This window comes from Notolepis coatsorum (assembly GCF_963971535.1).
Source record: "Notolepis coatsorum genome assembly, chromosome: 2".
Classification (NCBI taxonomy): Eukaryota; Metazoa; Chordata; class Actinopteri; order Aulopiformes; family Paralepididae; genus Notolepis; species Notolepis coatsorum.
In genome coordinates, this window is record NC_140166.1 from 177,853,808 (window position 1) to 177,997,986 (window position 144,179).

The following is a 144,179-nucleotide window of genomic DNA, read 5'->3' on the forward strand; positions in this document are numbered from 1 at the left end:
TCCTGTTTGGTGCATTCTTAAACCAAAGCATATACTCTAAAGGAACCACTTAAATAACAGATATGATGAAGGGAAAATTAAAACGAGGTGTCAATTAAATAACGCCTCTGACTCTGACCACTAGGCTGTGGCTAGCTACGTTCTGATGAAGAGGTCTTTTCAGAGCTCAGGCCCAAATACCATTGCGCTACACTTGTAATCATTCAAACGCTCTGCTGCACCTCCTCCTGAGCCCGACTGCACTCTGAATGCTCCGAGAGGGTGATTCCTCGGAATAATACACAAAGGGGAATTGTTGGAAAGTGATTTGAATTCATGAGCAGTTCCACTTTGGTACCAACAACTAGACCCCGGTGCTCAAAGAGCCAATTTACAAAACACACCCAACGTTTGGGGACGCGCCGCACCAAAGGAACAGGAATGAACAGAAGTAGTGATGTCAAAACAAGGAAGCTGCCAACTGTCCACATGGCACCATGAAGCAGAACAAAGGACGAGCGCTAAAGGAGCTTAGTAAACATCTTTGGCAAATATTTTAGACAGTTGGCACTTGGCCACTGGTGTACAGTAAGTTATATTCAGGCTAAACGCTACCAGTAAATGAGGTCAAGCTTTACAGAACGAGTTTGGAACCCAATAAAGATGGAAGCTTTCCTCGAGGCCCGAGATGCAACTCCCAAACTTTCATTAAAAAGAGAGGTTTCATGCGAGATGTCATGTGTATAGAACATTCGTATGAAACCATACAAAGCAAACAAGAGATTAGCAACGGGAGGCTTGGAAGCAGATCAGAACCGATTCAGGCTCTTGAGGCCGGTCCTAATGCTCCAGTGAATTTAATATCGAACGTTTATAACTCAAAAGTTTATTGCGCGCAGTATAGGTTTCAATATTGAAACACTCCTCTCTTACTAATCCTTTCCACATTCTACATGTGTATAAATAACAAAATACTGATTATATCTTCATCTGTGTATGCATAGTGCCAACTGACTGTATGCAACATATATACTGTGTATATATACACACATATATATATATTATATACTGGATATATACAGTATATATGTTTTATTCCTATGGTATGAAGTAGGATACCTTTTTCTCCTCCCATGGATATTTTTGACACTGTGAAATGTGATCCATGTTTCAGTCAAAACAAAATACTGATTATATCTTCATAGTCCCAACTGACTGTATGCAACATATATACTGTATATATATATATATATATATATATATATATATATATATATATATATATATATATATATATATATATATATATATATATATATATATATATATATATATATATATATATATAGGATATATACAGTATATATATTTTATTCCTATGGTATGAAGTAGGAGACCTTTCTCTCCTCACATGTATATGTTTGACACTGTGAAATGTGATCCATGTTTCAGTCAATACTGCCTCAGCGGGTCCTATCCGTCCGTCTCCCCGTGCACGTTCTCCATGTGCACCTTGAGGTAGTCGTTCCTGGTGAACTTCTTGTGGCACAGCTGACACTCGGCCATGGGCCTGTTGGGGTTGTGCGTGAGTTTGTGACGACTCAGCATCTTCTTCAGGCTGAACGACAGGTCGCACACCTGGAGGACACAACACGAGAGCATTAAGATGGTTTCAAACCCATGGTCAAAACATTCTGGAACGGACTGCGTTTCATGTCTGCAAACAGCTAAACGGGAAATAAACGTAGGGTTCCAAGCTGTTCCCTAGAGATGCAATTCTCCTGAAACAGTCTCAGAACTTAACTGCACATTATTGGATGGTTAATGAACTGCATTTATATAGCGCTTTTATCCAAAGGCGCTTTACAACTTATGCCTCACATTCACCCATTCACTCACACATTCACACACCGACAGCGGAGGCAACCATACAAGGCTCCAACCTGCTCATCGGGAGAGGTTAGGGGTTAAGTGTCTTGCTCAAAGACACTACGACGCGCTGCAGAGAGGAAATCTAACCGGGAACCTTCCAATTACCAGACGAGCGCTGTACCTCCTGAGTCACCGTCGCCCTGGTAGGGGCTGTATGTGCAAACGCAAACGTTCCCAATTATTCCGCCAATGACAAACTGAAACCATGTTCGGAATACAAGCAGGGCATTGTTCTCAGAATTCACACAGCGAGCGAGTTGGCGTATTGATTAAAGGAGCTGTAAGTGGTATTTTTTTGTTGGTTAAAATAAGTGGTCTACATGTTAGCTCTACACTCCGACAGTCATCACTGATGTAGAGTGTTTTGTCAGCAACATGGGTCTCTCAGTCCCTCCGCTCTCTGCAGTAAACAGAAAAAACATTTACTGGTATCCTGTTCCCACTTCATCCAATCAGGAGAGAACTCCATACTGCAAAAATGCTCTGACAAAAATAAGAAATTAAAACGAGTTCCTTGGATTGGATAAAGTGGGAAGGTGGCCGGCCCATGGGGACATTAACGTGTGTTGTCGGGCCTTACAAATAAATTACAAATTTGATAAGGGATACCAGAACATTATGTTGTGTTTATACAACTGGGAGACCCATGTTAACACTCTATATCAGTGATGGCTGTCGGAATATAAATGGTAAAATGGCTGCATTTATATAGCGCTTTTATCCAAATCGCTTTACAATTTGTTCCTCACATTTTACCCATTCACTCACCGATGGCAGAGGCAACCATGCAAGGTGCCAAACTGCTCATCGGGAGCAATTAGGGGTCAAGTGTCTTGCTCAAGGACACTTCGACACACTGCCCAGGAGGAGCGGGAATCGAACCGGGAACCTCTGGATTACCAAACGACTGCGCTACCTCCTGAGCCACTGTCGCCCCAGAGCTATTGAACACATATTTTAACAAAAGAATATTACTTACAGCACCTTTAACATAGACTAACCATTTGGGAGGTTGTTGTATGCCCTGAAGAAAAGAGATGTACCTCTGATTCTCGTTGGCATATTATGGTTTATTGAAGGGATAAAACTGCTGTCCCGAACCTCTTCTGAAACAGAGTATATGATTTTGGAATCGATACTAGCAGCACACGCGCCCGTCTCTTTAACCTTGTTTACCCCTGATTCCGCGTACCGAATCCATCTTCTCGCGGTGGGGATTATTGTCAGATCAAGCTGTGCCGTCCCCATCATGGGCACAGCCAGAGAAACCCAAGGAAGATTTGTAAATCACATTCAAGAATCCTTGGAGAGAGAAATCGCCCCCCCAGTAGTGAGGGGAGACGCATTAAACTTAACATCCATCACAAATGAACTATTTTACGCCATACGAATGACTCCATCTCCCTCTATCAATCACGGAAATCCGCCATTGGCTGGCATTCAGCGGCGCTTCGACACATTGGCTCAGGAATCGCAGCGTGTCCTCTACTCAATCTGCTGCTCTCGGGACGCTCGCTGTGAAGAGGAATGCTCATCCACGAGAGGAGAGGAGAGGAGAGGAGAGGAGAGGAGAGGAGAGGAGAAGAGAAGAGAAGAGAAGAGAAGAGAAGAGAAGAGAAGAGAAGAGAAGAGAAGAGAAGAGAAGAGAAGAGAAGAGAAGAGAAGAGAAGAGAGGAGAGGAGAGGAGAGGAGAGGAGAGGAGAGGAGAGGAGAGGAGAGGAGAGGAGAGGTGAGAGGAGAGGAGAGGTGAGGGAAGGAGAGGAGAACCTTATCGAGCCTCTCAGAGAAGCCGGTAGTAGTCGTAGAAAGCACTTCACCACATTCTCAACCACATTGGTAATATACATTACATGCCTGTGGTTGACTGGTACCGAATGAAAGAGCAGAAAAAGCAACAGAGAGAAAAGAAAGAGAAAGAACAATGTCTTGAATTCAACCACAGTCATGGACTCTAATGCTGTGAGGAGATCTCCATGAGTCAAGCCATCTTCTCCTGAAAGCTACAGTCTACAGTATTTACAGAAGGACTGAAAATACATGTAACCTCAGTGGCCCAGGTTTAACATGGAGAAACCATCAGATATCAGTCACATAAAGATCAGATTTTTCTTTCTGCTCCTGTGGTGTAAATTCTGACAAGCATTACGCTTCCATCCCCACTCATCTAACTATGAAGGAAGGGATCACTGTTTGAGCATGTGTGTGTGCGTGTGCGCGTGTGTGCGTGTCTGTCCTTCACATATCTTGAGAACCGCTCATCCGATCGGCTTCCCGCTTTGTGGGTTTATTGCTAAGGACCCTGGGGAGGGAGGTTTTGCGTCGGATTTAGTGTCATTTGGCCAGATGGTGTCACTATTGTGTGTGTGTGTCTATCTAACCTTCGCATATTGTCTCCACAACTCCACAAGTAATTTTGAACAATCTAACTTAATTCCACAACCTGTTATATAACCTACCCCTCCTAGGCAATCATTAGTCATATCCGATAAAAAAATATCATCAGTAGACCCAGAAATCAGGTTAATAATAATAACTCTCACCCAAATCCAAAATCTAGAGTGCTAAAACTCAAACGTGATGTCGTCATCATGTGTAGAGCCTGAAGCTGCTCTGTAGACAATGAAATGGGAGACTGATTTTTGTGGACCCATAGAATGTTTGTCCGTTTTCCTCACACCAAAATAACCTTTATTCTATTGTAGTGTTGTCAGTTCTAATTTATATATATATATATTTATATATATATGTGTGTTTTTATAGTTTTTTTTAGTACCGGGCAGTCCGGTAGAGAGAGAGAGAGAGAGGAAGAATGAGAGATAGATGGGGCAAGACATTCGGCAAAGGTCGTCGAGTCCGGGAGTCGAACCCGGGATGGCCGTGTTGCAATGCAGCGCAGTATGTGGTGCGCCACTCGGGCCCCGTGTTGTCAGTTCTGAAACAAAATGTACTCCCAAGATGATCCCCCTGGGCACTCTCCCTGTCACCTTTACGATCTGTCCCTGTTCACAGTCCATGGAGCAGACTTTATATGACATCACTAGTTTGAGTCTTGGCTCTCTGGTTTCTAGCTTTGGGAGAGAGTTGCTCATAAATATCGTCTGTACTATCAGGAGGAATACTATGTATGGTTTAAATATTGTGGTTCAATACACCTTGTGTGGTAGGGCGGCTAAGTGGCACAGTGGGCAAGGCGCTCGCCACTAATGCAGGAGATGCTGGGTTCGAGCCCAGCTCTCGGCATTGCTACCAGCTTGGCTGGTCGTTCATACTAACACAATTGGCAGTATTAGGGGGTGGGAAGCTGGTGGGTGGGGATCGGACGTTGTGGACAGCGACTCCTACAGGTCGGTTGGTGCGCCTGCGCAGCAGAATCAGGAAGTGACGGCGGCAGCGTGAGCCTCCCACGTGCTACTCCTCGCCACTGAGAGATCGCGCTGTGCAGGTGAAAAGATGCGACGGCTGCCTCCTCGTGTACCGGAGGGGACACGTGATGCAAGGCTTCGTCCACATTGCAGCCGGCCAGTGGGAGGCATGGCCTAACAGCGTTCGAGACAGGGGAGGGTAGAATTGGACAATACGAAATTGGGATGGGAGAAAAATAGAAAATGGGAGAAAAAGTAGATAAAAAAAAAAATACACCTTTTGTGTGGTGGTTCAATCGTGGTTAAATCGTGTGGCGCTCATGTTACATATTGACTGTACAGTAGGCCATAGGGATAATACTGTATATATTATGAAATCTTAAATTGTGTGATGTTCCTCTTTAATGTTTCTACAATACATGAACTACTGGAGAACTGGTAAGACTTTTACTACTGAACCCTGCATGGACTCTTTGCACACAGACTTACATATTCATTCATTCATATTATTCACATTTTCAATCACTTTTGTATTATGTACATTATTTATATTTATAATTATTATTTATTATATTATTAAGACTTAGTATGGTGTATCATATATTTGTACACTAGGGTAGACTTAGGTTAGCTATATATATTTGTACCTGGGGTAGACTTAGGATAGTCTGAATTGTATAAGAGGGTGGGCTGTACATACATACATATAGTGATGTTATTGATAGAGTAAACATTCTGTTTCACCTGTTCAGTCACCCAAGGATCCAGGGAAGATCACATCTTTACCTTTACTTTTATGTATATTTTATTATCCTGCTTGTTTGGCTCCTTATTCCTACCTGTACCTCTGCTTCTCTCGTCACTGCTATCGCTGTTGCTGCTACACCTGCATTTCCCCACTGGGATGAATAGAGGTTTATCTTATCTCATCTTAATACCTTGCTTTCACTCCTCCAACAGCGAACTCTCTGCCCCCCACCCCCACCCCACCCTCTGGAACTATCTGCCCCTTCCCCTACCCTCTGGAACTCTCTGCCCCCCCAAACTCTTGAACTCTCTGCCCCCCACCCACTGGAACTCTCTGCCCCCCTACCCTCTGGAACTCTCTGCCCCCCCACCCTCTGGAACTCTCTGCCCCCACCCAAACTCTCTGCCCTCCCACCCTCTGGAACTCTCTGCCCCCCTACCCTCTGGAACTCTCTGCCCCCCCACCCTCTGGAACTCTCTGCCCCCCACCCTCTGGAACTCTCTGCCCCCCACCCTCTGGAACTCTCTGCCCCCCCCACCCTCTGGAACTCTATGCCCCCCACCCTCTGGAACTCTCTGCCACATTCTCTTCCTTCAGAAACTCACTGAAAACACACCTCTTCAAATCTGCTTTCAATCTCTTTATTGTCTCTCCTCCCCTTTGTTCCTTTGTTTTGGTTTGACTTGTTCCTTTGTTTTGTCTCCGAGTTCCCTGAGAAGCGCTTGTACTGTAAGTTTAATGTATTATTATTATTATTATCATCAGTATTATTATTATTATCAACAGTATTATTATGGTTGTTATTATTATGAGTATTATTATTATTATAATTTTTTTTTATCTACTTTTTCTCTCCATTTTAAATTTTTTCTCCCGTCCCCAATTTCGTATTGTCCAATTCTACCCTCCCCTGTCTCGAACGTTGTTAGGCCATGCCTCCCACAAGCCGGCTGCAATGTGGACGAAGCCTTGCATCACGTGTCCCCTCCGGTACTCGAGGAAGCAGCCGTCGCATCTTTTCACCTGCACAGCGCGATCTCTCAGCGGCAAGGGTCTGCGTGGGAGGGACGCGTGAACACTTTAGGCAACTAACATGCCTAAAGTGTTCACGCGGGAGGGACACGCCACCCTCGTCGCTTCCTGATTCTACTGCGCAGGCGCACCGACCGACCTGTAGGAGTAATTGTATTAGTATGAACGACCAGCCAAGCTGGTAGCAACGCAGAGAGCTGGGCTCGAACCCAGCATCTCCTGCGTTGGTGGCGAGCGCCTTGCCCACTGCGCCACCTAGCCGCCCCTATTATTATTATTGTTGTTATTGTTATTAATATTATTATCATCAGTGTTATTATTATTATCATTATTGTTATTATTAAAACTCTCTACATGCTTGTCTGGTAAATACTGTTGGAATGATGCACTCCTTTTGTTAAAGAGATAATCTAACCTAAAACCAGAAACCCATGCTGTTCCCATCTTCTTTTGAGAGTGTACATTAACACATTGGGTGCCATGCAGTATGCCCATCTTTACCACTCTCTGCCAGTGATGTAACCCTATGGAGTGGCTCACCTTCTTTGCAGGGCTATAACTTTTTAAATAGTATAGCTATATCGACATTACTATGGCCCATTCAACATCGGGTATCTATCGTTCCGGATGTGGGAACGTTATATTTTTCAGATTTTTTTAATGTAGCATGTATAGGGACGAAACGCCAAACGATTATGTATAATATGCGTCGGGGCCTATAACTCGCGTTCTAGGAATTACTGCAGACCACTCTAAAAACATACTTATATTCACGACGGTATTAACACGACAATGTATGGGGAAAATATAACGTTCTCACATCCGGAACGATAGATACCCGATGTTGAATGTGCCATAGTAATGTCGATATAGCTATAATATTTAAAAAGTTATAGACCTGCAAAGAAGGTGAGCGACTCCATAGGCTTACAGCGCTGGCAGTGAGCGCTATAAGATGGTCAAACTGCGTAGCAGGCATTGTTACTGGAATAAGTCTCTCTCAAAGCTAGAGACAGACTCTAATCTGGGTTGACATCAAGAGAAACTTTCTAGAGCTGTTCCATTGACAATGAATAGGAGACAAACTACCAAAATAACAATCCCTGGGGTGTCTGGGTAGTGTAGAGGTCTATGCACTCTCCTACCACCGCAGCACCCGGGTTCAATTCCCGGCAGCGGTACCTCCGGCTTGGTCAGTCGTCCCTACGAACACAATTGTCAGCGTTCACTGGTGGGTTACGAGTCCTGGTCGTTGCAACAGCGACTCATATTGGTCGGTCAGGCACCTGTTGAGCAGGGAGGGGATCTAGGGGGGAGATGGCGTGAACCTCCATGCGTGTTATGTTCTCCAAGTGAAACTCCTCGTTGTCAGCTGGCAACTCTACTGTACAGTACGTGTATCGGAGGAGGCATGTGGTAGTCTAAACCCTCCCCAGACAGACAGTAGGGCAGTGCAACGACCAGGAGGGAATTGGCATAATGACAAAAATTGGGGGGTGGGAGAAAAAGTGAAAAGAAAAAGAAAAGAAAAAAGACAATAGCCCTAGGTTTTTCTAGGGATATGTCACAGTCTGGTTAACAACTAACGCCACTAGTATGAACTAAAAGCAAATTCTGTGTGGGAAAAAGTCAAAACAAGCATTCCACAAAGTTAGTCTCCGATTCACTGTCAGTGGATTAGCTCCAAAGAATGTCTCTGGATGGCATCACAGATTTGAGTCATGGAGAACCACTCATGGTATTGATTGGGCTGAATTATTTTAGGGGGGCGTAAGGGAATCCTAGAACCCTCTAAGATGCTGCATCAAACTGCATCAAATCCGGGGGGGGGTATTTGGTCTTAACAGAGCCGTCATGTCAAACTGCTTAAGAATTAAGGACACAGCCAATTTCATTAGATGTTGGATTTAGAATAGTCTTAACTTGGGACTCGGTTGTGGCTTTTGTTTCTAAGATAGAGAAGAAGAAAAAAACTGTGACGGTATGTTTTCAATTTTCTGAAATAGTTATCGAAAAAATGAGGGACTCAAAAGAGCCTTAAAAATAATATTTTGGAGCATCAGCGGGATCTTCTGACGCGTGTTCTTCTCACCGCATCTCTGAGAATAATTATTACTGCTGCGGTATTATAAACAGAGGGTAATTTCTCCCTCTGATCCTCTCAATGTTGTTTACGTGAGATCAGCCTGCGAGGGCCTCTCCAGAGCAGTGAGATGGCTATCTTTGTCATATTGAGTTCTCCCCACATCTGGCCTTGTGCCAGAGGCTGCTGGTGCGCACGCACGCACGCACACACACACACACACACGCACGCACGCACGCACACACACACACACACACACAGACAGACAGACAGACAGACAGACAGACAGACAGACAGACAGACAGACAGACAGACAGACAGACAGACAGACAGACAGACAGACAGACAGACAGACAGACAGACAGACAGACAGACAGACAGACACAGACAGACAGACAGAAGGACAGACAGACAGACAGACACATACAAGAATACAGACATTGGATGCTGTTTAAGTGAAGCGTTGGGCAGCGGCCAGATTGATCTGTTGTAGCCTAGTGACAATGCCCCCAAAATGTTTAGATACCCCTACCGGAGGGTGACTGTGGCCAGGTTCAGCACCAACTCCATAGTGAAGTTTGCGGACGACACATGGTGGTGGGGCTGATCTCTAACAATGACGAGAAGGCCTATCGGGAGGAGGTTGATAAACTGGCACGCTGGTGCCGGGATAACAGACTTCTCCTGAACATTGGTAAAACCACTGTGACACACACGCCACTGCAGATAAATGGGGCTATCGTGGACAGGGTGAGCAGTTTCAAGTACCTGGGAGTCCACATCACAGAGGACCTGACATGGTCAACACATATAGATTCTGTGGTGAAAAAGGCGAAACAGCGCCTCTATCACCTGAGACAGTTTTAAGGAAGTTCAGAGTATCGGGGAAGATACTCCACTCCTTCTATTCCGGGGCTGTAGAGAGCATTCTGACTGGAAACATCACTACCTGCAGAATAATGAAAGACCCCCACCACCCCAACAACAGCCTGTTCAAGCTGCTGCGGTCAGGCAAGCGCCTACGTACATGTACACACTCTACGAGCACAGAAAGACTCCGGCTCAGCTTCTTCCCCCAGGCCATCAGAACACTGAACACTGAACTCTCCACTCACAAGTACACATGAACCCAAACACACACACATGCTGCAACCGCTTTAAACAATCACTTTAAACAAAATGGAAAAGTCACTTTAAAGGAATGAAGAATATAAGTCACTTTAAGGAAAGAACAGATGTGGTTCTTGTATAGTATAGTTTAGATATAGTAAGTAAAACATAATGACGGAGTTAAAATTGTATATTGTATAGTAGTGTACATAGGAACCAGTGCCTTCTCAGGAATTTATCATGTCTATTTTTATCATGCACATCTTATGTCTTTTTTTCCTATGTCTATTTTATTATTATATTATTGCACAATCGATGCGGGCATGACCACCCGCATTTCACTGTATGCCCTGGTATGTATGTGACAAATAAACCTCTTGATTCTTGATTCTAGCAACACATCACCATCACTTATCCACATTAGACCTTGAAAGGCAAAGAAGAGGCACCATCCAAACCAGCAGACCAACACATATTATCACAGGACAATCAAGTGTTCCTAACTACAGGAAATACCTGAGGATCAGTGGGAACAAGGCTGCTCTATGTAGCTTTGTCAGCAACTACATAACCAATACAGGGCCACAGAGAATCTCTTCAGAGAACACTGTATGCCCTCCTGTATGGCCAAAAGAAAATTGAGAATGTACGTCCTTGCACCAACCTGGATGAGCTGAGGTACACACTAGCATCTACCACAGATTCATCAGCTGCAAATCTACCCCCAACAGAAGATGCCTTCCAGCAACATGTGTTGAGAGCCTTGTACCAAACAGCAGTGTGGCGTCACAGCCATCTGGCCATGCCTCTTCTCTGGAACCCAGTTGGTAGTGGGTGGAGGCTCAGAGAAGATGGGACCATTGAACCTGTGATGTTCCAGAAAGCACCTAAGCCCTAAGGAAGTTCGAGACATCACCCACCTGTACTGTAAAGATGGAAACTGCAATGATGCCAGCAAATGCCAATGTCTTTCAGTGGGCTTGACTTGCACTGAGTTTTGCTCTTTCCCTGACTGCCCAAATATGATCCATTTTGCCACTGATGATAATGTGGATGAGTGATGAATGAATGAATGAATGAATGAATGAATGAATGAATGAATGAATGAATGAATGAATGAATGAATGAATGAATGAAAACTTTATTTAACAGATTGCAGAATGGGTACAATACAGTACGGCTCAATACATACAATTGTTAAGAGGATGCAGACCTGAGAAAGACGTTTGTCTTGTTTCCATCAGGGTGATGGTGATGTGTTGCTAGAATCAAGAGGTTTATTTGTCACATACATACCAGGGCATACAGTGAAATGCGGGTGGTCATGCCCGCATCGATTGTGCAATAATACAATAATAAAATAGACATAGGAAAAAAAACAGGTAAGACATAAGATGTGCATGATAAAAATAGACATGCTAAATTCCTGAGAAGGCACTGGTTCCTATGTACACTACTATACAATATACAATTTTAACTCTGTCATTATGTTTTACTTACTATATCTAAACTATACTATACAAGAACCACATCTGTTCTTTCCTTAAAGTGACTTATATTCTTCATTCCTTTAAAGTGACTTTTCCATTTTGTTTAAACTTTAAAGTGACATTTTGTTTAAAGTGATTGTTTAAAGCGGTTGCAGCATGTGTGTGTGTGTGTGTGCTCATGTGTACTTGTGAGTGGAGAGTTCAGTGTTCAGTGTTCTGATGGCCTGGGGGAAGAAACTGAGCCGGAGTCTCTCTGTGCTCATAGCGTGTGTACATGTACGTAGGCGCTTGCCTGACCGCAGCAGCTTGAACATGCTGTTGTTGGGGTGGTGGGGGTCTTTCATTATTCTGCAGGTAGTGATGTTTCCAGTCAGAATGCTCTCTACAGCCCCGGAATAGAAGGAGTGGAGTATCTTCCCCGATACTCTGAACTTCCTTAAAACTGTCTCAGGTGATAGAGGCGCTGTTTCGCCTTTTTCACCACAGAATCTATATGTGTTGACCATGTCAGGTCCTCTGTGATGTGGACTCCCAGGTACTTGAAACTGCTCACCCTGTCCACGATAGCCCCATTTATCCGCAATGGCGTTGGCGTGTGTGTCACAACAGTGGTTTTACCAATGTTCAGGAGTAGGCTGTTATCCCGGCACCAGCGTGCTAGTTCATCAACCTCCTCCCGATAGGCCTTCTCGTCATTGTTAGAGATCAGCCCCACCACCATGTGTCGTCCGCAAACTTCACTATGGAGTTGGTGCTGAACCTGGCCACACAGTCATGTGTGTACAGTGAATACAGCAGGTGGCTCAGAACGCAGTAGATTGAAATAAAGGTGTTCTATTTCAACCTGATTCAATTGGATCTTTGTTTCCATATGAAGTATCATAAAATGTATCATATGAAATGTATAATTTATTAAATGTATCATAAATATATTAACATTATAGACCAGAACATTACCTCAAGTGACTTTACTTTGCAGTAACATTGAATTTGTCAACATGCTTCTCACCACTGATAATGGGCTTTGGACTGAAGACTTCATTATGTCAATGTTTCATTTTCTTTCATTTAGGACACCTCATACATTTACTGATGTAACTCCCTGACCATGCATGCTATATATGTGGTATTGCTGGATTCAGCACCAACACACCTTTCCGAAAAAGCCCTCATCTGTGTTTCTATGACAATCCATGGCAGAGCTACTACAAAGTAAATGAGAACATTCTGCATAGATATTAATTTCTATTATTTTAAGTATGTGTACATAGGTATATATTTCCTACATACATGCATAAAGATATTCACATCCAGATTTTTCTATTAGGTTAAGCTACATGAGTTTATATGTCTCAACTCCCATACGGCCAGGCTATATTTTGGTTATTTTTTCCTTTGGGGGTGTATAACAATATCTATCAATTGTGGGCGGCTGATTGGTGCAGTGGGCAAGGCGCTCGCCACTATCGCAGGAGACGCTGGGTTCGAGCCCAGCTCTCGGCGTTGCTACCGGCTGGCCGGTCGTTCATACTAACAGTGGGAAAGCCGGTCGGTGGGGATTGGACGTTGTGGACAGCGACTCCTACAGGTCGGTTTGGTGACGCCGGTGCGGCGGAAGCAGGAAGTAGCGGGGGCAGCGTGAGCCTCCCACGCGTTACTCCTCGCCACTGAGAGTTCGAGCTGCTGCGGTGAAAAGATGCGACAGGCTGCCTCCTCGTGTACCGGAGGGGACACATGATGCAAGGCTTCTGTCCTCACTACAGCCGACCAGTGGGAGGCATAGTCTAGCAACGTTCAAGACAGGGGAGGGAAGAATTGGATAATACGAAATTGGGATGGGAGAAAAATAAAAAATGGGGAGAAAAAGTGGATTAAAAAAATATATATATCTATCAATTTAACAATTTTTGCAGTAAAATATTTTTATACAAGACTCCATTTCATATATGGGAGACCTTAGAGATGAGGAAAAACATTCTTGTGTTTTGTTCTACCTCCGGTAGGGGTATCTCAAAAACAAAAGCCCTTTTTGACAGTTTGTCACAGCACTATTGTCTCTGTCCATCTACATCCATTTTAAAAATACTTTCCAATCAGGAGATGAGGAGAGTCCGTTTGTTGGATGAGCTGATGACGGGAGCGTCTCTGCCTGATTTATATGTGCTTTGACCCTACCGCGCCTTCCCCGTTTAGGACACAGCGCTAACATTAGCCATGGGCTTTAGTCAGCGATAGTGAATGTTATGTTACGCTGCAGTTGGGGTGGAAACCTTGCATTTCCAAAGGGTCAACTTTTCAGCAATTAAGAAAAGACAACCTCACAATACATTTCTGAAGTTATATGTTGGGTCCTTAGGTTCATGAAAACTGCTCATGACTTAGGGAAACATGTAACGTTTAAATTAAAGTAAAGAAAGAAATTGGAGATACAAGGTTTTCAAACCAATGGACAGTGTTACTTTCTGTCCACTTCCAGGTCGGTTTGCATGACCGGCGAATCCGCCCCTGCTCCCTTACAGGTGTCCACTTACGTCACACTGGAAGGGTTTCTCTCCCGTGTGGGTCCTCATGTGTTCGTCCAGTCCTCTCTTCTGACTGAAGGCCTTGTTACACTCACTGCATTTATAGGGTTTCTCCTGCAGAGAGAGACAAGACACGCGGGGAGTTTAAAAGCCCGTCCAGGGAACAAGCGGAACAATGCTTGAGACAATACCCCCCCCCCCCCCCCAGTCCTTATTACACATGTGGAGGAGCTTTTCTAACAAAATACACCCAGGCCTGCAAACTAAATTTTATGACATACATGTGCAAGCAAACAGACAAAACACTGAAAAATACACAAGAAAACAACATCGCAACATGAACATCCCCTTAACACACGCAGGCACACACACTCACTCACTCACGCGTGCATGCACATATGGACAAGCACACACACACTCAGTCAGACCCCCCCCCCCCCACACACACACACACACACACACACATATACACACAGTCACACACACAGTCAGACACACACAGACCCACATATTATACACTGTCAGACCCACACACACACAGTCAGACACACACACAGACACAGTCAGACTAGGGCTGAACGATTAATCAATTTTAAATCAAAATCGCGATTTGAAATGATGCAATTAGCTAATTGAAGAAAAAAAAAAATCGCATTTTTATTTAATTTTTTTTTTATTTAACCAGGAAGTCCCATTGAGATACAAGATCTCCTTTGCAAGTTGTTGTTATTGTTGTAGGAACGGTTTGGGAGAGGGAGGTAAGGGGTTTTAGATTGTGTGTTGTGAAGTTTAGACTTCAGAGAGGGAGATTAAAGTACAGAAAAAAAGATACCGTTGGGTACCGGTGTCGATTCCCAGGTAAAAAGAAACATTTTCAGGCTCGGTGTCCCCGAACAGACCCACCGTGTAGGCCAGATGCAAGCCGCATTTTACAATAAACCTCTGTGGGGCTGCTTAAAAAAAAATTATTGCCGTTACATTGCCGTTGTGTCCTTGGGCAAGACACTTAACCTACTTGCCTCGTATGAATGTGTATGCATGTGAATGAATGTTGGTGGTGGTCGGAGGGGCCGTAGGCGTTGATTATTCGCCACGCTTCCGTGAGTCTGCCTCAGGGCAGCTCTGGCTGCAATTGTAGCTTACCACCACCGGTATGACTGTGTATGAACGAATAATGGACTCTGTGAAGCGCTCTGAGTCAGAGCAACAGTCAGTCAGAGAAGAGCGCTATATAAATCCAATCCATTATTATTATTATAATCGCAAATTTAATCGCAATCGCAATTAGATTATTTCCCAAAATCGTGCAGCCCTAAGTCAGACCCACATACACACATACACACTGTCAAGACACACAGACACACACACTACTAATATCCTCCCACCCCACTTCACACCCCAGTGCTCCCCTCTGTGAGTTTATGAAGATATGAAATGAGAGATTGTACAGCCCCTGGAGTCCGGGGGAAATGACCGGAGCAGAGGCCATCAGAAACACATGGGTCCCTCCAAGGAGAGGCAGGAAAACACCGAGCGGAGGAGCCCTTTGAACATGGATCAGTGCACTGGCACTGTGGGACTGTAGTCTCAGGCCTCTGTCTCCACACCTCATCAGTTTACCACAGAACATTTCCTCTCCGCCTTTCAGAGGCCTGTCTGGGTGTCAGTCAAAGGAGCTGTATCTCGCCATGGGTGTGTTTTCACAAAAAACCTGTAACTATGCGTGTGTATGTCTGTGTGTGTTTGTACGTGCATGCATGCATGCGTGCGTGTGTGTGTGTGTGTGTCTGTGTCTCTGTATGTGTCTGTGTGTGTGTGTGTGTGTGTGTGTGTGTGTGTGTGTGTGTGTGTGTGTGTGTGTGTGTGTGTGTGTGTGTGTGTGTGTGTGTGTGTGTGTGTGTGTGTGTGTGTGTGTGTGTGTGTGTGTGTGTGTTTAACTGGGTGCACAGCCTCTTAGGGTAGGTGTGTATGAAAGCCTGATGGGAAATAGTGGTGACACTTGAAAAACATAGTTAAGAGTCAAGAGAACTAAGCAGCAGCGAGATAGAGAGACTTAAGGCGCACCGTTCCTTTTTAGAGTGTCAAGTCTTTGGGGAAGCTGTTTTTGACAAGTCTGGCTGATAGCAAAGGCTCCTGCCATTTAAAGCTTAGTTGTCATGGGAACAGGGTGAATGCAGGAAGTAAGGGTCCTGGGAAAAGAGCTATCATGTGGGCGGGGCAAGGAGTGCCCAGTGACACAGGATACAAAAGGAGGTAAAGATCAGGTTCATTGCATGTGCGTGTGTGTGTGTGTGGTTATATGCATGCGTGTGAGAATAAGGGAAGAAGGAGAAAGAAGAAAAAAAAGAGAGAGAGAGAGAAAAACGCCTGCTCTATGAGAGACTTGCCTGAGTGGGAATGCAGAGCATGTGTGACAGTCTATGTAATGTACATTTCCAGTTAAATCTGCTGCTTTAATAGGGATCACTTTTCACCCATAAATCTCTTTTTCCATTTGTGGGAAAACTTGGCTCTCGAATGACTGACAACAACAAAAAACCATGAAGGGTCGAGGTTCAGAGGTCGGGAAACACATGGATGGACTTAGGTGGAGTACCCAGAATGCATCCCTGTGACCCCAGTAACATCAAACATCTGTACCTGGTGACCTTCATTCTTCAGCAGCTGTTCACCCTGCGACCCTTGACCCGACCTGTCCTAGGAATCTGACCACTCTCTACGGCGGGCATCGCCATGAATGCAGGGATAAAACCTTGTTTGTTTACTCCAGGAGAGGCCGGAGTCTCTTGTTTCCTGTTGAGATGTGTGGTCATTTGTAAAACAGTGTGGTGATCTCCTCCCCTCTCCTGCCTCCAGGTCTACTTCCTCCAAGTCCAGGCCCAAGACTTCCAGTCAGTCTGGACGGATGTCATTACATGGTGTGGAGGGCGGTCGAAGACTCAACCCCTAAATGACACGCTTGTTCTGCGGAATCTTTACCCGCGGTTCTTCCCTCAGGGAGACGGTTCAGAGCAAGTAGATATAAGAGCAACCGCTACAAGCTCTCCTTCCTTCCTGCTTCCATCGCTCTCCTAAATAATACTAGAGGTCGATTCCTTTGAGGTGCCACCTAACAGTGGTCTGCCTGTCACCTCTTTCTTTCTAGTCCAAGTCTTAATCTGTTGTAATTTAATTAGGGCAGTGTGCAATATGAAGCTTTTTGAAGCTTTTGAAATGAGTTTACCTACTTATGTATTATGGTTGCACGTCTCTATGTATTGTCATATTTGTCTGAAGTCCTTTTAGTAACTGAATGAATGAATGATTGTACATATATTTTTTTCTTCTTTGTTTACACTGTTATCGCAGAATGATGCAGCACTGATGTTCCAAGTAAATTTCCCCCTTGGGGACAATAAAGTTTATTCTTATCTTAATTGTACGCGGTCTGCACAGTGTTCATTTGAAATGATGGAAAACCTTAAAAAGGTAGCACCGCGTTAGAGGTCATAACGGACCCACCGCCACACTCCTAACAAACATTCCTCTCTTTGTTCAGCGATGAAACAAACATCAACTATAAAAAATTTTAAAAGAAGAAGAATAAAAAGAAGAAACCGCCACAGACGCTCAAAGTGAGTCGTGTCACATCGTCATCGCCAGAGAAATCTAAATGACATTAATAACAATCTCCAGACAGTCATAATCTGAATAACCACATTCACGTGTGTCTGTGTCTGTGTGTGTGTGTGTGTGTCCCGTCCTCGTTGCCGATGATGTGATGATTTGGAATGAACACGCAAACTACAAACACATTCATCTCCGCTCTTCTTCTGTACATTAACGCTGGATCGTTGTTCCTTCTGCCAAAATGACATTTGGTTGTTTTAAATAATTTTTTCCCCTCTCAACAGTGACATCATCTGGCTCTGCTGTGTGTCACTGTTCAGCCCGTGTTTCAGAGGAGTCACGGTGCGCTGAGCAAAGGCAGATCTGGGAACATTAGTTACCATGCATCAGTCACACACAACAGTTTAATCAACTGTTCACGAGAGAATTAGATCCGATACTAAGCCACCAGCGGCCTGTTTCTACTGAGAGTCCTCGGCCTCGGGGCAATTTATACTACACCTACATCTCTTAATGGAAATAACATGTTGTGTTAAGAAACCTTAATTCAAGGCTGTTGACGGAATGCTTTCAGAATGTTTTGTTCCCCCGTGTAAATTGATGATGGAGAGCTACAGTATGAACAAGGGCACATGAAATCTCACTTGTCGAAAAACTGACGCATACAGTACATACTCCCCGACACACACACACAAAGAGAGAGAGAGAGAGAGAGAGAGAGAGAGAGAGAGAGAGAGAGAGAGAGAGAGAGAGAGAGAGAGAGAGAGAGAGAGAGAGAGAGAGAGAGAGAGAGAAAGAGAGATCATGGAAAGTAGTGTTTAGGTGGAGAACCCCCTCAGATGTGAGGTAGTGCAGAGACACACAAAGCAGTGCCCCCTCTCAGGAAATGACATCATGAGGTCCAGTGCGGCCACGCCTTCTCCTCTCCTCTTACTGGACACTGGCTCAGATTACATTTGCATGCTCAGGATGTGAACACGATGCCCGCTATGTCCTCAGGTTGCACAGCACCACCACACGGTCGGCTATATATATATATATGCGCAAGTTAAAAGTACATATAGTTATGTAAACTGTATAAATTGGTGTACTTTTAACTTGTGCATATCCAACATCGTGTTTACAGAATCAACTTTTTGTCTGTTTATTGTAACTGAATTTCTGTGTTTGTTGTTGTTGTTATTGTTGTGTCTGTAGGCGTCATCAGACTCTAAATGGATGAAGTCACTATAGGGGAACATCGAATGCGAGTGTCCTGGAATCACCTCAAAGCCACCGTCGATTGTCACGTGTGTGTTAGAAAGAGACAAGAGAGGACATCTCTCCCTGGGTAAGGTGAGACACCCCCTTTCTTCTAGGGTGCTTTGTAGAGCGTGGCTAAGCAGGAAAGCTGTAGCATAGCGCCAGAGATCACAAGATAAGGCCACTAGGGCACCTGGATATGGCCTTCTCTCTCTCTCTCTCTCTCTCTCTCTCTCTCTCTCTCTCTCTCTCTCTCTCTCTCTCTCTCTCTCTCTCTCTCTCTCTCTCTCTCTCTCTCTCTCTCTCTCTCTCTCTCTCTCTCTCTCTCTCTCTCTCTCTCTCTCTCAGTAGCTTGCACTTACTGCCCAACACCTATAAAATATACATTATATATGGGGCTTCAGGACGTTTTATGATGAGCATCATAACTCATGGTCAGAAGGCACTTCTTCTTAATGGCCAGCTGGTCTGCTGGGCTGAAAACACACATCGGTCGGTGAAACGGTTCCAAAATATATCCCCTGCTCTTGGCTTCGGCCCACGTTTCACACAACACACACACACACACACACACACACACACACACTCGTACACGGCGCATAACAACTAACCACCCCCGTTCAAACAAACATTAATGCAAGGGAGCGCGCGGAAAAGCACAGAGAACAGACTCTCGGTACGTGCGGTCGTGAATAAAGCGGGTGGCAAAGGCCCGATACAGGGATGGTAATCGAAACAGCCCGGACTGCGGCTGGGAGGGAAGAATGCCTTACTGGCAGGAGCGCGGCGCAGGGCTGAGCCTGTGGTGGGAAGCGGGTAAGAGAACTCACCCGAGTGTGGGTGCGGATGTGCATCTTCAGCCCGTCGTTCTTGCTGAATGCTTTGTCACAGTAGGGGCACTGGTACGGACGCTCACCTGAGGGACGAGAGAGAGGCATCACAGCACTGTAGACGACACAAGTACAACGCAGTCAGTAAAGTACATAGAGAACTCACCAATACCAAACGCCGGTGTTGGAAATTGGCCCAATACCAGGCTAATACACAGTATCCATATATATATATATATCTGAGATATTGAATTCAACAACAAGAGACATGTGTGACGTGTATGAAAACAAAAAAAAGCCACTTGGCCTATAGACAGGTTTCTTGTTTACCAATATCACTAGATATTTACTTGCACACAGAGCCAGGGGGACAATTGACCTATCACACGGCCCGCTCTCTCATGGAGTGGTTTGATACTTGGTATCGGACGATACTTGTAGTTTTTAGTTTTTTTTATCAACAGTGGGAAAGTGGTATTTGGTGCATCTCTACATACCTTACATACTTCAAACTAGGACTCTAGCTAACAGCAGCACTTTCACACACTTTGAACTTGAAAACATGATCACAAACACTTACAGATGCTATTCTATAACAGAAACTCTACCCTAATCAAACACATGTACAAAAAGGTCCAGTGTGCATGCATTGCGCAATGCACGCACATGTGCGTGCACGCGCGCCAACACACATGCGTACTACACACACTCTACCATGACCATGAATCTCTTCAAACAGGTCAGATCTGTCCCTCTCATGTATTGAAGGCATGAAAAAAAGGAAGGAAGCGAAAACCTTTGGAGTTCTCGTATTCCAAGATAGAATTTCCGAGAAAACATCACCAAAAGAAAAACACCTTATAACTGAGGGTTAAAGGCCTTTACAGTCCATGGCTTGCTGAGTGAGCCAGCAGGTCGGCGGTCTAGGAACAGACCATAACCCGTGCCTGAGTAGCTTGCCTTAGCCCGGTAGGATCAAAGGCAGCCCAGCCCAAAGTCGTGCAGATCGTATCGGAGCATGCTCCGACAATGACAAAGAGAAAGTGACAGGCCGTCAGTCAAACGGCCAAGCCGACACGTGGATCTGTTTACTCCTGCTCTGATCCACAGGCCTGATAGGGGCACCAGGGCTGATCACCCATCTATAGAAGGGATATGAGGTACCCCACTGGACCACAATGAAAAATCGTAGTTTCAGAAGGAAACAATAGGCGATACTAAAATACTCAACTGTCAAAATCTGTTTCAACCTCTGAGCACGAGTGACCGCTTCAGGGTCTTTTCGTTTTTACTAAGCCATTGTTACAGAGGTGGCCAGGGAAACTACTAGTGGATTCAGACATCACGTCTATCCCCAGCTCATTTCTGGGGTAATGAAATAATGGACTTTTTGGATGGCAAACGACTCTCCTTTGAATTAAGAAATACTCCTGCTTGTGTATATAGAACAGCTCCTGGGGGATGCTGGGAAAGCAAATGGTAACTTAATAAAAACATGGCCTTAAGAGAGACGCCGCTAGCTGTGATTGTGTGCGGGCCCTCGCGGCACGGCAATCTAATTTCTCATCCACTTTGCAGTGGCGTAATCTCCCTTTAGTGACTAATTGTTGAACAGGAAAGCAAGTAGGTTTAATTAGATAAGCGCAGAAATTGATGAGGGAGATGTTTTGCCTCTGCAAGTAATAAGGTTAATTAGCTGTGTCTCGCTGGGATTCAACATGCAAAAGATGCTTATTAAATCAGAGGAGCCATCTAGAGAGCATATCAGCAGAAATACTCTACCCCCACTGCTGCTTGAAAACACAACTATTCTTCTGTACAGATCTGGTGATCGCCATGCTTTTCAACACAAAAAGGTACAGCGGGCTTGTACAAGTCATAAATGTACAATGTACAAGCCCCCCCCCCCCCCCCCAAGAGTGTTATAAAACCAACGGCTGGGATGTGCATGTCATGCTGGTGTGGAAAGGGTTAACGTGACACATGCGGTGTGATTGCACATTTCTGAGAAGGCGGCTAAGGGTTGTAACCCAAAAAAATCCTCCTCCCTGCTCCATTTCAGCCTGTAGGAGGCCTTTTTTGTTGACAAACAGGAAAATCTGAATCCCAGATGTGTATCTGAGACGGAGGAGGGAGAATCTTCTGTCTTATGTAGCATGTATGGTATCGGGTTTAGGGGCCATCGCTCGCCTCCAGGAGTCCTGGGGAAGGCATTAAGAGCACTAATAGCGCTGGAAACGCAGTTTGCCAGTGTACTCCAGAGTGTAGCACGTGAGCACATCCCTCCCAGGAGCTGGCTAGTGTCAGCTAATACACAGCACAGACACCCCAGCCCTGCAGACACAGGAGACTTACAATAAGTGCACACAGGTTCACCTACTTAACCTATGTGCACTTGTGTTCTGTACAGCGGTGTCTAGAAAAATGAATTACAGCACAGTAAGGGTAAAATACAAACCGAGAACATGGCAGTAGTCCATGTTTCAACTGGTGCTAATTTAGTGACAACGGTCACTTAAAACACCCAAGAAATGCCCCTGAATCTTTAGTTAGTAAGGTTTCTCTCACAGATGACTACCTGACACATGTTTAATTCAGCAGCACAACCTGCTCAGGATAATAACCATAATAACAGAATCAGTTTCCCGTAATTTCCACGGCACTCGGCTCAGAGCAAATCAATCGCCCAACGGGACAGGAAACAAATAAATACCACTTTTGGGACTGAAATAGTATCATCCTGCGACTAATCTCTATTATTCATGCAACAGGCTTTGTGTCCTTTCCGTCGAGCACAACTGTAACTGGAGACCCTCCACTTATTCCCCAGATTGGGTGAGATTGTTTGGGGATTATGAGGGGTGGCTGGAGCGCTGAGCCTGGGCTTTGTGCGCGGAGGAGATGGTAACTGATTTAGCATGTGCTGAAACGGGACACCATCTCTCTGACCCGGGGTGTCTCCCCCGCCCCCCTGCTGCGGCCCTCGCACTCCTTGTCTGCTAATCGATCCGTTTGGCACCCGTCACGTGTAGTGTGTAGAGTAGTGTGGCGTGGTGTGGTGTAGAGTGGCGTGATGTGGTGTGGTGTGGTGTGGTGTAATGTGTGTGTATGCATGCGTGCACGTGCGTATGTGTGTGTCTGGTTAGCAGATGGTCTGCTTTGTCGCATGCCTGCCGCACAGCGTTCGTGTTATGGAGAGCGCTTTGTAGCTCCAGGCCCTGGTCTGAAAGACATTAGCGCTGTCCGTCAGAAATTAATTCCTGGCTTCCTCCGGTCCAGCCAGACAGTGGCCCTCCACCGGCCCTCTCCTCGCCCTGTGCCGCATGCCGAAAGAGGCCACTGAGGTAACGCGATATCGATCTGTTTCGGCCCGATAAGAGATTGCCTTTGATCAGCCATAGAAACGCCCGACAACTTTTACACTTGACCTTTTTCATTATGGCCGGGGTCTCGGCAGGTTTCTCCACTTCCTCAAACAATTCCCTTAAAGCGGCCCATGTGAGAGAACCTGCATCAGACACATCCACACACCCGGCTCCCGGCCCGTCCCTCACCTCCCCACTAGGGGTGGGACTCACCAGAGGCCCCACGATACCATATTATCACAATACTTAAAGTCACGATACGAAACCATAGTATTGCGATTTTGCGATATATATTACCTTTTTTCAACTGCGAGGTATGTTCCCTAAAGGAAAACTGCTGTAAAAAAAAATATACATACAACATCAACATATAGTGCTATATTTAATTTAGTTTATATCCCATTTACTATTATTCAACCTCTTTATTTACAGTTGTAGAGCCCTGGCCTATATTTTATTTCATAATCCTATTGTGCTCAACTTAGTTCATATTTCATTTTATCTTACTCCACCTCTTTATTGTATTATCTGTCTGTTAATGTCTGTCCGCTAATGTCGCACCGAAAACGACCGACGCAAATTCCTTGTATGTGAAAACTACTTGGCAAATAAAGACCTTTCTGATTCTGATTCTGATTGTCCAGGCCTGCCGCGTATGCAACACATCTAAACTTAGGATACCGACAGATGCCTCAGAGCCCAACCATCCATACCACCCAAATGAACCCGCCTACACAATACACCCAAATAGGTTTTAAGGTGACCGAGTGCTTGACAGACTGTAGATCAGGCCTGGGGGAGTGGGGGGATTAGGACGTCACGTTCGTACTGTGGAAAACACAGGAGACAAAGGGACCTACGCTAATAAACACGTGCTCCAGCCAGAGGACTCCGGAGGTCTGCCAGATGAACGCTCGGACCGAACCTGACTCCAGTGTCGTGTCCTGAGAGACCGACTGAAGAATAACAACCGTGAAGACACAGCTGTGAAGATTATATCCTTTAATTACCCAGCATCACCTTGAGCGTAAAATATACCGCTTCACTCCCACCGGTTTTAATGAAACCTGGAGATGATTTGTTTTACACACCGTCTACATACGGTAGGGTAATTACATACGGTAGGGTAATAACACTTGTCCTGCTTTTCAACGTTTTCTTAGCTATAAACTCTCTCAATACCTGTTGGGCCAATAAGCTACAGTACTGTATGACTTCTTACGCACACAGTCAGAGAGTCATTTAAAAAACGAAAGAAAGTTTGATTTCAAAAGCAAAAACCAAGAATTACGTGTAGAAAAGACAGCGTATTAAATCGGCGACCTAATCCATAACAGTTATTAGCCACGAGCATCCAACCATGACGTACGTGCCTGATGATGTCACGGTGATATTGAGCGACTGGGTTCTGTAAACATTTCCTCTGGCTCGGGTTAACTTTCACAACCCCACTACTGCCTATTTACCGCATCGCATCATGGGGCGCCGAGGGAAACCGCAGTCACATTGACCTATGATGTATGCACGTTACGACTCCATTTTGTGCCAATCGCAGGCGAAAATGAATAATGTAGAGACAGGAATGGAAACACCCACATCATTCAAAACCACCGGCGTCCAACGCTGTCATCATCCTTCCCCCTCAGGTTTCTGACCAGAGGTCACTTGTTGGGTAAACAGTTGTTAGTGACATCATCACTATGATTCAGAAGAGGCTTTGCCCCGCCTGGCACAGTGGCTCTGGAAACAGCTATTGTGTGAATCATAGGGAACAGCCGTATGTCTTAGGGAAATCGAATCAAAACACAACAAAATATACGCGTTACAACCACTTAAGAGGTGAGGGAGGCAATTATTCTTAAGAACCACTTCGGTCATATTTGGTGAAATTCACTCGACATCCCGACAGCTACCAATAATGAAATGCTCTGAGAAAAATGCATCTGGTCTCTGCGACTGTCCCAGGCCCTGTAATCAGCCACTCCAAAATCCCAGGGTGCCTGAATCTTAACCCAATCAGATTGTTTTTGGCCTGCCAAGTGGTGTTCCCAGGGTTGTATTGGAAAACTAACACCACCATCGCGTTCCTCGTCAAAAAGTACCCACAGCGTGCCGATCACAGGCTGGGACATATTTCTTTTCTTTTTTATCCAGTTGGTGCCTCTGACAATCTGTGGGAAACTTTTGTTGCGTGTGCGGAGCACACGGTGCAGCGCTTGAAAAGTGATGCCAAGCTCGCTCTATTTCTGCTGGACATGTAAGCTCACTCTCGCTCTATTTCTGCTGGACATGTAAGCTCACTCTCGCTCTATTTCTGCTGGACATGTAAGCTCACTCTCGCTCTATTTCCGCTGGACATGTAAGCTCACTCTCGCTCTATTTCCGCTGGACATGTAAGCTCACTCTCATTTCTCAGAAATGCCTATCCCGCCCCTTAATACTTTGAGTGCATCTTTGATCTCAAATCTACACTTTCTCTAAGACCATTGTAGTGGTGAACGGTATGTTGTGGTAAAGCGATAGGGGAGAGGAGCTCCAGGGAAGCCTTGCTAAGTCCTCTGTGTGTTTGGCAGGTAAATAACCACATGTTGACCTGTTCCTGAGCAGAACAACCAGAGAGACAAACAGGTCGGAGTAGCTGTCAACAGCCATGTCTTCAGCCTCAGTCTGGGGCCTCAGTCTTTAGCAGATCACTGACAGGGAGGGAAACACTGTGGAAGGATCAACAAGAGGGATGTACCAATATCAATACTGGTGATGGATATTAGGCAAATACCAGGTTAACCCTTTCACTAGCACACTACAAAGGGTTAACGCTTTCACTACCACACTGCAGAAGGTTAACCCTTTCACTACCACACTACAGAAGAATAACCCTTTCACTACCACACTACAGAAGAATAACCCTTTCACTACCACACTACAGAAGGATAACCCTTTCACTACCACACTACAGAAGGATAACCCTTTCACTACCACACTACAGAAGAATAACCCTTTCACTACCACACTACAGAAGGATAACCCTTTCACTACCACACTACAGAAGGATAACCCTTTCACTACCACACTGCAGAAGGTTAACCCTTTCACTACCACACTACAGAAGAATAACCCTTTCACTACCACACTACAGAAGAATAACCCTTTCACTACCACACTACAGAAGAATAACCCTTTCACTACCACACTACAGAAGGATAACCCTTTCACTACCACACTTACAGGTTAACCCTTTCACTACCACACTACAGAATAACCCTTTCACTACCACACTACAGAAGAATAACCCTTTCACTACCACACTACAGAAGGATAACCCTTTCACTACCACACTACAGAAGAATAACCCTTTCACTACCACAATTACAGAAGGTTAACCCTTTCACTACCACAATACAGAAGAATAACCCTTTCACTACCACACTACAGAAGAATAACCCTTTCACTACCACACTACAGACGGTTAACCCTTTCACTACCACACTACAGAAGAATAACCCTTTCACTACCAACTACAGAAGGATAACCCTTTCACTACCACACTACAGAACGATAACCCTTTCACTACCACACTACAGAAGAATAACCCTTTCACTACCACACTACAGAAGAATAACCCTTTCACTAACACACTACAGAAGAATAACCCTTTCACTACCACACTACAGACGGTTAACCCTTTCACTACCACACTGCAGATGGTTAACCGGTAGTGAAAGGAGGATCTATTCTCTATCCAGAACTATTTTATTACACTGTAAAAAACGGTGATTTTATATGTCTGCACTTTATGTAGAGAATAGGCTGGTTTTCAACACAGTTACATTTTTCAGGAACACTGTCTTTTCGTCTCAACCTGTTTTCTTATACAAACAAATTGTCAGATGCAGTCAGGTTCATTCTTATTTTACTAGGTCAGCTGATGATGGACAGATTATGTTAACACGTCCAAAATCAAATGCTTTAAAGAGGACTGTTGTTTATCGTGCCATCAATCATTGGAATAACTGCCCACTGAACATAAGTAAATTGAATAGTAAAGTGTCTTTCAAATACCACCTGAGAATGCACTACTTAAATATGTGAGCAAAATATTCTGATGTTGATAATGATGTCTACAATGTTTTACTGTTTTTAGACAATGTTACAATGTTTTTAGATAATGATGTCTACAATGTTTTATTGTTTTTAGATTATCATTGTTAATTGTGATTGTCATATGTATCTCATGTTGTTATGTTTTGTGTTTTCTGTTGTCTTCTATGTGGACCCCAGGAAGACTAGCTCGCCACTTAGGTGACAGCTAATGGGGATCCTTTTAAACAACAATAAACAACAATGTGCTCATTTCATGTCTTTTCTATTCTATCAAACCATAAACAAAGTGGCCTGTTGGGATGTTAGATCCTAATGTGAAAAACTGTGATTTTATATGTTTACCCTTGCTATTATTTTACTTATTTGTACTTTTATTTCTATGCCCCACTATCCGCTGGGTGCATACTATGACCTTTATCATGTTTTGTAACAGATTACAGAAATTCAAGAAGCCTATTGGCTATTTTTTTATTAATATATCTGCATTATTTTATCCCACTTTATGCTTTTCTCTTGCTGCTTGTTTTACACTGATTTTATGTCTTATTTCTTACTGATGTAAAGCACTTTGAACTGCAATCCCCTGTATGAAAAGTGCTATACAAATAAAGTTATTATTATTATTATTATAATTATAATTATTATTATTATTATTATTATTATTATTATTATTATTATTATTATTATTATTATTATTATTATTATTATTATTATTATTATTATTATTATTATTATTATTATTATCTCACCATTACTAAAATATAATACCATCAGCTTCTGTATTTGTGGCATATAGAACATGTTAGATCTCTTTAATCAGTCCCTCCAGGATTTGAATTTCTTTGTGAGAGTTGTGATAAAACATGCTTGATTTTGCAGCGACTTAAAAAAAAGAAATAATAATAATAATAATTTACAAGGTTTTATGTAGTTATTTTGCTGTAAAATTGCGGGAGGAAGAAATTTGTGATTTTTATTATATGCAAAGAATAGGGCTGTCAATATTAACATGTAAATATTTTCAATAAATTTTAAAACTTTAAAAATGTAATCACATTACCCTTTTTGACCCCAAACGCCTCCCACACTTTGACTTCCTCCTGGTGGCTGGTGTGTTTCTTTACATTCCTGAATCACTCCGAGATGCACCACAGGGAGAGTATCGTGACCAGACATCACCTGGATGTCTTAAGTTATTTCATAATACAAAGTTTCAGAACGGACTATTGGATTAAACCAAGTCGTATGCAGTTATGAGTGGTCTTTCCCAGTGGAACACAAGTACCATTAACGTTACACAGTCAGGTCGAGCTACACTATGCTTGCTAATTACGCTAACGTTCGATAGCAGTGTTGATAACAGATTGGCCGAAGGAGCCGTATGCCACAAAGATATCGGTTAAATCTGCATTTTATTTAGGAATCTAGCAAAATCGCAAGGCCCCGCAAATATCAAATATATTTGCAATAAATATGGCGACCGCAAGAACGCAATATCCTGGAGGGACCGTCTAATGGAGAAACATGGATAATATCTGAAAATGATTCTTTATATATGTTCAGTGACAAAGTGAATGATCTGGTGAATAAGTGGCATCAGTCCTAGCAGCCCTTAATGACTTCATGACGCGTTGCACAGTTCAGTTTACATAATAATAATAATAATAATAATAATAATAATGGCTTGGATTTATATAGCGCTCTTCATGACACCCAGAGCGCTTCACAGAGTCCATTATTCGTTCATACACAGTCATACCGGTTGTGGTAAGCTACAATTGCAGCCAGAGCTGCCCTGAGGCAGACTCACGGAAGCGTGGCGAATAATCATCGCCTACGGCCCCTCCGACCACCACCAACATTCATTCACATGCATACACATTCATACGAGGCAAGTAGGTTAAGTGTCTTGCCCAAGGACACAACGGCGATGGGATGGACATGAGCTTGAGCGGGATTCGAACCACCAACCCTTCGATCAACAACGCCCCACGTTGTTGATGTCCAAACATCATTTACACGTAACACAGTACTAGCATGTTAGAATTCATTCCAGTGTCTCTTAAAAGCACCAGAAAAGAACAAGATGAGCCTTGTCAGGACTGCGGTTCAGAGGGGGGGGGGGGGGGGACAACCCACACTTTCACTAAACTTTATTTTGCCTCACACACAAAAACACAACAAACAAAAGTACCCCCGGCTATACAGCGGAGGGGACAGATTTACAGCCAGTCAGGGTCAGGGGTCATCCTGCTGGATGCTTTCTTGGAGTGGTCTTTTCTCTCCTTCCTCCTTTCTCTCTTTGAGGTGTCTCCTCCGCTCCCACCCCTCCCCCCGCATTCCCCCACGGCCCCACTCTTTTGTTTATTCTATATAAATACAATCAGACTGGCCCATGTCTCACACTGGTGCACACATGCTCTCCCTCTCTCTCTCTCCTTCTTTCTTTCTGTCTTTCTCCGTCTCTCTCTCACTCATTCACACACACGCAAACACACACACAGGGCCAAACAGATACAAAGGAATCTGTTGACAAAGTAGCACCTTTGTACAGCAGGCTTGTCAGAGGGTCGTGGTTATGCCTCCACGCTGCCACACACATGCTCCAGACTTTCAGATGCATTTTAGGACCGTAACCTATTAACCGTAACCTTTCGACTTTGCCATTACCCGCGCCAATGCCGGGGAGGAACGCAGACGCTTCTAGTTGGAAATCTTTCGGTTTTAAGTGAATCCTAGCAGTCGATTAGCGGCTAATTGGACGTTTAGTGTTTAGTTTTATTCATTTATATTGGCCTTTGTTTGTTTACATGTTGAGTGAGTTATTTCTTGAAACGGCAATAACAGATGGCATCTCCTCTGGCATAACAATAATATGCACACATATGCATTGGTGTTTAATTCACAGCAGATGAGATCCGTCGTTGCATCCGTCGTTGCGGAAGAACAATGCATTTGTACATTTCCCTAAATCAACCGTTTGATTTTCTATTCCCATCATTTGCATGTCACTGTGTGTTGCTATGGAAACACTCAAACCAAAACAACGCCAGAAGGGTGCGAGTAGACGAAAAACGAAAGCGCCGACTAAGCGAGCGGGCGGACGGAGTGAATTATGTTGATTAAAGCGGTTGATCGCGGCGTGCTGTTAGCGATGCGATAGCTCCACTACTTGGACTCGAGGAGAGGCCACTGCGAGGGAATATTCAGCACCACAGCGATGAACACATTCCAGAGATTACGGGATTGAGGGAAGAAGAAGGAAATCGCCATTGTTTCGGGGAGCTACTTAGCTAGAGAGGATTTCAAGCCGGAGTATCTGTGGCCGGGAAGCGAGCAGGAGTGGACTTGGAGTGGGAGGCTTCAGTCCCAGAGAAAACAAGCAGGAGTGGACTTGGAGTGGAGGCTTCAGTCCCAGAGAAAACAAGCAGGAGTGGACTTGGAGTGAAAACTTCAGTCCCAGAGAAAACAAGCAGGAGTGGACTTAGAGTGGAGGCTTCAGTCACAGAGAAAACAAGCAGGAGTGGACTTGGAGTGGAGGCTTCAGTCCCAGAGAAAACAAGCAGGAGTGGACTTAGAGTGGAGGCTTCAGTCCCAATGAAAACAAGCAGGAGGACAACAAACATGGATGAAGGGAAAGGAAAAGACAGAGAGAGAGAGAGAGAGAGAGAGAGAGAGAGAGAGAGAGAGAGAGATAGAGAGCGAGAGAGCGAGCGAGAGAGAGAGAGCGAGAGAGAGAGAGAGAGAGAGAGAGAGAGAGAGAGAGAGAGAGAGAGAGAGAGAGAGAGAGAGAAGAGAGAGAGAGAGCGAGCGAGAGAGAGAGAGAGCGAGAGAGAGAGAGAGAGAGAGAGAGAGAGAGAGAGAGAGAGAGAGAGAGAGAGAGAGAGAGAGAGAAAGGTTGGAGGGGGGTGAGACGAAAGAGAGGGAGACGCCAAGGGGAGGTAGCGACACAGAGAATGAGGGAAAGGGAGTGAAGGGAGTTTAGAGGTCATGGAGTGTGTGTGTGTGTTTGTGAGCGAGAGAGTGCATGTATGTGTGTGTATGTGTGTGTAAATGTGTATGTGTGTGTGAGTGTGTGTATGTGAGAGTGTGTATGTATGTGTATGTGTGAGAGAGAGACAGACAGAGTGTGTGTGTGTGTGTGTGTGTGTGTGTGTGTGTGTGTGTGTGTGTGTGTGTGTGTGTGTGTGTGTGTGTGTGTGTGTGTGTGTGTGTGTGTGTGTGTGTGTGTGTGTGTCTGTGTGTGTGTGTGTGTGTGTGTGTGTGTGTGTGTGTGTGTGTGTGTGTGTGTGTGTGTGTGTGTGTGTGTGTGTGTGTGTGTGTGTGTGTGTGTGTGTGTGTGTGTCTGTGTGTGCGAGTGCGACGGTTGTGCCAGGTCTCTGCACCAGTCTGTTGGTAGGGAGACACTCAGGAATGTGTAGCTCTCCAGTTAAAGGCAGTTTAATGAACATGCACTGCGGAGACAGGGACACTGTTACTGCATGTGTGGGTAAAAAGGCCAGCTCTGTGGACCGCTGGGACACGACTACGGTACTGTATATATGGAGAGTATTAAGGGCCTTCCCGTCGTAGTCGATTAGAGACAACGTTTCGGTTGCTATGGTCTTACTCGATCAAGACACTTTTCCTGTCAGTGAATTTGTTTCAGATTATTTTGTTTGTCACGTTTTTGCTCAGTCGAGTGTTAATTGAAATAATAGGCACTTATCTGGTATTACATACATTATGTAATACATATTCTTTAGCAGAACAACAATAATAATTTACAGGCATTCTTACAATGAGTTGTCAATTAAAGGCCTGTCTTTATGAGGTTATAAAATGTTTATGTGAGCTCTTACAACAAAATGGGGTTTTAATTCTGGTTCTAGCAATGCTAGGATATAAACCACATTTGGGGATAAAGAGCTCACGCAAGCATTTTATGGCCCATTCACTGTCAATGGAGCGGCACTGATTGGAGGGTTCTCCCTCTGACTTCTAGCTTCAGGAGAGTGGTGCTCGTTCATAAATACTGACTTGCCCTGGAAGAACATTATGTAGATTCTTAAAATGGGTGGTATTTCCTTTTAAATGGACTGTTTGATTAGTCAGTGAAAATGGATGGCTATTAACGCATTGAGTGCCAATGACGAGAAATCTCGTTATTTAATCGCCATTTCTTTTATTAGCGATATCCATAAATGTTTCATCCATCCAGCCTCACGTTATCATTGGGACTGGCTCTGAGCTCGAAAAGGGCAAATAACGCCCCCTATCGTCTCCCGGATGGTATTGCACCCATTGGAATGGAGTCAATGGAAATGCATGAGGAAAAAAAACTCCGGGCTCCACATTTAACTTCTGAGCCATGTAACCTGAGACTATTGCATTCATTGAGGCAACCGAAAGCAGGGTGGATTATCTGTTTCGATGTATAACGTTGGATCAATAAACGCGATCGATATTTGGAATAACGATCAGGAATTGGATTAATCATTTTGCAGAACATCTGATGTGAGGTAAGGACTTTATTTTACCAGTCTTGGGGTAATCAGATGTTTTTTCACAGATTTCACAACGTGTCTCATATGTGTGTATGTGTGTGTGCGTAACTTTAGCGCCAGGCAGGGCATAGATAATAGATTTTTCAGCCCACTTCTCTAGCGTGCATAAGTACACATATACTATCAATAATCTAGCGTTTATTTGAAAACTATTCATAAATAGGCCGAAAAATTACAACATGTTTTGTGTATTCCAGTAAAGGGCTATTTTTGTGGATTTTTCTGGAATCACTAGAAATCTTTTTTTTTATCCACTTTTTCTCCCATTTTAAATTTTTCTCCCATCCCAATTTCGTATCGTCCAATTCAACCCTCCCCTGTCTCGAACGCTGTTTCTTGCCTCCCACAAGCTGGCTGCAATGTGGACGAAGCCATACATAGCACGAGTCCCCTCCGATACTCGAGGTAGCAGCCGTCGCATCTTTTCACCTGCGCGGCGCGATCTTTCAGCGTCAGGGGTCTGCGCTTTGGAGGGGCGCCGCCCCCATCGCTTCTTGATTCTACTGCGCAGGCGCACCAACCGACCTGTAGGAGTCGCTGTCCACAACGTCAGATCCCTACCCCTCAGTTTTCCCTCCCCCTAATACTGCCAATTGTATTAGTACGGACGACCAGCCAAACTGAAAACAATGTGGAGAGCTGGGCTCGAACCCAGCGTCTCCAGCATTGGTGGTGAGTGCCTTGCCCACTGCACCACCTAGCCGCCCCGAATCACTAGAAATCTTCAAAACTATACTCGTATTCAAAACGGTATAAAACGGAATTGTACTGATGAAAAAACAATCCGTTTCGTACAATGTTCACTGCAAGCAAGTCATTGATAAGCGACGGTTGTATTAGACACATAGCCATAATTTAAGATATAGTTTATGCGTTCGCAAATATCCCCGTCCTCTCATTGACTAAAGCGCTGGCACTCAAGCGATAAATCGCGCACCCCCTGCTGGCAACCAATGTGTTAAGACTTCCTTTAGTTGGGGACGGGATAGCATTGGTGCTCTGGATCTCTAGCAGTGTCTGTGATGTTGATGACTGGCGATGTTAGGTATACATTAGGGATGCACCGTTATAAACATTTTGGCCGATACCGATATTAGGGTTGTCTCTGTTACCGATACCAATGTCGATATGGTCTGTATGAATAAAACAAATGTCGATGATAATTACATTTTGTACATACGGAAACAATGTTAGCCCACAATCATGTGTTGCATCATTGTCACATGCAAGTTATGTTACCCAAACATTCTCTGCATGGCCAAAAAAGACACACAGACACGGCAGCCTGACAGGAGAAATAATCCTCAGTTGTTCACGTCGGCCCAGTTTTGTTCATCAGACCGATGTAAACAATAAAAGAAAATCACCAGCCAATATACCGGTACGTTTGCTGATATACTGTATATCTGCCCACTTTTGGTCCGATATATGAAAAAATCATCATGTCATGCATCACCTAGCATACATGGGGTGACAGTGGCTCAGGAGGTAGAGCAGTCATCTGGTAATCTGAAGGTTCCCAGTTTGATTCTGGCTCCTCCCGGCAGCATGTCGAAGTGTCCTTGAGCAAGACGCTTAACTCCTAATTGCTCCCGACGAGGCACCTTGCATGGTCGCCTCCACCGTCGGTGTGTGTGTGAATGTGTGAGTGAACAGGTGAATGTAAAGCGCTTTGGATAAAAGCAGTGCAGTCCATTTTCACACGACAAAGCATCCTACTGGGGAGGACCACTGACCTGTGTGGCTGCGGATGTGGACCCTCAGCGTGCCGTTGCTGGCAAACTTCTGGCCGCAGTACGGGCAGATCTTCTCCTTCTCTCCCGTGTGGGTCTGGAGGGGGGGGGGGGGGGGGGGCAAGAAACGCACATATGGTTGATATTTACAGTAGACATTTGTAACATTCAGCCTCGCATACTTCCTACATTAAAGGGACAAAATCTGATCTACTGTATTAGGGTAGATCCAAAACACACTATCATAACACATTAAAAGGACAAGATATGACCTACTGTGATAGGATAAATCCAAAACACACTATTGGAACACATTAAAGGACAACATATGACCTACTGTGATAGGATAAATCCAAAACACACTATTGGAACACATTAAAGGACAAAATATGACCTACTGTGATAGGATAAATCCGAAACACACTATCGGAACACATTAAAATTACACAAATGTGATCTACTGCGATAGGAGAGATCCAAAACACACTACGAGAACATGAAAAGCATGCTTTATCTCCCACGACTGATGTTCACATAAAGTTGATTAGGAGCTTGTTACAATGAGAAGCAGAGGGCCTAAAATCAAAAGCCCACATCCAAAGACATTTAATTGAAGTCTTAAACAATCTTCTTCTTAATGGACCTGCATGGCTAAACAAATAAAAAAAAGTATAGCCCCCGTAATACACTGCCGCTGTCCGGCTCTATGACAAGCTTATGTTGAACACGAGGGTGGTTCCTCTGCACTACCCCGGAGGCAGGATTATCCAAGACAGAGGACACAGATCCAACATTAAGGTCCTGAGCTCAGGAGACAAGAGGGGCAGGATGGATGTATTCCTCCCTTCATCCTCCTCCTCCTCCTCCTGTTTCCGCTGTCTTCACCTCTCTAACAGGCCAGAGTCTCCCTCTGCTCTGCTGCACCAGGCCTGGATCAAACAGATTCCTCTGCATTGCTGTACTTGCTTTGGGAGCACCAGATGGCCTGCCGCATCAGGACAGTTCATATATACAGTCGGGGGAAGGTTTACGTGTAGTCAATTGACTTTCAAATAGTCAGAATTTTCACACGCTCGTTGTATTGTCCTACGAGACCCACGACAACAATCGCCCATATGGTACTCGGATGCAGAACCAGTGCTAAGGATCTCTATTGGACCCAGGTTTACCGCGGTTTTCACGTCTGGGGGTACTGTACACACACATGGGAGAGAGCATGTGGAAAGAGTCTACTGCATCTCATCCAGCCGGGCTCATGGCATTCTCACTTTTCCTCACACTCTCTACCTCCACCTCCCCAGCCTTTCCCTTCATCCTCTCCCCTCCCTCCTTTTCTCTCCTGCCCTCTCTTCCTGTTGAAAGGTATGCTCTGAATTCTGCTCCCGGCCTGCTGTAAATTCCCTAGAATCAACATGACTATGAGAGGCTCAAACTCAGAGTGACAGTTTCAACAGCAGTACAACAATAGAGGAACACCTCCTCCTCTCTCGGTCCCCCTCCCCTCCTTCACCCCCCCCCCCTCCCCTCCATCACCCGTCGCTGCACCTCCTTCACCCCTGTGTCTTCGACACCACTGGTGTTTGGTTTCAGAGGGCTTATCCACACACACACAAAAAAGCACACGCACACATACATGCACACACACACACAAACACATGTGTCCCAGATGCTGCATTGTTTGGGTAGTTGTTTGTACAACAGGGTGAAACATCACTGGCATTTCTGACTTCATAAAAGGGGGCAGCATAGCATTGCCCCAGGGCGGCAGAACCCTCTTTCACTTGGGAACGTCATGTTCCAAAATATAACTCAGCGAATTTATAGGGGTTGGGAGGTAATCGTTAACAGCTCTTTCATGTAGTGTGATCCATACAAGTGTGCGCCATTAATAACTCGACAAACACCCCAATCATGTTCCTGGATATAAACACATTCATACTTCCAACACAGGAGGCTTGCACTGTACACACGCACGTGCACGCTCTCTAACGCACACACACGCAGGCAGTCACAAGCATGTGTGTGCGCACACACACACACACACACACACACACACACACACACACACACACACACACACACACACACACACACACACGTCGCACAAACCTCTTTCTCATGTAACACCATTGCAAGGCTCATGGGGTAGAAAGCCTTTACTGTAACACAAGAGCGTTCTATGAATAAACCAGCTCTCGAAGCTTAGCCCGACCTGCCAGAGAGAAGACGCATCATTACTGTTGATTTCCATAAGTAACTGCCAGTGGAGTGTGGACACATGTCCCTATATGACTTAAGCACCTAGAGGAAAACAAAAACATCTGAGGGGAATTAAAAAAGCTCTATTCTCTCCTGCCATGAGCAGGAAAGGAAGCAGAGGATAAAGATTGTTCTCCGTAGACCAATGTTGACTCTGCACATAGCTCTACTGTCCATCATCGTCCGTCACCCGGTCCCCAGTCAGTCAGCTCGGTCTCAAATCGGTTGTCTTCACGCCTCCTCAGCAGCTTGTCTTTGATCGGGGCCAGGCCTCTCAGCGGTCTACAGTCTCCGCGCAGCGTTGAGACAGTTCATATATGCTCGTCTTCGACCCTACTGTTCTGAGGCAACCTTCCCTGAGACGTTTTCTTTTGCCACGTGCCAAGAAAGCTGTTTGGTTTCAATCTTGATCCATAACCGTGCCGGACGTTGTCAGATTTAGGCCTCGTAATCTGCACTGGGATCTGTCCTGGGCTTTGAAACCCTGTGGAGCTAATGGACTAACTGCCATTTCTAATCTGCAAATTGGGACCTGATCCCGGGCCATCGTGGGGTATTGCGATGGCGAAGACGGATGTCACAGCCAAGCACTAAAGTCCAGTATATTAGTTAGCACAACATATCAGCTTGCTACATCGCAGGAATAAACAGAATAGCGTATTTAATATGATGAAAACCATTTGGCGGAACATATGGCGGGGCTGTGACTATTTACGTTGTAAATGATTTACAATGTCTCAACAGAAAAACAAGTTTGATGAAGGAAGGTCCAATTTAAAATTCTGTCCTCCTTGTTGACATAGCTGGACAGACCCACACGCACAAACAGATTCCCTGTGCGATCTTCTTTGTAATATAATAGACAAAGAGTCGAAAAGTCCCATCAGCGAACAGGGCGTGTAGCCAGTTAATATCTTGACATATGCAGCAGCATTGTGATGAATGAGAGCATGTTACTCATAAGCCCGCGATTCTATTGGACACGCTTGGCACTTTGCTCTCGGAACACAGTATTGGAAAAGCAGTTTGTTGTTACACCATGGTTACATAGTGGATTTATTTGGCATTATATGCAGGGGTTTGTGACACTTTTATGAAACCTTTTTGATTTGTAGGCTGGTTTGATGTGGGATCTGCCTAATATATAGCATTCATAACATCAACAATAATAGCTAATCGATGATGTCACATGGTTTGATTTACATTTTGGAACTACGGGAAATTCAAATAGAAAAATAATGAAATGAATAAAAAAACGTTTCCCTCACAGCGGACAATAAAGGTTTATCTCGTCTTATCTTATTTTCATATCAACCTTTATTTAAAATCGTAGGTTTCTCATTTACAGAAACGACGATCATACAAATACAACAGCAGCAATATTCACAGAAACTTCAACACAAAAGATGAATAAAGAAATTATGAAATTTAAATGTTTTAATGATATTTGGCTGATAACGGTTTCGTTAAAACTCGTTTATTTTTCTCATGAAAAGGTAAAGGCAGGAGAGGTTACCATCGGGACTGGTCTGGTCTGAGGTTCTCACTCACCTTCTTGTGGCTCTTCAGGACGGACGGAGTGACAAAGGCCTTCTCGCACAGGTCACACTTGTACTTCTTGTGGCCGTCGTGCACCACCTGTATGTGGACGTTCAGCGTGTCCTTCCTTTTGAACGTGGCGTCACACTGGTCGCACTTGAACGTCCGCTCGCCTGCGGGAGGGAGACAAAAGTTTCAAAAAAAAAAAAAAAACATTTAGGGAGCCATTTTCGAGAGCGTCCATTGTTGTACCTCTAACACAGCCATCACACGCACAGCGAGGGGGGGACCCAATTCCACCGGGACCATTATGTGGACAGAACTACAAAAGAGGAGCATTTCCACAACACCGGGCGGTTCCACACAATGTTCCACACAATGCTCTGGGTCTAAGTATTCTTTATTTTGTACCTTTTATCAAAAATGGACACTTGGGATGCATCATGCAGCTCTAGGCAACACTGAATGTATTTCAGGAGAGGAGGGTACACTAAGGTAAGCAACACACAACGTTTCATCTCTGTCCTCACTCCACAATGGTGGAACCAACTCCCCACCACAGTCACCCACCCAATTTTTGGCCGTCAACTAAAAACACACCTCTTCAATCAACATCTGAAATAGAAAAAAATAAATAAAAACGAACCTTCTTACAGTCTTTTACTATTATATACCTTACCACTATCGACTATGTTACTATCCATATACTATACTACTACCTATCATGCTAATACTATACTACTATGTACCCAAGAGTGTAACACTCAAGTTTGACGAACAGGCTGCTTGAGCTGCACTGTCCTGCTGTCTGAGCTGCACCGTCCTGCTGTCTGAGGTCTGAGCTGCACCGTCCTGCTGCCTGAGGCCTGAGCTGCACCGTCCTGCTGCCTGAGGCCTGAGCTGCACCGTCCTGCTGCCTGAGGTCTGAGCTGCACCGTCCTGCTGTCTGAGCTGCACCGTCCTGCTGCCTGAGGCCTGAGCTGCACCGTCCTGCTGCCTGAGGTCTGAGCTGCACCGTCCTGCTGTCTGAGCTGCACCGTCCTGCTGTCTGAGGTCTGAGCTGCACCGTCCTGCTGTCTGAGCTGCACCGTCCTGCTGCCTGAGGTCTGAGCTGCACCGTCCTGCTGTCTGAGGTCTGAGCTGCACCGTCCTGCTGCCTGAGGTCTGAGCTGCACCGTCCTGCTGTCTGAGCTGCACCGTCCTGCTGTCTGAGGTCTGAGCTGCACCGTCCTGCTGTCTGAGCTGCACCGTCCTGCTGCCTGAGGTCTGAGCTGCACCGTCCTGCTGCCTGAGGTCTGAGCTGCACCGTCCTGCTGTCTGAGGTCTGAGCTGCACCGTCCTGCTGCCTGAGGTCTGAGCTGCACCGTCCTGCTGTCTGAGCTGCACCGTCCTGCTGCCTGAGGTCTGAGCTGCACTGTCCTGCTGTCTGAGCTGCACCGTCCTGCTGTCTGAGGTCTGAGCTGCACCGTCCTGCTGCCTGAGGTCTGAGCTGCACCGTCCTGCTGCCTGAGGTCTGAGCTGCACCGTCCTGCTGTCTGAGGTCTGAGCTGCACCGTCCTGCTGTCTGAGCTGCACCGTCCTGCTGTCTGAGCTGCACCGTCCTGCTGCCTGAGCTGCACCGTCCTGCTGTCTGAGCTGCACCGTCCTGCTGTCTGAGCTGCACCCGTCCTGCTGTCTGAGCTGCACCGTCCTGCTGCCTGAGCTGCACCGTCCTGCTGCCTGAGCTGCACCGTCCTGCTGTCTGAGCTGCACCGTCCTGCTGTCTGAGCTGCACCCGTCCTGCTGCCTGAGCTGCACCGTCCTGCTGCCTGAGCTGCACCGTCCTGCTGTCTGAGCTGCACCGTCCTGCTGCCTGAGCTGCACCGTCCTGCTGTCTGAGGTCTGAGCTGCACCGTCCTGCTGCCTGAGGTCTGAGCTGCACCGTCCTGCTGTCTGAGCTGCACCGTCCTGCTGTCTGAGCTGCACCCGTCCTGCTGCCTGAGCTGCACCGTCCTGCTGTCTGAGCTGCACCGTCCTGCTGCCTGAGGTCTGAGCTGCACCGTCCTGCTGTCTGAGGTCTGAGCTGCACCGTCCTGCTGCCTGAGGTCTGAGCTGCACCGTCCTGCTGTCTGAGGCCTGAGCTGCACCGTCCTGCTGCCTGAGGTCTGAGCTGCACCGTCCTGCTGTCTGAGGTCTGAGCTGCACCGTCCTGCTGCCTGAGGTCTGAGCTGCACCGTCCTGCTGTCTGAGCTGCACCCGTCCTGCTGTCTGAGGTCTGAGCTGCACCGTCCTGCTGTCTGAGGTCTGAGCTGCACCGTCCTGCTGTCTGAGGCCTGAGCTGCACCGTCCTGCTGTCTTGTTGTCCACAACTTGTGAGTCGCTTTGGATAAAAGCGTCAGCTAAATAACTAAATGTCTTTGGAACGGTAAAAAAATTGTATCGTAAGAAATTACAATTCATTCCGTCATTATAAACTCAGAGAGAGAGAGAGATAGCGAGAGAGAGAGAGAGAGAGAGAGAGAGAGAGAGAGAGAGAGAGAGAGAGAGAGAGAGAGAGAGAGAGAGAGAGAGAGAGAGAGAGAGAGAGAGAGAGAGAGGCTCTCGGTCAAACCAAGCGGAGGAACACACTCTCAGCTGTTCCGAACGAGGGCCACTCACACAGAGTGGAGCATGATATTATTTTTCACGCCTCCTGCTCTCTTTGCCTCCATACAACAGAGCCTATTGTTGAGGAGTGCTTGTTTCCATTATATGGAGATCATTCAGTTTCCACATAGTGGTTGGGGGAGAGAGAGAAAGAGAGAGAGAGAAAGAGTGTGTGTGTGTGCGTGTGTGTGTGTGTGTGTGTGTGTGTGTGTGCGTGCGTGCGTGCGTGCGTGTGTGTGTACTTGGCAGGGTAAGTGGCTACAAGCTTGTGCTCATTCTCCCGTTACCAGGGCTGGAGATGATGGTGAGCGACAGAGTGAAACGGGACACCGTCAACCGCCACCAGCAAAAGCCTGACTTCATTATGTTTTTAACTCCAATAGAAACATTTGCTTAATCGTCACCGATGTCAACAGCACCTTCGGAGCGGTGATTTCATTAACACCTTAAGTAATTAATTCACTCCGAAAATTCACTTGAAGGTGGGACTAGGATCATTCAAATACACAAGCGGGAAACACACACACACACACACACAGACACACAGACAGACACACACACACAGACACACAGACAGACAGACAGACAGACAGACAGACAGACAGACAGACAGACAGACAGACAGACAGACAGACAGACAGACAGACAGACAGACAGACAGACAGACAGACAGACAGACAGACAGACAGACAGAGACAGACACACACAGAGGCATGCATGGGATCATTCTTGAGGTGTTTATATGGCTTTTAAGGAGGGATTACCACACGTGACATCTGACCCTGCTTAAAGGTGCGGCGCGTGTTTTATTGATTCTAAAAAGAACAACTTGATTTCACGTCAAAATGCTTCGACAGCTGCGGCTCGTTTTCTCACAGCGTGGGTTGAAAACGCAGAGAGAACCGGTTCGGCGCGCAGCCCCCGACACAATGCACCTATCCTGCCGACCTGTCTGCTCTCTCCAAAACACATTTCACCCCTTTTTTTTTTTTTCTTTTTTCTTTTTTTTTTACAAGACACAAACTAAGGCTTCGTATTCTCTGAGGGTTTTTTAAAAGGTTTCGTTTTAGGTTAGAGTGACTGTAACATGTCCACCATATGAAACCATAGAGCACTTGTTATTGGACTGTTCACATGGCTGCCGTGAACAATGCTGCCACACAGTGATGTTGTGCAAATGCGTGAACTGAGAGTCGCTATGAATATTAGACTGTCATCATTGTTTACCAAGTTGAAACCTACATACACGTTTCCTGAAATGTAGCCAGGTGATTTGTTAGCAGAGCTAAACTAAATATACTTGATGATATACTATACAAGATATACTTGAGATTGATTTAATTCCATGACACTATATGATTTAAACTTTGCGCGCCCTCAACCAAAACCGTTCTTTCTTGTACAATTTGATTCCAAAACCAGGCCCTATGTGGTCCGAAAATAAAACCTGCAACCCCTGCAGTAAAGGATTGGACATTCAACAAGGAACCAAAATAGTCCTGAAAACATTTTAAAGAGTAGGTGTTGTAGCGTGCATAATTCTCTGTCTCCTCCCTCCCTGCACCGCACAGGCACCTGATGTGTAACACTAGTCCCGGTCTCACTGCCCCGTATCCCTGGGATTTCACAGAGTAATCCGTCTCCCGAGACACGAGGCAGGAAATGCCTCCAGCTTCACAATCTCTGTGTCATCAAGTCAAGATTGGAGGACCAGGACTGCATCCTGCCAAGGCTCACTGTCTGCACTGCCGTGGCAGCCCCTCGTCCTCCAGGCCCCGCTGAAGACCTGGCCCTAGAGAAGGAGAGGACGCGTCACGGGCCCCCAATGTTCTAATGGATGCTTCTTTATCGCTGGGAGACGGCGCTACTGCTCACGACGATGATGACACTGACCCGTCCTCTTCTTATGATCCTAGCCCCCAAGCCGGGAAGTCCAAGGGGTCTGTACATTTAACAAAGTCTGTCTTGAATTTAACTGGGGATTTTATTGGGGGGCAGCTATTTAGCTATTTCTTCACTATTTGGTCATTTATTAGATAGCCCCCCTTGAAACCTTGAAATTTTGAAATTTGAAATTTAAAAAGGTTGAACTCTATTTTCTTTTCTTTTTGTCTTTATAATTTATAAATTGTTATTTCTGTATTATTATTGTTTTTGTTATTTTCCTGTGAAGTTCTGTGTATTGTGATTGTGGTTATTGTGTTGTCTTGTTTCATGTAATTAATAATAAAAAAAAATTGATAAAAAAAAAAAAGTCTGCAATTTAGTTTGTTTTTTGAGACACAAGAAAGGTCTAGTTCTGAATTGTCTTTTTTATTTTCTTCACTAACCCTTCCGAGAAGGCTATTCCATCCTAATATCCCAAAACCCAGGACCCTACAGATCTGTGAGCCTACATCAAATACAAAACCTGAATAAAAACAAAATGCATAAAAAGTATATTTCCCTTTATCCTATTTGGCTGTATGTGTATGTCACTGAATTTCCCCAAGGGGATTAATAAAGTATCCTATCTATCTATCTATGCTGTACTGTATGTGGATATTCACTTCAGTATACCCTCAGGGTATTAATAAAGTGTCTCTCTGTGTGTGTGTGTGTATGTGTGTGTGTGTGTGTGTGTGCGTGTGTGTGTGTGTGTGTGTGTGTGTGTGTGTGTGTGTGTGCGTGAGTGCGTGCGTGTGTGTGTGCATCTACCTACATTGACTGCGGAAACCTAAGTGCACACAAGCACACTCATACTTACTATTGTGGATCAGTAGGTGGCGCTGTAACGAGAAGGGGGTACGGAAAAGGGCCTTGCACTCCTCACACTGGAACGGCCTCTCCTCCGAGTGAGTCTGTGGCACAGAACCAGAAGAGAGCGGGTCAGGAGAACAATGACCTCAAGACAGGCCACCCCTTCATTACAATCGTCTTCTCGTCACACTATCCCTATAGAGAGGTGTAGTGGTTACGTCATTGGTGTTTCCCGCGCGGTCCACCCTCCTTGAAATTGCCATGTATTTGCAATGGACCCATTTCTAAATCGTCTCGTTTAAAACAAATAACATTTGCATCAACATTGGCATGGTGTACCTTTCTGTGTGTATTCATCCACAATCTATAGCTCAACATGAAAAAATTCGCAATTAATCGTAAAAGTAGCTAAATAACAACATTCACTTTGGCGCTGCTGACTGACGTCACCACAGCGTAGACTCCTGGCTGTATTAGGCGACAGCACTGAACGACAGGCGTTCTACTGGTAAGTGTAGTTATTTTTTAACAACAACTAACTAAACAATAATGTTAGTGATAGAAGGGAACTCATTTTGTGCAAAAATGGAAAGCTTGCCAATGTTCATGAGGCAGAATTATTACAATAGCCGATAATTTTCCCAATGATAAATCCCTATACGGGTGGACCGTGCAGGAAACTAAAGTGACGTGAGACTACACCTCCCTATAAGACCAGCATATATGCACATCCCAAAGAAATTGTATACGACTGGTACTGAACCAAGAGACGATATGAACCAAGAGACACTTGATATAAAGAGATTATGTGTCCGTCTGCACGCAGTATACTGATACTCCCATTTAAACCCCCAGCCTGTTCACAGCCAACAGGGCTTGTTCAGCACTGTGAAGAGCGTGATGGGGGATAGAGCATACGAGTACCATTTACACTGTGTGCAGAGCAGGGCTAAAATATTAGATACCAGTGCCAATACCAATACCTGGGCCCCGTTCCTTGTACCTGGATAACTGAGTTAGCCGGATAACTTTAACTGGATAACTGAGTTAGCCGGACTTTCCGGTTCCCCGTACGTGGATTTTCCAAATCACCATGACAACAGATCCAAAAGTTTGAGCCTGGTCGAAAGCAGAGTTCAAGTTCAAGTTAGCCTGAACCATCGCCACGCCCCCGCAAAGAAGTGACAGCCCGTTTCCTGAAACTATTCCCACAGTCTACGATCTGCATTATACCATTCTGAATTACGTTTTTGTGCTCCATTCTTCCAGAGGGGGCTTTTGAAATGTAAAATAGACCCAAAATGCTGATACTAAATTCACTTTGTCCTAAATAATGCACGTTATATATACCGTGGCGCTCGCTCGTGCGATGTACACATTATGTGGTTATTTTAATTGTAACTGGGATTAAGATGTCTGATGAGATGCGCTGTTTGACGGATTTGAGAAATTGAATGAGCCGTTGACGTCACATTAATGAATGAGGATAAAGAGATAAACTTCATTCAAAACAAAGGATATTCTAAACACGGGTCTCTCGTTCATTAATGTATAAACAATGAATTTATCCCATCTGGCACAGTGGTGCAGCGGTAGTGCTCAAGCCTGCCAACCCAGCGACCGGTGTTCAAAACCCGGTGTTTCCAATATGATTTTTTTGAATATAATATTAATGATTATACGCCAAAGTAGCCTGGTTTTAAGTTCAAATATTATAAATCTACATGCATTGAGGATGTCATTCTTTATATAGCTCTCAACGTGCACCAAATTGAATTATTCCTATATTGCAAAAAGAAGGAAAAGACTAGGGTCTCGAACCCCGGTCGTCTGCGTGATAGTCAAAAGAACAACCCGTTAGACCACATTGGAGATAAGTTAAAGATCGACTATACATCAATCAATGGGTAAGAGAGCCGTATCGTAATTCTGTATAAGTTTAACTAATTATTTTCGCTAGCAAGATCTCATTTGATTATTCAATCCAGCAGGCAAGTTTAAAGAAATATAATCTGATTGATTGAGGTAATGAGGGACTTAAAATTAGCCTATAGATAACGCATTTAACTTGTCGGCGAGGCGATTGAGCCGTATTGCAATCTGTCAATAAAGTTTTAAATCAATTAATCAATCAATGCCGTTAGAGAATCAGGATCTCTGCCATCGATACGTGCTGGCTTTTCGCCTGAAGCGGCCGCGCGCATTTAGCCTGAGTCGCAAGTCTGGCTTGAGTTAACGAGACTGAATCCACCTTCGAGGAACAGGAAAATCCCGGCTTCGAACATCGGGTTAACTGAAGCTGGATAATGACATCTTGATCGACTTAGTTGAACCAGGTACAAGAAACAGGGCCCTGGGAATCGATACCAAAACAATATTTGTTCCCCCCTGATACCTTACTTTGCTGAGTTATGTGCTGTGTGAAACGGAGGCTTTGTTGCATTTTAGTGTTGTCATGATACTGGAATTTCGAACTTCGATACGATACCTTGAAAAGTATCGATATTCGAAACCATTTTCGATACCACAGGGAAAAAGGTTCAAAAAAACTTTTTTAATTTAAATAAAATTTGCTTTTGTTGCTGGTTGATTCTCCTCAGCTTCTCTCTGGTGCTATAAGAGAAGATAAATATAACACTTTTAAAACCCTTTGTTTATCTTTAGATCACACATTTAAAAATAACTGTTCATCTCACTTCAATCATTTTTATTGCAGAACATGGTATTTTCTCAAGCAGACAGATGTAAACACTGTAATCTGTGTTGCATGTACCTGACAAACTGAACTGTTTGTATTACAGTCATATTCCGACTTAACTGAATGCACATGTGTGTGTGTGTGTGTGTGTGTGTGTGTGTGTGTGTGTGTGTGTGTGTGTGTGTGTGTGTGTGTGTGGACTACTGTACTATTACAGGTATTGAAATGAACAACTTCCTACACAAAAATAAATAAAAATTTATGAATAATTAAATATCGATATTTCAGGAAATTAGTATTGAAACCGTTTTAAATATTCAGAATCGATATGTATCGATTTTTCGATATTTTTGACAACACTATTGCATTTTGGATGATTTTGGATTGTGGCTGAACAGAAGTTGTGTAGTAGTGAATATAGTTGTATATTTAAGATTTTAGAATGTATATATAATATACATACCAGAATGTATATCCCGGACCGTATCTTATTCTTTATTCTATTTTATTCTTATTTTTTATATTATTATATATTCTTATTCTTATTTTAGTCCTATTGACTACCTAAATGTTTATTGTAGTTCAATGTGAGCGATCTGTAGTGCCGAATTTCCCTCGGATTATTAAAGGATTTCTATTCTATTCTTATATCTTGGAACAAACATGCTTACTGGCTCGCTGACACTGATGAGATTAACACTTAGGTATCGAAATTTTGGTATTGAATGATACAGTGTCAAATCTTCGATACCACAGCATTTTTCAATAATCAATAGTATTGAAGCAATTCGATCGGTACCATAAAAGTATCAGATTTGGATACCCAGCCCTAGTGCAGAGACTTTCCTTCTTTATCTCTCTCATCGCCCCCTCCTCTCCGTCGCTTGGCCATCTAAAAAACATAACTGTATGTTTTTGTATAGTATAGTTAGTATAGCATAGTTATATATAGCATAACTGTATTTTGTATAGTATATTGTATAGTAGTGTATATAGGACTCCTTACCTTCAATGCTAAGCTTAGCATTGTATTGTATTTTATCTTAGAACATTTTATCATGTCTATTTTATTATCTATTCTATTTTATTCTATTATTATTTGTATTTTTTGCACAATCAAGGCGGGCATGGCCACCTTCATTTCACTACATGTCTCGTGTATGTATGTAACTAATAAATCTCTTGAATCTGGAATCTTGAATCTCTCTTGTTGAGAAGCTGGGGGGGGGGGGGCACCAGCTCCTGTCTCAGTGTTGATGAAAGTTCAAATGTTAATGTGTGGGTCCAAGCCGGGGGTTAGGGCTAAGGTTCCATGTCTCAGTGTTGATGAAGGCTCAGATGTTAATGTGTGGGTCCAGGGCTGGGGGTTAGGGGGTAAGGCTCCATGGCTGATCTGGTTTGTTGACTTGATGAAGACAAGTAGCTTGAGGGGCTTAGGTTCAAAGAGCTTCTGTTTATCTACCCAGCCTCCCTGTCCCCCACCTGCCTGCGTGAGTGACGCCCCGCTCCCATAAGTAAACATGGGAACCTCAGAAGGGGGAGGACACGGGCCAGAGGGACCCCACAGAAAACGCCACCAACGAGGTCTGATTGATTTACGACCCGTCGCTAATAATGCTGTTGTTGTATAAGTAGTGGTGCTGTGGTGAAATGGTGGTGACCTGAAATCCATGATCACAATAACACCAATTATCACAAACATGTGAAGTCTTTTTTTTATAAAAAAAAATATATAATTTTGTTGTTGTTAATTTTGTTTGTTGTTGATACTACTTCCTATAATCTAATCTAAGATTTATATCTGGTTATAGAAATGTGGGTAATCAACAGGTACCCTCTGGTAAACACAGTTTACCCACCTTTATATTTGTGAAAAAATTATCTTTATGTTCCAAACCAACTAATTCAATCCAATCAGCTAAATAATGGACCTCTCTCTCTCTCTCTCTCTCTCTCTCACCTTCTTGTGATTCTTGTAGACATTGCGGTGAGCGAACTCCTTCCCACACAGCTTGCACTTGTAAGGCTTGTCCTCGCTATGGATGATCTTATGAGCCGTCACCTGGTCCAGGCGCTTGAAGGAACGGCTGCAGATCTCACAGGTGTACGGTCGCTTCTCTAGCCCAGAGACAAACAGAGAGACACACAGTCAATACGGTCACTTCTCTAACCCAGAGACGGACAGAGAGACACACAGTCAATACAGTCACTTCTCTAACCCAGAGACAGACGGAGAGACACACAGTCAATACAGTCACTTCTCTAACTCAGAGACAGACGGAGAGACACACAGTCAATACAGTCACTTCTCTAACCCATGGACAGACAGAGAGACACACAGTCAATACAGTCACTTCTCTAACCCAGAGACAGACAGAGAGACACACAGTCAATATGGTCACTTCTCTGACCCAGGGACAGACAGAGAGACACACAGTCAATACAGTCACTTCTCTAACCCAGAGATAGACAGAGAGACACACAGTCAATACAGTCACTTCTCTGACCCAGAGACAGACAGATGGAGATACATTCAAGAGGGATAGAGATTTACATATAAGGTACAGAAGTTATTGTTGTTGTTGTTATTGGTTACTTACCTGAGTGTGTGATCATATGGCGCTTGAGCTGATTGGTCGAAATGAACTTCTTGTCACATGCATGGCAGTCGAAGATTTCATGTACCTATGGACACAAATACACAATGAGATAAAGTTAAAGTGCATATTAATTTATCAAGGATGACACAACAAATTGTCATTGTACAGCAGTTGACTGCGTAGCATATTCTAGGAAAGGATTCTGGCAATGGCAATAATATCTGGTTATGGTTATATAGACACAATGAAAATAAACTAAATCAAGACCAAAAAAACATGTGAATGCAATCAAATAGAAATACAAGTTTATATGAATCACCGTAACCCCAAAAGCATCATTATCTAACAGTGAAATACTATAAATGCTAATACTATCAACCATTCCAACTGGAGGGAGGGTGTTTAGGTTCTGTGGTTTGTTGGAATGCTATCAGCAATCTATTCCGCTCCTAGGCCTATATCTTAGACTCACAGTACACTGGATCTGGTGTTTAAGTTGTTTTGTTATTGAGCGTCTTGTAAACTAACCCACGTTTGAAGGGGCAGTTCACCTTTTAATACATCTGAACTCTCTTGTTTTGTGCCAAATATAGTTGATTTTTCAAGACAGTTTATTGCTGGAAGCCAGTCGAGCAGCTGGGAGTGGAGTGGCTCCTCCCAGCGTGAGTTTGGGGGCCAAAGCCAAGCCCTACTCCGACTGACCATTTAAGTTTTATTGGTGTGCAAAATGAAGCGTCCTTTTTAGCATCGACGGTAAACCCCAAAACCAACGGAGTGTGGACAAAAGCTGAAAAGGCTCTGGACGAGGTTAGACGCACAACTCCTCCCAGAGTCACTGTCGAACAGCGTGACCTTACGGTGAGAAGGTTCTGGCATCGCCAAGAAAACTCTTAAGACCGCACCAAGCCCGGGTCCTCCCCAGCTGTAAATCACACACACACAACATGTCTACAACATCTAACCACTGACTAACTACTGCACAGGTAGTTAACCCAATCCTTGGCCTTCAACACTAAAACGGCATGCCCCAATCTCTTATTGAAACTCGGAAGCTTTGCTCTCTTTAGTCTGAAGCCAAATTATTATTTACTTTCTTCTCTCATCTTCTCAAGATGTAGGATGAATTTATGATCTCTTCTACTAACATCCGACATCCTTGTGCAAAACCAACAGGGCCAAGTCACTTGCACCGGTGCTGAATATAACAAACCAGGCCTGCAGCTTACATGTGGAACTCGTCAATAAACAGTGCATCATCGAGTGTTCTTTTAAGATGTCTCTTCAAAGTGCTACAAAAAAGAGCAGCGTTAGACTATCTTCTACACTGGCATACAGACGTATTCACTGTTCATTAGTCTGCCTCGTCTAGAGACCAAAAACACAATTTAAAGTGATGAAAAGTTTGAATCCCTCTGCTTCAGAGCATAGTTCCAATAATTACACATTAGCTGGCTCCTCTGCCTGATGCTACAATAGCAGTATGCTAATGCTGAGCAGCTCCTCTGCTCACAGACGCTACTGTAAAACCGCGTTCGGCTAAACCATGATAATGGCGGCTGTTAAGCAGCTTTGGATCCAAACTTTTCATTATGGAAAGTCTGATTGCTCTTCTTTTAAGACCAACGCTAGGCTCTACAGTATGTTTTTAGAAGTATATAATATAGATATTCTTTGGCAGCAGTTTCGGTCGAGTTTTCCTTTCTAAATAAACTATCTTGTAGAATAAAAAGAATAGACGTTCACTGGGTGATTCAAAACGTGAGGTTGACCTAAATATGTCGACTCACATCCCTGCTGTCAGATCACATGTACCATTACAGCTGTCAAGAGGGAGAGCGTTTCACTCTCAAGATGACGGCAGATGCCCATATTTCTTATATTTCTTGACCATATGGGCTGCATAATGGCTAAAATGTGCACATATTGTAAAGGAATAATAAGGTCATATAGGAAGTCAGCATTCCCTTCACAGTGGTTTTAGGTCTTGAAATTAACCTAAATCACACCGCCCTCTTTTCTTGATCTTCCAATCACAACTGTTGCTTCCCTCTGACAAACAGAGTTGCAATTGTTGGATCGAGGAAAATATTAGGTTCATTTCAAGACTTAAAACCACTGTGAAGAGAATGCTGACTTCCTATATGACCTTATTGTTCCTTTAAAATATGTGCCAATTATAACCAGGGAGGGAGGTTCTTGTAGACTGCCAATTTCTTCGTTGGATTTTGGTCAGTATTCAGTATGATGTATACATATAAGTTCTATTCATATTCTAGTTAATATTATGGTTGTGAACTAGGTCATATCATTCTGAAGCTAAAGTTAGATTTTTCATAACCACGAATACCACAAAAAGGTCTATAACTTCTTAAAATGTGTATTCATACGTCTATCTATTTAAATTATAAAGTAAATGTTCCATACTCTCTCTCTCCAGACCTTCAAAGGAACCCTTGTTATAAAAGCTGAACCGTGTACAAGTGCCTCGATGATAAATAAGCTGACTGGAGTGAATTCATGCCTGCTGATTAATCTAGTGGATAGATGTTGACAAGAGAAAATTAAAATCCAAACACCAGCTGTGGTCGGGGGCATAAATAAGAACCGATGGGACAAATGAGGCTGGACCTCTTGCATAATAATCATATGTCCCACTTGATCCAATGCCTTCACTTGACCGGAGGCGGAGAATAATAGCTCACCGTGTTAACCAACGGTGGGAGCCCTCTCCCTCAACTATATAGTCTGTGGGGATAAAAGTAATGTTATATTAATGGCCCTATCATTTATATTTTATTATTTCTTTATTTTAAATCTGCGGGAGTAAAGATTCCATCTGCGAGACAGGAAGGATCCTGACGCCAGCGTTAAAGCCTCATTGTCTGCTCCCAGCCCACTCTTAAGTTTCACAAGGTCTGCGGGGATGAGCTTGTGAAATAAAAGCCAACCTTTCTCTTCGGGTGTCACACGGACTGAATTTGTAACAACTTAAACACAAAGCGGCCTCCCCGCTGGGAGGATGAGACGGTAGGTCTCTCTCTCTCTCTCAGACGAGGGAGATGAGAGGGGTGTGAGATTGGGAAGTTAGAGAGGAGGCCGTAGGAACAGAGAGGTGCCGGGAAACCTTTTAATGTTTTGCACACGTTCATTTAGTTTTGACAGTTTTGAGAGTAAACAATATGGCCACCAGTGATGTCATCGGGAGGTTGTATCCTTGTAATTAACAGCGTTTGTGTGTGTGTGTGTGTGTGTGCGTGCGTGCGTGCGTGCGTGCGTGCCTGCGTGGCGTGCGTGCGTGCGTGCGTGTCTATGTGCTACTTTTACTGCTGTGAAGCACTTTGGGCTGCAATTCTTGTATGAAAGGTGATATACAGAATACAGAGAAGGAGAGATTGACCAATGGGTGTGTATCAGGGGTCGGATCAATTCACTTTCAATTGAGTCAATTCAGGAAGTGGGTTTTTCTCTAAAATGTGCCATTTGTAAGAGTTTCAATGGTTGGGAATGAGGACTACGTAGATGCAACCACATACAAATTATGTTCAATAAGAACATAATTAAATTGGAATGAGGGACATGTAGACTCAGCCACATACAAATTACATTCAATAAGAATGTAATTTAATCTAATCAGCGTATTATAGGCCAGAATGCAAGACATGCAAGAAAGCCAGAAATCTCAGCAAATGGCAAAGCTGTGTTAAAAAGTGTTAGAAAGTAAATTGTATGTTCCATCATCAGCACGTAAAAAGCAATAATAATAGTAATAATAAATAAAAAAAAACATCAATATTTTCACCTTGCGATGTTCCTGTAAATTCAGGGAAGAGGAGCACTTCCTGTTGCAGATCGTGCACATGAGTTTCCGACGGGCACTTCCTGTAAAAGAAAAAACAAATAAGAGGTTGAACAGAGGAAACCAATACTGCTGATTATAAGCTATAATTGACTCGTAGATAAAAGGGGAATTCCACCACAAAGCAACATTAGAGAGGAACACCACTCAAATAAAAAATTACAATATGTTATTTCCATGGCCTAAGGCTACGTTTAGACGGAGAGAGTCTGAACAGAAACCGCAAAAGTCTCTTGCGGTCTCACTTTTAATTTTGCGTTTAGACTAGCGTTTTGGGATGGAATTCTGCGTGCATACGAGGCTGTAACGACGGAGCCCCGCTGTCACACGATTGGCGCATATGTCACATGACGTGCTGTGAAGACCCGCCCTACTCTGCCTCTGATTCGCAGACTGTGGGTGGGGGAATGTGATTGGACCAAAGCAGAGTCACTCACAGACAGTGGGTCCAGTCACACAGTTGTGATAGCCGCGGGACAGATTCTTGTGTATTTAAAAGTACTGCCAATGTAGCCTTCAGGTGATCGCCATGGATAGAATCAGACATGCCTTGTTTACGCTCCTAGGCTACTGGCGCATGCCTGTGATGTAAGCAGTACGCGCGACGAGAGCCTTGACAACCCTTTCGTCATCGTTTTATGCGGTTTAGACAGTTTAGATGAGAGCGCAAAGGTTTATCGTTTCTAGGAATTCCACCCTGGAAGGTGGTCTCACTTTTTTACGGTTTCACCCCGTAAAAACGCTGTTTCCGTATAAACAAAAGGCACATCCGAAAAAATATTTTTGCGGATTCACCTGCTAGCGTTTCCGTCTAAACAGGGCCTAAGACAGTTCAATCAATATTTGTGAACATGAGCTACTTTCTCTCCCAAAGCCAGACACCAGAGAAGTAAGAATCAAACTTGTGATTTTCATCAGGTATAAAGTCTGGAGCTGCTCCATAGACAATGAATGGGAGACTGATTTTGTGGACCCACCGAACATTTTCTTTTTATATTCAAATGAGCTTCATTCTATAGGAGTGTTCTCGGTTTCCGAAACAGAAAATTTACCTGTGAACTCGGAACATTCCCTGGGTGCTCTCAGTGTCAAACTGTATGTACGTGATGACATCAAAAGTTTTAACACTCTAGTTTTTGGATTTGGGAGAGAGTCACTCATTTTCACTAATATTCTTGTGCTGTCTTAGACCAGAGGAATAACATACAGTATATGAATTCTGAAAAACATATTTACCAGATTGAGACACAACTGATTGAGTCTCTCTACATGTGGCTGGTCAAGTTAATCCCTGCTCAGAAACATAAGGTACTAATTTGCTGGAGCTAAACATCATAATGATTAATAGCTTTACCCTCACTCAATTTCAAAGAACTACAATAAGTAGGTAATTTCAATTTCCTGATACCTTGATCGTCTCTCTCGATCAGCTTCCCACTCTCTCTCTCACCAGAAAACAAAGTAACCAGAAGTAAAAGCTCCCCCTCGTCTTCTTGTGCGTTCGGTAGGAAGGAATGGCAACCTTTGTCTACCCGGTGATGTGTACAGAGCTGGCTGTGAGATTATTTTACACTGTAGTAAAGCGAATTTTCAACAAATATAAGAGAGAGACCCAGAGTGTAATTTTCCCTTTAACCTTCTGTATTGTCGCAGTGAAAGGGTTAACCCTTTGGTAGTGTGGTAGTGGAAGGGTTAATGGACGTATTGTTTACCATACAAATCACGTATTTGCAGAAACCCCAGCTTTGCTACGAACGCTGATGTATCTGTCAGTTCCAGAAGTGCATCCTCTTCAAACGTCCTTCAGAACGGAAATTGGGCAGAAACCGACTTATCATAAGCCCTTTTTAACACACAGATACTCCTCGTTGAAAAATAATTAAAAACAGACGTAGACAGACAGCCACAACGGATCCGTGTGGCCGCGCCCTAACAAAGACAGTTTTCCACAATTGGGCTATTCAAGTTTTACTGGACAATTAAAACTGAATGTTAACCTCCCACCAGCTGAGGATCTCTCACTCAAGAGCCTGGCCTCATTCAAATCTGATCCACATCTGTCCTGCCTGACCACTTCCCCCTCGCCCACATACCCACACTGCTGGTAAAACATCAAGGACCATGCAAATCTCAATGTCACTCCGTTCTGCCTTTCTACCTTTTCCCCATCCCCCAATTTAGTCCTTGTGCCAATTCCTGCCCTGGTCATTGCTACTGTCGGTCTGGGGAGGGTGTAGACTACCACATGCTGCCCTACTGTCAGTCTGGGGAGGGTGTGTAGACTACCACATGCTGCCCTACTGTCAGTATGGGGAGGGTGTAGACTACCACATGCTGCCCTACTATCAGTCTGAGGAGGGTGTAGACTACCACATGCTGCCCTACTGTCAGTCTGGGGAGGGTGTATACTACCACATGGGAGGGTGTAGACTACCACATGCTGCCCTACTGTCAATCTGGGGAGGGTGTAGACTACATGCATCTTCCTATATATGTGGAGTGGCCAGCCGCTTCTTTTCACCTGAAAGCTAGGAGTTTCACTGGGAGTGTGTAATGCGCACAGAGGTTCACGCCATCTCCCTCCCATCCCCTCCCTGCTGAACAGGCCGACCAGTAGGAGTCGCTATTGCAACGATCAGGACTCACCCCACCGGCTTTCCACCCGTGAACACTGTCAATTGTGTTTATAGGGACGACTGACCCAAGCCGGAAGTATCGCTGCCAGGACTTTTACTGCTGTGCAGTGGTAGGCGGGTGCTTAGAGTCTACACTACCCATCCGCCCCAGAATGTCCTAATCTTCTGTTGCTATTGTAAGGATGTATGGATCACTATTGACCTGCATCCCGTCAATAACGGCAGGGGAAGTTATCATTATCTGAAGAGTGTAGATAATGAGCACAGAGCACAGACCAGCAGTTATATAGAGTTAGTAATTAGAGCCGTGTCTTAATGTTGTTGACAGTGTCATTTACAAGAGTTGGGCACAGCCACTGTGGGTGCAGCAGAGGCCAGTAATGGACATTTACATTCGTTATACAGGTCCCTCTGCTAAAGATGAAAAGATTCTATGTGTGTGTGTGTGTGTGTGTGTGTGTGTGTGTGTGTGTGTGTGTGTGTGTGTGTGTGTGTGTGTGTGTGTGTGTGTGTGTGTGTGTGTGTGTGTGTGTGTGTGTGTGTGTGTGTGTGTGTGTGTGTGTGTGTGTGTGTGTGTGTGTGTGTGTGTGTGTGTGTGTGTGTGTGTGTGTGTGTGTGCGTGCGTGCGCATGTATGCGTGTCTATGTGCTACTTTTACTGCTGTGAAGCACTTTGGGCTGCAATTCTTGTATGAAAGGTGACATACAGAATACAGAGAAGAGAAAGTGACGGCGAGAGGGTGACAGAGAATAGAGAAAGAGAGAGAGAGGGAGAGAGACGCCAACCTGAGTGAACATTTCCTTTGTGCTTCTTCAGGGCATCTTTGCTCTTGAATCTTTTCCCGCAGCTCTCCGCTTTACAGATGAACCTGGCGTCTCCTCTACAGGCTTCCTTGTGCTGTTCATAACTACACACAGGATGTACAATCACTCAGGAGAAAGGACACACGCTTTCTGGAACATTCTTGATAATACTTCAAACGGGTAGAGTAGTTACAGACAGACAAGGCAGACATACACAGACGGACATGCATGTACCGTATTTTAGTGGGAAAGGTATGAGTTTTGTTGCACACACATGGAAACATGGAATGTTTTGCAATGCACTTTAAAACGTGCACTTTAAAACTCAATTCATTAGTATCTATTGGTCAGTTAAAATTGTTAATAATAGCAAACCACTTCACCACAGTCTGCAGTTGTTTTTAAATAATTTCAAATGTTTAATCGATTGACTTTCTGTTTCTATATTGTTCTCTCTTTTTTGTATTTATTATGTTTTGTATTTCTTGACGTCATTGTAAATGAGAGCTTGCTCTCAATGATCCTTCCAGATAAAATAAAGATTGAATGAAAGAATGAAACACACACGCAAACATGCAAACACAAGCACACACGCACGCACACATACACTCCAACACAAGTGATTACACAAAAGTGTTTGGAAATGCAGAGGTGAAACTATAAATACCGTATTTTAGTGGGAAAGGTATGAATTTAGTTAATACCACCATCAATCACCATCAAGGGTTTGCAATAGAAAAACACAAAAATAAGAAGAATATTCTGACATGACATTTTGGCCATTTTGCCCGGTTCTATGGTCTACGGTCACCCAGAGAAAATACATGCACTCATGAGTCACTTTGGAAAAGCATCTACTCGGGCAGCTGATTGGCGCAGTGGGCAAGGCGCTCGCCTCTAATGCAGGAGACGCTGGGTTCGAGCCCAGCTCTCGGCGTTGCTACCGGCGGCCGGTCGTTCATACTAACACAATTGGCAAGTGTTAGAGGGTGGGAAAGCCGGTGGGTGGGGATTTTATGTTGTGGACAGCAACTCCTACAGGTCGGTTTGGTGACGCCGGTGCGACGGAAGCAGGAAGTGACGGAGGCAGCGTGAGCCTCCCACGCGTTACTCCTCGCCACTGAGAGTTCGAGCTGCTGCGGTGAAAAGATGCGACAGGCTGCCTCCTCGTGTACCGGAGGGGACACGTGATGCAAGGCTTCTGTCCTCACTACAACCGACCTGTGGGAGGCATAGTCTAGCAACGTTCGAGACAGGGGAGGGAATAATTGGATATACGAAATTGGGATTGGAGAAAAATAGAAAATGGTGAGAAAAAGTGAAAAAAATAAAAAGGAAAAGCATCTACTCAATCCATCTCGTGGCGCTACACACCATACAACTTTAGCATTGGTCAGAGCGACCTGCTGTTCACACAACACAGCTTTCTGTTGTGATCGGGGCTCTTGGCGTCGTCGTGGTTTCACAGTACATGACTGATCAGAGACAGGGGCTGCTGACACATTACAAGATCTTTCACCAGGAGGAATCCCCAACGAGTCTGTCTGGGCTCCAGGCTACGTTTTGGTCATGGAGGTATTTGTTTTGGTCAGAGGAATACACTGGAGAAAGCACAAGGCAATGTTTTAGCGGTTTATCTTTTGCTCCGAGAGAATGAGCTGTCATTCTTTCCTTGTCCTTGTCCAGGTCGTTTTCCCTCATGCCACACCCACAGCCTGGTCTCCGTCAGATATCGTTCTCTCTCCTTCATATTGTCATTGTGGACATTCAGAAGATACAGATGCCAAATACAGCGTTGAAGTTTGTGAAATCATTACAATCACAATAAACAAGCTAGTGGCTATATAGTAGACTATTTCCTCTCTCTCTCTCTCTCTCTCTCTCTCTCTCTCTCTCTCTCTCTCTCTCTCTCTCTCTCTCTCTCTCTCTCTCTCTCTGACTGTTGGGACTGAGTGACTCGCGATGCACCGGCTCGTGTCGTGTCTTGGAACAGTTCACACATAGCAGTCGAGCGCTGACATGCACGCTCAGAGCCAACACTGATTTTCCTTTGACCTGGGAGCGATCTCCAAATACTGTCTGCGAGTGCAAAATCAGGGCTATAATCATGTAGTCTGAACTTGGCTCTATTCACCCTTCCCGCTTTCACCATTATTATAATTTTTCTTTTTATTATTTCTGGTCTGGTCTGGGCTGAACTTCATGGCAAAGATACTACAGACTTCTCTGTCCATGTGGATATTCCCAAACTGAATAGATAATGCATCTATAAACACAGAACTGCCCAGATAGCTCATTCTGCTTGTAACAAAGATGTTTGTAAAGAAAGAAACAGAGGGGCCAGTCGGCGTCCTTTCTGCCTAGAGACGGGGTGAAGTGTGAAGGAGGGCCCGTCCGAGGACGACTGATTGATTGATTGATTGATTGATTGATTGATTGATTGAAAACTTTATTAACAGATTGCAGAATGGGTACAATACAATACGGCTCAATAGAAACAATTGTTAAGAGGATGCAGACCAGAAAAAGTCGTGTTTACATCAGCGTCCCCCATTTTCAATTCATCAAGACATTTATGACATACAAGACATATACACAATATACAGTATTGTTTAAGAGAAAGAGATTATAAAAAATGTGTGCTGTCAGGCGATTAAAAAAATGTATCTAATTAATTACATTAATTATCAGGCATTTTAGGCCTGATATTATAATATAATATAATATAATATAATATAATATAATATAATATAATCATATTTCAAATTGCATGTGTCCGGATGGCAGAATTCAGTACTGTATCTACAAAACCTTCTGTTTAATCATCTTCCATTTATTCATTTGCTTAGATTTTTCAGGTCTGGTAAATTTTAGCATGGTGTTATTCACAAATTAATTGATATTCTCATTTGGTTCATTACAATTTACTCAAGCCTAGTAACAGACACAGTATTTCTGACACTGGGAATACATTCCCTGAGATCCATAGATGTCCCTAGAATCAGATACCAAGAACATGCAAATGGACCATATTAAAAAAAAGTCTGTAAATGTGTATTCTACGTTCTTATGGAATGAATGAGATAAAAAAAAAATTAAATAAAAATAATTATAAATTTTTATTGAATTTTTTTGTAATTTTTTTGTAAATTTTCATAACGCGATAATTTGATGTGTAATTAATTAATCTAATCAAAGCGATAAACTGACATCCCTATAAGAAATATATATAAACATTCGAAGGGGAAGAAACTGTACGTTGGAGGGGGTTGGGTGAGTGGGAGGTTAGGACATTTACCGGTGCAGCCACCCGTAGGTGCTCTTTGAGAGCGGTTTTGTAGGAGGGTAGGGATTCACATTATTTTACGGCTGTGCATTGTTATGCATTGTTGTGGCATAATTGTGAAACGTGTTTAGTCCCTTGTTTGAGCCGAATCTGGGTTGAACATGATTTGTGGATCTCCCTCTGGTGTTGTGGTCGTGGAATTCACTGACCTTTGGGAAGTATTTCGACATGTACATGGGTACCTTAGTGGTGTATTGACCTGGATGAGATGATGTGAACATGCCGTCTCACCTGGACTCTGAGCTGAAGGTGTGGTGGCAGAGCGAGCACTGATGTGCTTTGGAGTCTCCTGCTGGAGGCGACTCAGAACAATGCAGCACGCTGTGCAGAAGGACGCAGAAGTCAAATAGCAACAAATCCGAAGTCCAAACTGAAACAAATGGGCGGCCTCACTACCAAGAATAAAACAAAGTAGGAATGGAGACATGTTCTCATTCGCTAGTCGATCGATGTATAGTGAATATATAGGAATTATATAGTGATAAGAAACGACTCTTTTATAAATGAATAGGAAATGAAAGGTATCTAGTATCACATCACAGGAGGTGCTTTAAGCACAGATAAAAGTACAGAAAAAAGTAGAAAGCACAGATTTAGCCAATAGGGAGGTGTAGTGGTTACGTCATTGCCGTTTTTCGTGTTCCAATGTATTTCCCCATTGCCCATTTCTAAATCGCCTCATTTAAAACAAATAAAGCATTAACATTGGCATGGTGTACCTTTCTATGCTTATTCATCCACAATCTATAGCTCAACATGAAAATATTCGCAATTAATCATTAAAAAAAATCACGAAATTTTATTTCGACCAAAAATGTTTAAACAATAATGTTAGTGATAGAAGGGAACTCATTTTGTGCAAAAATGGAAAGCTTTTCAATTTCCATGCGGCAGAATTGTTACAATAGCCGATAATCCATTTTCCCAATGATAAATCCCTATACGGGTGGAACAACCAGTGACGTCAGACTACACCTCCCTATTTCAGAAGCACTAATTCCCTAGGCAGAAGAAAGCCATACTGTATGTAATAAACAGGATTAGGTGAGTGCCATGACAGCATGTACGTACTGGCGCTGTAGAGCCTGTTTGATGGGGAACTTTTTGCCACAGCTCCTGCATTTGTACTCCTTCTCCTCCGTGCTGGGCCTCTGGTGCAGGCTCTGCAGGTGAGCCGCCAGGATGTCCTCGCTGGGGAAGCTGCTCTCACACAGCAGGCAGGGGTGGTCCTCCTTCTTGATCACCAGTTCTGGAACCATGCGGGAAACACACACACACACACACACACTTCACATGCAGCTGAAGTCACACTGCACCAGTGAGAAAGGCAAGTGGATTCTCCGGTTCACCTCTGGTTTTCCAGGCCATCATTGTAAATAGTAATTTGTTTTTTATTGATCTAATAAATTGATTGATTGATTAATTGATCTATAGAAATTAGTTTCTTCTTGTGATTTTCTTGAAAAACAATACAATATAAAACATTTGTACTATCCACACAAGATAGAAACTTTCTCGCCACCCCAATATACTATAGCGCCATGTGTGAGCGTGTAACAGTGTACTATATTATATATATTATGTATACAAGTAATGGAGTAGTCACACCATTTGTTGACAGTCAAGTAAGTCATACCCATTTCAACAACGTGTTTGGCCTCTTTGCTGTTCTCGTCTTCATCTTTGGCAACCTCCTCCTCTTCTTCCTCCTCCTCTTCCTCCATATCACTGTCCAGATAGCCTATCAGGAGCTCTGTGTCTGTATCGATGTCATCCACTGCAAGGTAGAAGATATTCTCACCATCCTGAAGGAAAAAGGAAGACATGGCCGTTATACATTGCACTGAATCTAAACGTGGGGTCCTTGAGGGGGGTCCTTGGGGTTCCAGGAAAGATTAGGAACAGTTTGATTTCAGTATTGTTTAATTGACTAGAAATCAGCCCCAATGAGGGAATGTGTGATCTTTCTTTTATTTTTTCTTTACTAAATTCAACAGTTTATAGTGCCACCTTCAGATGTAGCATGCAGCCAATTAATGGTAATAATAATAATAATAATAACTTTATTTGTATAGCACTTTTCATACAGAAGTTGCAGTTCAAAGTGCTTCACATTACAACAGTAAAAAATACAGGCATAAGCGAGCATGAAAAAGATAGAGAGGTAAATCACAGTGTTTCACATTAGGATCTAGCATCCCAATAGGTTCTCTGTTTACAGTTTCATTCAGTAATACAAATAATAAAAAATAGTTTAAAATGATTCGGTTTAAAAATAGTCTAAAAATTATAAAATAGAACGGACATACAACAACAGGGTATTTAACATACAATAGAGCAGTGCATCAGTAAGAAGTAAAAAGTGATCAAATAGTTCAATTTTGAATTATAAAATGGAGCAGACATACAACAGGGTATTTAACATATAAAATAGTTACATTTTGGATTACAACAGAGCAGTGCTCTTGATTATAGTAATATTCAATATTCAAGGGGCTAGATATATCCCTCTAGGTAGACCAAAGTAATAATCTTTCAATGAAGATCATTTGTAGATTTCCAGACAGTTCATGGATAAGAATATATGTTTTAAATGTTAATATGATAACAGTGAGATATATCATCTTGGTATCAAAGTTATGGAACAACAAAATACATCAGTAGTCTTATCGGGGAAGAAAAGTCCTTGAAAGTTTCCTTTGTTGTAGGGATGAAACAGATACTGGTTTTACTATAAACCACAGTCAAATTCCTGACTTTTAATAGATATTCTCACCATCCTGAAGGAAAAGGGAAGACATGGTCGTTATACATTGCACTGATTCTAAACGTGGGGTCCTTGAGGGGGGTCCTTGAGGGGGGTCCTTGAGGGGGGTCCTTGAGGGTTCCAGGAAAGATTAGGAACAGTTTGATTTCAGTATTATTTCATTGACTAGAAATCAGCCCCAATGAGGGAATGTGTGATCTCACTCCATCTCCCCTGTTATCTCCTCAACTACAGGTATGGAATTCTGAATGTGGTCATTTCTAACAACAAAGATCTTACCAGTAGGACTGCTCAATTATGGCAAAAATCACAATCACGATTATTTGGACTGATACTGAATATTAAACACGATTACTTTGAGAGCATCATATGATCTGAGAACATAATATGACGATGACTGAATTTGTTTCATCTTCTATAAGTTACCAAAGACGTTTCAAAATAACTGGAGAAATGTGCCATGGCACCCTCCTCCCTCTCAACTCGAGCAGAAACTACACAGCGGATCACACCGCTGTGAAGTACGGGGGCATTTACAACGCAAGACTAAATTAGAGCGCCACGGCATAATAATCGCTTTATCTCAATGATCTTGTATTCATGATCGTGGGAAGCCAAAATCATTGGAAATTTAAAATCTATGAATATCCCAGCGCCCTAGGTCCCAGAGAGGAAATGTTGTCAAATAGGAGTCTAATGTGTCTCAATTTGGGGGTCTTTGACATGAACAAGGTTGACACTTCTTTTCATTTGTGTTACAATATAGTAAATGAGGATGGAGGTTGAAGGCTGAAGGTTGAACTCATTACACTCAGACGGCAGTCTGCCGAGGGCCTGATTAAGGTCAGAGGTCAAGAACTGAAACCCCCTAAAGATGTCGTCATTAACTTTCCTATCGTCGAAGGTCACGCTAATAAAATCAAAGTGTCGTTTTGCTTTAGTTATGGGATTCTAAATATACATAAATATTAATTTAACAGAGGAAAGCCACACAATAAATGTCACTGTTGATGGAGCACAGAGCCCTAACGCACGTGAATGACCTTTAAACAACCAATCACTTTGGGCATTTGTGTATTAACGGAAGGAACGAGGCCACAAGACCTCAAATGTTCTTTTTCTGCTTTTTCTCTTGTGTTTTTTTCTTTTTTCTTCCATGAGTGAAGAATCTCTTTCTATAGAAGGAGAAGTCTTGCCAGAATCGGTGTGCTGTGGTCATAAAATGTTTGTGAGAGCTCTTACTCCCAAATGAGGTTTAAATTCGACTTCAGACCTCTTGGGTGTGAGAACTAGACTTTATGACTCTACAAAATCAGAGCCCCATTCATTGGCAATGGAGAAGCCCCAGTTATTACATCCAGGTGACATCACCAATTTGAGGGTTTTAGGACAGAGTGGAGCATGTTCACACATACCGACTTAACTGTAACATATGCAAATTCCTAAAATGGGCAGCCTTCCCCTTTAATTTCTTCTTTTTTTTGTTTTACTAAATTGCCACCTTCAGATGTAGCATGCAGCCAATTAATGGTAGATATATCTATAGACGGGGCGGCGTGGCTCAGGGGTAGAGCGGGGCATCCAATGATCGAAGGGTTGGTGGTTCGAATCCCGCTCAAGCCCATGTCCATCCCACTGCCGTTGTGTCCTTGGGCAAGACACTTAACCTACTTGCCTCGTATGAGTGTGTATGCATGTGAATGAATGTTGGTGGTGGTCGAAGGGGCCGTAGGCGTTGATTATTCGCCACGCTTCCGTGAGTCTGCCTCAGGGCAGCTCTGGCTGCAATTGTAGCTTACCACCACCGGGATGACTGTGTATGAACGAATAATGGACTCTGTGAAGCGCTCTGAGTCAGAGAAGAGCGCTATATAAATCCAATCCATTATTATTATTATTATTATAGACCAAAGTAATAACCTTTCAATGAAGATAATTTGTAGATTTCCAGACAGTTCATGGATTAAAATATTTTACACAAATATTAATATGATAACAGTGAGATATATCATCTTGGTATCAAAGTTATGGAACAACAAAATACATCAGTAGTCTTATCGGGGAGGAAAAGTCCTTGAAAGTTTCCTTTGTTGTAGGGATGAAACAGATACTAGTTTTACTATAAACCACAGTCAAATTCACGACTTTTTATTATCATTATAAGTGCATTTGATTACCGCGCTTTGAAATCCTCACGGTTTGTGCACTAAGTAATAACAGTCTCCCTGCAAGGAGACGCAGGTGCAGCGCGCAAGGCTGTTGTGCTTCAATACAACCGTGACGGAAGACAAGCGGCCAGACCCGGCAGCATGGGCCCTGGTGATAAAAAAAATATATATATATTAACTTCTTTTTTTTCATAGTCGACTGATAGTCGACTATCGGCTAATTTCGGCCAATCAAAGTCGACTATCCAAATCCTTAGTCGGGGACAGCCCTAGTGGGCACTGATGTCAACAACAACACTACTGAAGCTAGCACAGCACTCTGTGAGAATTCGTTTTCTACCCTCAAGAACGTCTTTACAGAACATCGCCTTAGTATGCTTCATCGACGCAAGGCCAATTTAATTCAGTTGGCATTTGAGAAGGACTTAACAAAAAAGTTCAGGAATGAGTGGAGGGACAGTGTTTTAAGAAGATTTCACTCTAGGCGGTCAGGTGGCGTAACAGAGATTGCGTTCGTCACCAAACCCCGGAGCGGCTAGATTCGCCTGTTCGAATCCAGCTCACAGCTCCGGGGGGTTGTCACCAGCTTGGCTGGCCGTTCACACTAATACAATTGGCAGTATTAGAGGGTGGGAGAAGCTGGTGGGGTGGGTCTGGGTCGTTGTAAACAGCGACTCCTACAGTTCGGTCGGGGCGCCTGCTAAGCGCGGATAAGACTTGAGTGGGATAGTGTGATCCTTCCACACACTACGCCCTCTCAATGAGAATCCGCGCTGCCAGGTGAAAAGAAGCGGTTGATTGGCTGGACGTGTGTCGGAGGAAGCACGTGATAGCCTCCACTCTCCCAGACCGACTGTGGGGGGTAAGTGCGCAGCGACCAGGAAGGGGATTGGGAATTGGCATAACGATTAACATTGGGATGGGAGAAAATCGGAGGAAAATGGAGGGGGAAAAAGATTAAAAAAAATAAAAAATAAAATAAAAATCACTCTGTCCCCAAACGCTGCTTGCCGCTCTACTAATGATGGTGAGTAGCCTGTGGAGGAATTTTGTTTGCTTTTTTATGCACCTTATTTTTGTCAGTTTAGTTCAGTTTGTCAGTGAATTCAGAAGTGTTGAATAAATGGAGACTTTTCAAAAATATAGAATAGAATAGAATAGAATAGAAATGTATTATCCTGAGGGAAATTTGACACTGCAAATCACTCAACATTAAACATTTAGACAGAACAAGTCACAAAACAGGACAAGAAGGCCCTACAGAGAGTGGTACGCTCAGCCGAGCGTACCACGGGTATTGCACTACCACCCCTGCAGGTCCTATATAACAAGAGGTGCAAATCCAGAGCCTGCAGAATAATGAAAGACCCTCACCACCCCAACAACAGCATGTTCAAGCTGCTGCGGTCAGGCAAACGCCTGCGAACACCAGCAACTAGGACAGAGAGACTTCGGCTCAGCTTCTTCCCCCAGGCCATCAGAGCCTTGAACACAGAACTCTCCACACACAAGCACACATGAGCACACACACAACACACACACTGTACACGCTCACACTCTAGCAGCCACTTTAACATGAGCACACACACACTCATGCTGTATACGCTCACACTTATGGTCACTTTACAAAAGGAAAGGTCACTTTAAGAATAGTATAACTTGAGATTGTATAATATAGCATTGTATAGCAGTGTACATAAAGACCCAGTGCCTCTGTTATGGTTTGTAACCGACCCCAATCGCACAACACAAGACAGGTATGAGAGTAAGCCAAGAACTGGGCATTTATTGAATACAACAGAAAAGCGGCACTGTCCCTTTAAGGGAGAACACAAGAATACTAGAACAAGGAAAAAAGGGCAATGTGCCTTTAAGAGGCGAGCAGGCTAAGGGGAAGGCTAAGGGAGAACACAAAATACTGGAAACAAGAATTAGGGAAAATTGGCACTGCGCCTTTAAGAGGCGAGCAGGCTAAGGGGCTAAGGCTAAAGGAACAGGGCCAGGGCAAAGGACAGGGCAGGAACAGGGGCACTGGAGAGGGGAACAGGGACAGAGGCCCGCGGAGGCGGGCTGGAGACAGGGACAGAGAGAACAGGGTTAAGGCCTTGGACAGGGCGAGGGTCAGAGCTGCTTACAGGGATGGAGTAGGAGCGCGCAGGCTAGAACGTCTGGAGTGGGGCGCGCCGGCTTGGAGAACGCGCCGGTTCGGAGAGCGCGCCGGCTCGGAGAGACGCATCCTCCCGCAGAGAATTAGAGAGCGATGCGCGTCTGGAGTGGTAGCGCGCCGGCTAAACGTCTGAAGTGGTGCGCGTCGGCTTGGAGAACGCGCCGGTTCGGAGAGCGCGCCGGCTCGGAGAGACACATCCTCCCGTAGAGAATTAGAGAGCGATGCGCGTCTGGAGTGGTAGCGCACCGGCTAAACGTCTGAAGTGGTGCGCGTCGGCTTGGAGAACGCGCCGGTTCGGAGAGCGCGCCGGCTCGGAGAGACACATCCTCCCGTAGAGAATTAGAGAGCGATGCGCGTCTGGAGTGGAGCGCGTCTGCTGAAGGAGCGCGTCTGCTGTAGGAGCGCATCAGCGCGGAGTCTGGAGTGGTGCGCGTCTGCTGTAGGAGCGCATCAGCGCGGAGTCTGGAGTGGTGCGCGTCTGCTGTAGGAGCGCATCAGCGCGGAGTCTGGAGTGGTGCGCGTCTGCTGTAGGGGCGCATCAGCTGTAGGAGCGCATCTGGCGCGGGGTCTGGAGTGGAACACTGGAATACCTCCCGTAGAGAATTAGAGAGCGCAGTACTGTGTCCCACTCCAGGCAAACGGCGACAGGTGGCGAACTGAAACTGAACTAAACTGACAAAAATAAGGTGCATAAAAAAGCAAACAAAATTCCTCCACAGGCTACGCCGGAGATGAAACAGCATCCAGAATACAGAAACAGATACAGATAGGGAATCTCCCGTAGGAGCTTACAGATAGAGAACGACCCGACAAGGACTGGGGGGGAGATCCAGGTATTTAAAGCCCACTGGGGCGCTAATTAGAACACACATCAGGTGCGTGATGGTAATTGATACTTGACTAGAAGAGTGTGTTCGGCACGGACCAATCAAACACATAATGAAAGATAGTCCAAGGGTGTGGGGAGCTGAAGAGCAGACGAGAGTAAACGAACGCGAGGGTGGGGGCTAGAGGTGAGGAGACAGGGAATTAAAGGTCCAGGGAACAGGAATTAAAGGTCCAGGGAAGAGGCGAACCTCACAGTAACGACAACGCGAGGGTGGGGGCTGGTGAGGTGAGGAGACAGGGAATAAAAGGTCCAGGGAACAGGAATTAAAGGTCCAGGGAAGAGGCGAACCTCACAGTACTCCCCCTCCACGGGAGCCACCGGGCGACCCAAAAACACAGACAGAGGGGCAGGGGACATAAACAAGGCAAAAAAACAAAAAATTGGGCCATGCTAGCGGGGAAGCTACACCAAAGTGGGGCTAGCAAAGGGACAGGGTAGCTGAGGGGTAACTAGGGTAGCTGAGGGGTAACTAGGGTAGCTGAGGGGTAACTATGGTAGCTGAGGGGTAACTAGAGGAGCTGAGGGGTAACTAGAGGAGCTGAGGGGTAACTAGAGGAGCTGAGGGGTAACTAGAGGAGCTGAGGGGTAACTATGGTAGCTGAGGGGTAACTAGAGGAGCTGAGGGGTAACTAGAGGAGCTGAGGGGTAACTAGAGGAGCTGAGGGGTAACTGCCAGGGCACTGATAGCTACAGGGCCTATGCTAGCTGTAATGCTACATTAACATAGAGGCTGCGCTAGCTGCCGGAGCTAGGCTAGCAGACAGGGCTGGACCAGCATGAGTGAACAAGCTAGCTGGAAGGACAGTCCTAGCTGTGGGGAACTGACCTTGCTAGCTGAAGGGGCAGTCCTAGCAGTGGGGAAACTGACCTTGCTAGCTGAAGGGGCAGTCCTAGCAGTGGGGAAAACCGACCTTGCTAGCTGAAGGGGCAGTCCTAGCAGTGGGGAAACTGACCTTGCTAGCTGAAGGGGCAGTCCTAGCAGTGGGAGAAACTGACCTTGCTAGCTGAAGGGGCAGTCCTAGCAGTGGGAAAAACTGACCTTGCTAGCTGAAGGGGCAGTCCTAGCAGTGGGGAAACTGACCTTGCTAGCTGAAGGGGCAGTCCTAGAAGTGGGAGAAAACTGACCTTGCTAGCTGAAGGGGCAGTCCTAGCAGTGGGAAAGCTACACAAAAAGTGGAGGCCATGCAGAGGGACCGGGTTAGCTGCCTGGGCATGGCTAGCTACAGGGCCTATGCTAGCTGCAAGGGCTGCATTAACAAAGAGGCTGTGCTAGCAGCCGGGGCTAAGCTAGCAGACTGGGGCCATGCTGGTAGTAGAGGCCTGGCAAGCTGCAGGGGAGCTAACGAGGCTAACAGGGAAGCTAACAGGGGAGCTAAACTCAACATACACTGTCTGTGCTGGCTGGGGTCGTCGACCGGTCGGGTCGTACTGTTATGGTTTGTAACCGACCCCAATCGCACAACACAAGACAGGTATGAGAGTAAGCCAAGAACTGGGCATTTATTGAATACAACAGAAAAGCGGCACTGTCCCTTTAAGGGAGAACACAAGAATACTAGAACAAGGAAAAAAGGGCAATGTGCCTTTAAGAGGCGAGCAGGCTAAGGGGAAGGCTAAGGGAGAACACAAAATACTGGAAACAAGAATTAGGGAAAATTGGCACTGCGCCTTTAAGAGGCGAGCAGGCTAAGGGGCTAAGGCTAAAGGAACAGGGCCAGGGCAAAGGACAGGGCAGGAACAGGGGCACTGGAGAGGGGAACAGGGACAGAGGCCAGCGGAGGCGGGCTGGAGACAGGGACAGAGAGAACAGGGTTAAGGCCTTGGACAGGGCGAGGGTCAGAGCTGCTTACAGGGATGGAGTAGGAGCGCGCAGGCTAGAACGTCTGGAGTGGGGCGCGTCGGCTTGGAGAACGCGCCGGTTCGGAGAGCGCGCCGGCTCGGAGAGACGCATCCTCCCGTAGAGAATTAGAGAGCGATGCGCGTCTGGAGTGGTAGCGCGCCGGCTAAACGTCTGAAGTGGTGCGCGTCGGCTTGGAGAACGCGCCGGTTCGGAGAGCGCGCCGGCTCGGAGAGACACATCCTCCCGTAGAGAATTAGAGAGCGATGCGCGTCTGGAGTGGTAGCGCGCCGGCTAAACGTCTGAAGTGGTGCGCGTCGGCTTGGAGAACGCGCCGGTTCGGAGAGTGCGCCGGCTCGGAGAGACACATCCTCCCGTAGAGAATTAGAGAGCGATGCGCGTCTGGAGTGGAGCGCGTCTGCTGAAGGAGCGCGTCTGCTGTAGGAGCGCATCAGCGCGGAGTCTGGAGTGGTGCGCGTCTGCTGTAGGAGCGCATCAGCGCGGAGTCTGGAGTGGTGCGCGTCTGCTGTAGGAGCGCATCAGCGCGGAGTCTGGAGTGGTGCGCGTCTGCTGTAGGGGCGCATCAGCTGTAGGAGCGCGTCTGGCGCGGGGTCTGGAGTGGAACACTGGAATACCTCCCGTAGAGAATTAGAGAGCGCAGTACTGTGTCCCACTCCAGGCAAACGGCGACAGGTGTGCAAAGACTGGCACCTCGTCTCACGCCGGAGATGAAACAGCATCCAGAATACAGAAACAGATACAGATAGGGAATCTCCCGTAGGAGCTTACAGATAGAGAACGACCCGACAAGGACTGGGGGGGAGATCCAGGTATTTAAAGCCCACTGGGGCGCTAATTAGAACACACATCAGGTGCGTGATGGTAATTGATACTTGACTAGAAGAGTGTGTTCGGCACGGACCAATCAAACACATAATGAAAGATAGTCCAAGGGTGTGGGCTGCTGAAGAGCAGACGAGAGTAAACGAACGCGAGGGTGGGGGCTAGAGAGGTGAGGAGACAGGGAATTAAAGGTCCAGGGAACAGGAATTAAAGGTCCAGGGAAGAGGCGAACCTCACAGTAACGACAACGCGAGGGTGGGGGCTGGTGAGGTGAGGAGACAGGGAATAAAAGGTCCAGGGAACAGGAATTAAAGGTCCAGGGAAGAGGCGAACCTCACAGCCTCATCCGTAGCTAACAGTGTATTGCACTACCACAGGACCTAGCATGTCCTACCATGCTCTGTAAAAACTCATGTACATATACCGATATGCCCTACTTTGATTACTTGTATTATTGCACAATGTCGTTCTATTGGATTCTTATTATATTATTATTATTGTATTATGCACAATCGCTGCGGGCAAGACCCCCCGCATTTCATTGTATACTTGTATGCCGTGACAATTAAAACTCTTGACTTGACTTGACTTGAATAAGAATAACAAAACAAATGGCCTAAGAATAGAATAAAATTAAATAGAATAAAAATAGAATAAAAGATACAGTAAATAAATACAGTAAAAATTTACTGAAGTCTACAGTAGGTGTAATATTGCACAGTGCTGTTAAGTAATAGTCCAGGAAGACGATCACGCCGCCATATTCCTTTTGCCAAAGTATAAACAAAGTCTCAAGCGAACGCCGGTGGTCTCGCGAGAGGTTAAGCGTTGGGCCGTGACGTCAGAGGAGTCACTCCAAGCTGCACTTGAATGCACAGACTGGAGTGTATTCCGTGATAACACAGCCAATATTAACGAATACACTGAAACGGTGCTTGACTATGTCTGTACTCTGGTAGAAGAAACAATCCCCTCCACCACAATTAAAATCTACCCAAATCAAAAGCCCTGGGTAGACAAATCCGTCCGTGAGGCTCTGAAAGTGCGCACATCAGCATACAACACCGGGCTGGAGACAGGCAACATGGAAGAACACAAGATGGCAAGATACAACGTCAGGAGAGCAGTAATAGAGGCAAAACGGCGTTACAGGGATAAAGTTGAACTTCAGTTTGAACAGGCTGACTCTAGAGGCATGTGGCAGGGCCTCAGAACAATGACAGATTACAAAGGCACCTCCCTCAAACTGAACAGTGACATCTCCTTAGCAAATGATCTCAATTCCTTCTATGCGAGGTTTGAGGCTGTGAATAAAAACACCAGCCTACAAACCACGGCAATGGGGGGGGGGGGGGGGGGGTCTGCTGATGGAGACTCAGTGTTCAGGGTAACAGAGCATGAGGTGAGACGGATCTTTAAAAAAGTTAATATCAGGAAGGCAGCAGGACCGGACGGCATCCCCGGCCGCGTCCTAAAAGTCTGTGCCGACCAACTGGCCCCGGTATTCACTGACATCTTCAACCTGTCCTTGGAACAGGCTGTCATCCCCACCTGTCTGAAGAAGTCCACCATCATCCCTGTACCCAAAAAATCTACGCCCGCTTGCCTCAACAACTACCGCCCTGTAGCCCTCACCTCCATAGCCATGAAGTGCTTTGAGAAGCTAGTGAAGGGCTACATCTGTTCCTCCCTCCCCATCAACCTGGACCCTCTGCAATTTGCATATCGCCCCAACAGGTCCACGGAGGACGCCATAGCCCATGTGCTGCACACAGCAGCATCACACCTGGACAAGAGGCAGGGGAACTATGTGAGAATGCTGTTCATCGACTACAGCTCAGCATTCAATACCATAGTCCCCTCCAAACTCATAGCCAAGCTCAGGGACCTGGGCTTGAACTATGACCTCTGCCAGTGGGTCTTGGACATTTCCTTACGGGCAGACCCCAGGTGGTAAGAGCAGGCAACTGCACCTCCTCATCCATCACGCTCAACATAGGGGCCCCCCAGGGCTGTGTTCTGAGCCCCCTCCTCTACTCCCTGTACACACATGACTGCGTAGCACAGCGGAACAACAACACCATCATCAGATTTGCTGATGACACTAGTGGTGGGCCTGATCTCTGCCAACGACGAAAGGGCCTACCTGGAAGAGGTAGAGAACCTGTCACAGTGGTGTCAGGAGAACTGCCTCTCCCTGAACGTCAGCAAAACAAAAGAGATGATTGTGGACTTCAGGAGGTCGGGGGTCAAGGACTACAGCCCCCTCAGCATCGACGGGGCACCGGTTGAGAGAGTGAACAGTTTCAAGTACCTCGGAGCCCACATATCCGAGGATTTGACATGGACCACACACATTGACAGTGTTGTGAAGAAGGCACGACAACGCCTCTACTTCCTCAGGCGCCTAAGGAAGTTCCAAGTCAGTCAGAAGATCCTTAGGAACTTCTACTCATGCACAATAGAGAGCATCCTGACTGGCAACATCACCTCCTGGTTTGGGAATAGCACTGCACAAGACCGTAGCAGACTACAAAGAGTGACACGTTCAGCCGAACGCACAATTGGAGGGGGGCTTCCCACCCTCCAGAACATTTACAACAAGCGGTGCAAGGGGAAGGCTAAGAGAATTATTAATAGAGTTGTTCCGATACCGATACTAGTATCGGAAATGCCGCCGATACTGCCTAAAATGCTAGTATCGGTATCGGCGAGTACACGTAAATTCTAGCCTCCGATCCCATGATGTAATTTATCTCCTGCCGAGTCCTGCGGAGAGTGAGGATTATAAAATGAACATGTTTTAAAGTGTGATGCTGTGTCATTTTAACAGCAGATACACTTTCTTAAATTCCATTGTCCCCGACAGTGCGGTGTGACGGGGAGCTCGGACGGGAATCGGGATGTGTTTGGCTGGTGTTATGATAGCATTAGCTGGAAAGATAGCTAGTTGGAACAACATCCGCTTTTAACGTTACATCAAATCAGATGATCGCCTGTCCTTTCTCCAGGACCTAACACTGTCCGTGACCGTCTATCAACAATAATGCACCCACGGTGAATTGTATTTAAGTTAAGTAGCTACGGACTAGCGTTAGCTGACTATTACTAACGTTATCTTAATGTCGATGCGGGAAGGCGAGCTAGGTCAGTTAGCTTAGCTTGATAACGTTACCGTGTCTAAAGTTGGTGCTATTCACATAATCCAGCAATAATGGCTGCAGACCTGCAAGCAAAGTACAGCAAGTGCCAAAGGATAAGAGTCTGAGGCGGAGTTTCAAAAGAGAATGTTGAATATTTATTTTGCATCAAAAATCACAACATGAACGTCTGCCACTAGCTTACAGACTGAATAGGGTATATCTGCAGAGCCACTGAGTAGCGAGTGCAACACCGTTTAATGTCTGTGTGGATCATTGGAGTAGGGTATATCTGCAGTGCTGCAGCCCATACTCATTGATTAATGATACTAATACAAATCTATACAATCACCTGTTGTTGAATAAATACCATACGTTCTAGTTATTACTAAAAAACAGTATAACAGTATCTGAAAAAAAAAAAGTATAATTTATATAATTTTTTTTTTAATTTTTTTTTTATGCACTGGTATCGGATAAATATCGGTATCGGCCGATACCCAAAGCTTAGGTATCGGAATCGGATCGGAAAGGGAAAAATGGTATCGGAACATCTCTAATTATTAAGGACTCGAGCCACCCGAACAACTGCCTCTTTGAACTGCTGCGGTCAGGCAAGCGATACCGGAGTCTTAAGGCGAGCACAGAAAGACTCAGAAGAAGCTTCTATCCCCAGGCCATCAGGCTGCTAAACAAACAATAAACACTATGCAACAACCATCAAATGCACACAGCACACACACCCACACGCACACACTCACTTAAACAAACAACACACTGCAGCACCCACTCTCCACACTTTAGATCACACAAACACACTTTATATTTATTGATAAAGGATTTGCACTACAACTCGTACACCTACTGTAAATTGTACCTAAATTGCACCTCCTCCTATTTCTGCCTTGCACTATATAGTATTGTATATTAGTACACTACACAGTATTGTATATTATATGGTAACTCAGTTACGCCTATTCTGCATCGAACATTGTACATATGTCTATACTGAACACTGTGACCTCGTTTTTTTTTTACTTCTAATTTACATGCTATACTATGTTATTTTATTTCATACTTATCTTGTCTTGCACAGTCTCTGGAGCGTAACAGTAAGAAGCATTTTGTATAAAAGTATTCTGTACTTCTGTATGACAACTATTAAAGAAACTTGAAACTTGAAGAAACTTGGTAACTGTCACTCTGTGCTCAGCGATGCAGTGAGGCACAGTGATGCATTGTATAGTCTGATGGCTGTCGGAATGAAGGACTTCCTGTGCCGTTCAGTGCTGCATTTAGGTAGTGTGAGCCTATACATGCTCCTCCTGTCAGCCAAGTCTCTGTATAGTGGGTGGGAGGGGTTTTCCCTGGTGACCTGGAGCTTAGCAAGGTTCCTCCTCTCCGCCACCCTCGCTAGAGTCCAGCTCCACCCCAACCACGCTACTGGCCTTCCTGACCATCTTATCCAGCCTGTTTGTGTCCCCTGCTCTCAGTCCGCTGCCCCAGCAGGTCTGTTATATATATCCGTTCAGTCTGTTTTTTATAAGTGAATGTTCTTAACTCTTTCAGTGCCACGCCTGGTTTTCCGTTTTACCGCTTGAATGCCACCATCGACGCCAATGTTAACGTTAATATCGCCTAATCTATGTTTTAAATTATGGCTATGTGTCTAATCTGCCCATCGCATTATCAAATACTATTCTCCAGTCAGTGCTGTGAAGGCAGATTGTTTTTTTATCGCGTCGTTTCCGTTTCAGAGCAGTTAGAAAAGCCCCCGTTTTGATATAAAAAAACAGCTCATTCTGGAGCATTCTATGAAAATCGTCTTTTAGTGGAATATTCCACAACGTTGATATTCGTCTGCCTTTTTATGAATCGTTTTCAAATAAACGCTAGATGATCAATATTATACGTGCACGCAAGCACATTACGGCCGCGCACTGATAATCGCTCCGTTGATTTCCTCACGGACTTTTACAGTGAAACCGAAAGAGGACATTTCACAAAACAGCTTATAACTTCATCAAACTTACTCTGATTATCCTAACACTGATAACATAGAGTCCTTACCTGACATCAGATGGTATCCAACTGGTATATTCCAATTCCTGATCACCATTCGAAAAAATCGATAAGTGTATGGATCCAACGCGATACTGTAGAACTCCATGATCAACGGGGATCTGAGGTTCCAGAATGAACTGTGGTAACCCCGGCTGGATCAGTGAACTGGAAAATGTGGAGTACCGGATTTTTTCCCCCATTCATTTTCATTGAGTCCATTCCAAAATCACTTATGTCATCTGGGAGACGACAGGGGGCGCTTTTTTCCACAGTGATCGTCGGCGCCCCTCGGCTATACTCGGGTAGGCTCGGGTGATGCAATAATTTTTCAGATCGAAAAAAAATAAAATAAATCAGCGAAATCTCGTGAGTGGCACGCAACCACCTATAAAAAAAACCGAGAAATCTCGTGAGTGGCACTGAAATAGTTAAGAGAGAGAGAAATTTGATTTTTCAATTGCCTCTCTGCTGTTTAGTTCAGCACCGTGGGCAGCGCCAAGCAAGCCACAGCGCCGCTGTCCCAGCTGAAACGTATAAAAGGAAACCTGTGTTGAAAAACCATTGTGCCCCCCCGAGAAAATTGTATGCCCCCCCACTAATTTGTTTCTGCAGCCTGGTCTGCAAACGGCAGAATTTTCTCAGCCTTCGAGGACTTAAGGTGAGACCTCCTAATAGGCAAAAAAATAAATGAATAGATATTACTATGAAACTTTCCCAGTTTGTTATGTACATAATAACTAAGAAAAAATGAATAGCAAGTGTTCTGAGATTTTACCTTTATATATGCAAAATGGACGTTACCTAATTAAATATGCGCTAATTAACATATATCGCCAGGATAGACATCACACGTTGGATGATGCCAGATTAAACTTTTTTGTTTCATTATGTTGACACATAACACAATTAACTTTTTACAGAAGGGATTGTGGCTATGTCTTTTTATCATCCCATAAATCAGGAAATGCTGTCAACACTCATAGAAATAAATTTTCGCCAGGTTTTTTGGTATAAATGTACTATAAATCAGGCTATGAATGATATTAGGGCTGACCTTTTTTTGGAAATCGGAGCTTCGGGGCCGAGCTTCGATTTTAATTCGAAGCTTCGAATTTTTTTTTTTTTTATTTAAATTTTTTTTTATATCTTATGTTGTGGGACTTGTACAGCACTTTCGTAAACGTTGTTGTTTTTAAATGTGCTCTATAAATAAAGTGGGTTGGATTAATTAATTAAGTAGCCCCTTTCGTGACTGTGACGCAGCCAACAAGGTTTCACTCGGCTGTGTGATTTAATTCAAGGTGGATCGCTGTTGTCGTTTGAACAACTTCAGATTTCATGGGAACTACCAATCCCCCAAATCAAGAATGTTTAAGATGAATGAAGTAAGATTTTGATTATTTGAAATATGGCCTGTGTAGACTAAACTATGCACAGAATTATGTCAGTCTACAAGGTCCGGATTCTACATGGTCTGGCAATGTAGACCTTGTAGACTCCACTACAGACCAATATCAGTGAATGTTCATGCATTTTTAGGAAGGGCAACTTCCACAAAAAAACAAAGAACTCACCAAAACATCTCAGTAGCACCTTATCTAAATGTTCTAATTTCATATATGGAGATTCATATTTATTTATGTATTGCATGCATTTCTACATTTTATTTCCTATTTTGTTTATTCATCCCAGTATCTTTCTTTCTTATGTGTGGAATTCTACAAGGCAAGTAGGTGTATATGTGTTTGAGGATGATATCCTTCAAACAGGCAATAGTGATGATATAATTTGGGCAGTGCTGAGCTGGGTTACTTTCCTCCAGTGTATTTGTCCCCCGGCCCCACCCATGCGCGCACACACACACACACACACACATTTACATTTACATTTAGTCATTTACAGTAGCTGACGCTTTTATCCAAAGCGACTTACAAGTTCTGTACGACAAGACAGCAACTCTATCAGCTGAGTAACAATGTTTATCAAATTGTTGCGTGTTACAGTGTAGGTTCGTTTATTAGGACAAGTGCATGACAGTAAGGTTTTTTTTTTTTATCATTTCAGATAATGGTTGAAGAAGTGAGTCTTTAGTCGACGGCGAAAGATTGGACGGGATTCGGCTGTCCTAACTGGGATGGGTAGTTCACACACACACACACACACACACACACACACACACACACACACACACACACACACACACACACACACACACACACACACACACACAAATCGAAGTAATACAAAAAAAATAAAAATCTTTTAAACTTCGATTTTTTTTTAATGTTCGAAGCTTGTGCCATCGAACGAAGCTTCGAAGCTTCGAAGTATTTAAGACAGCCCTAAATGATATATCAACAAACCCCTTTGTAAAAAGATGCAGGGAGGATAGGAAGACATTTGGAAAGTATGGTGTGTGTAGGTGCTAGGGAAATGGGATATTTCATCTCTTGCGTGAAAGAAAACTCAATTTTGGGAAAACGCCCTCAAAGTTCTGTATTGTAATTGACTGTGATCTATGGACACACAAGTAAAATAAACAACTAATTGTGTTCAATGTTATCTACTCTCGTAAACACATTACACACGTGTTGTCCTGCTGTTGTATGCACCGTGTGTCTTCAGACAGCTCACATGATGACACCTGATTTAATTACCGTAATTCCTCTAATAGTAACCGGGTCTCAAATACAAACCGGGTCTCTATTAATGGCCGGGTGCGCTCTTGAGCTAAGCAATTATAAGCCGACCTCCTAATACAAGCCGGGTTACTAATATACTGAGCTGCATACTGAGCTAGTTACTTGATTTCACTTTGAAAACGTTGAAATGACCAGTGACCACCTGTAATTGCACTGTTTACTATTTCATACAGTACTTGGTTTCAATAAATGAACCCAGTACATTTTACTGGGTTCAAACTGACACAAAATGTTGATTTATTCATTATGATCCGTTTGAAAATTTGAAATATAGGCCTCCCTCTTATACAGGCCTCCTCCTAATACAAGCCTGGTACCCGCTACAGTTGAAACAAATACAAGCCGGGGTTACTATTAGAGGAATTACGGTACCTACCCAATATATTTACTTAATTAAAGATCTGTCTGTAGTCAAATTGTTTGTCAAGTGTCCCAACAGGAGAAACACTATAGGTATATCTGTCTTCTCAAGAATCATCTGTATTTATGTCAATTGTGCATAGGCTCAATGCTCAAATGCAACACATGAAAGATAGACTGTGTGTGTGTGTGTGTGTGTGTGTGTGTGTGTGTGTGTGTGTGTGTGTGTGTGTGTGTGTGTGTGTGTGTGTGTGTGTGTGTGTGTGTGTGTGTGTGTGTGTGTGTGTGTGTGTGTGTGTGTGTGTGTGTGTGTGTGTGTGTGTGTGTGTGTGTGTGTGTGTGTGTGTGTGTGTGTGTGTGTGTGTGTGTGTGTGTGTGTGTGTGTGTGTAGGTGTGTGTGTGAGAGTGAGATAGAGAATAATAATAATGTAACATTCATAACAATAATTCATAGTATTCTCATGATGTATTTTGCTATACAATATGGCGCAATGCCACAGCTCATTGGCCATTGGTGGGTGACAGTGGCTCAGGAGATAGTGCGGTTGTCTGGTAATCGGAAAGTTCCTGGTTCTATTCCGGCTCCTCCCGGCAGCATGTCGAAGTGTCCTTGAGCAAGACACTTAACCCCTAACTGCTTGCGATGAGCAGGTTGGCACATTGCATGGTCGCCTCCGCCGTCGGTGTGTGAATGTGTGAGTGAACGGGTGAATGTGAGGCATAAGTTGTAAAGCACCTTGGATAAAAAGCGCTATATAAATGCAGTCCATTTACCATTAATGATAATCACCTAATGTTTGATTACAATCACATGTTGTTTACAACCAAGATGTCTGTGATCGAATACTATGACTACTACATTTTAAACATTAATAACAATCACTATAATCATTATATGAGATTATCATACCGTTTCATCTCTACTTTGTTGTGAAAGCTGTCTGCAAAAAAACCTAACCAAATTCAAGTTTCATCCCGTCTGATGACACTACAAAATACATTTATCTTTAGCTAAAAGTCTCTTGAAAGCCTGTTGTGTAAACAGCATTTATTTATTTCATTAAAAGAAAAAAAAATTTATTTATATATATATCTACAGGTAATATATCTCACCACTTTGTCAGTCTCTCCTATAGATACGCGTGTAAGTGTCACTATCTCCACTGAGAGAGAATGTACCTGAATGGCGGCCAGGTTTTTCTGCTCTTGCAAAGGGGCCTGGTGGACAAAGCGTAACCAGTTGGCATGGCGAGGGTTACTAGCATCCAGAATGTAGAGCACATCTCCCTTACTGCCTCGGACCTGAAAACAAACAACACACAGCGTCAGATATGTGTCTCAGTTCAACGATTACATCAGAAACTCAATCAAAACATTTCTTACCTTGTTGTTGCTTTGATGTTTGTTTGTTTTCTTATAACATCAAAGTGCTTATTAACTGGCCATATAAAATAATACAGACAATGTCTCTGCCTTACAACCTAACCTGGCTGTTATAGATAACTAACTGAAGAGCCATTTAAATAAAGAAATAGTTTCACTGATCTGAAATGTAATTAAATGGCCTCTCTATCTCCAACAAACTCAAAGTGTAATTGGACATACAGTATGTTCATATGAACGTACGGTTATATCTATAACCATAGTTATATGAGTATAGCGGATGCTCTGCGTCTACTGGAATATATCCCTATATCAGTCTATACACTGAATAAATCTCCACATGCACCTATATACACCCATCCGTCTGGCCACACCCCCATCCGCTCCTCTACATAAGCAGGGGTGTGGCCATACTAACAGCTCCTTCCCAAGTCTTTCACCACCAAAGCGAAGACCACGGGGTCCTCAGTGAGTCCGACGCAGAGCGTCCGCTATACTCATATAACTATGGTTATAGATATAACCGTACGTTATAGTATCGTATAGCTACCGCTCTGCGTCTACTGGAATACAGGAGCTGAGCAGAGCGGAAGCTCGACAAATGTACCCGCTGAGGCCCCCCACAACCATCAGAACCGGGGAGGACCCGAGCCCCCGGACCCCCCTAGTGGAGGACGGGAGGGAATCGGATCCGACTGTGCAAAGAGGGGTTTAGCAACTCAAACGCACAGGGTGAGCAGACCGTGGGACTTACCTTCCCACAGAAGAACCCATGACTACACAAACGCGCAACCCACATGCCACTAGGGAATGAACGGGAAGAAATAAAATCCCTGTTACAACCCCTAATATCACGGGGTCAATGGCAAGGCCGTAGCAGCGGAGCGCGAAGGAGGACCCAGCCCCAGGAAGGGACTGGACCCCCCGGAAAAGGGGGCCTGGTGAGGCCAACGACGCCGCAGCATCGAGACCCCACCAGACGGTCACTAGTGACACCACCCCCCACATCGCCAGCGTATTCGGACAGGGCCCATCCAAGAGCAGGCCCTTCCCCCCTACAGCACGCCACCCTGAAGCACTCAAGAGGCTACACCCACATCGGGACCAGGCAGCGCACCGGGGAGACAACCCCCAAAAGAGGTCAATCCCTCAATCCAGGCAACAGGCCGCTCGACCTGAGCCTGGAGCACTGCGGACTAGACAGGCGCCAAAGGGGTCTGCTGAAAACAGCACCCCAGCGACCAGAACCAGTCCTGTGTCCTAATCACGCCGCCATCCCCAGTCCCAGGAGGGGGATAGGTACGCGTGTCGATCTAAAACATCACAGAGGGCGCCACCAAGCCGCGCCCGGTGGCCCACCCTAAAGGCGTGAGAACCCTCCGCCAATGCTTTGATCTATTCCGTTATCTCCCCCCAGAGATGAACGAGAATTAATCGAGACTAACCTAGTACACTGGCGCTCGGAAGAGACAAAACTCCATCCTAGTTGCCCCATAAAAACACTGTTTCAATGATGAGCAACCAAGGCGCGCAAGCCCATGCGTGGTTCCTATCAGAAGCACCCAGGGCCAGCACTATGTACACGTCGAGACCCAAAACATATCAATGGTAATTTTGTTTTTCTTTTTTTATTGATCTTTTTCCCCCTCCTTTTTCCTCCGATTTTCTCCCATCCCAATGTTAGTTGTTATGCCAATTCCCAATCCCCTTCCTGGTTGCTGCACACTTACCCCCCACAGTCGGTCTGGGAGAGTGGAGGTTATCACGTGCTTCCTCCGACACACGTCTAGCCAATCAACCGCTTCTTTTCACCTGGCAGCGCGGACTCTCACTGAGAGGGTGTAAAGTGTGGAAGGATCACACTACCCCCCTTAGATCCTATCCACGCTGAGCAGGCGCCCCGACCGAACTGTAGGAGTCGCTGTTTACAATGACCAGGACCCACCCGCCAGCTTTTCCCACCCTCTAATACAGCCAATTGTATTAGGGGCCTTTCTCACTCACCCATTCGGTTCCATTCCATTCCGTTCTGGTCCGTTCCGAGATCTGATGCGAACCCCCCCCCCCCCCCCCCCCTCTCCCCCCTCTAGTTTGTGTACACACTCAGTCTTGGTGCGCTCTGGGTTTTGTTTAGGTTTGCGTTTTGAGCTTGAAAGCTTGCCGTAGGCGATGATGTCACGCTCGAAAATGTAAACAGGAAGTCTAACACACGGTGGAGACTGGATGCTGATATAAAATAAAACAAATAACCAATAAATATGAAGTTATATTTGAACCTCTGTTGTCAAGCCTTGTCAATATAACCCACCCCCTTTTCTCACGAATGGATGGTGTTGTAGAGGGCAAACGCTAAGCTAACGGCTAACGCTAGTTAGCTTAGCCTAGTACTAGTTCCCAGGGCAAACGCTAAGCTAACGGCTAACGCTAGTTAGCTTAGCCTAGTACTAGTCTAGTATAGCCACTGTAGCACTTATTTTTCAGCAAAGAACGTGCAATAAACAAAATGGATACATTCATTGTGTGTTCTGCCTCTCATTTGTTGATGAAACAAAACTAACATCAACACAATTGAACACCAAAAGCGGAGTTTAGTCTCATAGGCGCTGATTTTGTTAGCTTACATGCTAACGTGAATGGAATATGCCAGTATAATAGTATAGCATTGTGGCAAACGCTAAGCTAACGGCTAACGCTAGTTAGCTTAGCCTGTTCAGCAGTAACGACGTTGTGTGTGTCACGCCCCCCGCTCCCACTGGCCCGCACCCGAGACCACCTATTTCACGCGTCCCAGGTTCAGCGGGGGGTAATACGAATCAGCGCCGCTTCGCACCCAAAAGGGGTGTGTCCGTCTGAGTGAGAACACTCCCCCCCGTCCCCGGGGGCGCTGATTCGACCCCGATTGGTGAGTGAGAAAGGCCCCTTAGTGTGAACGGCCAGCCAAGCTAGTGACAACGCCGGAGCTGTGAGCTGGATTCGAACAGGCGAATCCAGCGTCTCCGGTGTTGATGACGAACGCAATCTCCGCTACGCCACCTGACCGCCCCGTCAATGGTAATTCTAACAAGAACCCAGATAACGTTCCCTCCAAGCTGCCTGGGAGAGCGGCAGGAAGCTGGCCAAGACACAGATATGGGTCCCATATGATGCGCCCGAGGGAAAACACCCCTGTCAACCCTGCCCTATAAAAGAGGAGACAGGGAACCCCCAGAGAGAGACTTCCCACGTGAGTAATAATTGAAAAGATATACGCAACATTGAGCCATTTAACAATTGGACTAAGACTCTCTGAGGAGGAGGCTCTGAAACTCTGAGGAGGCTCCCTCACTGAGAGGGAGGCTCTGAAACTCCCTGAGGAGGAGGCTCTGACCCAATATACACTACGAGTAGGGAGCAGAGCAGAAGAACAAATTGTCTCAACTGCATTGCATCACCTACCAAGCTCAAGACACATACAACAGAGCAGAACTTCTTTTTAAGTTCTACTCACCTTGACAATAACAGAGGTCCACAACATGGAGCCTGAAAAGAACTCACGAAAGTCTCACAACCAATAGAAACGCACCCAGTAACATACTCTATGGCGTGGGACCAGGAAACCCCCCCCCCCCCCCTCCCTACCGCGTGATTATGAAACCTAGCCGCATTTCTCGGAGACGCTCTCTGATTGGCCGACGCCTGTTTCTACACTGGTTAAGCTTAGGCACTCTTCGAAGTTGGTTAAGGTTAGAGTTTGTCTTAGAGCGTGACGGCAAGTTCTTTCGACGGTTAAGCTTAGGCACTCTTTCGAAGTTGGTTAAGGTTAGAGTTTGTCTTAGAGCATGGCGATAGAACGCCAGGTAGTTTGCAGGCTGTTTGACGTGGAAATGGGCAAAGACACAGCTCGTCACGGATTGGGCAAACGCGTCAGTGGCCAATCAGAGAGCGTCAGTCAGTGCCAATCAGAGAGCGTCTCCGAGAAATGCGGCTAAGTTTCGTAATCACGCCTCCATACCCTGTGACGCACTGACCCAGCAACGTGACAGGAAGCCCGAAGGACAGGAGGTCCAACCCCCTGACCAATCAGAAAAAGGGGACGGAAGGTTTATCAGTTCACCCCCTCATGACCCCTCAACCCTGATACGATGCAATGACAAAGCAGAGCCATGACACCAGTCATAACGTGCTACATGAAGCGCATGTATACCTGTCAAGGTAACAGCTTCACATAAGCTCATGTGCGAACCTGCCACCTGAATTTGTACACCTTTTCCTAAAGGAAGAAAAACACAGACCAAGAGAGGGCCAAGGGCCCTGGTACAAGAGCTTACACATGTAACTTCTGTAGGCCAACACCTAACCCAGTTGTGGATCTTAACGACACACACAACCCTCCATCACAACAAAAAAGGGCGAAAGTACACTCTCACTACCGTAAGAGGAACGCCGTTTTTCATAACGAGAGAAGACACAAGTCCTCGATTAAGTACTGGTCACAGGCCTTGCTAAGTCCACATGACAGCGACTAGGGCTGTCTTAAATACTTCGAAGCTTCGAAGCTTCATTCGATGGCACAAGCTTCGAAAAATCTTGCGCCTCCATTCCAATGAAACGAAAGTAAGCGGCGCTTCCCGCCTCCATTCCAATTAAACGAAAGTAAGCGGCGCCTCGACTCCACCTCTTTACAACAAGCACGTGGAGATTATCTGTGTTGAAAACAACAAGGACATGTGCAGCAGACATGTCGACGAAGAAGCGAAGCAATGCCGTTTGTTATTTAAGACTATGTCGGACAGATTTGTGTTCATTGTGCTGCTTTTTTAACTCTTTCAGTGCCACGCCTGGTTTTCCATTTTACCGCTTGAATGCCACCATCCGCGCCAATGTTAACGTTAATATCGCCTAATCTATGTTTTAAATTATGGCTATGTGTCTAATCTGCCCATCGCATTATCAAAGACTATTTTCCAGACAGTGCTGTGCAGGCAGATTGTTTTTTTATCGCGTCGTTGCCGTTTCAGAGCAGTTAGAAAAGCCCCCGTTTTGATATAAAAAACAGCTCATTCTGGAGCATTCTATGAAAATCGTCTTTTAGTGGAATATTCCACAACGTTGATATTCGTCTGCCTTTTTATGAATCGTTTTCAAATAAACGCTAGATGATCAATATTATACGTGCACGCACGCACATTACGGCCGCGCGCGGATAATCGCCTCGTTGATTTCCTCTCGGAGTTTTACATTGAAACCGAAAGAAGACATTTCACAAAACAGCTTATAACTTCATCAAACTTACTCTGATTATCCTACCACTGATAACATAGAGTCCTTACCTGACATCAGATGGTATCCAACTGGTATATTCCAATTCCTGATCACCATTCGAAAAAATCGATACGTGTATGGATCCAACGCGACACAGTGGATCTCCATGATCCGCGGGGATCTGAGGCTCCAGAATGAACTCTAGTAACCCCGGCTGGATCAGTGAACTGGAAAATGTGGAGTACCGGATTTTTTTCCCCATTCATTTTCATTGAGTCCATTCCAAAATCACTTATGTCATCTGGGAGACGACAGGGGGCGCTTTTTTCCACAGTGATCACCGGCGCAGCTCGGCAATACTCGGGTAGGCTCGGGTGATGCAATAATTTTTCAGATCGCAAAAAAATAATAATAATAATAATTCCGAGAAATCTCGTGAGTGGCTAGCAACCACCTATAAAAAAACACGAGAAATCTCGTGAGTGGCACTGAAAGAGTTAAAGTGTCCCGACCCATGTAAAAATATGTCTTAATAAAACATGCTTAATTAAGTTGAATTCTGCCTTTGTCTCTATCAACTACATATAAATTAGAGGTGGGCATAGATTTTTTTTTTTAATCTAGATTAATCTATCTGCAATCCTGGATTTAATCTAGATTAATCTAGATTAAAATGGCCAAAAGAAAAAAAAAAAAAAAACCTGCCGAAGGCATTCAAAATATGTGTGTTCTACCCAAATAATGACCAGAAGTAAGTCCTTACTTTTTCTTTCCTCCTTATGTTTCTCAGGCCAGGTGGCCCATTACACCATGAGCCCATCTCCCGTTTCCAAAATGCATTACAGACTGTTTGAAAAAGCTGTTTTGCTATGATAATTGGTAATGAAATATCAAAATAATGTTCAATAAGATGTACTTGTGTTTAATAAGTTGTTTTATTCAGAAGTTAACACAAATAAATAATATTACCAGTACAGTACAGTATCTAGCACTCTCAGGAGCAAAACAGAAAGAATCATTTCAAACTTGAACTATGTGACATGGCTTGAATCAACTGCTCCAGTGGAGTTGCTCAGTGGCCAATGGTGTCAACTGTGGTTGTACTGGGCAGCTCCCAGGTGTGAATGGAACTGTGTGAATGTGAAGCAGGGCGTTCCTGAAAAAGAGCAGCTGTGCTCAGCGAACCTACCCTGGGTAAATAAAGGTAAAAAAAAAAATGATTTTTTTTTTTTAGATTAATGCGTTAATTATATTATCGCGCGATACTAGTATAGCGTTAACGCAGCACGTTAACGCCGTTAACGGCCCAGCTCTAATATAAATATTTATATAATTGTTTGCTTGATAGAGGAAGGTTGCAACATAATTATGTAATGTCATGTCGTTGGCTGTGAGAGCAGCCCCACTGCACCCAGGCAGCGCAGCCGAGTGAAACCTTGTTGGCTGCATCACAGTCACGAAAGGGGCTACTTAATTAATTAATCCAATCCACTTTATTTATAGAGCACATTTAAAAACAACAAAGTTTACCAAAGTGCTGTACAAGTCCCACAACATAAGATAAAAAAATTTGACTTTATATGCGGACGACGTAATACTGTTCATGCAAAACCCTAACACCGCAATGCCTCATCTTCGCAAGTTGATTGATGACTTTGGCGATCTATCGGGATTTAAGATAAATTGGCCAAAATCGGCTTTCCTTCCACTTAACGCCCCTGCAAAAAATATACTCCTTCCAGAAGAAATACCAATGGTTAAACACTTTAGATGTTTGGGAGTTGAAGTATTCCCTACCATAAGCCAAACGGTGAAGCACAATTACATAGAAATCCAAAATAAAATCAAATGCGACTTTGACAGGTGGTCAAAACTTAAAAACTCAGTACAGGCACGGGTTTCAATAGTTAAGATGGATGTCTTACCTAGAATCAACTTCATCAGCTCAATGCTACCGTTACCCCCTCCAGATGGTTACTGGAAAAAATTACACTCTTCCGCATACAAATTTATTTGGAATAACAAACCACCACGTATAAAAAGATCCACCGCACAGAGAAACAAAGCCGACGGAGGTATGGCATTTCCAGATTTTTTCCACTATTTTAAGGCGTACACTTTAAGACCACTGACAACCTGGTTTGATCCCCAAGCATCAGTATCCTGGAGAAATTTAGAAGTAAATATAGTAGCACCACATAGACTGCAGGACATAGTATACACCAAATTATCAATTAAGCAATGCGAACTGGAATTTGGCCCCATTATTACTCATGCGATCCGGATATGGCGTGAAACACAAAAAAAATATTCTAACCCACATAAATGGCATAATCATACTCCCTTATTCAATAACAATGCACTCCTGATTGGAAAACAACCTATAAGATTCCCTAGATGGGAAAAGCAGGGCATACACACATTAGGAGATGTTTTCAACAAACAGGGTTTTTGTAGTTATGAGGAAATACACAAAAAATGTTATCTCACCGGTTCCACATATTATTTTTACGCACAGTTATTGTTATGTTTGAAGGCTCATGGTGTCCCATTAAGGATACCAATTGAACACCACAGATACCACAAATTCTTCTATGAAAGAGAGACATCGAGAGGTTTTGTATCAGATTTTTATCATCAATTACTAACGTCCTCGTATGAAATCCTCCACCTAGACTCAGTCTGGAGGAGGGATATACCAGACCTGGAAATAAATTTTGATTGGCAAGAAGCCTGGGCAAATGTTCGACTTGCGTCACGTAACCCGGACCATCAACAAATCAATCTTAACTATATTCATAGGACATACCTGACTCCTATAAGACTGAACAGAATGGGTCTTAAACAAGACTCCAGATGCTCCTTATGTACAAATGGGGATGAGGGTACATTTATGGACCGCTACTATTCCTAATTTATGCAAATGACATGTCGTCAGCTTGTGACTGCAACTTGTTCCTGTTTGCGGACGACTCAGCCCTGCTGGTCTCTGACAAGAACAAGTTACAGGTTGAAAAAGCCCTCAGCTCGGAACTAGGCAAAATCTGCATATGGCTCGCCGACAACAAACTATCATTACACATGGGCAAAACAGAGTCCATTCTCTTCGGTTCAAATAACAAACTCAGCAAGACCGACGGCTTCTCGGTTACAGTGGGTGACAATATTATCACAAGGAAAGATGAAATTACCTACCTGGGTTCCATCCTAGAGGCTAATCTTTCCTGTGACAAAATGGCATCCAATGTAATAAAAAAAAGTCAACCAACGAACGCGATTCTTGTACCGGATCTCCTCTCTGGTAAACAAGAATACCCTGAAGACTCTAGCAGGAGCACTCATTCAAGGGTACTACGACTATGCTTGCACCTCATGGTACCAAAGCACCTCAAAGGCACTAAAAAACAAATTACAAACATCTCAAAACAAGCTAGTCAGACTACTACTTGACCTGACTCCTAGAACCCACCTCACCCCTGCCCACTTTGACAACCTAGGATGGCTTAGAGTAGACGACAGAGTACAGCAACTTGCAATGGGCCTGGTCTACAAGATACACTACGCGACCAAGGTACCCATGTACATGTCAAAATACTTCCCAAAGGTCAGTGAATACCACGATCACAACACCAGAGGGAGCTCCACAAATCATGTAAAACCCAGATTCGGCTCAAACAAGGGACTAAACACGTTTCGCAATTATGCCACATCAATGTGGAACGCCCTGCCTAAAGCTGTAAAGGAATGTGAATCACTACCCACTTTCAAAAACACTCTCAAAAAACACCTACGTGAGACTGCAATTCGAAACTGGCCCCTACAAATGTCCTAACCTAGTTGTACAGTAAATGACCAAGTAAGGCTTTGTCAATATTCCAATGTACAGTGTAAAATGTGTGTGTGTCCCCTACACAACCCCCCCCCCCCCCCCCCCACCTCCAATGTACAGCCCTCACCCAACCCACCCAACCCCACCCCACCCAACCAACCTCCTCCAATGTACAGTTTCTACGCCAAATGTATATACACTCCTTTTCTGGACACTTTTGTATCACAAACAGTACTGTATTTGCAAATCTGATATGTCATAAATGTATAGATGTAGCAGTACTGTCTATCTGTATGTCATGTATGTCATATATGTTATGATGAATTGAAAATGGGGGACCCTGATGTAAACAAGACGAAAGTCTTTCTCTGGTCTGCATCCCCTTAACAATTGTATGTATTGAGCTGTACTGTACTGTACCCATTCTGCAATCTGTTAATAAACTTTTCAATCAATCAATCAATCAATCATATGCACATGTACTGGGATTGCCCACCAGTTAAGATATTCTGGAAAGAAGTGACCCAGCAATTATCAAATCTCTTAACTCTGAATATACCTGTACACCCCTCTGTATTACTGTTGAATGATGTTTTTGAGTTTGCAGTCCCTATACAGCTAAAGAGATTGGTTTTATCTGGTATCACAGCGGCTAAAAAGCTGATAGCATCACGATGGTTTCAACCGGAAAAAATGTGCCGGAAGGTCTGGATTCTTACATATCTCAAAGTGATTTATCTAGAAATATCTACAGCAAGAATTTTGGGTCTCAGTGAATCCAAAATTACAATGTGGTTAGAAGTGGTGGAGAGAATAAAAACTAGCATTTGAATGGTAGTGCCTGGTTAGGAGCGAATGATAATGGATGGATTATCCAAGGGGGGGGCCCGGGGGGGGGGAGCGAGCGAGAGCATATGTGTGTAGGGTATTAGATAGCAAGTATTAGATGTATACCTTGTATAATACATTTATTTAAATGGTAATTTCATTGGATGTGCACTGTTAATTAATGCTTGTATATCTAATTTTATGTTGTTATGTTTATGTTTATGTGTTTGTTTAAAAAATAATAAAAAATAAAATATAAAAAAAAGATAAAAAAATTAAAAAAATTATATATATATATATATATTTTTTTTTTAAAGCTTCGATTTTTAAATCGAAGCTCGGCCCGAAGCTTCGATTGCCAAAAAAAGCTTCGAAGGTCAGCCCTAATAGCGACCAAACAATTTTCAGAAAAGAAATTGCCTCTCTAAGCAAGAGCACAACCCCAGCAGAAGCTGAGGGGTTACACCGTATCCCCAAACACATAGTGAAACAACACACATATTGTAAACAAAATCATGTTTGGGGGGGGGGGGGGGGGCAGGGGAAAACCGGGGAAACCCACCCCTCGCCATCTTACCCCTGATACAACTTGTTTGAACAGGTACAGCCTTGTTTATATGTGAAAAAACTTGCCACTTGTTTATTGTCATCACAAGCTGAGAGAGGTACTCATCCCTCGATCACATGCCACTATGCACAGCATTGTAGGGTAACTCAGCCAGTTGTGGGCTCAGCCACGTTGTCTAACGTTACATGAACACACACAACTTATCATCATACAACAAAAACCCAGTTCATTTTTACTCACGTAAAAAAACAACGCGGTTTCTAGGTAGAGAGAAAAGCACAAGCTTTGGCCAGCGGTACCCAGCTATACAAGCGACCAAGACAATTCACACATAGCACATGCCGTATCTCCAAATGTAGGGAAGCAACATACGTTTTGGAAAAAACATCGTTATCAACAAAACTTTTTCGGGAGGGGAAGAAAGGAAGAGCGGGGCAATGTCCAATGGACCTTTACCTGCACCAATGAACGCAGGATGAGGAGGCCGCAACAGGCTGGTCTCCATGTTGACGAAGGCCTCTCGCTGGCGGGGCAAAAGAAGCTATGGCCGGAGCATGGCTCCGGCGAGAGCCCCCCCCCCCCCCCCCCCCCCCCCCCCCCCCCCCCCCCAGCAGCCGGTCATGGTGCAGGCCCGACTACATCTTCTGTCAAAGATGACGTCGTAGTCAGAGTGCTAGGGCCTGCTATTCTCACGGCTAATGTTCAACGGTTGTAGCACAAGCTAACAGCTAACTATAGGCTAACTGATAGCATCAGGCTAACATTCCCAGCCGAGTGAACGTACGGAGCTAACGTCGTAGCTAAACAGCTAACTGGCTAACAGGTAGCTCAACCCAGCTAAGAAGCAAGCTAAGCCGCTACCACTGAACAATAGTACAATGTGAGAAGCAATATAGGCCAACACTTCAGACAGCCGCTGCCTTTTCCTCTTCTCATCCGAAGAGAGAAGAGAAAAAAGAAGACAACACGTCCCTCTTTAGAACGGCGTTTACCACAGCGGTGCCGGCACAAGTCCCTCTCGGACCATAGCCGACTTGAGCGTGGAGATATTCTCATAATGAAACACCAAACTCACTTCCCTCGCGCCGGGTGATTTTCATCTTGAAAGCGGGGCCCGCGCGGTGACAGAGGGGACCCGTTTGTCCAGAGATCCGGGGAATTGAACCGCAGATTCGGATACGGTCCCAGGTAACAAAGCTCCCGATGAGGAGCTCATGTAACGTGGGCATCAAACCAGAACCCTCTCCACGCCGCTAAGAGGCAGCAAAAAAGGGTACCAGCCTGGAGCCGGCCTTCGTAAGTTGTGCAGCCGTTCCCCCCACAACAACACACCTGGCGCTCGTGTCGCAAAACCATCACCCGCCCAGAGAGGCCGCTAGCCCTCACACGGCAGAGCGCCTCTCAAGCAACGTGTCCAACTGCAGAGCCAGAGGTAATGCCTGTCCAACTGCAGAGCCGGAGGAATGCCGGCGGGGATTAGCTCAGCGACGCGAGCCCCTAATATGAAAATGCCGGTGGAGGTCAGAATGATCATCATCTTCTAAACACTCCGGTGGCAAAGACATTATCGCTGTATTTCCTCGAAAAATAGTGAGAGAGAAAATAAAGATATAATGTCAACGCAGCTCCATCTCTTCAACGTAGCTCCTTTCCAACTGTTTTACACTAAACTCAAGTGGTGTATACAGACACTTGCCGTGGTGAAAATAAGGAAGGAGCTGTTAGTATGGCCACACCCCTGCTTATGTAGAGGAGCGGATGGGGGTGTGGCCAGACGGATGGGTGTATATAGGTGCATGTGGAGATTTATTCAGTGTATAGACTGATATAGGGATATATTCCAGTAGACGCAGAGCGGTAGCTATACGATACTATAACTGTCCTCCATCGTATTCCAAAGCATTACAATGATAAAAGCAGCGTGTGTCAAGCTATGCCTAATTACCTAAACAAAAACAGAGCTGCAACAAGACCAGTATACATGTTGCATTATTAACACTTGGCATAACCAAAAGAGCTGTCTACGCTGTGTGTGTGTGTGTGTGTGTGTGTGTGTGTGTGTGTGTGTGTGTGTGTGTGTGTGTGTGTGTGTGTGTGTGTGTGTGTGTGTGTGTGTGATTGATTGATTGATTGAACATTTTATTAACAGATTGCAGAATGGGTACAATACAGTACAGCTCAATACACACAATTGTTAAGGGGATGCAGATGTAGCAGTCTGGAAAATATGGTATATTATTCAGAACTGCTGACTGTGTTTATATCCCTTTTTGTACACAAAGACATTCTAACTAGTGTCATTGATTCACACGAACAATGACACAAACGTCCCCGGCCAAAGAGCATTGGAACACGGATTATGAATTACAGTATTGATTCATAATATTCTACAGTGCGTCCCCCTTGTGACTGGCAGGCGGGACCAGCAGGGGGCAGTAGCAGGCAGAGAGTGGCGGAGAGAGCTGAGAGATGATAAAGGGAGGAGGCCAGCGGAAGTCGCTCTCTTCTTCGGCAGTGAACTTGACAACGAGAAGTCACGTCTAACGGGGGGGGGCTCTGGATAGCCCCGTTGCTGACTTTATGCCGGAGTGCCCCGTGGAACAGTGACGGGTGATAGGAAGTACTGGCTAGTGGATACGATATCCTAGCAGTACCAGTGTTATGATATTATGAACATTAAGTGCAGAGTCAGGCACTAAGAGTCGAGTTATACCTAGTTACAGTGAGCGGTATAGGTAGCGTGCGGCTAAGGATCACAGTAGCATTGCTCGTGTTATACCTAGTTACAGTGACGGTATAGTCTGCGTGCCAGAGACGTACGGGACATCCAAGCAGTCTGCCCGGGCGTCAACAGCTGTCTGCACCGGAGAGCAGCAGCACACCTGCTCCAGGCTGCCTGCAGGACACAGGGAGTTCTTTACCACCAGCAGAGTTCGCCCAGCACCAGCTCAGCCAGCACTGCCTCTCTGCTATAGCTCCGCCTGCTAGCACCTGCGGCGCGAGTGTTCGACGCCATCTTGCCACCAGGACGGTGGTGGAGCGGCGCGGCCGCCATTTTGGTAGAGTAAACATTAGGGCTTCGGCGCCCAGGATCCTATCGTACATTACACAGTGTGTCGCAGCCTACGGGCGAAGCTGGTGTTTGCTAACCACAGTGCATAGGGGTACCCCATAAACAGTACATGCCGGCATTAGCATAGGGCTTTTGTTTTGGTAATTGTGGGCCCACACTTTGGTTTTATTTCCTTTTCTTTGAGCGTGATACAATGTGTGTGTATTAATATTTTCCCATTCAATTAACCCTTCCCTGGGGGGGGAAGTTACAGACCTGGTGCATTATAATTAAAGCCTTTTGAGGTATTATTCTGGCCGTATAATTAAAGCCTGTTGAGGTATTATACAGGGTGAAGACCCAGACGTGGGTGATGAGTCAAACACAGTGAAGTATATTATCCCGGATAGTAACCCAGAGGTGGGTGCATAATATACGTGTTTATGAGGTATTGAGTTGAACAGCAGGGGCTATAGTAGGACTTCAGCCCAATTGGCCAGTAGTATTAAATAATTGTAACTGAACAGTACAATTAACATAAAGACTTGAATGGGGTTCTGTGTGCATGTCCATTCCTGTGCCCTGCATTAACTCTTTTGGTGTGGGTAACGTATATATATGGTTAACCCCTTCCTACCCAACTCTCCCCTTTTCAGTGGAAGGTTTCTAGGGTCATTGAGGGAGGGTACTGCTTGCGGGGGGAACTCAGAGTATTTGATTACAATTCAGTCACGAGGTGTGGGAGGGTCTAAGGAGCGACTGGGAGGAGTGGGAGCGTGTTGGGGAGTACTGCTGACCGCCCTGCGACAGGGAAGGAAGACCAGAGTACCAGACCAGGTTGGTAAATCCCGGGCCCCATCCACTCACACTACCAGCCTCCAGTCGACGCCCCAGGCCCAAAGACGAGGGTGCAGCCAGACAGAGTTCTGCTGTGTCCAGCTACCTCCTGACTGCCAGCAACCGTTCCCACGAAGCAGGGATAATCCACCCTGCTACATTTGGCGTCACGAACAGGATCAACATCCTACTCCACTCCCTTGTAAGTGACGACCCAGAGACCTGAGATGTCGGACAACGACACCCCGAAGCCCGATGCCAAAGCCGGGCCGTCCCGGGTGACGCAAGGAGGTGACTCGCCGCCCCCGCTCAAAGAGGAAGAGAGGGGAGCCGAGACGGTGCAGACCTTGACCGCCGAAGTGGAGTTCCTAAAGGGTCAACTCCAAGACCAGGCGGAAGCCCTAGACCACCAACACGAACAACTGGAGCAGGCCAGGCACAGAGAGTCGCGTGCCTTGGCCCAAGCCATGATCCAACAGCTTCCTCCAGCGCCCCTCCCAGTGGTGTACGTCCAACGAGAGCGGAAGTGCAGCGAATTTGGAGGGGGGAAAGAGAGAGGAGAGCCGCTGGTGGACGACTGGATCCGAGACATGAAGGTGCATTTTCGGAGCAGCAGAGTGCCCGGTGACGAACAGGCGGAGTTCGTACAGCAGCATCTAAAGGGCGCGGCTAAACGGACAGTGAGCTTCGTGCTAGAAGGGACCGCCCCGGAGCCGGACGCCGTGTTCCGGGTGCTGCAGGAGACGTACGGAGACAAGACCTCGGTCAGTGCCCGCCTGATAGAGTTCCTCGACCGCCGACAAGGAGATGGCGAGACCGTGAGGGAGTTTGCGTATGATCTACAGGAACAGATGCGTCGCATACAGGGCCGGGAACCCCAACGAGTCGCGGATCCTGCCGCCCGGCTCCAGGAGCAGTTTGTGGTAGGCCTGAAGGATGGGATGCTGCGACGGGAGATGAAGAAGTCCATAAAAGAGAACGGGGAGCAGACGTTTCTCGAATTGATGATGGCGGCGATAGACTGGTCGGAAGAGGAGATGGTCCTGCCCCTCCCTAGGGGTGGCGCCCAGGCCCTGGTCCACGCCGCAGCCGCAGAAGGACGAGAGGCCCCGATGAGCGGAGACGCAATACAGGGAGCTTTTAAGCGGCTCTTCGCAGGGCAAGAGCGGCTGGACGCACGTCAGGAGCAACTCTTCCAGGCCGTCCAACAGACGCGGGACACGACCCAGAGAGGCGGCCCCGGACGGCGACGCAGAGACGACGCGCCCGCCGCTAAGCGGGAACTGCCCCGCCGGGACGAAGAGGGCAGGTTGATTGCCTGCAATCAGCCGGGCCACATCAGCAGGGATTGTCCCCGCCACGCCAGCGAGCCCCACCCAGCCCCTGGCCCCACCCCCGAAGTTCCGGGCTCGCCAGGGTACCGAACCGGATCCCGAAGGGCAGTCAACGGCGTCGTAACCGGAGTCGCCGACTCGGCCGCAGGGGGCACTAAGACGCAAGACATGGGGGAATGTCTCACCTTAGACGTCCAGATTGACGGGGTCGAGACCTGCTGCCTCTTCGACACCGGCGCCGAAGTCACCACCATGACCGAAAGCCACTTCCGCAGACACTTCCCGCGGTCGCGGTTGACCCCCTCCAACTGGATCACTCTCTTCGCCGCCAACGGGTTGGAGATCCCAGTGGTGGGGTGCCTCTACGCCGAAGTGAAGTGCCTGGATATGACATTTCCGGGGAAATGCATATTCATACTAAAAGACGATCCAGGCCGAGTGGCCACAGGAGACGCTATCCCGGGACTTCTGGGCATGAACGTGCTCGGCGGGGTAGATGGCCTGTTCAAGGGGATCAAGGGGATGCGGCCGGCGACGAGAAGACGTGTCGACGCGGGGAGCGTCGCCATCCGCCGTGTGGTCGCCGCCATGGCCCAGGAAGCCCGAGAGTGTATCGCCCCGGGGAGGATGGGGTACGTCAAAGTGGCCGGCAGGGAACCAGTGGTCATTCCCCCGCACAGCGAAGTGGTCGTCTCAGGCCGTTGTGAGACGACAGCGGGGATGCGGCGTCCCGTGATGATAGAGCACACGCCGAGGGCCAACCTGCCCCCCGGACTATTGGTGGCGAACGTGGTGGCATACGCCCGACAGAGGAGAGTGCCTGTGCGGGTATTGAACCCGACCAACGTCGAGATGGTGCTCCGACCCCGGGCCAGGTTGGCAGAGATCCACTGCCCCCGTCAGGTACGGCCTAAGGAGAGAGTGACCGTGGAGGAAGTGGACGGAGGCGTCCGAGTGACGGCGATTGAGACTCGGGACCGCCCGCCAGAGGCGGAGCCGGACGGGAAGACCCGCGGGCTCGCCGTGGACGTACAGGCGAACCTGCAGGATCTCACACCGGCCCAAGTGAGCCGGCTGAATCAAGTATTGGAGAAACACAAGGCGGTGTTCTCCGTGGACGACGGGGACTATGGCTACACAACCACGGTCACACACTACGTTCCCACTGGTGACGCACACCCGGTCAAGCAACGGCACCGCCGAATACCGCCCCACGTGTTCCAAGAAGTAAAGAGACACGTGCAAGATCTGGTGAACCTGGGTGTCCTGGTAGAGAGCTGCAGTCCGTGGGCGTCACCAGCCGTGATCGTCATAAAGAAAGACGGCTCCGTGCGGTTCTGCTGCGATTACCGCCGCCTAAATAACGTGACGCACCGGGATGCCTACCCCCTACCTCGTATCGAGGAGTCCCTAGACGCCTTGGGGCAGGCCAAGATCTTCTCCTCGCTCGATCTCACCGCCGGCTACTTCCAGGTGGCGGTGAAAGAGGAAGACCAAGAGAAGACGGCTGTCACAACGCCCTTCGGCCTCTACCAGTGGACTCGTATGCCCTTCGGACTGTGTAACGCACCCGCAACGTTCCAGCGGTTGATGACCGCCGTGCTGGGGGACCTGGCCTTCGACGTCCTACTCGTCTACCTAGACGACGTCTTGGTGTTCGCCAGCGACTTCGAGAGCCACTGTCAGAAGCTGGACCTGGTGTTTGGACGGCTTCGGGAGCATGGACTCAAACTCAAGCCCCGGAAGTGCTTCCTTCTGAAGACCGAAGTCAAGTTCCTGGGACACGTCGTCTCCGCGGCCGGCATACAGGTCGACACCGACAAAGTGAAGGCGTTGGAGGACTGGCCGGCGCCACGCTCAGCGAAGGAAGTGAGGCAGGTGATCGGGTTCCTGTCCTATTATCGGCGGTTCGTGCCCCACTTCGCCCAAGTGGCCCAGCCACTGCACGCCCTGATGGGGAAAGAAAAAAAGGGGTTCGCCAAGGGCCGGCCCGAGGCCTTCAAGTGGACGCCGCAGTGTCAGACGGCCTTCGATCATCTGCGGCAGTGCCTCTTGACACCCCCGGTGCTGGCCTACCCCGACCTCCAGCTCCCCTTCATAGTGACCACCGACGGGAGTTACTTGGGACTGGGAGCGGTACTCAGTCAGGAACAGGAGGGCGTGGAGCGAGTCATCGCCTTTGCGAGCCGAGGCCTGCGTGGGTCCGAAAGGAATGACCAAAATTATAGTGCGTTCAAGCTGGAACTCCTCGCCCTGAAGTGGGCGGTCACCGAGAAGTTCAGAGACCTCCTGATGTACGCCCAGTTCACCGTGATCACCGACCACAACCCGTTGAGACACCTTGGCACGGCCAACCTGGGAGCAGTGGAGCAGCGGTGGAACGCTCAGCTCGCGGAGTATGACTTCGTGGTGCACTACAAACCTGGTCGACTCAACCAGAACGCAGACGCTCTGTCTCGCATGCCGATGCGATCAGAACCTGAAGTGGAAGACACTGAGAAAGACTTCCTAATGATAGCCGCGGCTGGCACCCACACCCGTCAGGGTCTCCAGGAACGGGCCGCTCCATTGTCCGTCCCCGCCCCAGTCGCCCGCGAGGGCTACGTCATGGTCCCAGCGGAGGAAGTGCGGGCCCTGCTGTGCCCTGGGAGACCGACAGAGACGCGGGAGGTCTCGAGTGTCGGCGCACGACGGATAGCGGCACAGAAGGGGAACAGCGGATATGACTGGGCGGAAATGCGACAGCTCCAGGCGGACGATCCCGAGTTGGGTCCGGTGTGGCGGGCGGTGGCACAGGGGGTCCCCCCCACTAAAGTACAGCTGAAGGAAGGAGACCCGAAACTCCGCAAGTTATACGGGCAGTGGGAACGATTCCGTCTGCATCAGCAAGTGCTGTTTCGGCGCGTAAGCGATCCCCGGGATGGAGAGGAGGTTCTCCAGCTGGTGGTGCCCACAGCCCTGCGAAGGAGGATCTACGAGACCCAGCACGAAGACGCGGGACACTACGGGGGACAAGGGACGGTGGTCCTGATGAGGCGAGGTTACTACTGGATCGGAATGGCAGAAGAGGTGAAGCAATGGGTGAAGCAATGCAAGCGATGTGCATTAGCCCGCGACGTGTTCCCTAAAGCCCAGGCACAGATGACCTGCACTAACGTGACGGCACCCATGGAGGTCCTGGCCATGGACTTCACCGTGTTGGAGAGGTCGGTGGGTGGCTATGAGAACGTACTGGTGCTGACCGATATGTTCACCAGATTCACTATTGCCGTACCGACCAAAGACCAGACTGCGAAGACCACCGCCGCTGCCATCATCAAGTACTGGTTTGTGTACTACGGTTGCCCTGCCCGACTCCATGCCGATCAAGGGCGAAATTTCGAGTCGAGCGTCATCAAGGAGCTCTGCCGACTGTATGGGATTTCGAAGAGCCGCACCACGCCCTACCATCCCCAGGGGAATGGGCAGTGCGAGAGGTTTAATCGGACAATGCACGACATGCTGCGTAGTCTGCCCGCAGAGAAGAAGCGGGACTGGAAGGAGCACCTACCCGAGTTGGTACTTACGTACAACTGCCACGAGCACTCCTCCACTGGATACTCTCCCTTCTACCTGCTCTTCGGGAGGGACGCTAGGATGCCCCGAGATGTCCTGGGGGGCAGAGACGTCATTGAGGAGGGAGCGGCGGACCTAGACGAGTGGGTGCAGAGTCACCATGAGCGACTAAAGGCCGCCACGGAGGCCGCTGAGGCCACGGCGAAGCAGGCGTCCCATCGACGCAAGAGAATTTACGACAGGAAGAGCAGAGGTGCACTCCTGCGGGCCGGAGACCGGGTCCTGATACGCGACCACCGAATCCGGGGCCGTAATAAGATACAAGACAAGTGGGAGCCTACGTCATATGTGGTGGTTAAGCAGAGCCACGAAGGGACGCCCGTGTTCACGGTCAGGCCCGAAGCAGGGGGTCCAGAAAGGACCGTGCATCGAGACCAGCTCAAGACCTGTCCCTTCCCGGCTTCTGACCCGGAAGTGCGGGGGAGGGCCCCTCGGCAGATCCCGGTGGCACCGCGGAGCTCGTCCGAATCAGACATCGGAGGTGCTTTCGGGCACCGGCGGGAACCGCATCCTAGGGCGTGTAACCACCCCGGTCCCCTGCGGGACGCCCCTGAGGAGGCCGTAAGCGCCGAGTCAGAGGTGGAGTCGACCCCTTCAGGAGAGGAGGGGGAAGGCGGCGGAGACGGCGTCGAAGAGGAGGCCGCGGGCGGTCCATCGATGGCCCCGGAGGGTGAGGCCGTGGTCCAGGACCCGCCGACAGACACTGAGGAATCCGACACGGAATCGGAGGCGGGGGAGGTGGAACCCCCCAGAGTGGAGGCCGCTCGGCCCCAGAGGAGCACCAGAGGTCGGCTACCCGCTCGGTATCGCCAGGACTACGTGCTCAAGAGCGTGTTCGCGGAACAGTGTGTCCAACTCCTGAGGGAGTGTGTAAAACTGTTGGCATAATGTGTAATTGTCAACCGATGTGTGAAACTGTTGGTCTCAGGACCGTTTTCATGCATGCGTTTGTTTTTGTTGTTTTGTTGTTAACTTGCAGAGGACTTAGCAAGTTCAAAGTGGGGGGAAATGTAGCAGTCTGGAAAATATGGTATATTATTCAGAACTGCTGACTGTGTTTATATCCCTTTTTGTACACAAAGACATTCTAACTAGTGTCATTGATTCACACGAACAATGACACAAACGTCCCCGGCCAAAGAGCATTGGAACACGGATTATGAATTACAGTATTGATTCATAATATTCTACAGTGCGTCCCCCTTGTGACTGGCAGGCGGGACCAGCAGGGGGCAGTAGCAGGCAGAGAGTGGCGGAGAGAGCTGAGAGATGATAAAGGGAGGAGGCCAGCGGAAGTCGCTCTCTTCTTCGGCAGTGAACTTGACAACGAGAAGTCACGTCTAACGGGGGGGGGCTCTGGATAGCCCCGTTGCTGACTTTATGCCGGAGTGCCCCGTGGAACAGTGACGGGTGATAGGAAGTACTGGCTAGTGGATACGATATCCTAGCAGTACCAGTGTTATGATATTATGAACATTAAGTGCAGAGTCAGGCACTAAGAGTCGAGTTATACCTAGTTACAGTGAGCGGTATAGGTAGCGTGCGGCTAAGGATCACAGTAGCATTGCTCGTGTTATACCTAGTTACAGTGACGGTATAGTCTGCGTGCCAGAGACGTACGGGACATCCAAGCAGTCTGCCCGGGCGTCAACAGCTGTCTGCACCGGAGAGCAGCAGCACACCTGCTCCAGGCTGCCTGCAGGACACAGGGAGTTCTTTACCACCAGCAGAGTTCGCCCAGCACCAGCTCAGCCAGCACTGCCTCTCTGCTATAGCTCCGCCTGCTAGCACCTGCGGCGCGAGTGTTCGACGCCATCTTGCCACCAGGACGGTGGTGGAGCGGCGCGGCCGCCATTTTGGTAGAGTAAACATTAGGGCTTCGGCGCCCAGGATCCTATCGTACATTACACAGTGTGTCGCAGCCTACGGGCGAAGCTGGGCCCCGTTCCATGTACGTGGTTCAACTAAGTCGATCAACATGTCCATTATCCAGCTTCAGTTAACCCGATGTTCAAAGCCGGGATTTTCCTGTTTCACAAAGGAGGATTCAGTCTCGTTAACTCAAGCCAGACTTGAGAGTCAGGCTCAAGTCAGGCTAGATGCGCGCTCCCGTTTTAGGTGGAAAGCCAGCACGTATCGATGGCAGAGACCCTGATTCTCAACGGCATTGATTGATTAATTGATTTAAGACTTTATTGACAGATTGCAATAGGCTCAATCGCCTCGCCGACAAGTTAAATGCGTTATCTATAGGCTAATTCTAAGTCCCTCATTACCTCAATCAATCAGATTATATTTCTTTAAACTTGCCTGCTGGATTGAATAATCAAATGAGATCTTGCTAGCGAAAATTATTAGTTAACTGTTATACAGAATTACGATACGGCTCTCTTACCCATTGATTGATGTATAGTCAATCTTTTACTTATCTTCTCTGTGGTGTAACGGGTTCTTCTTTTGACTTTCACACGGACGACCGGGGTTCAAGGCCCTAGTCTTTTCCTTCTTTTTGCAATATAGGAATAATTCAATTTGGTGCACGTTGAGAGCTATATAAAGAATGACATCCTCAATGCATGTAGATTTATAATATTTTAACTTAAAACCAGGCTACTTTGGCGTATAATCATTAATATTATATTCAAAAAAATCATATTGGAAACACGGGGATTTGAACCCCGGTCGCTGAACTGGCAGGGATGAGCACTACCGCTGGGCCACTGGGCCAGATGGGATAAATTCATTGTTTATACATTAATGAACGAGAGACCCGTGTTTAGAATATCCGTTGTTTTGAATGAAGTTTATCCCTTTATCCTCATTCATTAATGTGACGTCAACGGCTCATTCAATTTCTCAAATCCGTCAAACAGCGCATCTCATCAGACATCTTAATCCCAGTTACAATTAAAATAACCACATCATGTGTACATCGCACGAGCGAGCGCCACCGTCGCCACGGTATATATAACGTGCATTATTTAGGACAAAGTGAATTTAATATCAGCATTTTGGGTCTATTTTACATTTCAAAAGCCCCCTCTGGAAGAATGGAGCACAAAAACGTAATTCAGAATGGTATAATGCAGATCGTAGACTGTGGGAATAGTTTCAGGAAACGGGCTGTCACTTCTTTGCGGGGGCGTGGCGATAGTTCAGGCTAACTTGAACTTGAACTCTGCTTTCGAGCAGGCTCAAACTTTTGGATATGTTGTCATGGTGATTTGGGAAATCCAGGTACATGAAATCGGAAAGTCAGGCTAACACAGTTAGCCTGATAAAGTTATCCGGCTAACTCGGTTATCCCGGTACATGGAACGGGGCCCTGGTGTTTGCTAACCAGTGCATAGGGGTACCCCATAAACAGTACATGCCGGCATTAGCATAGGGCTTTTGTTTTGGTAATTGTGGGCCCACACTTTGGTTTTATTTCCTTTTCTTTGAGCGTGATACAATGTGTGTGTATTAATATTTTCCCATTCAATTAACCCTTCCCTGGGGGGGGAAGTTACAGACCTGGTGCATTATAATTAAAGCCTTTTGAGGTATTATTCTGGCCGTATAATTAAAGCCTGTTGAGGTATTATACAGGGTGAAGACCCAGACGTGGGTGATGAGTCAAACACAGTGAAGTATATTATCCCGGATAGTAACCCAGAGGTGGGTGCATAATATACGTGTTTATGAGGTATTGAGTTGAACAGCAGGGGCTATAGTAGGACTTCAGCCCAATTGGCCAGTAGTATTAAATAATTGTAACTGAACAGTACAATTAACATAAAGACTTGAATGGGGTTCTGTGTGCATGTCCATTCCTGTGCCCTGCATTAACTCTTTTGGTGTGGGTAACGTATATATATGGTTAACCCCTTCCTACCCAACTCTCCCCTTTTCAGTGGAAGGTTTCTAGGGTCATTGAGGGAGGGTACTGCTTGCGGGGGGAACTCAGAGTATTTGATTACAATTCAGTCACGAGGTGTGGGAGGGTCTAAGGAGCGACTGGGAGGAGTGGGAGCGTGTTGGGGAGTACTGCTGACCGCCCTGCGACAGGGAAGGAAGACCAGAGTACCAGACCAGGTTGGTAAATCCCGGGCCCCATCCACTCACACTACCAGCCTCCAGTCGACGCCCCAGGCCCAAAGACGAGGGTGCAGCCAGACAGAGTTCTGCTGTGTCCAGCTACCTCCTGACTGCCAGCAACCGTTCCCACGAAGCAGGGATAATCCACCCTGCTACACAGACCAGAGAAAGACTTTCGTCTTGTTTACATCAGGGTCCCCCATTTTCAATTCATCATAACATATATTACATGACATACCAGATTTACAAATACAGTACTGTTTGTGATACAAAAAGAGTCTAAAAAAGAGAGTATACATTTGACGTAGAAACTGTACATTGGAGGAGGTTGGGTAGGTGGGGTGGGGGGGGGGGTTGGGTAGGTGGTGTGTGTGTGTGTGTGTGTGTGTGTGTGTGTGTGTGTGTGTGTGTGTGTGTGTGTGTGTGTGTGTGTGTGTGTGTGTGTGTGTGTGTGTGCGCGTGCGTGCGTGCGTGCGTGTAATATTGGCATCACCTCCCACATCAGCCTGGTGTCTGAGATCTCATCCAGCTCACTAGGCAGTCTTTTCTCTCCCGCAAAAGGACCAAACTTTTCTCCCTTGGGGGGGGAAACACAGTAGTCATACATCAATAATCACAATTTGTTAGATTAAATGAGAGCAATAATGAATACACTAAAGAATTACAGTACAAATTCCTATACATCCCTATGGAATGTGTGTGTGTAAGTTACATTATATATACATGTATACACACATTTAGCACTGGGGTTAATGATAGTAGGCTCCTGTTTCATGAGGGATGTGAATCCATCCTACAGCAATGGGCAATGTTAATCCTGGGGGGTGTGGTCAAACTGTGCTCTTCATGAATGAAGTATTCATGTTCATCTCTGAACAATGTTATTAAAGCTACCATATTGTTTGTTTCCCAATAGCTGACGAATGCGTCCCAACTGATTTATAACCAAATACGTGGGGTTTAGCACGTTAAAAGCTTCATCATGTAGACCTACCCCAGCAATTGACCTTAATGTAAAGAAAGAATAGCAGTTTAATATCGGGATAGCAAAATGTTTACTTTGAAGTTCGCCACAATGTTGCTAAATGTAACATTGTCCAAGCCAGTGTCGCCCAACAGAGCAGTAGTTGGTTGTTGAACTGGATACACTGTGTTGCACGGCGCGAGAGAAACAAGTTGAGTTACAGTATCTACGTGGCACTTCACGTCAGAGGAGCCTTGGGTTGCAGTTGAGATTTTGACAGCGACAAGGAATAATGCGAACAGCAAACTTGTTTTTTTTGTTTTACATTGTTCAGTCGTGAATTTGAAAATACACCAACGTGTAGCCTAAATCTTTGACTTGGTAACTATAGGTGTCCAGTCAAAAACAACAAACCTTTTTCACCCGCCTCGCCGTGTAAAGCCCGATTCCATCCTGGACCTTTGACGATTTCAAGGAAAATCTGTCTGGTACATACATGCCCAACATTGTCAATACTTAGAAATAATTCCTAATGTGACAATTAGTTGGCTATAGAATATGTCAGCGGAAATTAGTGGATATTGTCAGTTAGAATTGTAAGCAGATAGTTTCTCCGTAAAGCGGTCCAGGTTGAACTTCTGTTGCTCCTGCTGCAGGAATGTAATGCGGCGCTCTGATTGGTCTAAAGTTTGTAACCAGACGCTACAGTACCTATGCTATAGCTAGAGAATCAATGCTCACTCTATGGTCCCAATGTTTTACAGTATTCCCTCCTGGTTCCTCTGACTTAGAAGATGAACAAACGGTGCCTATGAATTTCTCAGTGAGTTTAAATCCTTCCCATTCTGACATGCCTCGTTTGGGTCAGGTTTCATCATGCATTTGTCCCCTGCAGCTTGCTAAATCTTATCTGTTCGTCACAAAGAATGCTCTAATTGTAACTATCCCTATCTTCATGGATGCTATGTAGGTTACAGTAGATGATAAATTATTATTGACATTTTGTTACGTGTGATATTCTATTTAAAAACAATGATGAAATTAATTGTTTTATGGTAACATGGTTTTATGTTTGAAAAAGAAAAACGGAAATATGCTGTTTGCAAGTATTCAACCCCTGTGTGTCCATGGACGCTCCAAGTTTACACAGATGAAGAAATTGCCCTAACAAGGAATTAGGCTACCTTAATTGACCATATTCACACAGTGGCCATTTTGCTCTTATGTCATACTCAGGTTGAGTTCCTCTCTCCACCCTGTTGGGTGGGAAGGGAACAGGGTGGAAATTAATCAAACCTGAGCATGACATAAGAGCAAAATGGCCGCCATGGGCCATGAACAATCAAAGTAACTCACATTTTCTGTGACAAGTATGTGTGTTCATGCCAATTCGATAAAAATGGGCATGGCCTATCACAAAAAGGCACATAACTTCCAAATGGATTTACAGACTTGCACAATATTGTGTGGAAAGGTTGGTCATGGCTCAAAGGACAGATGATACACTGTTTATGCCAATTGGCAAAAAGGGGAGTGGCAGTGGGACTGGCCTGTAACAACAGCATGCATAACTTCTAAACAGATTCACATACGTTAATTTGTAGGTAGTGGGAGTGGTTAAGGTTAGGGTTAGGGATAGGTTTATAAACAACTTTTTTTTGTGATTTTCTTTTTATTCATTTCTTTTTTCTTCCACATATAACAAGAGACAACACAATACAGTAGTAATAATAATAATACACAAGACATCACAGCACAGTACTTCAACAATAATAATAACAAAAATGACAAGACCAGACCCCTACGGTCCCCACCCTATGAGGACCCCGAGTCCAGCGCCCCAGTGAGTCAGAGTAGCATGCCTCTTTAATACTCTGAGACCCCGAACCAGGGGCCCCCACCAGCCCGAGACCGCAAACCACCAAACCCACAACACCAAGGGCCCAAAACATCCCATCTCATACAGAGATTAGAAATAATAAAAACAGAATATAAAAATAAAATGATATTGCCACATACATTACAAAAGACATTTCTTCCCCCACTCCCACTCCCACCCCCAGGACCCCTAAGGACCAACATCCTGAACCCGTTCCGCTGCTAGATCATGGATTTTACACTCTCAGCTGAAGACGCCCACAAACCAATGTTGGATTATCTAACTCCAATCATCCGAGCAGTGGAGATCTCCAAATAAATTACATCTAAGAATGTTAAAGCCCAATTGATTATTGTACGTTTTTCGGGTTGTTTCCATCTCATAGCTATCAGTTTATTGGCTGCTGTAACTCCCGCTAAAATTAGTATTTTTTGTTGTATGGGAGCCGGCAGCTGGGAGATTAATTTAGGAGTAGTGTTGTTGCGGAGAGTGGAATTGTCAGGTCAACATACCTGAAAGCTTAGTGGTTATGGTTTTCCAAAATCAAGCCACCGGTGGACATTCCCAAAACATGTGAATATAAGTGCCAGTGGCCCCCAGAGCGCACAGGGTGCACCGGAAGTCAGCCACCAGACCCATCATACACAGTTTCCTAGAGGTGAGATGTTCTAAGAATATAATTAAAGTGTACTTGTTGGTGATTGGGGTTACGGGAGGCCAGTGTAATATTAGTCCAGACATCATCCCAATCAAACTCAGGGTCCAGTTCTGGAATGTCCTCCCGCCAATTTATATCGAATGGGAGGTTCTTGTACTGTATGTGGACCTGAGTAAGAGTGTATAGAAATCTGAAACGAAGCCCCTTGAGGTTGTTCTGTCTCCGATGAGTCTTAAAAAAAAAAAGTGTGGATGTAACGGTTGACCCCATGCGCCCTGAGCGCCGCCCTCAGCTGCAAATAAAAGAAGAAGGAGGAGCCATAAAACTCTATCGTTTTTAAACGTGCGAAGGCCGGTTTTATCATAAACATCCCCCAGAGTGTGGACTCCCTTCCTTTCCCACTGAGGGTTGTTAATGGGTTTATGCCCAACAAGTAATTGTTGGTTATGAAATATTGGAGAGTCGAGGTGCCATGGGCACTTGATAGTACAAGATCTCTGTGCGTTACGCCATGTCTGAATCACATGGGAGATGGTATCAAATCTTAATTGACATTTTCTAAGGTGTTGGAGTATATTATATCTGGGATTGCTAGACCCCGTTCTGTTTCCTACGCTGAGTGGTGGTTTTTTTATTCGCGGTCGCTTGTTGTTCCAAATTAACTTAGATATAGTAGTCTGTATTTTAGTAGTTTATTCTGGGTAGTACGTTCATTTTGATAATGGCCTTGTAGCAAGTTGGGGAGGCTCGACCATCTATTGAGATCCTGAAGTATTTTGTTGTACGTGCCTGTATAATTGTGTCTAACAGTTGATTCTGACTCAGGGTGGGGAAAATCTTGATGCCGAGGTATTTGAAATGTTCAACTATGGGGATGTCCGCCGGGAGGTCCACAGCTCTGGCCAACTCATTAACTCATTGACTGCCACGCTGTTTTTCCATATTTACTCCCTGGCGCCAGCATTATTGACCATTTTCACGATGTTTGCGAACCCATCGTATATTCTATATTATACCTATGGAGACAATAGTATGGCTCATTTGACAGGCACTATTTATACTCCAACAGGGACAAAACTGTTTATTTCTACATACCTTCGTTTGTGCGCTATACCACGCAAAAAATCGCCCCGTTTCACAATAATCCAGGCTGGTTTTCTAGATCGTGAGAAATATGCGCAAATCTCGCGGCTGCTCACCTGAAACCTATAGTATTGCCATTACAAAGGTAAACACGACCATATGTTTCTTCACAAAGCCATGGGGGGGGGGGGGGGTCGTTTTCCAACGACTGCATTCATTACAAAAGCATGTTTTATGATGGGGTTCGGTAAAATAGACGTTACCTTTGTCAGCAGGTACTCCACTCTCGCTCCAAGTGTCTTGGATGAGAACGGGATCAATACATATAACGTTAGGTGGCCCTCATCTGTTGTCTTCTTCTTCATCATCTCCAATAGTTCGCTCGCCATTGCATGGCAGGCTACTATTGTGTGCTCGGGCCAGACTATACCACAGAGCCGAATAGGTTTCCTCATCGGCCGGTTTGACTATAGTATTTTTATGATTTACCAGAAGTGCTGAGTCCAACATAGTCTGGTGAAAATGCACCTTATCATCAATAATCATCATCCATATGATGATAACCTTGGGCAAAAATACCCCGGTTTCATGGTATATCACGGTATTCGGTATTACAGTGCACAAACGCGCACAATAAACTCTTCTGTAAGTGTTATTTATGAATGTGTGAAGACTGTCTGTATTACACACAGAGGGAACTGTGACCACTTTCAAACTAAGTACAGAATAAAAAATACTTCCAAATAAACTTTAATGATTATGAATAATGGTAGGCTACATGTCAAAAGGGCAATATGTTTTGTTAATGTAATCTACTTGCACAGATACAGTATATGTTATATAGCCTAGTACTATTCTTACTGGATTAAACATACATTTAAACAATTCATCTTTTGTGGAAGATCAACATATACCCACGGAACTATGTGTTGGGGATAAGGGTTCCGCACAGACCATATTGTTTGTTACTTTTCTGTCAGCACTCTCATGTCTGGAAACTAGCTTAACGTCATCAGAGTGTAACATTAATAAATGTTTAGCATTGTTTTTCGACATCCCGCCTCAGACTCTTGCTAGCTGGCTAACTAGCTAACGTTAACTACTGTAGCTCCCGTCAAAACAAACGGGTTGGTATGGCCATTGTGTTGTTTATATTTGACATTAGCTATTTATGGGAGGAATATTCTGATTATAGCTCACTAGATCAGTCACATTAAACTTGATTTTTGTATAGCTTGCTAGATATGTAGCTAACGTTAGCTAGGCTAACGAAGCTGTAGCTAACGTTACTTTCCATGCAAACCACTCATCAAAGGGCTAACGTTAATTACTGTGCATTGAGCATTATTTTCAGATAACAGGCACACCACGTCATGTATTATCCATTACAGCTAACTACTGTAGCAGGTCATGGTAACTCCCAGCTATTCCAGTTGACATTTCTGACAGGCATTTTCTGAAGTTCATGATTCGAAACGTAACGTATACCGTCAACGCCTACCGTCTGAACGGAATTTTAGTGGTTTTGACACAGCAACGTTTTGATACCGCGGTAAACCGTCGAACCGGTAACCGGCCCATGCCTACATCCATATCATCCGTTTTGTCTACTTCTTCATAATATCCAATAGTTCGCTCTAGGTGATCGCCATTGTCGAATGTTAGTTGGCTGTAGTTTGCTCACTGCTGCTCGCTCCCTAGTGCTTTGGGTGCTGTGGGGCGGCCCCACACTAAACTGGCCCATGCAGTTCAAAAGGTAGGCGATACTGCCACCTGTCGGGATTCTATCGTCATTGCAATTATAACGTAGACAGAGGTCCCAGGCACACTCACAAAGGCCTGCGCGAGTGTTTAGAATAATAATTATCAAAAAAAGCAAAAAGGAACGAAAAACGAGATATCTCGTTATTGGCGCTCAAGTGTTGGCTGTCAATTGAGCTAATGGTTCCAGGGATAGCGCAAAAAGCCCAGGACTCGAAGGACAACCCTGTCTAGAAGACCTCGAGACTGAGAAGAGAGGGGAGCAGATCTTGCCAGTCATTATCATTGCTGATGGGGTGGCGTAGAGTACTTTAATCATATGGATAAATTCCTTTCCCAGTCCCATAGCCTCCAGTACCGCCCATAGGTATGACCACTCCAGTCTATTGAAGGCATTCATGGCATCCAAAGATAGGACTGTGGCTGGTGTTATATTATCCTTACTAGTGTCGATTATATGCAACAATCTTCCAAGGTTATCCACAGATAAGCGTCCCCGTATAAAGCTGGTTTGGTCACAGTGTACTAGCTCCGTCATATATTTTTGTAGATGACGGGCCAGGACATTGGCATATTTTGAGGTTGACGCAGAGAAGACTTAGGGGCCTGTAGCTACCACAGTCGTTTGGGTCCTTGTCTTTCTTAACACTTTCAGTGCCAACGACGGGAAATCTCGTTAGTTCATGCCAACCGTTGAGTGCCAACGACGAGAAATCTCGTTGTTTAATCGTTATTTTTTTTATTAGCGATTTTCATTCATATTTCATCAATCTAGCCTCACGTTACCAGTGGGGATCTGTCTGAGCTCGAACAGGGAAAATACCGTCCCCTATCGTCTCTCCGGATGGTACTGCACCCCATTGGATTGGATTGAATGAAACGTATGGGGAGAAAAGAGTCCGGAATCCACATTTTACTTGTCAGACAAGTAACCGGAGACGATCCCAGTCATTGCCCACCATCAGAAAAGCGTGGAATATGTCTTTTGACCACCCAGCATTGGATCAATAAACGCGATCGATATTTGGAATGGTGATCAGGAATTGGAATAATCTTTTTGGAGAACATCAGATCTGAGGTAAGGAATCTATTTTACCAGTAGTGGGATAATCAGAGCTGTTTTCACCTATATATCAATGTGTCCCATAATATGTGTGTGTGGCTGTGAGTGTGTATAGCTGATCAGGAAATAAGTAGTGCTGTCAGGCGATTAAAAAAATTAATCTAATTAATTACAGGATTTGTAATTAATTAATCTAATTAATCGCATTTTAATCGCATAATCATTTTATGCCTGATATTCTATATGCTATAATCATATTTCAAATTGCATGTGTCCGGATGGCAGAATTCAGTACTGTATCTACAAAACCTTCTGTTTAATCATCTTCCATCTATTAATTTGCTTAGATTTTTCAGGTCTGGTCAATTTGAGCATGGTCTTATTCAGTCAAAGATAAAAGAAAATGTCATTGATATTCTCATTTGGTTCATTACAATTTACTCAAGCCTAGTAACAGACACAGTATTTCTGACACTGGGAATACATTCCCTGAGATCCATAGATGTCCCTAGAATCAGATACCAAGAACATGCAAATGGACCATATAAAAAAAAGTCTGTAAATGGGTATTCTATGTTCTTATGGAATGAATGAGATAAAAAAAAAATCATTGAAATTTTTTTTTTTTTTTAATTAATTTTGAGTTAATTTTCATAACGCAATAATTTGCTGTGTAATTCATTAATCTAATTAACGCGATAAACTGACAGCCCTAGAAATAAGATAATGGATTTTTCAGCCCGCTTCTATAGCATGCATAAGTACACATATACTATCGACAGGGGTGCAGTCGTGCACACACGCGGTTACACGGCGTGTTATTAGTAGTCACTCAGGGCAGAAGTGCACGCAATGATAAGTACCCGGCCGTTGTAGAAAGCTACCCGGCCGGCGGCCGGCACTTCTCACCTAGACTTTGCATAATAATAGGAACCTACGAGAAGGTGGGGGGCTGTTTGATCTCCATTGTTAAAAAAATCTACGCCCGCTTGCCTCAACGACTACCGCCCTGTAGCTCTCACCTCCATAGCCATGAAGTGCTTTGAGAAGAAGCTAGTGAAGGGCTACATCTGTTCCTCCCTCCCCATCAACCTGGACCCCCTGCAATTTGCATATCGCCCCAACAGGTCCACGGAGGACGCCATAGCCCATGTGCTGCACACAGCAGCATCACACCTGGACAAGAGGCAGGGGAACTATGTGAGAATGCTGTTCATCGACTACAGCTCAGCATTCAATACCATAGTCCCCTCCAAACTCATAGCCAAGCTCAGGGACCTGGGCTTGAACTATGACCTCTGCCAGTGGGTCTTGGACTTCCTGACGGGTAGACCCCAGGTGGTGAGAGCAGGCAACTGCACCTCCTCATCCATCACGCTCAACATAGGGGCCCCCCAGGGCTGTGTTCTGAGTCCCCTCCTCTACTCCCTGTACACACATGACTGTGTGGCACAGCGGAACAACAACACAATCATCAAATTTGCTGATGACAGAGTAGTGGTGGGCCTGATCTCTGCCAACGACGAGAGGGCCTACCTGGAAGAGGTAGAGAATCTGTCGCAGTGGTGTCAGGAGAACTGCCTCTCCCTGAATGTCAGCAAAACAAAAGAGATGATTGTGGACTTCAGGAGGTCGGGGGTCAGGGACTACAGCCCCCTCAGCATCGACGGGGCACCGGTTGAGAGAGTGAACAGTTTCAAGTGCCTCGGAGTCCACATATCCGAGGACTTGACATGGACCACACACATTGACAGTGTTGTGAAGAAGGCACGGCAACGCCTCTACTTCCTTAGGCGCCTAAGGAAGTTCCAAGTCAGCCAGAAGATCCTTAAGAACTTCTACTCATGCACAATAGAGAACATCCTGACTGGCAATATCACCTCCTGGTTTGGGAATAGCACCGCACAAGACCGTAGCAGACTACAGAGAGTGGCCCGTTCAGCCGAATGCACAATTGGAGGGGGGCTTCCCACTCTCCAGGACATTTACAACAAGCGGTGCATGGGTAAGGCTAAGATATTTATCAAAGACTCCAGCCACCCAAACAACTGCCTCTTTGAACTGCTGCGGTCAGGCAAGCGGTACCGGAGTCTCATGGCAAGCACAGAGAGACTCAGAAGAAGCTTCTATCCTCAGGCCATCAGAATGCTAAATGACAATAACACTATGTAACAACCATCAAATGCACTCACAGCACACACACCCACACGCACACACTCACTTTAAACAAACAACTCACTTTAGAACACCTAAACACACTTCATATTTATTGGTAAAGAATTTGCACTACAACCCATACCTCATTACACCTTATTGTAAATTGTACCTAAATTGTACCTCATCCCATTTCTGCTTTGTACTGTATAGTATATTGTATTGTAACTCAGGTACTTCTACTCTGCATTGTACATTGTATATATGTATATACTGAACACTTTTATCTACGTACTTGATTTCTATTTTATACTTGCAATACTTATTTTGTACTTATCTATTTTGTCTAGCACAGTCTCTGGAGCGTAACAGAAAGAAGCATTTTGTATAAAAGTATTCTGTACTTCTGTATGACAACTAATAAAGAAACTTGAACTTGAACTTGCTTTGCCCCTCTGCCCCTCTCTGAGTTCTAAGATAGTGATCGGCCTTCCTTTAGTTGTAATCTATGGATCCGTATAATTATAGCTCTCTGCTTCTGTCGTTTTTGCGGTTTAGCCATATTAGCTCGGTGGGCTTTGTCACATTCCAGAGGAATAGCCAACAGTTCTTTACCCAGGATTTCTTGCAGCATATCAGGAAAAAAGGTTGATGGATGGGTTCCTTCAGTGTGATTGATTGATTGATTGATTGAACATTTTATTAACAGATTGCAGAATGGGTACAATACAGTACGGCTCAATACACACAATTGTTAAGGGGATGCAGACCAGAGAAAGACTTTCGTCTTGTTTACATCAGGGTCCCCCATTTTCAATTAATAATTGAAAGTGTCCTCTGGTATACCGACAATTCTTATGTTATTCCGTCTTTCACAAGACTGAACTTCGGTGAGCCTAGCTTGAATCTTGGCTAGCTCGGTAGCTAGGTCCTGCTCGACGCGTTGTAAACGTTGGTCCTGCTGACTAGCCTCTCTCGTGAGTGAGATAATCCCTTTGGTATTGTCTATGGTTTTCGTGTGGAGCATTTCCACTTTCCCATCCAAGGGTTGAATGGCCGCTCTTATCTCAGCTATTACTGCTAGGCGGTAAGTCTTAAAGTGCTTCTCGAAGAGCTCCGTGAGGAATAACTTGATAGCAGCTATGCTAGGACCACTCAGTGTGGTTTCCGGCGTGCTTGGCGGTTGAGGTTGTACCTTGTCGGCTACCGAGGATGCAGCAACACGCCTATTCGTCTGTTTGCTTGCCATGTTTGTCACAAAAATAATCAAAATAATAAAAAAAAAAAAAAAAAAAAAAAATAGTGAGGGCATTAAAAGTGCTAGTTAGTAAAAGTTAGGGGAGCAGTTGCAATGTGCAACCTCACTCCATGACACCGGCCCCTCCCTTCCGTTTATAAACAACTTTTATGATGAAAATTATGACGACTTACAGCTTAGCAGCTTAGCGACCCATCTAATAAAAGGCAGATGTGTGTTGTTACGACCCCTGTGAGTCTAAGGGTAAAGGGCTGTAACATAACAGTTGGTTGACAGAAAAGATGGACCAGGTTTGTAAACAACAATGATATTTATTGAATAGAGGCAAAGGAAGCACATGTAGCTCAGGGGTGAGCCCAGGCCAAAACAACAAACAAACACCACTATACTCCAAATAAACACAATCTAATCTATGGTAAAAGAGATTACATTAGCTAAACTACTCTTACCTAACCAAAACAGGAGAAAACAATGTCCAAAGGAAATGGCAGCTCACCCCATCTGTGCTTCCTGAGAAAGAGAGAAAAACACATTAATTATACAGAAACAAAAGCAGAATATATACAAAAACAAACTATAACTTAACAATGCTCTCTCTGTGGCCATACACACACAAGGAAATTACTACTAAGCACCAAAGGCAATAAACGAAATGCAATACTGTCAAAGTTACAGGTTTACCAAAAACACAACATGCCTAGCCTCATGCCAGAGAGAGAGAAAGACTGAAGTGAGAAGCCATGTTTTAACAGGTGTGGGGTGATCCATGATTGGGTGGTGTGGATTGAGTGTTGGAGTCTGAAGCCATCCACCAATCGGTGCTGTATTGCAATAATGGAAGAATTGACCAATGGTGAAGGGAACAATGGCTGGAGGGAGGAAACAAACAAAATGGAGAACACACACACATGGAGACACACACTGGGGAATATATACATTGGGATGTAACACCCCCATACATAAGACAAAAAACATGCCTACATAAACTACCAACTAAACATGTTTTTTTTTTTCTCCTTAACAACGAGATAACATCCCTGAGATAACATGCACTCCAAAACAAAGAGCTATGAAAAAACTAGCAGCAACATAAAACGAGTCCACAGCAACATAGACCGAGTAGACAGCAAAAATAGATCAAGTCGACAGCAATATACAGTAGAACGAGTCGACAGCAAAATAGAACAAGTCGACAGCACGAGAGATTTAACTCCGAGATAGAGCATCCGCCAACACATTCTCAGACCCCTTCTTATGCTTTATGCTGAGGTTATAATTTTGCACTATGAGCGCCCAACGCATGAGGCGCTGATTGTGGTTGTACATCCGCGACAGAAAAACCAATGGGTTGTAGTCGGTTTATACTACCACTGGTAATACGCTCGAACCGACATACACCTCAAAATGTTGCAACGCATACAACATAGCCAAAGTCTCCTTTTCAATAGTGGAATAGTTTAGTTGATGTTTGTTAAATTTCCGGGAGAAATAACAAACCGGGTGACTGACACCATCATGATCTTCCTGTAATAACACCCCTCCAGCTCCCACCCCGCTGGCATCCACCTCCAGCTGGAACGGCAGGGAGAAATCTGGAGCAGAGAGAACAGGGGAACTGCATAAGAGAGCTTTAACACTATCAAATGCATTTTGACAATCAGCTGTCCAAATGAATGGTTTGGACGGGCTACACAGGCTAGTGAGAGAAGTGACGACAAGAAAAGTTCCGGCAAAAACCACGGTAATACCCAGCCATCCCAAGGAATCTACGCAATTCCCGCCTAGTAGTAGGCACTGGAAAAGTTGTGATTGCAGATATTTTTGCATCCACCGGACGCACTTGGCCTTGTCCTACCTGCTTACCAAGATAGGTAACCGTAGCCTTGCCGAACTCACACTTGGCAAGGTTAAAGGATAACTCCACTTTTTTTTTAAATTAGCTTATTTAACATCTTCCCTGGAGTTAGACAAGAAGATGCATACCTTTTTTGTCTCTGTGCATGCATTTTAGCTTTGGGAATAGACGCTCCGTTAGCATAGCTTAGCTTCATCACTGGAAGTGGGGGAGGACAGTAGCCTTACAGTGCCTTACAGTGTATTGCAAGGTCTGACATTGACCAAACTTGATATGCATGACCTTGGTGGGCTCTAGGTCAACTCCTGAAAAGGGGGTCAATGTCAGACCTTGCAATCAAAAGTTAGGGGGCTAATAACCCTTGCCATAATTTCAGTGCGCCCCTAACTTTTGATTGCAAGGTCTGACATTGACCCCCTTTTCAGGAGTTGACCTAGAGCCCACCAAGGTCATGCATATCAAGTTTGGTCAATGTCAGACCTTGCAATACACTGTAAGGCACTGTAAGGCTACTGTCCTCCCCCACTTCCAGTGATGAAGCTAAGCTATGCTAACGGAGCGTCTATTCCCAAAGCTAAAATGCACGCACAGAGACAAAAAAGGTATGCATCTTCTTGTCTAACTCCAGGGAAGATGTTAAATAAGCTAATTTAAAAAAAAAGTGGAGTTATCCTTTAAGGGTCAGGGAGGCTCCAGCTAAGCGGTCAAAGACAGTTTGCAAGGTTGTCATGTGGTCACGCCAGTTGGTCGAATAGACAACCAGGTCATCGAGATAGGCATTACAATTTGGAACACCAGCCAGGACTAGGGTCACCAGTCGCTGGAAAGTGGCCGGGGCATTACGCATTCCAAAAGGCATTACAGTATATTGCAAAAAATTGTCAGGAGTAACAAACGCCGAGATTTCCGAGGCACGGGGGGGGCAAAGGGACCTGCCAGTAACCCTTTAACAAATCTAGTTTGCTAACATAGGTGGCAGATCCAAGGTTGTCAATACAATCTTCCATGCGGGGCAGTGGGAAGGAATCAGGCACGGTGACAGCATTTACCTTTCGGAAATCAGTACAAAATCTAGGAGTTCCATCCGATTTGGGAGCTAACAAGCAAGGTGAACTCCAGGGACTGCAACTTGGCTTGGCTAAACCATGTTTTAACAAATAGTCAACCTCCTGTTGCATCATGGCCCTCTTGGTGATGTTAACACGGTATGCATGTTGCTTGATAGGCACAGCATTGTTAACATTAATATCATGGGCCAATACAGAAGTACAGGAGGGATCATCACCAAACAGAGCCATGTAGGCCTGAATCAAATTTGTGATGTCCTCTCGCTGCTCCTCAGGTAAGTGTGCTAAGTGAGTGGGCAGGTTCAATAACATCTCAGTGTTGGACAATCTAGCACCCTGATGGGCTGCATTGCGCAACTCCAAGCCATCTACATCCTCACCACTAACGTCAGGAGAGTCCGGAACTATTGGAGTTGAGGCAACAGCAGAGACGGCCAGTCCGGCTGTCTGGTCTGAGGTCTTCACCTGCACACTATCTCTGGAAAAATATGGTTTAAGCATATTGATGTGGCAAACACGAGAGTGACGTTTACGATCAGGGGTGCGAACCACATAGTCTGTATCACTTATCTTCTTGTCTATTGCATACGGTCCGGAAAAACGAGCGGAAAGAGCAGAACCAAGGATAGGTAACAGGACTAGAACCTTATCACCTGGCTGGAAAGATCGAGAAACAGCTTTCTCGTCATAGTGCCGTTTCATAGTTCTCTGGGAAGAAGAGAGCGCTTCTTTTGCGAGAGAGCACGCCTGATGCAGTCGCTCTCGAAACTGGCTAACAAAATCTAGAACATTAGTGGGTGTGCTGGCACCCTTTGACATGAACCGTTCTTTAAGAACTTTCAGAGGCCCTCTAACAGTGTGCCCAAAAACGAGCTCAGCAGGACTGAAACCAAGAGACTCCTGTATGGTCTCTCGTGCAGCAAATAGAACAAGGGGGACACCCTCATCCCAATCTTTCTCTGTGTCTAAGCAATATTTACGCAGCATGGACTTTAAGGTCTGATGCCAACGTTCTAGAGCCCCCTGAGTTTCAGGGTGGTAGGCACTGGACACTATATGTCGGATACCCAGGGACTGTAACACTTGCTCAAATAACCTAGACAGGAAGTTGGTGCCTTGGTCAGTTTGTACTACCTTAGGCAGTCCAAACGTGGAGAAGAACTTCGTCAAAGCCTTAATTATTACAGGCGCTGTAATTCTGCGAAGAGGGATAGCCTCAGGGAAACGGGTGGCGGTACACATTATTGTCAACAAAAACTGATTGCCGGCTTTGGTCCTTGGCAACGGACCAACACAGTCAACTATGACATGTTCAAATGGTTCACCGACCGCTGGTATAGGACAGAGGGGAGCAGGTGGAATTACCTGGTTTGGCTTTCCGGTGATCTGACAAGTACTACAGGTACGACAGTACTGTGCTACATCGGACTTCAAACCGGGCCAAAAGAAATGTTGAAGTATTCTGTTGTATGTTTTAGTGACTCCCAAGTGTCCAGACCAAGGGTGGTCATGGGCCAAGAACAGTACATGCTGACGATAAACTGCAGGGACAACAATCTGATAAACAGTGCTCCAGTCTGGTACCTGATCTGGTAGCCCTATCTCCGATTGTGCATGCTCTGCCAGTCTAGTACCATGGGACCTCCATGTACGCATCAAAACTCCTTCATCCACAAAATAAGAATGCAACTCTCTCCTCTGTTCTATTTCAAGAGAAGAGAAACATTTTGCAAGAGAAGGGTCAGCCTTCTGGGCAGTAATTAGCATTTCACGAGTAACGGGTAACTTCAATGCGTCGGAACTAGTTACAGTTGTCTGTGGGGGTACCTTACTATGAGTCGGTGGTTTGTCAGCGGTATCAGAAGTTGGAGCCAGCAACTCCTCCCTGACAAAGGCTGAAGCAAAAACAGAGTCAGACAAATTAATTTCATCACCTCTCTTTTTCAATTGAGCCCGAGTGACAACACTTGCAGAAAAAACTTCAGGGAAGTTCTGTGACAAGTCATCAGGCAGAGAATCTGTGTCTGGGTGATCCAACACTTCCAGCACAGCGTTCACCTGTCCTCCAGCTAAATCATTTCCCATGATAAAGGAAATGCCTTTAACTGGCAAGGAAGGTCTCACCCCTATTTTAAAGAACCCAGTGACCAAATCAGATTGTACATGAATACAGTGTAACGGGGCTGGCACGAAACCCATCTCAATACCTTGAACTAGGACACTAGAACCACAGGAAGATTTCTCAGACAGAGGTAGTACATCAGAGAGGATAAAGGATTGTGAGGCTCCAGTATCTCGTAAGATCTGAACTGTACACTGATCTTTTGGATCCCCTGTCAAGGAAACTAAACCCTTGGAAGTAAATGGCCTGAAACAAGGATCGAGAACATCCTGATCATTGTGCATCTGTTGATCGGAATCAGGTGCCATTTTAATCAGACCAACCCCTTTGGGTTGTCTAAAGTTCTGAGAGGACGGTTGCTGCTTACGTTTCAATGTTAAACAGTCAGAAATAACATGACCAGATTTATGACAGTAGTAACATGTCCGCTCATCTTTTGAGCGTGGAGGTGACTTTTTTGGTCGGGGGTGTGTGAATTCTGAATGGTTGGGGACAGAAGGTCTCTGAGAGAAATCATGGGGGGGAAACGAGTCACGCCTATCTACAAACACAGTTTTATGGGTTAGCGCAAACTCATCAGCTAATACAGCAGCTTGCTGCAGAGTGGACACTTTCTGCTCACTCAGGTAAATTACAATACGCTCTGGCAAACGATTCTTAAACTCTTCTAATAGAATGAGTTCTCTGAGAGAGTTAAGATCTGAGGCCTTGCTTGCTGCACACCATTTATCAAAGAGAGTTCCCTTCTCTCTAGCAAACTCTACAAAGGTCTGGTTGACAGCTCTCTTGTGACTGCGAAACCTCTGCCTATAAGCTTCGGGCACAAGCTCATATGCACGAAGGATGGCAGCCTTCACAGTATCATACAATAGACTATCTTCTAGGGAAAGTGTTGAACAAACCTCTTGGGCTTTACCAGTCAATTTGCATTGAAGCAACAAAGGCCAGACCTCTCTTGGCCAGCGCAATGAAGCAGCAATACGCTCAAACACATTAAAATAAGTATCAACTTCGGTCTCTCGGAACGGAGGCACCAAAGCAATGTGTTTACTTATATCAAAAGTGTGTGATGAATAAGCTGTGGAGGAGGACATACCCGGGCCTTGTGGAGGAGTCGGTGTAGCAGAGTTGGATCCACTCCTTTGGTCTCCCAGCTCCAACTCCCGCAGTCTGAGCTCTTTTTCCACCTCAAGCTCCAACCTACGGATGTTAATAGCCCTTTCATTTTCCGCCTCAAGCTCCATTTTACGAAGCCGATACTCCGCCTCACGTGCTTGTGCCTTCTCCTGAGCCTCCATCTGGAGACGGGCTATTCTAACCTTGACCTGGGCCCCTTCTCGAGACCCAGTTGACACAGGAGAGGTCAAGTGAAAATGTGGCAATGTGACGTTCACACCTGCCTTTTCAGCACCATGGGCTTGCTCCTCAGAAGGCGGTGCTTCTGTAGGTTCACCAGGAGGACTTGCATGTTCATCAGAGACCGCAGGTAAAACAAGCGTCCCCTGCTCCAACAGCTTATCTACCACAAGACACCTGATATCCTGCTTAAGATGCTTTTGTTGAACCGAGAGTTGAAAATGTGTGGCAATCTCCACTAAGTCTGCCTTGCGGCAGCTATCTAGCGCTTCCCAAGTAGGATTGCTCAAGAATTTCCCCAGATCAAAAGTACTAACTGCCATTATTTTATTTTTTTTTTACACAAATGCCATTTTTACACACAAATCAATTAATTACTATACAAGTGTAAACAAACACAGTTCACCAAATCCATCAACCAACAATTGAACACGGGTTACAAGATCCCGGACGAGCCCCCATTTATGTTACGACCCCTGTGAGTCTAAGGGTAAAGGGCTGTAACATAACAGTTGGTTGACAGAAAAGATGGACCAGGTTTGTAAACAACAATGATATTTATTGAATAGAGGCAAAGGAAGCACATGTAGCTCAGGGGTGAGCCCAGGCCAAAACAACAAACAAACACCACTATACTCCAAATAAACACAATCTAATCTATGGTAAAAGAGATTACATTAGCTAAACTACTCTTACCTAACCAAAACAGGAGAAAACAATGTCCAAAGGAAATGGCAGCTCACCCCATCTGTGCTTCCTGAGAAAGAGAGAAAAACACATTAATTATACAGAAACAAAAGCAGAATATATACAAAAACAAACTATAACTTAACAATGCTCTCTCTGTGGCCATACACACACAAGGAAATTACTACTAAGCACCAAAGGCAATAAACGAAATGCAATACTGTCAAAGTTACAGGTTTACCAAAAACACAACATGCCTAGCCTCATGCCAGAGAGAGAGAAAGACTGAAGTGAGAAGCCATGTTTTAACAGGTGTGGGGTGATCCATGATTGGGTGGTGTGGATTGAGTGTTGGAGTCTGAAGCCATCCACCAATCGGTGCTGTATTGCAATAATGGAAGAATTGACCAATGGTGAAGGGAACAATGGCTGGAGGGAGGAAACAAACAAAATGGAGAACACACACACATGGAGACACACACTGGGGAATATATACATTGGGATGTAACATGTGTGATCTAACATCTACCCTGGAAAAGGCCGTCCCTCTGTGTGTGGGCAAAGGTGCACCGGTCAACAGGCTCTGCGTGAAACTCGCCTGTATGGGGGTGTGGCAAGGAAAAAGCCATTACTCATGAAGAACCATCTCAACAAAGCCTGGAGTTTTGCCATAAAGCATTAGAGTGACCCAGCTGTAGGAAAAGGTGTTGTTGAGATCAAGGTACAGCTTTTCTTTGGCCAAAGTTCTAACAAATCTAACAATGTCCAAGCCTCAAGAAGAACCACCATCCCTGTAGGGGACGTATACTGTGACGTGTGGTGGTGACCGCATCAGCAGGGAACGGGCATCTTGTTCAAATTGAAGGAAGAATGGATGGAGCAAAATACAGGGAAATATAGAGGAAAAATAGACGATGGTGGATGTACTGAGGATTGTGGTAATGTTGGTGAATATGTTGAGGTTGTTGTTGATGTCATCTACAACCACTAACATTCTAGTACAGTCGCATTGTTGTTACATTATGTATTATGGTGTTGTGCTCTTTCTTTTGTACTGCCTTGAGACGTATGCTTCTTTTTCTATTGTCCTGTCTGTTTCTATTGTCCTGTCATACACGTATATGGTGGCACTCAGTTTCCCCTTGCAGGATTCATAAAGTATTTCATATCGTATTGCAAGAGAGCCTGCTTCAGCCCACCAAAGATCGGAAGCTCGGGAGAAAGTTCACCTTCCAGGAGGATAATGATCTCATATGGCGCGAGGCCAAAGTATCGTTGGAGTGGTTTTAACAACAAAAGAAAAGAGAATGTCCTGGTTCTGTCAAAGTCCTAATCTCAATCCCGCTGAGACTCTGTGGTACTATTTGAAAATTGCGGTCCACAAGCACCATCCAAACATTCTGACTGGAGCAAGTCTGCCAAGAAGAATGGCCAAAAACCACCCAGAACAGTGTGCAAAGCTGGTAGATACTTGCCCAAAAAGACTCAAAGCTGTTACCAGCAAAAGGTGGCTCCACCAAATATTAATATGAGTGGGTTTGAATACTTACCGTATGCAAGCAGCATTTCAGTAAAAAAAATAAAAAAAATGTCCTGTCAGAGTATATGAGTTACAGTGTAAATATAGTTTCTAATCCAGAAAAGAAATCGATAACTGTCAAGTGGTCAGAATACTTTTGCAAGGCACTATAGACGGAAAGATACACATGTTTATTTGAATTACCAATACACAGGATGTGGTCCTTTATCTGGGACGATCAGCTCTTTCATAAAAACCTTGCTTGGATGTAAGAGGAATGGATTGAGTGCTGGTATTTTATGGGGTTGTCATGTCAGTGGCATCACAGATGATTAATCTGGTTTCATTAAATTAGTCCCGCAACACTTCCAGAAGACTCAGCATTAAATTCCGCTGTCCTAGTTCCATCCCGCCTCTATCTCGACTTTTGGCACTGATCTGATCCACTCACCTACACCAGACTACATCAGTGAAACTTTACTTATGATGCCTTTAGGATCTAATGAAACTACAGTATGTTAACAAAGCATAGGAACAAATACAATTTAACTAGATAGTTAACTGTTAGAATTAGAGGTAAGCAGGTATAAAATGCTGATTTTGAGTCAAATGGATAGTACTTTAACCAGGATAGTATTTTAACCAGGAAAAAGTTTCATTGAGATCGATGGAGACAGGCAGCAGCACAATTAACAGGGTTGCAGACATTAAAAACATTAATTTACAATAAAATAAATGATAAAATCACAAAATATCCATCAAAATTCGTCACAAGTCATCAACATCAGGGTTCACACGGGGGCAGTAAAAAATTAAATCAGTGAAAACATCTGCAGCCGGATGGGCCTCCAAGTCATTAGGAATGACTTTAGATGTATCCAGTGAGATGATGTATTCATCTTGCAACTGATTCCAAGCAGAGGGAGCAGCAACTTAAACAGCCATTTCCCTCATTCAGTACAAGCTTTAGGGACAGATAGTAGGAATAAGTCCTGGGAGCGAAGACAATAACTTCCCTAATGTGTCACTGGAAATCAAAAGTAGAAGCCAGGAAGGATTTGGGGGTGGAGGTTTTGGGGTGATGGCAGCACATCATATACGGTATGTTTCTCTGATGGGTGAAGCTATCTGGGTTCTCTCCATACTCTAAAGGTCTTTCTAGTTATTTATTTCCCCTCTCTGCACTTTCCCAGTTCATCTGTTCTTCCTTTATTGGCTTGAGAAACTGCTTTGGCACATCCTACCCACTCCTCCTGATGATGGTGCGTATCTGCTCCAATACCAATTTCCCCTTTGCCGTATTTTACTAAGAATAACTGCTATTATTCATTTCACATTGCCATAACTCTGGAATCTTGTGCGGGACACTCCCAAGTTCAAAACCGGGAGGCTTTGACTAGTAATACATTTGGAGGTGCTTGTTCATTTGTAATAACTTCATAACCTCAAGCCTATCACATGTTTACATGGACACATGACAACACAGTTCTCCTTGGAACATCCTCACACGATGGAAACAATGGTGAATTCAGGGCCAGGTATACAGTATATTTCCACATCCTCCTGTTGGCCTATGCCCATATATCAGTTTAATTACCACTGACACAATTAGACAAAATGGCGGCTGCCGGGGCGTTACTATGCCTACCTTTGCCAGCAGCCGGTAAACAACCATTGCATCACGACTGGATGGAGACGTGCTTTTACAGAAGGAATGCCAGAACTATTGTTCTGCGGGGCAGATGTTACACGATCCCAACGACTACCACGTGAAAGGTAGAGGTAGCGTAAATAAACAAACATTCATTAGGACAAAAACCAGAAGGAGAAGAACCGCGCACCTTGATTTGTTGACGTTGGGTCTGCACAGCGTGAGGAGGATAATCAAGTGTGTAGCTGTGTCATGCGCACCTCTTCAGCAACATCTCTCTCCCCCTCTAATCAGCATTGTGTCACTATTATGCTGGTCCTGTTTACGTTGTTTATAGCTGCTTGTTTATGCCAATGGCTTCCTGCTACATTATGGCCCCGCGTTCAACTGCTCTATGATTGGTCCACGCGACCGCAGTCGGATGACAAGGTTACCACAGAGACTTTGAGCCATGATGTTCTTATTTACCTCATAGTCAATGAACCGGTATAAACTGTGTTCTGTGTCTTTGACAGGAGACGATGTTTCCGTCAACAAAGAGGGGGTTCGAGGGCCATTCTCCGATCTACAATGTGCAGAACCCGGTAAAGCTGTTGAGCGTTAATGAGTTCCAATTCAGGTCATGTCCAAACACTGACGTCACTTTTAGCGTGCATGTATTATTACACTATATATATAGATATCCCTTCTGACTGTCTGTTCCACCTTTATTCTATTCATAGTATTCTGATGATGTGTCATACCTACCAATATGGTGCAATGTCATACCACGTTGGCCAGGGTTGTCATTTAATGATAATCACCTCATACTTTATTGCGACCACCTGCTGTTCCCTATCAAGATGTCTGCGGTGGAGTACTATGAATAGTAAATGTGTTTATTAGATCATCAGTGTGTGCCCTCAGTGGCCTCTGTATCATATCCCCTGGTTGTGTTCAGAGAGGTAGACCAAAGGAAAGTGTCTTGGGGAGGTCTAGATGGGCCTATTGGATGACATGGCTGACCAATGCTCTGAGAGGGCCTTTTGTATGTGCCTCTGTCCTACCCAGACGATCCCGAGTCCAGTCCCCTCGCCCCCCTGACCTCTCCGTCAGCGCCGCGGTCTGCGGAGCCACACGGGACAATTAAAGGCTGTGACCTCAATGACCTCTGAAGACCCCCGGCCCCATTAACTTTCACTCAGCTTTCACCAAAACCCCAAGGTGATCCGGACCTACTCTGACCTGCAACACCTGCCTGCCCGCACATGCATGCACACACACAAACACTCTCTCTCTCTCACACATATACACATACACACACGCACGCGGACACAAACACACAGACACACACACACACACACACACACACACACACACACACACACACACACACACACACACACACACACACACACACACACACACACACTCACACTCACACTCACACTGTACACACATACACACACAGACACAACGCCCGTGCACAGGCACATTAATGGGCAGAATCTTAAATGTTGTATTTGGTGTAAATGTACCCTGACCGAGTTTAATTTACCAAGATAAAGGCTCGATTGAGTGTAGTGTTAATTTCAGACCATGTTTTTTTTGTAAGCCAACGATACAAATACTTTTGGATCACCAGCAACACAGGACTAGGACTCAGAAGAACCTAAGAGTATTGAGCCGTGGAATCCAGCCACTCACTGGCGGCGCTGCCAATGCAGTCTCAGAGGGCCAGAACGTACAGAAACCACATTTAGGACATGGCAGAGGATTTCCCTGAAATAAATACTTTCAGAGTTCCTTTTTTTTTTTAAGTAAATATTTTCACTGCAGGAAAACCTCAGTCTGGCAAACACACAAATGGTTCCATACAAGATTTTCCAAACGTATGTGTGCATTTTTCTGAAATCTCCCCCCAAACCTGATACTGTAGGTTTTCAGGGGGGCCAGGCCACCTTTTGTTTCATGTTTCACAAACCCCAGCAGTCCCTCGCCATAACCCCCCCTTGTTTCAAGGCTGTCGTCGAACAGCCGACAAACCATTTCCTGCAGCTCCGAGGTCACTGGATAAATTATGTTTTCATTCGTCAACCTCGGGTCACAACTGAAGGAGGGTCTTCAGAGGGAGCCTTTGGAGATTACTGTACTGATGAAGCATGAGAAATTACAGGCACTTAGGAGTGATTTTATGAGCACCAGAGAACAGAGGGACCACCCCCTATGAGGGTCCGACCAGACGACAGCGAGCTCTGGCAGGGGGTACACAAACACACACGGTGCACAAGGCTATGTGTGTGCGCGCGTACTTACACACGAACACGCGCACAACGCGAGCATGTAGAAATCAGATTGTGTTCGCGTTGACATTAACGTGCAGTGTGCACACAAACAGTAGGTTTCATAGATTCCCATATCATCTATTGATATATTTCTTTACACAAACCAGTGGTAATAACAAGTGAGTTCAGCGATTGAAATGTCTTTGACTTAATGAAACTAATGTCTCATGGGTTGGTTTAATTTCTTCATTCTGATCATATAAATGCATTGCAGACTCTATGAGACCGACTTTGCGTGTGTGTGGGGGGGGGGGGGGGTCAATGGTGCCTCCCCACCCTGAGAAAGGACTCCTGGGCTCGGGGGGGGGGGGGGGGGGGGGGGGGGCTTTGGGCTGGAGCCCCAGCTTCGAACCCCTCTGGCCTGCTGTCCAATATGAATTTATTGGTTTGGAGCAGTACTCCTGACTTTTGAGCCTGAAAAGTAGAATGATGTTCATCATTCTCTACCCTGCTTTACTTTGCTACCAGGGGCTGTGTGTGTCTGTGTGTGTCTGTTGCACGCGCCTGTGTGTTTGTACGTGCATGGTTGGGTGTGTGTCTGTGCCTGTATGTACAGTATATGTACCGTGTGAGATATACGAGCTGGGGGCATCATAACCATTATATGGTGTTGATTTTGGAGATGTAGAAGTATGGCCCTAATACAGGGCTGAACATCTTGACTTATAACCATTCCCTGGTATCGTCCTATAGGCGCCAGGACCCTTATACTGTACTTTCTGCATTTAGCTTTTCATCGTCACAAGAGAGTGTAAAGTTTCACCGCTTTCTCTGCCAAGGGAATTACTCTCAAAACTCCCTGCTATGTTCGTATTCTATATACGAGCTATATACTGTATATATACATATATATGGTTTGAAGATTGAAAGCATTTTTATAAAATCTGAATCCAGTATTGCATCTGCTGCTACAAATCCAGATCCCTTTCAAATCCAAAATGTCGAAATGGGATTTTTAGGTAATTATTTGGGAGAAATAACACAATTTCCTAGGTAAAGAATGTTGTAACACAACAAAATCATAGATATCCTAATTTTTACAGAGGTTGAGGTTGAGAGTAATAATAATAATAATAATAATGGATTGGATTTATATAGCGCTCTTCTCTGACTGACTGTTGCTCTGACTCAGAGCGCTTCACAGAGTCCATTATTCGTTCATACACAGTCATACCGGTGGTGGTAAGCTACAATTGCAGCCAGAGCTGCCCTGAGGCAGACTCACGGAAGCGTGGCGAATAATCAACGCCTACGGCCCCTCCGACCACCACCAACATTCATTCACATGCATACACATTCATACGAGGCAAGTAGGTTAAGTGTCTTGCCCAAGGACACAACGGCAATGGGATGGACATGGGCTTGAGCGGGATTCGAACCACCAACCCTTCGATCATTGGACGCCCCGCTCTACCCCTGAGCCACGCTGCCCCAGAGAGTAGTTGCAGAAGAGAGAGAGAAAGGGGGGAGGGGGTGAATTGATAAGAGGATTCATTAGACCTAGAGCTTAAAGGATCTGAAAAAACAATTCAGATCTATTTTGCACATAATCTCACACACATCCAAAAACTCTAAACACATTCATTTAGTGATGTCATCGGGGACACTGAATCCTTTTGTTGTGTTAATTAAAGCATCATGAAATGATGTAGATGAAAAAATAGCATTACCTTGTCTGATAGGGACTGCTACCTTATCATTTAATTGAGCTGTAATTAACACAACACACAGATTCATCACTGGTGGCCATATTCAAACAAATGTTCCCCCCTGTCAAACAAAATGAATGTGTGCAAAACTGTTTATAGCTTTTGGAATGCGTGTGAGATTATGTGCAAGATAAATCAGCGTTGTTCTTTTGGTGAAGTGCCCCCTTTAACGAGATACAGGTATTTTGACTAACTTGTAACTAACGAAAGCCAACCCTATAGTTGGCTGTGTGTTTGGTGGCATGTGTCGGTCTGGCTCTCCGTTCAGATGCATATACCTGCCATTCTAACCTCTGTCTCTTTTTCACACGCTCTCTCCAAAAGTGTCACTCGGCTTTGAGTCAGGCTGCAGAATGGACCGAATATGTACAAAGTACATTTCACACATAGAGACACACAAAAACACTCACACTCACACAATGCTGACTTTACAAAGCCCTGCTTAGACACTGTCCGTCTTGAGCGGGTTGTATTTAAGACATGACTTTCCAACCACTTTGACAGCGAACCACGGTTTATCTACATTAATCTTAATCTCGTTTGATGAGGTGCTACTGAACATCGTGCAGTTTAATTATTGTACTTTTGCCTTCTTTCAGACAGGATGGCTCACTCCAACTTCCGACACCACCATAGTGAATTTGGGGGCTAGGCAGTCCAGCTAACCCTGAAAGAGAAAATCCATCCTAAAACAGGATTTACAGTATGCTATTCCAGTGATCTTGGACAGTTAAATCAATATCTATAAACATAGACAACGACGTGTCTTACAGTACTAATGCTGGAAGCGCCAAGACTGTAGTTTGCGATCTTGTCAAATGGTACTTTTGTGAGTTGGTCCACTGACAATGAATTAGTGACCGAAATGTGGGCTCATATTTGTTTTGTTTGAGCTATTACATCCAACTGAGTTAATTTAAATTTCATTTCATTTAAATGTATGGCTTACAGCTCTGAATCAGAAAATGTACCCATATATCCCAGTAAAATCACAGTGGGTGCTGACTGTCACAGTTGAGTTTTTACACTATTCACCGTCTACGGAGCAGCTCCAAGATTTGTCTCTTGATGATATCATCACTAGAGTCTTGTCTCTCCGGTTTGGCTTCAGTTGGTGCGACAGTGGCTCAGGAGGTAGAGCGGTCGTCTAGTACTCTGGTGGTTCCCGGTGTGATTCCGGATCCTCCTGGCAGCGTGTTGACGTAAGCAAGACACTTAATCCCTAACTGCTCCCGTTGAGCAGGTTGGCACCTTGCATGGCACAGTCTGTGTGTGAATGTGTGAGTGAATGGGTGAATGTGAGGCATACGTTGCAAAGTGCTTTGGATAAAAGTGCTATATAAATGCAGTCCATTTACCATCCATTTAAGGAGAGACTAGTTCACATTCACAAATCGGAAACTGAGCTGTACAGTGTTAGAGAAATTAAACACATGCATTTGAATTTTTTGGTGGATTTTCCCTTTAACAGGAATCAAAGCCAGGTCCTTCCGTGCGCGGATCTGACCACTCTACCACTCATCCGCAGAGCCCCGAGATGTCTGTCTCCACTCCTCACTCTGCAGCACATGCACACATAGTATATACAAACCTCACAGATCAAAGCGCTGGAATCGTTACCGTGCAAAAGATAAACATAAAACGCTCTCTAGATGGTTAGTTCTCGGATAGAGGTTTCAGTGTTCTGTGTGTGTGTGGGTGGTTTGTGTCTGTGGACGCACTACTTGCATGCACGTGTGTGTGTGTGTGTGTGTGTGTGTAGGTGTGTGTGTTTGGATGTGTGCGCACGCACTCAAATGGTGTGTGTGCATGTGTCCGTGGATAGCGTGTGCTCCTCAATAGACCTCCTGAAGTATGAAGGAAAGTGTGTGAGTGTTTATTATTTTTTTCAGGCTTGTACCACTGCTGTGACTGAATGGAGAGCAAAGGGATTCTTGGGCCCCCGTGAAAAAAAGCCACGACACACAGATCATATTCATGAGGCAGAGGAGCGACCCTCGAGCAGAGCCCATCCCTGACGACCCAATTTATTAGTGCCACTTTCCGGGGCTATCGATGACACTCCCAGCGCTCCCTGGGATCCCCTCCACATTATTCCAGGGCAGCAGCAGGTTAATGGGAGCCAGGTGGAGCCTCGCTGTGCTTCCCGTGAACCAGAACCATGTTATTGACAGTGAGTGAGCTGTGCCGGTGAATCGAGAGAAGATAGGGCTTTTCCGTTCACCTGAGACGGACCTGTACCTTATTTGGAACGTGTGGATATGTACAGTATGTTGATGTGCAGCCGGGCCTGCCCCACGGTTATTTGTGGTGGTTCAATAGTATTGGAAGTCACTCGTTTCTCTGACGCAAATGTTAAAGTAGAGGGGTTCCAAAAGGGATCTTATTGATGTGGTATGGTTCTGCTTATAACCTTTTTTCATCTAGAGAATAATTTCTGCGAGAGAGACAGGGACCGTGAGGATACCAGGTTTCACAATGAACTTTTCCGCATTCCTTTTATTTCCCAATGGATTTTCATAATCATTGTTGATTCATGACAATGTATTTTAAGAGCTAATCATCGAAAGCCGTAAAAAAATAAAAATTGTGTATTTCAAAGGTTCCTTCAGAGAAGTTAATGCAACATTCTCTACATTAAATATTTATTTTCATAAAGTTAAAAGGTTAATAAAAGGGTTATAATTAATTGTAATAAAGTTAATAGCATGACATTTCAGTCATGGAGACCTTCATCAGAACAAGAAAGGATTAGTTCATCAAAACTACACACACCATCCAACGCTGCTATATGACATCCTGTGTGGATGATGAGAATGTTGTGGGTTAAAAACCAGAACAGAATAGTTAGTGTAAACTAAAGGGTTAATTTAAAATATATGATCAACTTAGATTAACTAAATTGTTGTTTCTATTTTCTTGTGCGTGAGGTATTAGTCAGAACCATGCACACAAGACCTCTGAAAAAGGCTCCACAATAAAAGAAAGGGCTTCCAAATTGCACCAAAAAGGATGCTAACTCAAAAAACCCATAATGATGCTAAATTGCACTTTTTTATGTATAAGAAACTGATTGCAAACACTAGTGTAACAGATGGTCCACTTTGTAGAGGCATGAAGTTTAGCCACGCTACTGTTGAAACAATTTGACACCTAGTGTATGAGGTAATCTCAAGTCCTTATAGAACATTCCATAGAATAATTAATCCTGTCTTCCCCCTTGTAAATCCACAAATCATTCCAGGGATCAGATTATCATCCCCAGTATCAAGTTATGCTTATGTGAACATAATGTAGAACCCTGTAAAACCTATAAACACAATATCGCTGTTGACAGATCAAAACCTCTCAACTCCAATTTTAGAGTTTCTTTAAAAAAATAAGGTTTTTCAACAGTCCTTAAAGGGGCACTTCACCAAAAAAACAATGCTGATTTATTTTGCACATAATCTCACCCACATCCAGAAACACTAAACCGTAATTAACACAGCACAAGGATTCAATGTCCCTGATGACATCACTACTGGGGGCCATATTCAAACTAATTTACTCTCAATAACTGTCAAACTAAATAAATGTGCACAAAATTGTTGAGTTTTTGGACGTATGTGAGATCATATACAAAATAAATCAGCATTGTTTTTTGGTGAAGTGCCCCTTTAATGTGCCACGTAAATTGAATCACCTGTCATGGAAACCCATTCAGAACCCCAATGCGTAGTTCCAAAAGCGAACAAGTGTTCATCTTAAAACAAGGGTGTTTTTTTTCGTAAACTCTCAGAAAGAGACAAGACTTTATTGGAGATATGAGGTTTTGATCTGCCGACGACGTGGTGCGGCGCGTCCTTTCATCTTTGGAGCCATTGATGTTGCGGTTAACTGCCTGGCACAAGAACATGACACCCAGGGTGACACAGGGATTACTGGTTCTATATTTAGTGTTTATGTACATGAATATTGGCAGGACAACTCTGTACATGTGACACACACAGTTGATACAGTGATAATACACAGACCACATTTACAGACGGGGCTCTAGAGCCAAACACTGGCTGAGATACACAAGGGGAATGTCTCCAACTACCACAATTTCCTCATAGAACTGGAATTTCCTCGTAACAGCAATTAAACATCATTGATAAAAACAAAACGAAACAAAAATGAAAAGAGAGCAAAAAAAAAAAAGTATAAAATAATTTAAATCTCTCCTAAAAAAACATGTAACTGAATATGCACTGAGAGAACTATACATGGCTGGTACTGTAGCTACTGTATCTCACGCGGGTCGAACAGGAATTGGAACAGAAAGGTGACGAACGGATGTGACAAAACGGAACGACGAAGCGTAAGTCATGCAGCGACAAAGAAACGCACAGGATGAGAAATGATCTTCTTTGAAGTTCTGCCTCCCCGTTGCCAACAGGATGCGGAGGCCACAAGCCTGGCAGCAGAGCGCCTCTCTCTATAGGTCGCCCACGCGTACCACGGTGAAATGTAAACATAAATATACAGGTGGATATCTCTCTCTACAAACAGTTCAGTCTCTGCCACAGGCCCATCAGCTGTGTGAGTAGTCAGTCTGTATACACTCCTTAGTAGAATATCACTTAGAGTTAAATAAACTTTTTTTTTTAATATATATATATTTATAATAGATTTATTCTTTGCAGAGTCTTTTTAGCAGTATTTCCTTGTTTTCACCAGTTTGCTCTGGTATTTGACTGAGTGACCACTGTGGCCCACCACGTAAACGTCCAGCAGGTAGGTCTTGCCTGGCTCCAGACCCGTGATGGTTTCTGTGGTGACAGCCTTCTGCAGGTTAGGGCTGTGGAAGAACTTGCAGAGAACCTTCTCTGACTTCCTGCGGGTCTCTGGCCCGGCACACTGGTTTTGTTCCCGGCGTCGCTGCTCCTCGCCGTAGGTCTCGGCCACCTCCTTGCGGTAAACACAGTACTTGTTGCGGTCCTGCGTACCCAGCCAGGCCACGGTGGCGGAGGTGCAGGTGCGCAGTTTGTCAAAAGCCTTAATGCGTGTGTCCTCTGGGAGTGAGGGGAATGGCTGTTTGCTGCTGGGCCGTGTGGTGGCTAGAACCTTCAGTGTTGAGGCCCCTTTCCGGCTGCCTCGCAGGCGAATCTGGTACTTGGCCTTTGGCTTTCCCCGCAGCTGGAACTGCCGTACCCCCTCCACATTCTGGGAGAGCACCAGCTTGTCGTCACGCCTCACCTGCACTTGCACAGCATCCAGGCATGTGTGGACAAAAAGAGTGACCCTCTGGTGGGAAGAGACTGGAGAAAAGCGCAGGAATTTGCTGCCCTTCCTCTTGATGAAGACGTCCGACACCTTTCCGTCCTTCAGCTCCACCGTCTTCTGTCGAGCCTCCTCTTTGGTGCGAGCGAACGTGCCCACGTACGCCGTGCTGGTGTTGGTGGCGGTGTTCACGGCAAACACGTCGAAGTAGTACTGAGTGTCCGGTTTCAGCTCTGACACTGTGAAGATGTTCTTATTTCCGATACACAACTTCTGGATGTCTGATGCTTTGGGCTTAGCCGTGTAGGCCCGCGAGATCTTGTTGCTCATAAAGCCGCCCCGTTCTTTGCCAAAGTCGTTGTTGGAGGGGACAAAGCCAAAGTGGGCAAAGTCGAAGGGGCTGAAGTCCCTGCCGGGCTTTGGAGCCAACATGAAAGCATCGTCAGCGTTGATCTTAGCCTCGGCGGCGCACATACTCTTGAAATTGTGCTCCTTGTTAATGACCACGCAGTACTGGATGGGCTGGCCCATCAGAGAGCCCGTGGGGGTGGGCTTCCAGGCCAGAGTAACAGTGGTGCGTCCCAGCGCGGTCACGTCCACCCGGGGGTCATAGGGCAGCTCGGGGTAGGGCTGGTCGGACTCCGGAGTGGTGGTGGCGTACACCTTGAAGTTGCTGTCTTTCTCTGTGGAGAGCAGCTCCAGTTGGTACAGGCCGGAGGAGGTGCTGGTGGCCACGTAGGACTCCACATCATTGCCCTTGTAGGTGAACAGCTCCGTCCCCTCGTCCACCGTCACCTGTTGTTTCTGCTGGTCCAATGGTTCGGGCTCACCTGGAAGACAAACACGAGACACAACATGAGTTTCTTTCATAGGAGTGCAAACACGACAGGGATGATGAATATCGCCACTGGTATGTTTATTGAAAAACGTTTCCTATGTTTTTTCCCCTCCTTTTTCATTTGAACTGAAATGAGAAAATAATTTCCACAGATGCTTAAAAACGACCCTTTTAATGTGTTGGTGCTGGTGAGGTCATGGTGAAGCTCCCTAAGCCTCACAGGCGATTAGCCCCTCACGAGCCGGCAGCCATGTTTTCACTCCAAACATCCCCAAAGATCACAGCCTGGTATTCACTTGGCCTTTCCTGGGAAGCTGTGCTACAAAGAGGCGCCTTGTAGCCTCTACATGAGGGAGTCAGCCCCGGGTCTTACTTCAACTGAGCGGGAAACCATAATATTATGTTTGTCAACCAGAGAGTGTGCTCAGCAGTGTACTAAAAATTAATGCTCAAAAGATCAGCTCCCAGTCGAGAGATTTAGCAAAGAGAGAAGCAAACACGGGAGGAGACAGAGGAGTGGTGCATTGTGGGATTATGGTTCCCTGTAAGGCTGCCTGGTGCTTTGTCGTTCCACCTGGGTGCAGTCAAGCTTCCATCAGTGGTAGTGATTTAAAGTTAAGTAGTTATAATAAGTTAAATTATACTTTTATTAATCCCCTTGGGGAAATGTGTCCTCTGCATTTGACCCATCCTAACCATTTAGCAGCAGTGGGCAGCCACAGTGCAGCGCCCGGGGACCAACTCCAGTTGTAACGCCAGTACCCTGGTCAAGGGCAACGGCAGGAGTATATACCTAGAATGCATGTCTTTATATGGTGTGGGAGAAACCGGAGTAACCGGAGGAAACCCACGGAAACACAGGGAGAACATGTAAACTCCACACAGAAAGCCCCCCCTGCTGGGGTTTGAACCCAGGACCTTGTTGCTGTGAGGCAAGAGTGCTAAACACTGCACCACCCGCCCTGTCTGAGGCTGTGCTTCCACAGTGTGCTCCTACTTTATTTTGTATATTGATAGTTGTACTGTATGTATCTGGCACATTATTATTCTAATGTATTTACTCTGTTCCCTCTATTTTCAACATGCTTCTATCTTCTAGTGCTAAATCATTTTCGATTAACTCAAGGTGCATGTCTTCAACAATATCATTACCTGATCAATCATTTTATGTAAGATCTCAACAGGGAATTATCACTTATGTGCTCTGACATAAGCTCAAACACACATGTGCATGCACATGGACACACGTGTGCACTGCACACACACACAAACACACACACATACGTATTCACATTCATATGTATGCTCACGTCACACATATGGCTGCTGTAAAACCACCACTATATGCCTTTGGTGGGTTTGGATCTCATTTCTGGTGTTTTAAAAGATACTGTCCAGATGGTGAGTGAAAGGGGTGTGCAAACTTGAAAAAGAGTGTGGGAAAGAAAGAAAGAAAGAAAGAAAGAAAGAAAGAAAGAAAGAAAGAAAGAAAGAAAGAAAGAAAGAAAGAAAGAAAGAAAGAAAGAAAGAAAGAAAGAAAGAAAGAAAGAAAGAAAGAACAGCAGGGGTTGAGTTAAAGTAAAAACAATGTAATAGATTTGAGTCAGTGTAGACTGTGTGTGTGCGTGTGTGTGTGTGTGTGTGTGTGTGTGTGTGTGTGTGTCTGTGTGTGTGTGTGTGTGTGCATGCGTGTCTGTGTGTGCCTGTGTCTGTGCACGTACGTGTGTGTGTGTGTCTGTGTGCGTACGTGCGTGCCCTTCTCTAAGATTACAGACGTCAGGTTGGTCAAGCCAGACATCTAAAGTGGCCCAGACCAGACATCACGACTCTGAGAGTTAATTATTAACCACCACAACACAGGTTTCCTAGCATGACTGAGTATGTCAATTACTGTGATATTTTGCATAGCGTGTAATTAACCCCTTCACACACACACACCTTTTTTCTTTCTCTTTTTTCCTTCTCATTTACCTGATGCTTCCCCACTCCTTTCTTCTGGCAGCTCCTGCAGCGTGAGCTTCCATTCCAGCGGAGCATCACAGGGCGTCACGGTGACAGACAAGGGCGTGTTGTCTTCCTCCACCACAAAATAGTACCTGGAAAATGAATAGGTGTGTGAGGAGGGCTGATACGTACAGCACAGCACTGATGTACTGTCTGGTAAGGCTTTAGAGGGCACAATAATAACAATTAGGTTCCTATAGGAACTAATGAGGAACTATGTCTTAACAAACTGTTGATTAGCTGTTCAGTTACCTAAGCTTCAAAACGGATGTCCCAATTCCAGAATGGCTTCTTCTACTTTGCCTCAAATCCTCCATTTTCTAACTGCTTACCTCTGATTATGAAACTTAACCATCAAATCATATTTGTTCCTACACTTATATAGTTCCTCATTAGTGTCTAGCTTCTTAATCATTATGTGCGGTCCCTAAAGTTAAATGTTACCCATATCACTGGTTTGGTAATTCATTCATTTATTCAACATTTATTTATACTCAGAAATCTTTGAGGGTTGCCTTAGTTTGCAATGATGTCGAGATTACAAGCAAATTGAAATGAATAGTCAAAACACAGATGAATATGAGGAAAGAAAATCTGTAAAACAGTTACACATTGAATAAGTAGGATAGAACACAGATGAAGAAAAATAAGGAAGAATCAGTTAAAACGGTTACATACTATATACTGTCTATAGTTCCAATCTAGCAACATTCTGATATAAGGTTTCCCGGCAACAGCCATGAAACAGACACCAATGTTTATTTTGCCTCTCTGCCAGAGAAGACCAACCCACGTTATCATACTGGATGCAGTGGTGAGCACCATCTACCACCAGTAATACATCTGAGGGCAGAATGATAGACCGTGTCTAGAGGTTTAAGAGTGGAAGGAGCAGCATTTCTATTAATTACATCTCCATAATCCAACACTGATAGGAATACTGCTTCAACAATATTTTTCCTACTAATCATAGGGAAGCTGGTTCAATTATGTTTGCAGTTTGCTGGCAAGATTGTATTTAAAATGTAAATGTCTCATCAAACCAGATGCCAAGATATTTATATTCAGTAACTCTCTCAATGTTAGATGCATTTACATTGATGCACACCATTATAATAAATATGTATGGCCCTAATAAACAGTATGAACTTTGTTATATTTGCATTAAGTACAAGTTTAAGATTAATAAGAGATTCCCGAAGAGCTTTAAAATAAAGTTGCAAGTTCTCAATGGCCAGTTGTACAGAATCCGCAATACAATACACAACAATGTCATCAGCATGAAGATGGACTTGACAACCATTCAATGACAATATTAATATAAATGGTGAAAATGACAGGACCCAAAATGTACCCTTGCGGAACACCCTTTGTTACCGGCAAAAACTTGGCACTTCCCGATTTCACACACTGTCGCCTCTCAAACAATAAATTCTGAAACCAATCACAAGCCTTTCTACCTAAACCAATATTATCGTTTTCATAAGAGCAAAGGGTGATCAACTGTATCAAAAGATTTGGACAGATCCACAAAAAGAGTAGCACAGTGTTTATTTGTATCTAATACAGATACTATATTATTTGTAACTAATGTAATAGCTGAAATAGTGCTGTGATTTCACATTGGATGTAATGCTGAAAGAAAAGACTGAAGTTGATTGTTTACCAGAGTATCACCTTCTTTATGTAAAGGGATCACATAATAAGTATATAAAAAACAACAATGCCCTACAAAGGCAGTAACTGTATGAGAAGTGATTCAGGGAATAATTACTTCAAAGTGTATCTCCTGTCCCTCCAAGGGTATAGTTGGTACAAAAGTACATAGTATATCATTAGTACATAATATACCACTGTACTTCTACTTTTATATCAGAAATACTTTTGATGGGACAGGAGATAAACTTTGAGGTAATTTTTCTCAGTTACACTGCTCACACAGTTGGTTGCCTCTGTAGGGCAGATCAGTTCTACAAGGGCAAAAAAAAAAAAAACTACAGACAAAGTACATTTCCAACCTTGATGTATACGGGTACATTCCCTGCTCAAGTGTTTGTCCTCGCTGAGATATTATGCTTTTCTCTCTCTCTCTGAGTGCCAATATGACCTTGGCCTCCCCAAGCTGACACACAGTCAATTACACAAGCACGACTTTCTCATCAATTATGTATTCCCACATCAACATTATAGTTCACGTTACAGGGCGCCATCCCACGTTTCCGATCCATTTGAGGTATACGGAGCCGTAAACGGCTTTAATGTCTTTCCTGTCTGAGTATTATGGCTTATTCGACAGACATGTGCAAAGTGTGTGTTGCTCGGAAACCAGCGGTTTCTACTACAGAACCAGATCTCAGGCCTTCGTGGTAATTAGATTAGATTAGAAAAGTAGATCTTCTGTACAAAATAATCATAATCAGTGATCTAGTGGTGAATAAAAAGCCTGGGTCAACTATAGTCGGGTGATTAAAAATAAGGTGAATAACCACCAAAATAGACAAAACGTTATTGTATACTTGAAATAATGTACATTTAATTATCTTGAAAATATCTTATTTCGTTAAACTAGAATTACATGTAGCCAGATACAACTTAGTATAATGCACACTACAAATTAGGGATGCACAGATATCGATATCGATATCGATTGATATCGGTCCAATACCAGGTTAAAATAGAAGAAGAAGGAAGTCTTTATTTGTCATGCAGATGAACACATAAATGCGAGATGGGCGACACACAGGAACACACACAGATGCATTGGGTCGCAGATGAAATGCCTCTCTATGCTTGACCCATCCCGTTGTCCTTCCCCCCCAATGGCGGCCGGGAGCAGACATAGGCGTGGGCCACGCCCCGGGGACCAGAATATCGTTATCGGAGAATTTACTAAAATACTCAAATCCGATACCAAGAAACACGTGTAACATGGCAGAAATCAAAGCAAATTGTTGTTTTGCTCCATTTTTGACACGTTAACTCTCTATAATTATTATATATCAATATTCTTTGTCCCCAATGACCCCAATATGATGGTCCAAGTCTATACTGTTCATTAAAAGTAATAGATCTGATCGGTACTCTGTATCGGCCGATACCCAGGCCTGAAGGTCAGGTTTGTGTATCCCTACTACAAATTTGTATTACCAAGATCAAGAAAAGGTGGGTGAAAGTTTAAGTGGCATATCATAATTAGTCGTCATCTTGGGGCCTTACCGTTTCGGCGTGTCCCTGAACAGGTAGCTGTTGATCTCGGCTCCGTCTGGTATGACGGAGGAGTCGTGGAACAGCGCCTTGTCTCTGATCTGCATCTGGAAGAGACCTTCGTCCCGCGTGGGAAGTTTCTGGGCCACGGTCCCCAGACCCAATAAAACGAGCAGAGCCACGCTCCATTCCCCGGCTCCCCTGCACAGCCTCATCCTGGAACACACACAGATAAAACCCACTTAGCTCTCATTCGCTTACAGTATAGGTTACAACTAGGGATGTCCGATATTATCGGCCTACCGATATTATCGGCCGATATCGGCATTAAAATGTGATATCGGAAAATATCGGTATCGGTTTTCAATTATTTTTTCTTTTTTTTACATTTCTATAACCTTTATTTACCCAGGCAAGTAAGAACAAATTCTGATTTTATTTATTGTCAAAGGTATGCATAATGTTGTGTTAATTCCACAACAAGAGATATGTAATGTTAATTACCTGAAATTATTCCGATTTTTGGGGGGGGAAACCCTGCATATATCGGTATCGGTTGATATCGGTTGATATCGGATGATATCGGTATCGGAAATTAAGAGTTGGACAATATCGGTATCGGTAAAAAAGCCAATATCGAGCATCCCTAGTTACAACCAGAGTATGTGTCATCGCAAATGTCATAGACTTCACGTGTTGATATTTTCTAGTCACGTATATTTAGTTGATGCAAGTCAAAATCCAACGAAATACCCTTTGAGCTTCTCTGATTGGAAACTTTAGAATGGAATATCTCTGCGCTGCTGCTACTCTGGTCAATGAATCTCGCTCACAGTTGACTGTGAGCAGGCCCGGACTGGCCATCGGGAGCACCGGGAGTTTTCCCGTGGCCTGGCCTGCACAGATAAAAAAAGAATTATATAAAAAGAAAATTATATATATATTTTTTATTATCAAATTATTATTTTTTGCCAGGCCATTGTTTCTAGTTGTGGCGGTGCGATAGTTAGATAACCTAGGTTGGTGGGGAACAACCAGGATTTCACTGTCTGCGACAGAGTTGGAGAACTATCTGACTCTCTTCCTCTCGCGGATCACACACACAAATGGAGCGGTGCTGCCGCTTGTGATTGGTGGAGGCGGGACCAGGTGATACAACTGATTGACAGCGGAGGCGGCGAATGGAATGGCAGATGCCACTCTGCAGAATAACAGCCAGGCAGTGAGCCAGGTAGTGAGGGACTCGGGAGAGATACAGTAGAGCGAAAGTCAATTAACGTTGATGTCAAGATGGACAGTGGAAGAAAGAGAAAGGGTGGAGGAGAGAGGGATAAAACAAAGAAAAAGAAAGGCCCTTACAGGAGATGCTGCTAAACCCGGCAACATTTATCAAATGTTTTCTTGCACCAAGGTCAAGGAACCAGCAGGTTAGTCAGTGATAAAAATAAACATGTGGATGTTAGCTAGCTAACGTGCATCATCTCCCCTGTCAAAAGCCCAATGTTAAATCTGCCAAGAAACAAATAAATAATTTAACCCTTGTGTCTGAAAACTAAAGTGTTATACTCTTACCATATTAGGGGACTAAATTGAAAAACGCCATAAAAAGATTATATGTTGAAATAATTTCCCACTTCATTTTCCATAAATATTTTATTCAACTTCAGATTAAAATGAAATACTCCCACTTTTCTGAAAGGAGTTGTTAAATCTGACATTACAAAAAACAATATGTGGTGGTTATGATCTGGGCTGAAGTTGAATAAACAATTTATGAAAGAGAAAGTCAAAATAATTCCAAGATAATTCAAAGATTACACACCTTTGCCACATATATTGGCTACAAACATAATCACTGCAAAGTTATCAAAAAAATAAGAATCTGATCAGACACAAGGGTTAAGTTGTTGTTCCCTTTCTAATTTCCTCAAAAACATCTAGTCTAGTTAATGTGGTCAATATTATTTGACAAGTGATGCTTTTTGTTGGAAATTTCAGTCAGTGAACTTTGACCAAATTTTATAGTTAAAATGATTGAGACAACGCAATCTTCTGTCTTCGTTGTGCATGCATGCGTGTGCTCACCACACGCGATACATGTGTCACTATTCTGGCAGTGGCTACTGTTATTATAGTATTGTAATGAAAGGTTATTTAATGTTTGTGTACATTTTAACTGTTGATGGGTAGTGCATCAGTAAAGTGAATATGGTATTGTGCTCTTGCTCTGTTTGAATAGGTGGAGAGAGTGGTTAACTGTATTATAATAGTAAATAGAAAAATATGTTGTGCTCTTGCTTTTTTCTTTTTGAAGGTGGAGAGAGTAGCATTGCTAGTGCCACAACAGTTTTATTTGAGGTTCATCATAACAGTACATTGTACTAAGCAATTGTTGGCTCATTAGTTTGTGATTCACATGCACTAAAATTCACCAGAATGCAGGAAATTAAGTCTTTGTAACAAAAAAAATCTAAAATCCTGGTGGGGGACCCCAGACCCCCTGCTTAAAAAGTAGCCTGACTGCGTTTTCCTTAATGATAAGCAAGCAGTGCAAGAATGCGGAAGCATTCTACCGTAGTGTCGTGCGATAATGCGCCTTTCATTTTCCGCCGCCCAGCGCCCGTGCGTGCACCGGCGGCGGCGTGCTCGCTCAGGTGCGTGCGTGCGCCGGCGTGCTCGCGCGAGGTGCCCGCGCATGCGCATGAGATCCCGCCTTGGTTCGACACGAGCGGAGCTCAATATATATAAGTCACCGCCCCTTATTCAGTATCTAGTAATAGCTCAATTGGCAAGACTACATGGCTGTGGATCCTATGGCTCGTTTGCTGGCGAGTTCGAATCCCATCGAATATTTTTTTTTTAACGTGATTTTTTTTTTAACATGTATTCTTTCGCCGGTTAAGGTTAGGCATGGTTAAGGTTAAGGTTAAGGTTAGGCATTGTTTCGGAGTTGGTTAAGGTTAGAACGGTTAAGTTTAGGCGCTGTTAAGGAGCTGGTTAAGGTTAGAGTTTGTCAAAGAGAATGGCAATAGACAGCCTATTTCCGCGCAACAGCTCCCAAAGCGGGCCTGAAAAGAAAGGCGCTTTACCGTAGTGGCGTGCGGTGACGAATGCTTCCGCATTTTTGCACTGCTTGCTTATCATTAAGGTAGACGCAGCCTGACTGGGGCTATATTTCGCACTATATCTCCCGGTATGAATTATTTCCCCAGTCCGGCCCTGACTGTGAGTCAGTGTGTCTACGTTAAGATTATGTTTTGCAGCACATTTCAAACACACACATTGTGGCTTTAACTTTTCATATTTTGATGGCATGGACCAACAATAATCCAAAGTAGCTATTTTCACTGTGCAGATTGTAGAGTTTGTTGAATTACATTACCCTATCAAATTCAAGAGTATTATATTGATATTAGATCAGTTTGTGATTGGTTTCCAGTGTAATTTTGGCTCTGACAGAAAATCACCTGCTCATTCTCAATTTATGATAGCTTTGGAAACAAGACATTATAGTTTTTGTCAGGTTTCCTGTTTGTCCTTTTCCATTCCTGTTTCAGTTTACAAAAACATCCTAGGTTTAGTTTTCATTAACGGAATGGAACAATAATGGGGGCCCCGTCCCTGAAAAGCAGCAAGACAGACAACAAGAGGGATATGTGGAAGTGAAGAGGGGACCCAGGCCACGGAGAGAGAGAGAGGGGGCGGAGAGACGTAGAAAAACAAGAGGAGAGAGGGAGGAGAGTTCCCTTAGGTCAGAGAAACACGATTTGAAGGAGGAGGAGGGGAGCTGGAGAAAGAGACTGTCCAGAGGTTTCGGTAGGCCATAATATTTAGTAGCTAGCTATATGATGTTCTTCAGTGTAGACTGAGATACAAAGATATATAGAACTCCGGCTCAGGCCAGGCTCACCGCAGCTCGCCGTGGCCTCAGAACCGCCCCGCATATCCCCTGACTATTGATTTGGCCACATTGATTGCAGCTGATGGGAAAGCCAAATCCCTGGTGATTTAATCAGAGTAATGATGGCAGATTAGCCAGATACTTTACTGCCATTTACTGCAAGAGACAGAGTGTCCTTTTAATGACCTCTCTCTCTCCTTCCCCTCTCACCCTCTCCACTCTTCTTTTTTCTTTGCCCTTGATCACTCACTCCCAACAAATAGCTAATCTCTCTCCTCTCGTTCACACGTGCGCGCGTATTAATCTCTATCCCTCCCTTTCCCTGTCGCTCTTGTCAAACAGATATTCTCATCCTCCCTCCCTCCTCCGCCCCATAAGGAGATAAG

The 144,179-nt window shown here is 45.0% G+C and overlaps 2 protein-coding genes across 2 annotated transcripts in view; both read right to left on the reverse strand.

The window, feature by feature from the left end:
• Nucleotides 1-1,366: 1,366 nt before the first annotated feature.
• prdm5 (PR domain containing 5) lies at nucleotides 1,367-105,023 on the reverse strand. Its single transcript, XM_084307632.1, has 16 exons — nucleotides 104,868-105,023; nucleotides 103,983-104,066; nucleotides 79,902-80,024; nucleotides 61,422-61,590; nucleotides 60,857-61,034; nucleotides 60,017-60,106; nucleotides 56,422-56,543; nucleotides 52,944-53,023; nucleotides 49,145-49,229; nucleotides 48,505-48,662; nucleotides 43,854-43,947; nucleotides 38,495-38,655; nucleotides 34,688-34,781; nucleotides 19,940-20,025; nucleotides 14,268-14,372; nucleotides 1,367-1,617 (listed from the first exon to the last, which is right to left on the reverse strand). The coding sequence occupies exons 1-16, from the start codon at nucleotides 104,958-104,960 to the stop codon at nucleotides 1,453-1,455; spliced, it is 1,887 nt and encodes a 628-aa protein (XP_084163758.1). The 5' UTR covers nucleotides 104,961-105,023; the 3' UTR covers nucleotides 1,367-1,452.
• A 27,173-nt stretch (nucleotides 105,024-132,196) lies between these two features.
• The window catches only part of ndnf (neuron-derived neurotrophic factor), a 17,819-nt gene continuing 5,836 nt past the window's right edge, over nucleotides 132,197-144,179 (reverse strand). The window contains exons 2-4 of the mRNA XM_084307845.1: nucleotides 139,905-140,108; nucleotides 136,656-136,780; nucleotides 132,197-134,676 (exon numbers count right to left, since the gene is read on the reverse strand). Coding sequence (XP_084163971.1) covers nucleotides 133,277-134,676; nucleotides 136,656-136,780; nucleotides 139,905-140,107 — 1,728 coding nt within the window. The 5' untranslated portion in view covers nucleotide 140,108 and the 3' untranslated portion in view covers nucleotides 132,197-133,276. The remainder of the gene's footprint in view (nucleotides 134,677-136,655; nucleotides 136,781-139,904; nucleotides 140,109-144,179) is intronic.

Excerpts from the sequence above, each read along its gene's own strand:
- prdm5 (XM_084307632.1), bottom strand. The coding sequence starts at position 104,960 with ATGTTGGGCATGTATGTACCAGACAGATTTTCCTTGAAATCGTCAAAG. Across the intron at positions 80,025-103,982 it reads ACACCAGGCTGATGTGGGAG|GTCCGAGGCAGTAAGGGAGA; the intron begins GTGATGCCAATA and ends GTTTGTTTTCAG. Across the intron at positions 56,544-60,016 it reads ACCTTCAGCTCAGAGTCCAG|TTATGAACAGCACAAGGAAG; the intron begins GTGAGACGGCAT and ends TCCTGTGTGTAG.